We start from the raw sequence: 144,179 nt of genomic DNA, 5'->3' as shown, positions 1-144,179 counted from the left end.
GTGGACGATTTAAATGGCAGCGCCCACACACCAGGATAAGATTTGAAAAAGGCAACTTCCACACCCGGATAAGATTTAGTAAGGCAACTTCCACACCTATGGAAGTTTAAGTCGGCTACTTCCACGCACCTCTCTACAACAAAGACAACATGTACACCTGCTACTGTGTATAGAACGGTAAGCTGCTTACCGAGCGACTAGCACTTAGCTCTTAAAGGTCATATGGTACCTCTAACTGTAGGGAAGAAGTTACCCCTACCAACAAATACTCACTGTTACACACTTTTTCCTGCGCAGAAAAATACACGTTAACCCAGATATTGATAACAATTGAAAAATGTAAACCTCAACGGCTTTATTTAAACACGTGGCAGCACAACCGGAAGTACGTATACGCTATTATGCGACCAGTCACAAACACAATAATGCGACTACCACACAACTGTATGACAACTTTTTAGCTGCGTACGCAAAAGTGCGTCTTTACTGTGCGCAAAACTGCGACTCAGCCGCGTGCTCAATACTGCGGCACTCCTTTAAACGTTAGGTTCTATCAACAAAGGAAAACAAACTTTTTCCTCTCTTGTCCCTGGATTCTAGTCAGCTTCCTTGGCTCACACGAAAATGGATAGCGATCTTTCAGCACAAAGCGGTTGCAGGTAAACCCTGCATGTGGCCACTCCACCCTTTGCTGAGATATCGATAACCGTATGTGCCGTGTGAGTAGGTAAGTGACTTCACGATGAGCCCCCAACTAAGGATTCTACCTTTGAACCTCTATATACCCTTGCCTATACCTTCTAATATCCTACCTATAAACCTCTAAGGATGACGCTAATTTGCGTACGCAGTCATACAGTAAATAAAGACTCCAGACCTAGCATCTGTGGTTCCAAAGCACAAAGTATTATTCAAGTAAAAGTACAGCAGTTACACACTATGATCCTCATATAATCTTAGTGCAAAGAGATTATACAGACCCATGTACAATTATACATACGCAGCGCTCTCTGGTCCAGATGTTAGGCATCAGCAAGAAACCCCTTGTCAATCAGCATTCAGCACAAAGACTAGGAACCCAGGGTCAGAACACACATATTTATACCCCCCAGAAATAAACAACACAATAGAGAAGTTTGTTGCTAATACCATTGGTCCTAAAGGAGAGGGCATATGTTACAAGGCATTTAACAGATTGATTCAAATAGACACAACCCAGCCTCTAACAACTGGGGTCTCTGGTTTCCTGCCTCATGCAGATCCTAACAGTTGTTCATATAATGTACATTTTGTTGCTTGAAGTCTCTGCGGTCCATAAGTTGAGAATGCATGATGCGATCTCCACACCGATGGTACCGGAATACTGTTGAAAGAGTACGCATCAGTACAATGCCAATCACGGCTTACTTATCATGTATAAAACCTTAGTTACCAAATAATCTTTATTTCACAGCATTTATGCTAAATGAACAAACTTAAATGTTATACTTTAAAGCTTATTAAACCTTTTTATGTGAATATGTAATGTGTAAGTATGCGGGGTGTGATGTAAAGACACTAGTTAACTTGGGGCAGATGCGTGCGCATGAAGCTAATAAACAGCGTTTTCATACAGGATCTTATGCATTCGCTAATATGTGACTAGTTAACAGCGCAATTGTGCGTATTAATGTGTGTATGAGAAATGGTGCACTTAAATCTCACTTAAACTAAGTGAACACCTAGCAGTGTGGAATGCTGAGCCTTATAGTTCCATGACTTGCTCATGCCCCAGCAGCCCCCACCCTTTTCAGGCTCCAAAATACTGGTCTTTGTTCTCCCAGGGCCTGTGTGGATGCAAATTAGCACAGCTACAAGACCCAAACCTCAGATAACACTCTTGGCTTTGAAGGTATTTTATTGTAGGAAGCCTGCTAATGTAAGGTGTTACAAACGACCCTCTTGCTGTATTCGAGCAGGGCCACCTGGAGTGAGAGCAGACGTTATGTCCATGAAGCTTGACTACACAGGCTAGTTGTCACGTGGCCATTTGCTCTGTTTAGCTAATGCAATCCAATTTTGACATACTGTACAGTCATTTCTGAAATATATCCTTTAGGGGAATTATAATAATATACACACTTTATCCAGAGCACCCAAACTACGTAAAGTCATGAAATGGGCTTTTGATGAATCGCCGTAACTTATGGCGACGGTCACAGATGCAATCGCATGATGCTAATAGTAATATCGCCACATGTACTAAAGTGTGAGTTTATCTAAAATGGCGCTTAGGTGGCCATTCGCAACATGGCGTCTTGCGGTCTCATTTTAAACTGACCTTGTCTCAGCCAATTATCCAGCTTCGACACTACGGACCCCTCTTCCTCCACCCACGGCTTCTGTGCAGGCGCAGCTTTCTAGCTGTGCAATGCAGCAAAGCCGCGATGCGCTTCTGGAGCTAATGCAGCCCACCGGGGAGTGATCGTAAGACCACTCTCTGACAAGGCCCTTTGGTGGGCGTGCCGGGGGCGTGCGTCCCTGACGGGGGCGTTCCCGTCAGAAGCCGGCCCACTGACATCACTAGTGATGTCAGTGGGAGTGATTTTGGCTCTGATAGAGCCAAAATCACTCCGGAGCTTGCGGTTGAAAACCTCAACCGCAGGCTCCGGCTCGCAGTTTCGATGGTCGCGATGGTCACGACCATCGCGGCCATCAAACTGCACGCTCGTATAGGCTGTGGGTGGTGACCCACAGCTATACGAGCGTCCAGGAGGATGCTCCATTTTTATGCAGGGTGGCCCTCATTCAGAGCGTGCGCTCTGCTCAGAGCGTACGGCTCTGAATGAGGGCCAGAATGCAGTAGTTATCTCTAATACTTAAGTATAATTCTGCCCTTAAACATGAGGGTAGAATAGCTTAGTAAATATCCCTCTTTAAATCACCCTTATGCATTTAATATAAGCATCAGACCATAATGATAAAAGGGACTGGGAACCATTTTAGTTGGGATGTAAATAAATATAACGTTTACATCACGTTGAGCAATTATGAGGTGCAGTGGCATCAGTAGGTTAGGTGTCACCCAGAGCGGTAAATGGACCGTGAGTACTCACCTGAAAAATCGGACATGGCCTCATGAGGCCGGGGGCGTGGCCTTGTGGCTCGCCCACGTTTTAATCACTCTGTGGGTGTGTCCAGCACTTCCACAGATACCGGGCTGCCTCCAGAGGCTCTCCCCGCAGTGCTAGCTCCTCCTCAGTGACCGGATGCCGGGCGCTGCACTGTGACATTTTTATAGTGAGCACCCTCTCCAGGCTTCCGTCATTTTGGTGTCACCCCCTCAGATGGTGTCAACCTGGTGTGGTCCACACCCCGCGCACTCCCCTAGTGATGCTGATCAGGACAACTTTGGCATAGAATGTACTCACTTTCTGTATTGTGTAAAATGAGGGATCATACATAAAACAAGCAGCTCTCAATACTCTGCATAGTCTCCTGTTGGAGGACACCTTAAACAATGAGGGTACATATAAGGCATACATACATTTACTAGCTTTTATCTTCTGCTAGTACAATGCATGTAATCAGGGTGACAGTGGAACCCATCGTTTCCAATATCACCAACCCACTTGCATTCATACTTGCGGTCTGTAGCAGCAGCGGCTCCAGGGGTGGGGCTGCAGCACAGTTTAAAATTCTAATAAGGAAGCCACACCAACTGCCAGTGAGTCCCAGCTGGTTATGTTTGGCAACGTTTGGGGTGGCAGTTGGTGTGGCTCCCCTATTTGAATATTGGACTGTGCTGCAGCCACACCTTTGAGCCACCACTGGTCTGGAGTGCTGTGTCTGCATTGGAGAACCGCTGCGTTTAGGCTGAAGCAGCCCTGGAAGTAATTGCGACCCAAATTGCAGCTGGAAATGCGTTCACTAAAAAAGCCATAAGGCAGAGCCTCCCCTGTCATACTCCCTGTCAGACTGCACAGTTTTGACTATAAAAATGAACAGAATAATACAAAGATGATATTTATGACTTATTATATATAATTCTGATCGTTTTTATAGGCAGAACTCACCAAAATTGCAGCACTCCCTGGAAATACAGGGAGAGAAGAGCTCAGCCTCACCTCTGATAGCTCAGACACTGCCCGGAGCTGGGGGCTGGGCCACGAAGCAGCCAATAAAACACAGTAAAAGGGCTAATGGAGGCATGCCTCACTGTGAGGAGACATGCCTTGAGCTCTGATGGATACCTCTGACGATCAAGTGACCAGTCCAGGAAGTACTCGGGCATCGGAGCTCAGCAGCAGCAGCACTGAGGAGGGAAGGAAATTGGCATTGCAGAACAGAGGAAACACAAAAAGGAGAAAAAGTTGAGGAGGGTCCACTGCTAGGGGGAGACCTGTGTGTGTGTGGGGGAAATCTTCTGTGCTAGTGGGAGATATGTGTGAGGGAGATCTGTGCTACGGGGAATCTGTGTGGGGGGGGATCTGTGTGTGTGGGGTGGGATCTGTGCAAGTGGGGCAGGTTCATATATGTGTGTAAGTATATACTAGCCAATGCCTCCCCATCCAATGACCTCACTGCACGTCCCTTAATTACACCCATGATTATAGCCTTTTTTTTGCTTGTGAAATGCGTATTCCCTATTACACTTCAGTAGAACTCAATATAGCATACACAGTACAACTCTCCGTCTTCTATACAAAGAAATAAGGTGCAGAAACACACAAGCAAAAACATAACATATGACAAAGCAACAAAGAAATCATTTAGCAGCAATAGAGGTGCATCATCCAATCACACGCAGTCCGCTATTGCTGGTGATCGTCCTTGTGATCCTGCTGCATTTGTTACTGTCCTCAAGCACCTGCCATTACCACGGCTTGTACAGGATAATATGTCTGTATCCCAGTCTGCATCTTAAACTGAGCAGTGTTACTAAGCAGTGTTAGGAGACAGAGTGAAAAGTGATAAGGTGCCAGCCAATCAGCTCCTAAGGGATGTAGTGGTCTATTTACTAAGCAGTTAGGAGACAGAGTGAAAAGTGATAAGAAAGTGATAAGGTGCCAGCCCGATATACCGAATGAAGGTAAGCCGGGCACCGGGCGCGGACAGCCCGGGGGGGGGGGGTTAGGTTTAGGGTTAGGCACCCCCAGGGGGATGTTATGGTTGGGCACCCCCCGGGGGACTTAGGTTTAGGCAGCGGGGAAGGGGGGTTTAGGTTTAGGCACTTAGAGGGGGGATTAGGGTTAGGCACTTGGGGGAGGTTAGGGTTAGGCACTCCGAAGGGAGGGTTAGGGGGGGGGAATTAGGTTAGCTATACTTACCTTAGTGACGATCGGGATCTTCACCCTTGCCGGGCTGCAGCTATCGGGATTTGAACTGCTGGCCATGCGGCCGTCGCTAATACCTACTACACCTGCTCCTAACTGCCATCTCACAGGCTGTGTTTGAAAAATGACAGTTGGGAGCTGATTGGCTGGAACCTTATCACTTTTCACTCTGTCTCCTAACACTGCTTAGTAACTAGACCCCTTCAACACCATACTCAGCCTACATTAGTCCTTACCTATAATCCCCTGTTCAGGCTCTCCAGTCGATCAATGTAGTGTGCTCCACTGACCTTTTCGCCTGTAAGTACAAGTGCTTGTTAGACACTGCATGTCAAACGCATTTGCTTTTGGCGTGGGTGTCACCATAGTAATTCAGCTGATGACTGAAGCGGGAAATCTGCGGATGCTGGAAAATTTGTTGAAGCCCCTCAATTTCCCACTGTCCGCTCCCTTGTGATGTTGGACAAGTCACTGTGTCTCCTGTTATCCCAGACAGCAAAAATGAAATTGTAGGCTCCACTGGGCAGGGTAATCGGGCCTGACGGATTCTGTCTATGGCACTGTGTAAATTTAAACACCCTTTATAAAAATCAATAAGTCTCTTCCCTGCTTGAGGCTATATCACTAAAATCCTGTATCAAGTAACAAGAGGTAAAGCTACCAGCCTGAACATTTCCCATTGCGCCCAACCTATAATGGGGACAGGCTTTATACACAGACCAGATAGGGCATGGATGTGTGACAGTAACAAATAATAGCAGTATACCCATTTATCCACCATCCGTTTTTACTAAACCCCCCTCCCTTATATAACATTAATACCAAGAGACAAACAAATATTTTGTTATAAAAACTATTCTATGGTAAATTCAACTTTCAAACAAGTGATTCCCATTAAATATTTTAGTTCCGAAAACGGCATAGGTGATTATTTAGGGCTCTATTTATGAAGGCATTTCTGGTAGTGGTAATTACCATATGACTTTGTAGCACCTGTTTTTAGTAACTGAAATAGAAATACTGCCTTCTGGTGTCTTCCAATGTGCTGCAGCCAACTTCTGAAACCCCCTTGGTAGGGCTTTTCGCCATTCCCAGGAATTCAGCCCGCAGTGCAGTTGTTACATTGTAGTTACTGCAGTAATACTGTAATAAATACTGCAATAACTACATTGTAACTAGTGCACTTTGGGCCAAGGGCCTGATTCAGACCCGAAAGCGAGTGCATAGTGCTCGGCCCTGGAGCGAGTGAGAACTTCACTCGCTTGGGGCTCGCAGCAAATGTTGATCGACAGCTCGCCCCATTTTGTAGGCGGGTCGGGGGGGTGGCTGCACAAACGGAGGCGTTCCCGAAGGAACGCCTGCCATTTGCGGGTAGCCCTACTGATATCACACGTGATGTCAGTAGTGAACTTCCTGCTCTACTAGAGCAGGAAGTTCACTGGGGCTTGCAGTTGACGAGACCCTACCACAAGGGTCTCGTCGCAAGCCCGATGGTTGCAAAATAATTGCGACCATCGTTAGGCCGCCCGCACAAGCTGTGGGTGGTCACCCACAGCTATGTGAGTGGCCTGGAGGCGGATTTTTTATTAAAAAATCCGCCCTGATTCAGAGCGAGCGCTCGCAAATAGCGGGAATCAGGACCCAAATTCTGAATCAGGACCCAAATTCAAAGATGTACACAAACTCAGGATTGAAGCGTATGAGCTGCAGTGTAGATATGGCAATGTGGTTCTTTTATGTGGTTGGTTTAGTTTAGGTGTTACAATGTCAGGGAAAAGGAAAAATTGAATAGCACTAGGTATACACTGTATATTGGAATAGTAACGCATAGTCACAATTTTATCATCCACAATAACACTATAATGCCAAACCCAATCTGCAGGTATAAGAATACAATTTGTGGAGGTTCTCCCCCGAGAGAAAACAATTGGATTAATCTGAGAAAGAAGAAGGAAACACTATTTTTGGGGGGCACACTTATATGCGAGTGTGCCCCCACAAATAAGAGTTTGCCTCTTCTTTCTCAGATTAATCTTAGTGTAGTTGTTGTCATGTAGATTTTTCACTGTACTTATTGCTATGCAGTTATTTTAGTGTAGTTATTGAAGTGTGTTTGTATCAGTACAGAGGTTGTTGCTGTGTAGTTATTGCAGTGTGTTTGTACGAGTGTAGAGGTTGTTTCTGTGTAGTTATTGCAGTGTGTTTGTAACAGTGTAGAGGTTGTTGCTATGTAGTTATTGCAGTGTGTTTGTACCAGTGTAGAGGTTGTTGCTGTGTAGTTATTGCAATGTGTTTGTACCAGTGTTGAGGTTGTTGCAGTGCAGTTATTACAGTGTGTTTGTACCAGTGTAGAGGTTGTTGCTCTGCATTTATTGCAGTGTGTTTGTATCAGTGTAGAGGTTGTTGCTGTGTAGTTATTGCAGGGTGTTTGTACCAGTGCAGAGGTTGTTCAAGTGCAGTTATTACAGTGTGTTTGTACCAGTGTAGAGGTTGTTGCTCTGCATTTATTGCAGTGTGTTTGTACCAGTGCAGAGGTTGTTGCAGTGTAGTTATTGCAGTGTGTTTGTACGAGTGTAGAGGTTGTTGCTGTGCAGTTATTGCAGTGTGTTTGTACCAGTGTAGAGGTTGTTGCTCTGCAGTTATTGCAGTATGTTTGTACCAGTGCAGAGGTTGTTGCAGTGTAGATATTGCAGTGTGTTTGTACGAGTGTAGAGGTTGTTTCTGTGTAGTTATTGCAGTGTGTTTGTAACAGTATAGAGGTTGTTGCTATGTAGTTATTGCAGTGTGTTTGTACCAGTGTAGAGGTTGTTGCTGTGTAGTTATTGCAGTATGTTTGTACCAGTGTAGAGGTTGTTGCTGTGTAGTTATTGTAGTGTGTTTGTATGAGTGTAGAGGTTGTTTCTATGTAGTTATTGCAGTGTGTTTGTACCAGTGTAGAGGTTGTTGCTGTGTAGTTATTGCAGTGTGTTTGTGCCAGTGTAGAGGTTGTTGCAGTGTAGTTATTGCAGTGTGTTTGTGCCAGTGTCAAGATTGTTGAAGTGTGTTTGTGCCAGTGTAGAGGTTGTTGCAGTGTAATTATTGCAGTCTGTTTGTGCCAGTGTAGAGGTTGTTGCTGTGTAGTTATTGCAGTGTGTTTGTACCAGTGTAGAGGGTGTTGCAGTGTAGTTATTGCAGTGTGTTTGTACCAGTGTAGAGGTTGTTGCAGTGTAGTTATTGCAGCGTGTTTGTACCAGTATAGAGGTTGGTGCTGTGTAGTTATTGCAGTGTGTTTGTACCAGTATAGAGGTTGTTGCTCTGCATTTATTGCAGTGTGTTTGTACCAGTGCAGAGGTTGTTGCAGTGTAGTTATTGCAGTGTGTTTGTACGAGTGTAGAGGTTGTTGCTGTGCAGTTATTGCAGTGTGTTTGTACCAGTGTAGAGGTTGTTGCTCTGCATTTATTGCAGTGTGTTTGTACCAGTGCAGAGGTTGTTGCAGTGTAGTTATTGCAGTGTGTTTGTACGAGTGTAGAGGTTGTTTCTGTGTAGTTATTGCAGTGTGTTTGTAACAGTATAGAGGTTGTTGCTATGTAGTTATTGCAGTGTGTTTGTACCAGTGTAGCGGTTGTTGCTGTGTAGTTATTGCAGTATGTTTGTACGAGTGTAGAGGTTGTTTCTGTGTAGTTATTGCAGTGTGTTTGTAACAGTGTAGAGGTTGTTGCTTTGTAGTTATTGCAGTGTGTTTGTACCAGTGTAGAGGTTGTTGCTGTGTAGTTATTGCAGTGTGTTTGTACCAGTGTAGAGGTTGTTGCTGTTTAGTTATTGCAGTGTTTTTGTGCCAGTGTAGAGGTTGTTGCAGTGTAGTTATTGCAGTGTGTTTGTGCCAGTGTCAAGATTGTTGCAGTGTAGTTATTGCAGTGTGTTTGTGCCAGTGTAGAGGTTGTTGCAGTGTAATTATTGCAGTCTGTTTGTGCCAGTGTAGAGGTTGTTGCAGTGTAGTTATTGAGTGTGTTTGTGAGTGTAGAGGGTGTTGCAGTGTAGTTATTGCAGTGTGTTTGTACCAGTATAGAGGTTGGTGCTGTGTAGTTATTGCAGTGTGTTTGTACCAGTATAGAGGGTGTTGCAGTGTAGTTATTGCAGTGTGTTTGTACCAGTATAGAGGTTGTTGCTGTGTAGTTATTGCATTGTGTTTGTACCAGTGTAGAGGGTGTTGCAGTGTAGTTATTGCAGTGTGTTTGTACCAGTGTAGAGGTTGTTGCAGTGTAGTTATTGCAGTGTGTTTGTACCAGTACAGAGGTTGTTGCAGTGTAGTTATTGCAGTCTGTTTGTGCCAGTGTAGAGGTTGTTGCAGTGTAGTTATTGCAGTGTGTTTGTACCAGTACAGATGTTGTTGCAGTGTAGTTATTGCAGTGTGTTTGTACCAGTGTAGAGGTTGTTGCAGTGTAGTTATTGCAGTGTGTTTGTACCAGTACAGAGGTTGTTGCAGTGTAGTTATTGCAGTGTGTTTGTACCAGTGTAGAGGTTGTTGCAGTGTAGTTATTGCAGTGTATTTGTACCAGTAAAGAGGTTGTTGCAGTGTAGTTATTGCAGTGTGTTTGTGCCAGTGTAGAGGTTGTTGCTGTGTAGTTATTGCAGTGTGTTTGTACCAGTGTAGAGGGTGTTGCAGTGTAGTTATTGCAGTGTGTTTGTACCAGTGTAGAGGTTGTTGCAGTGTAGTTATTGAAGTTTGTTTGTACCAGTGTAGAGGTTGTTGCTGTGTAGTTATTGCAGTGTGTTTGTACCAGTGTAGAGGTTGCAGTATATTATTACAGTATGGTTTTTGTTGTGAATTTATCGCAGTGTGTTTGTATGAGTGTAGAGGTTGTTGCTGTGCAGTTATTGCAGTGTGTTTGTACCAGTGTAGAGGTTGTTGCTCTGCAGTTATTGCAGTGTGTTTGTACCAGTGCAGAGGTTCTTGCTGTGTAGTTATTGCAGTGTGTTTGTACGAGTGTAGAGGTTGTTTCTGTGTAGTTATTGCAGTGTGTTTGTAACAGTATAGAGGTTGTTGCTATGTAGTTATTGCAGTGTGTTTGTACCAGTGTAGAGGTTGTTGCTGTGTAGTTATTGCAGTATGTTTGTACGAGTGTAGAGGTTGTTTCTGTGTAGTTATTGCAGTGTGTTTGTAACAGTGTAGAGGTTGTTGCTTTGTAGTTATTGCAGTGTGTTTGTACCAGTGTAGAGGTTGTTGCTGTGTAGTTATTGCAGTGTGTTTGTACCAGTGTAGAGGTTGTTGCTGTTTAGTTATTGCAGTGTTTTTGTGCCAGTGTAGGGGTTGTTGCAGTGTAGTTATTGCAGTGTGTTTGTGCCAGTGTCAAGATTGTTGCAGTGTAGTTATTGCAGTGTGTTTGTGCCAGTGTAGAGGTTGTTGCAGTGTAATTATTGCAGTCTGTTTGTGCCAGTGTAGAGGTTGTTGCAGTGTAGTTATTGAGTGTGTTTGTGAGTGTAGAGGGTGTTGCAGTGTAGTTATTGCAGTGTGTTTGTACCAGTGTAGAGGTTGTTGCAGTGTAGTTATTGCAGTGTGTTTGTACCAGTATAGAGGTTGGTGCTGTGTAGTTATTGCAGTGTGTTTGTACCAGTGTAGAGGGTGTTGCAGTGTAGTTATTGCAGTGTGTTTGTACCAGTATAGAGGTTGTTGCTGTGTAGTTATTGCAGTGTATTTGTACCAGTGTAGAGGGTGTTGCAGTGTAGTTATTGCAGTGTGTTTGTACCAGTGTAGAGGTTGTTGCAGTGTAGTTATTGCAGTGTGTTTGTACCAGTACAGAGGTTGTTGCAGTGTAGTTATTGCAGTCTGTTTTGCCAGTGTAGAGGTTGTTGCAGTGTAGTTATTGCAGTGTGTTTGTACCAGTACAGAGGTTGTTGCAGTGTAGTTATTGCAGTGTGTTTGTACCAGTGTAGAGGTTGTTGCAGTGTAGTTATTGCAGTGTGTTTGTTCCAGTACAGAGGTTGTTGCAGTGTAGTTATTGCATTGTGTTTGTACCAGTGTAGAGGTTGTTGCAGTGTAGTTATTGCAGTGTATTTGTACCAGTAAAGAGGTTGTTGCAGTGTAGTTATTGCAGTGTGTTTGTGCCAGTGTAGAGGTTGTTGCTGTGTAGTTATTGCAGTGTGTTTGTACCAGTGTAGAGGGTGTTGCAGTGTAGTTATTGCAGTGTGTTTGTACCAGTGTAGAGGTTGTTGCAGTGTAGTTATTGCAGTGTGTTTGTACCAGTGTAGGGGTTGTTGCTGTGTAGTTATTGCAGTTTGTTTGTACCAGTGTAGAGGTTGTTGTAGTATATTATTACAGTATGGTTTTTGTTGTGTAGTTATCGCAGTGTGTTTGTACCAGTGTAGAGGTTGCAGTATATTATTACAGTATGGTTTTTGTTGTGTAGTTATCGCAGTGTGGGCCTGATTCACTACCGATCACAACTGCGAATGCAATAGTGATTACGCATGCAGTTCAATTGCGAAGGTATGCTGATCCATTGCGATCGCTATGCCGCCACAGCACTACATAAGGATGATTAACACAACAGACGACAGAAATTCTACCAGACTCCCGGCGCTGATACACTTTAATTGAAATTTTAACATAAAAAACCAGCAGAAAGTTCAGTGCAAACTTCAGCAAGGTAAAACCAAGAAAACAAAAAATATACCCTGCGCTTGGTTAAAGCTTATAAAGGTATCATTGTCTATAATTAATATATAAACTACACAGATAAATAATGTGCACGCTTTAAATATATAAATGATTTTTGGCACAGAGACAAATCGCGTAGACATGATTATCAGCTATTTTATCCTGATTAGCAGCCGGTTACCTGTATGCCTGGAGACCTCCCAGAGTGCGTGTGCCGCTGAACCCAGATCGGAGTTCTCTTCCTATGGAGCCCATTCTGCCATCCATCTGTAGTGGCACTGTCACTTTCTATGCACTCTTGAGAGGAACAGCGACTGCTACATCAGCAGCTATTATCAGCATTGTGCCAGGGGACGAACTCACAGATGGGAGTACCAGTACTAGGGAAACCCGTCCTGAGGTCCCGTAATTGACAAGGTGTGGCTGAACAGGACAGTCGGTATCTGCGCTGGGACACCAGCACAGATACTAGAACCCATTCCAAATACAGGTATCCATTAATAAAAGACTGCTACATTTTATCTTAATACAGATTTATATCTGGACATACGGTATATGCAGGGAGCTATACAGTAATTAGATAGACAATGTCTAGGTAGGCACCAGAAGGTAAATTTACTAAAGTGAGAGTTTTTAGAAGTGAGTTTTAAAAGTGATGTTGCCTATAGCAACCAATCAGATTCTAGCTATTATCTTCTAGAAGGTGCTAGTTAAATGTTAAGTAGAATCTGATTGGTTGCTATGGGCAACATCACTTTTAAAACTCACTTCTAAAAACTCTCACTTTAGTAAATTTACCCCAGATGTCAGACAATGTTAAGCCATTTTAACACGTGCAGATTCTCAGACACTTATATAAGGTGCTGAAAAAGCACATCCGGGAACCTTTTATATCCAGTTTCAAATAGCAACATTGTATTTTTCAATTTGTATCTTCTTAAGGGGCCTATCTCCATTACACAACTTTTTGAATGATGAGGTTTTGGTCGCATTGTTCACAAGGTCGTGTAATGGATAGCCGGTAAGGCCCAGCGATGCGCGTGCACGCAGGGTCCTTGCCGACCCTGACTATATGCCGACCAAGCTGGTCAACCCGACGATGATTGTCAGGTTCCATATGTTAGCAGATAGGGTACGCTATGAGTACTCAGGCTGCGTACAGTGTCGCAGTGGATAATTTATGTACGCCCCTGCATTCAAATGCACTGGCATGCCTGCGTTTCCCCGACCACCGCCCGTCACACCCCACAAATGGCACTTCCTGTTAATTACTCTGTGATGGGTCTCGTAGCCACTGTGAGCGCAGTCCCGAACATAGTGGCCGGTTCTCGCACATGCACTGCGATGTATACGCATGCACAGTACGCAACAATCGGCCGATTGCGTGCGTATTAGCAACTGTGATCCAAGCTGCATAAGGCCCTGTGTTTGTACCAGTGTAGAGGTTGCAGTATAATTATTGCAGTGTGGGTGTTGCTGTGTGATTGTTGCTATGTAGTTAGCGCAGTGTGTTTGTACCAGTGTAGAGGTTGCAGTATAATTATTGCAGTGTGGGTGTTGCTGTGTGATTGTTGCTGTGTAGTAATCGCAGTGTGTTTGTACCAGTGTAGAGGTCGCAGTATAATTATTGCAGTGTGATTGTTGCTATGTAGTTATCGCAGTGTGTTTGTACCAGTGTAGAGGTTGCAGTATAATTATTGCAGTGTGGGTGTTGCTGTGTGATTGTTGCTATGTAGTTAGCGCAGTGTGTTTGAACCAGTGTAGAGGTTGCAGTATAATTATTGCAGTGTGGGTGTTGCTGTGTGATTGTTGCTGTGTAGTAATCGCAGTGTGTTTGTACTTTGTACCAGTGTAGAGGTCGCAGTATAATTATTGCAGTGTGATTGTTGCTATGTAGTTATCGCAGTGTGTTTGTACCAGTGTAGAGGTTGCAGTATAATTATTGCAGTGTGGGTGTTGCTGTGTGATTGTTGCTGTGTAGTAATCGCAGTGTGTTTGTACTACGGGTGTGCACCGGCCACTTTTCGTGTTTTGTGTTTTGGTTTTGGATCTGGATCTTTCTTCGTGTTTTGGATCTGGATTGGTTTTGCCAAAACCACCCTTCCGTGTTTTGGGTTCTGGGTTTTGTGTTTTGGATCTGTATTTTTTTGAAAAAAAGCATAAAAACAGCTAAAATCACAGAATTTGTAGGTTTTTCTGCTCCTATGCTATTATTAACCTCAATAACCTTAATTTCCACTCATTTCCAGTCTATTCTGAACACCTCACACCTCACAATAGTGTTTTTATGTCCAAAAGGTTGCACCGAGGTAGCTGGATGACTATGCTAAGCGACACGAGTGGGCGGCACAAACACGTGACCCATCTAGGTGTGAAACTGCAGTGGCAGACAGGATGGCAGTTTGAAAAACTAGGCCCCAAACTGTACATAATGCAAAGAAAAAAAAGAGGTGCAAGATGGAATTGTCCTTGGGCCCTCCCACCCACCCTTATGTTGTATAAACAGGACATGCACACTTTAACAAACCAATCATTTCAGCGCCAGGGTCTGCCACACAACTGTGGCTGAAATGATTGGTTCGTTTGGGCCCCCACAAAACAAGCTGGCAATTAATCTGTTCCTGCACAAACTGGCTCTACGGAGGCAAGATGTCATCCTCATCCTCCTCATCCACCGATTCCTCACCCTCTTCAGTGTGTACATCCTCATCCTCACAGAGTATTAATTCGTCCCCGCTGGAACCACAGGTCCCTCTGTACTTTCTGGAGGCTGGTCTCCCTGGAAGAGTTGATAATTCATTTTATGAACATCATCTTCTCCACATTTTGTGGAAGCAACCTCCTACGCCTTTCGCTGACAAGGTTCCCGGCTGCACTAAACACCATTTCGGAGTACACACTGGAGGGGGGGCAACTCAGGTAAAATAGAGCCAGTTTGTACAGGGACCTCCAAATTGCTTCTTTTTCCTGCCAGTACAGGTACGGACTGTCTGACATGCCTACTTGGATGCTGTCACCGATGTAATCCTTTACCAGACAGACGCACGCTTGTCACTGCTGCTTTGAGGATGCAAGTGCGGCTACAGCCCACACAATTCACAAAGACAGAAAAAAAAAAAAGAATATTTTTATTGTTTGTGGAGCGCACTTTGAGGGTTACACCACCCTTTAACAGACAGACGCACGCTTGTCGCTGCTGCTTTGAGGATGCAAGTGCGGCTACAGCCCACACAATTCACAAAGACAGAAAAAAGAAGAAGAATATTTTTATTGTTTGTGTAGCACACTTTGAGGGTGTCACCACCCTTTAACAGACAGACGCACGCTTGTCGCTGCTGCTTTGAGGATGCAAGTGCGGCTACAGCCCACACAATTCACAAAGACAGAAAAAAAAAGAACAATATTTTAATTGTTTGTGTAGCACACTTTGAGGGTGTCACCACCCTTTAACAGACAGACGCACGCTTGTCGCTGCTGCTTTGAGGATGCATTTGGAACCGGGGACACACTACCTACATCAATTGTCTAAATCCCACTGCACTAATGGCGGATACCGGACGCACGTCTAACACCAACATAGCAGTCAAGGCCTCAGTTATACGTTTTGCTTCAGGATGACTGCTGTCGTACTTCATCCTCAAAGCTAGGGACTGTTGGAGGGTCAATTGTTTAGTAAAAGTAGTGATGTTCCTACTTCCTCTCTGGGATGATGAACAACTCCCAGCAGCAGCAACAGCACTAGGAGGAAGTGGTTCTTGATCTTTCCCTATTTTATTTTTATCGGAGAAAGTTCGGTCCTCCATTTATGTTATATTGATATATACGTGCGGCTAAAGCGCACACAAACACAGAAAATATTTTTTTATTTTTGCTGGAGAGTAGTGCACTTTGTGGGTTACACCACCCTTTAAGAAATGAGCCAGCCGGCTCTTTACTTATGGGACACAGGCGCACGCTTGGCGCTGCTCCTTTGTTGATGCACGTGCAGCCACAGTGCACACAAGTCACAAACACAGAAAATATTATTTTTTTTTTTGGTTTGGAGTGTACTTTGGGGGTTACAGCACCCTTTAACGGTCAAGCCAGTCGGCCCTTTACTTATGACACAGGCGCACGCTTGGCACTACTTTGTTGATGCACGTGCGGCTACTGCGCACACAATTCACAAACACAGAAAATATATATTTTTTTGGTTTGGACTGGAGTGTACTTTGGGGGTTACAGCACCCTTTAACGGTCAAGCCAGCCGGCCCTTTACTTATGACACAGGCGCACGCTTGGCACTACTTTGTTGATGCACGTGCGGCTACTGCGCACACAATTCACAAACACAGAAAATATATATTTTTTTGGTTTGGACTGGAGTGTACTTTGGGGGTTACAGCACCCTTTAACGGTCAAGCCAGCCGGCCCTTTACTTATGACACAGGCGCACGCTTGGCACTACTTTGTTGATGCACGTGCGGCTACTGCGCACACAATTCACAAACACAGAAAATAATTTTTTTTTTGGTTTGGACTGGAGTGTACTTTGGGGGTTACAGCACCCTTTAACGGTCAAGCCAGCTGGTCCTTTACTTATGACACAGGCGCACGCTTGGCACTACTTTGTTGATGCACGTGCGGCTACTGCGCACACAATTCACAAACATAGAAAATAATTTTTTTTTTGGTTTGGACAGGAGTGTACTTTGGGGGTTACAGCACCCTTTAACGGTCAAGCCAGCCGGCCCTTTACTTATGACACAGGCGCATGCTTGGCACTACTTTGTTGATGCACGTGCGGCTACTGCGCACACAATTCACAAACACAGAAAATATATATTTTTTTGGTTTGGACTGGAGTGTACTTTGGGGGTTACAGCACCCTTTAATGGTCAAGCCAGCCGGCCCTTTACTTATGACACAGGCGCACGCTTGGCACTACTTTGTTAATGCACGTGCGTCTACTGCGCACACAATTCACAAACACAGAAAATATATATTTTTTTGGTTTGGACTGGAGTGTACTTTGTGGGTTACAGCACCCTTTAACGGTCAAGCCAGCCGGCCCTTTACTTATGACACAGGCGCACGCTTGGCACTACTTTGTTGATGCACGTGCGGCTACTGCGCACACAATTCACAAACACAGAAAATATTTTTTTTTTTGGTTTGGACTGGAGTGTACTTTGGGGGTTACAGCACCCTTTAACGGTCAAGACAGCCGGCCCTTTACTTATGACACAGGCGCACGCTTGGCACTACTTTGTTGATGCACGTGCGGCTACTGCGCACACAATTCACAAACACAGAAAATAATTTTTTTTTTGGTTTGGACTGGAGTGTACTTTGGGGGTTACAGCACCCTTTAACGGTCAAGACAGCCGGCCCTTTACTTATGACACAGGCGCACGCTTGGCACTACTTTGTTGATGCACGTGCGGCTACTGCGCACACAATTCACAAACACAGAAAATAATTTTTTTTTTGGTTTGGACTGGAGTGTACTTTGGGGGTTACAGCACCCTTTAACGGTCAAGCCAGCCGGCCCTTTACTTATGACACAGGCGCACGCTTGGCACTACTTTGTTGATGCACGTGCGGCTACTGCGCACACAATTCACAAACACAGAAAATATATATTTTTTTGGTTTGGACTGGAGTGTACTTTGGGGGTTACAGCACCCTTTAACGGTCAAGCCAGCCGGCCCTTTACTTATGACACAGGCGCACGCTTGGCACTACTTTGTTGATGCACGTGCGGCTACTGCGCACACAATTCACAAACACAGAAAATATTTTTTTTTTTGGTTTGGACTGGAGTGTACTTTGGGGGTTACAGCACCCTTTAACGGTCAAGCCAGCCGGCGCCCTTTACTTATGACACAGGCGCACGCTTGACACTACTTTGTTGATGCACGTGCGGGTACTGCGCACACAATTCACAAACACAGAAAATTATATTTTTTTTGGTTTGGACTGGAGTGTACTTTGGGGGTTACATCACCCTTTAACGGTCAAGCCAGCCGGCCCTTTACTTATGACACTGGCACACGCTTGGCACTACTTTGTTGATGCACGTGCGGCTACTGCGCACACAATTCACAAACACAGAAAATATATATTTTTTTGGTTTGGACTGGAGTGTACTTTGGGGGTTACAGCACCCTTTAACGGTAAAGCCAGCCGGCCCTTTACTTATGACACAGGCGCACGCTTGGCACTACTTTGTTGATGCACGTGCGGCTACTGCGCACACAATTCACAAACACAGAAAATATATTATTTTTTTAGCACTTGGGGGGAGCACCCCTGATGGACAGAGCACCCCCTGGACAACACTACAGTACCCCTTTAGGACTGGGACACTGCACAGGACTTTGGAGTGGACACAGCCCCTATGGAGAACTGACTGCACAACACAGTCCAGCCAGCCCCTATGGACTTTGAAGTAGTGGACACAGCCCCTATTAACAACAGCAGCACAGCACAACACAGCCAGCCCCTATGGACTTTGAAGTAGTGGACAACAGCAGCACTACACTACACTACACTACACAGCCCAGCCAGCCCTAACTCCCACCCTCCCTCTTCACTGTCCACAGCCGAGTGAGAAAATGGCGCCGACGCGGGTACCTTATGTAGGGTCCAAAACCCGCGAGACTCGGAAGGCGGGATGATGACGTTTTGCCTCGATTTCAGATCCGAGTCTGGCGGGAAAAGTCGAGCCTGACTCGGTTCGGACTCGGATCGGGGGGGCTCGGGGGGGTTCGGATTTCAGAAATCCGAACCCGCTCACCCCTAGTTTGTACCAGTGTAGAGGTCGCAGTATAATTATTGCAGTGTGATTGTTGCTATGTAGTTATCGCAGTGTGTTTGTACTAGTGTAGAGGTCGCAGTATAATTATTGCAGTGTGGGTGTTGCTGTGTGATTGTTGCTGTGTAGTAATCGCAGTGTGTTTGTACCAGTGTAGAGGTCGCAGTATTATTATTGCAGTGTGGGTGTTGCTGTGTGATTGTTGCTATGTAGTTATCGCAGTGTGTTTGTACCAGTGTAGTGGTCGCAGTATAATTATTGCAGTGTGGGTGTTGATGTGTGATTGTTGCTGTGTAGTAATCGCAGTGTGTTTGTACCAGTGTAGAGGTCGCAGTATAATTATTGCAGTGTGGGTGTTGCTGTGTAGTAATCGCAGTGTGTTTGTACCAGTGTAGAGGTCGCAGTATAATTATTGCAGTGTGGGTGTTGCTGTGTGATTGTTACTGTGTAGTAATCGCAGTGTGTTTGTACCAGTGTAGAGGTTGCAGTATAATTATTGCAGTGTGGGTGTTGCTGTGTAGTAATCGCAGTGTGTTTTTACCAGTGTAGAGGTTGCAGTATAATTATTGCAGTGTGGGTGTTGCTGTGTAGTAATCGCAGTGTGTTTATACCAGTTTAGAGGTCGCAGTATAATTATTGCAGTGTGGGTGTTGCTATGTAGTTATCGCAGTGTGTTTGTACCAGTGTAGAGGTCGCAGTATAATTATTGCAGTGTGGGTTTTGCTGTGTATTAATCGCAGTGTGTTTGTACCACTGTAGAGGTCGTAGTATAATTATTGCAGTGTGGGTGTTGCTGTGTGATTGTTGCTATGTAGTTAGCGCAGTGTGTTTGTACCAGTGTAGAGGTTGCAGTATAATTATTGCAGTGTGGGTGTTGCTGTGTGATTGTTGCTGTGTAGTAATCGCAGTGTGTTTGTACCAGTGTAGAGGTCGCAGTATAATTATTGCAGTGTGGGTGTTGCTGTGTGATTGTTACTGTGTAGTAATCGCAGTGTGTTTGTACCAGTGTAGAGGTTGCAGTATAATTATTGCAGTGTGGGTGTTGCTGTGTAGTAATCGCAGTGTGTTTGTACCAGTGTAGAGGTTGCAGTATAATTATTGCAGTGTGGGTGTTGCTGTGTAGTAATCGCAGTGTGTTTATACCAGTTTAGAGGTCGCAGTATAATTATTGCAGTGTGGGTGTTGCTATGTAGTTATCGCAGTGTGTTTGTACCAGTGTAGAGGTCGCAGTATAATTATTGCAGTGTGGGTGTTGCTGTGTATTAATCGCAGTGTGTTTGTACCACTGTAGAGGTCGTAGTATAATTATTGCAGTGTGGGTGTTGCTGTGTGATTGTTGCTATGTAGTTAGCGCAGTGTGTTTGTACCAGTGTAGAGGTTGCAGTATAATTATTGCAGTGTGGGTGTTGCTGTGTGATTGTTGCTGTGTAGTAATCGCAGTGTGTTTGTACCAGTGTAGAGGTCGCAGTATAATTATTGCAGTGTGGGTGTTGCTGTGTGATTGTTACTGTGTAGTAATCGCCGTGTTTTTGTAGCAGTGTAGAGGTCGCAGTATAATTATTGCAGTGTGGGTGTTGCTGTGTAGTAATCGCAGTGTGTTTGTACCAGTGTAGAGGTTGCAGTATAATTATTGCAGTGTGGGTGTTGCTGTGTAGTAATCGCAGTGTGTTTGTACCAGTGTAGAGGTTGCAGTATAATTATTGCAGTGTGGGTGTTGCTGTGTAGTAATCGCAGTGTGTTTGTACCAGTGTAGAGGTCGTAGTATAATTATTGCAGTGTGGGTGTTGCTGTGTAGTTATCGCAGTGTGTTTGTACCAGTGTAGAGGTTGCAGTATAATTATTGCAGTGTGGAGGTGTTGCTGTGCAGTATATAGACATATCAGTGTAGAATAGAGAATATAGTATATAGAAATGTAGATATTACACTATGGGCCGTATTCAATTAGATGCGAAAAGTTGAGTTTAGCGAAAAAGCATTCGCAGATGCAAACTTTTCACGCATACGTGCTATCCAATTACCGGAGTTTTTTGCATGTGCGAGAACACCATAGGCAGAAACCGGCAAAAAGTTTTCACCATCTCAGAGGCAGGTGATAAAATGTGCAAAATCCCTATTTTTGCCTAATAATGTGGGGACTTGGGGGTTGATTTAGACCCGCTCGCAAGTGGGTCGATATTTGCCCCCTGCGCAGGGGCGTTTCTAGAGAGGAGGGGGCCCGTGTGCAGTCTCCGACACAGGCTCCCTCCTCTCTGCCCGGCAGCACACTGAGCTGTGCACGGCCAGCGCCGGAGTTATAGACTCTGGGCACTAGAGTGTGCCCAAAGTCTATAATGTATGCATAGGTCACCGGGAAAATGGCAGCGGCGGCCATTTTCCCTGTACTGCACATGCGCAAACGACGAGAAAATGGCCGCTGCGGCCATTTTCCAGTCGTTTTACAGCGCCGGACCCCCGCGCCGACGTGGGACTTTGGAGAGGTAAGCAATATTATGGGTGTAGGGTGTGCGGTGCGGGGCCCCCCTGCACCCATTATAGATACGCCCCTGCCCCTGTGCCGCCTCTGGCGTACGCATGCGCGAGCCCCAGCGAGCGACTGAAGTTTAGTCACTCCGGGCTCGCTACAAGATGGGGCGGCTGTCGATGGTGAGTGACAGCTCACCCCGTTTTGTAGGCGGGGAGAGGGGGTGGTTAGGCAAGCGCAAGCATTCCCTTGTGAACGCCTGGCGTTTGTGGGCGGCCCTACTGACATCACTCGTGATGTCAGTAGTGAACTTCCTGCTCTATTAGAGCAGGGAGTCCACTCAGGCTTGTGAGAGCTGAGACCCTACCACAGGGTCTCCCCGCAAGCCCGATAGTCGCGCTAATCGTGATCATCTCCAGCCTGCTCGCACAAGCTGTGGCTAGCAGGAGAAAAATAAATAAATAAAAATCCCCGCCCTGATTCAGAGTGAGCGCTCGTAAACAGCGAGCGGCTCTGAATCAGGCCCTTGGTTTAGAACCCTTTGGACACCCCCCTATTGACTACCATCTTTAACAGCAGCATCCATTTCATGCGGGGGTCGCAGCTGGGGGCATTTTAGTGTAGTGCAGACAGGACCGGACAAAATGGGGCTTATTTTCGGGGTAGGGCTTATTTTGGACCGTTTTCCAAAAGTAAGGGTAGGGCTTATTTTCGGGGTAGGTCTTATTATTGGGGAAACACGGTAATTAGTCAAAAAAAAATGTAAATTAGCTTAATGCCTACAGATAATTAAATTTTTTGGGTGAAAATTTTAAAAGTGTGGGAAAATGGGTATAAAGTAATGGGTCAGGTCAGGGGCATCTTAAGAGAGGAGGGGGTCCGTGTGCACTCCCGTGCGGGGCCCCCTCCCCTCTCCCCAGTGGCTGGCCAGCCACCGGGGCATTAGTAGACTCCGGGCACTAGAGTGTGCCCGGAGTCTACTGCGCATGTGCAGAACATGGGAAAAATGGCAGCGGTGGCCATTTTCCGGTGTTCTGAGTAGCGCTGACACCCGACGCGGGACCACGGACAAGTAAGTTTAAAATAATATGGGTGCAGGGTGTGCGGTGCGGGGCCCCCCTGGACCCCGTGTGCCCCGCACACACTGCTCCCATTATAGATACGCCACTGGGATAGGTATTTGGGGCTCTGTATGGATGGGACAGGTGTCTATAGGATTGCTGGTGGCTGCAGTAGGTGTACTTTTAAAGTTTTATAAAACTGCACTTTATAGACACAAAAATATACTAGCACCAAATTTAATGTACCCCCAATTTAACTACAACTATTATTTTCATCAAAAGAAATTGCTTTATATAATTTTTACACACTTATGCAAATATGCATATAACAGCCGTTTGACTCATTTTAAGAACCCATAATACTTCTATTAGGGCTATTAATACACTTCTATATTGATTTCCAGTGTCAGTTAGGCTTTTTATTGGGTACAGACTGAGGACCTCATTCAGAGTCGGTCGTTGCAGCCGCTCGGTCGTAAGGTAAAAGGGGCCAGATATGCAAATGAAGCGCTCGCAAGTTGCGTCGTTAAGATGGGATCGCTAGCTGGACGAGCGAGGGGAGGATGCGGCCGTAAGACTAAAAACACGCCCCCTTCTCGTTCGCAATACACGTCATCTCCGGGCATATAAGGATTAAGGCTGACCATACCCTCTCTTAAGCACTACGATCTAGTCAGTGTAAAACCTCCCATGTCACGTGTGCTATGACACTACTTAGTTAGCTACCTAGTTAATTATGCACTCCCATAAAACGCCGTTTGCATAGTCAGGCACGCCTGCGTTCGGATCTCCACTCCCCCGTTCACAAGCACCTTACCCTGTTACCACCCACAAACGCCTCATCCTGTCACTCAAACTAACGACCTGGCCAAGTTGAAGGAGAGAGCAATTTCTGATCGTAATAGCTAGTTTGCGCATGCGCATTGCGAATTTTACGCATGCGCAGTTTAGCGAACATCGATGGCGTACGACCGAGCGGCCGCAACGACCGACTCTGAATGAGGTCCTGATTTCCCAAAAAATGTCACTGGTTTCGCCATGCACATTTATCGCACATATGCCCTTTCGCATGTTTTGCAATTGGATAGGGCGAAAAGCTGGAGCGCGCATTGAGAAAATATGAGAAAAGATTGCATCAAAACTGGCAAATTATGCGATAATTTCGCCATGTGAACGCTTTTCGACAAACGTGACTTTTCGCACCTGATTGAATACGGCCCTATACAGGTATACAGCAGTGTAGGTATCACAGTAAAGGTATATAGCAGTGTTTATACAGTACATTGGTATATTGCACTGAAGGCAGGGGCGGATTGGCAGTTACTTTCTGCGGGGAAAATCCCGGTGGGCCGATTGGTTGTGGGGCCGCTTTTCCATTGAGGCCCCGTCCCCTTATTAGCGTCACCCGTGGCCGCTGGGTCCTGACACAGACTTGCTGTTTTTTCACAGGCACCCGGGCCAGCTGCCTGTCAGCTCTGCCCCTGCCTTGCCGTGCCTGAGCCTCTCTCATGAGAGAAGAGGCCAGTGGTGGCCCCACCCAGCATGCCGTCGGCGTCACACACCGCAGAGAAGTGAAGAAGAAGAAGTGGAGCAGCCTGTGAGTGATAGCGGCGTAGGTAAGTTGCGGCGGTGCAGGGCAATGGGGCTAGGTCCGCCTGGTAAGACTCGGATGTCTGGGGTGGGGGCCCTGCTAAGGGAAGATCATCTGTCTAAGGGGGAAAGGAGATGATCTGTCAGATGGGGTGAGGGGAAATTATCTGTCGGAGGGGGGAGGGGAGATCTGCTGAACTGGGGGGAGATGGTCTTTCTGTGGGGGAGGGGGGTATGCTATACTGAGATGATCTGTCTGTGGGGTGGACTCATTTTGTTCTAAGGGGAGGTTATATTTTTGTGGGGGAGGGGGGGCTGCTATATTGAGATGATCTGTCTGTAGGGTGGGGTAATTTTGTTCTAAGGGGATATGATATTTCTGTGGGGGGGTCTGCTATACTAGGTGGAGATGATCTATCTGTGGGGAGGAGGCTCTGCTACACTAAAGGTGGGGAAGATGATCTGTCTGTGGGGAGTGGGGCTCTGCTATACTAGGGGTGGGGGAGATGATGCCCTGTCTGTGGGGATGGGGGCCTGCTATATTTAGGGTCGGGGGAGATGATCTGTGTGGGGAGGGGGGACTGCTATACTTGGTGCAAGGGAGATGATGATCTGTCTGTGGGGAGGGGGGCTCTGCTATACTAGGGGTGGAGGAGATGATGATCTGCCTGTGGGGAGGGGGGCTCTCCTATATTAGGGGGTGGGAGCAGATGATGATCTGTCTGTGGGGAGGGGGGCTCTACTATATTAGGGGGTGGGGGGAGATGATGATCTTTCTGTGGGGATGGGTGTCTGCTATATTTAGGGGTGGGGGAGATGATCTGTGTGGGAGGGGGGTCTGCTATACCTGGTGCAGGGGAGATGATGATCTGTCTGTGGGGAGGGGGGTCTGCTATACTAGGAGTGGGGGAGATGATCTGTGGGGACAGGAGCTCTGCTATTCTTGGGGCAGGGGAGATGATGATTTGTCTGGGGGAGGGGGTCTGCTTTACTTGGGGCAGGGGAGATGATGATCTGTCTGTGGTGAGGGGGGCTCTGCTATATTAGGGGTGAGGGGAGATGATCTATCTGTGGGGAGGGGGGTCAGCTATATTTAGGGGCGGGGGAGATGATCTGTCTGGAGGGGGGTCTGCTATACTTGGGGCGGGGGAGATGATGATCGGTCTGTGGGGAGGGGAACTCTACTATACTAGGGATGGGGGAGATGATCTGTGGGGACGGGAGCTCTGCTATACTTGGGGCATGGGAGATGATTATTTGTCTTGGGGAGGGGGGGTCTGCTTTACTTGGGGCAGGGGAGATGATGATCTGTCTGTGGGGAGGGGGTCTGCTATATTAGGGATGGGGGGAGATGATCTATCTGTGGGGAGGGGGGTCTGCTATATTTAGGGGTGGGGGGAGATGATCTGTGTGGGGAGGGGGGTCTGCTTTACTTGAGGCAGGGGAGATGATGATTTGTCTGGGGGAGGGGGTCTGCTTTACTTGGGGCAGGGGAGATGATGATTTGTCTGTGGGGAGGGGGGTCTGCTATATTAGGGGGTGGGTGGAGATGATGATCTGTCTGTGGGGATGGGGGTCTGCTATATTTAGGGGTGGGGGAGATGATCTGTCTGGAGTAGGGGGCTCTGCTATACTAGGGGTGAGGGAGATGATGATCTGTCTGTGGGGAGGGGGGCTCTGCTATACTAGGGGTGGGGGAGATGATGATCTGTCTGTGGGGAGCTCTGCTATATTAGGGACGGGGGAGATGATGATCTGTCTGTGGGGAGGGGAGCGCTGCTATATTAGGGGTGGGGGAGATGATCTGTCTGTGGGGAGGGGAGCGCTGCTATATTAGGGGTGGGGGAGATGATGATCTGTCTGTGGGGACAGGGGTTTGCTATACAACGTGAGGGGGAGATGATGATCGGTCTGTGGAGGAGGGGGAGTGTGCTATACTAGGGGTGGGGGAGATGGCGTCTGCTATACTAGGGGCGGGGGAGATGATGATCTGTGGGGAGGGGGGTATTCTGTGCTAAGGGGAGATGACCTGAGTGTGAGAAAGAAGGGCTATTCTGTGCTAGGGCAGGAAGACGCCACTGAGGAGACGCAGGATGATGGCGCTGGGGAGGCGCAGGAGGATGGCACCTGAGAGATGCAGGAGGATGGCACTGTGGGGAGACACAGGCGGATGGTGCCAGACAGAATTGGGGGTAGCACTGGAGAGGCGCAGGGGGATAGTGCTGAAGAAACACATGAGAGGGGATAGACTGGAGACACACCAAGGGGATGATGCTGTATACACACACAGAGGACGGTAGGAAGTTGGAACGCTGGTACTATTAGAAGAAAACACTGGGGCACAGTAAGCTTCAGTAAGATACAATTCTAATGAAACCATATTCTGATGCAAATGGTACCAAAGGAGCAAATATATTTTATTAATATTAAATTGTTCAATATAGGAAACTCCCATTTTGTCCTGCCCCAAAACTTCTGTTACTATGTATTGTCTGGTTGAACCTCTGTTGCATGATGATGACATTGGCTTTATTGCTACGCAAACTGGCGGCTTCCAGACCATGTGATCTCAGCATGAATAGTGAATACCGACGCCAGAAACTGCCTGTCCAAGAAGGATCAATTTCTTCATAGGTTCCCCGATGCAAAGAAATCATATAGGTAAGAAAACACTCATTCACATGCTCGCTGTGCTTATTCACTGGAGAGAGGGATTGGGGGCATGGCTATCATCTCCTGGAGCTGTGGGCATGCCCCCAGCATGAAATAAGGACACACCCTTTGTAATTAGGCCACACCCACTTTTCCGGGGGCGCTCGCCAGGACCACTTTAAATTCCCAATCCGCCCCTGACTGTAGGTATTACAGTATATAAGTATACATAGTGTTCACTCTAGCTCCGGCAGCAAGCAGGGCACCGGAGCTAGAGAGGGCACCTTTGTGAGTGTGCCAAAGGCACGCGAGCGTCCGAAAAGGGGGCGTGACCATTGAAAAGGGGGCAGGTCTATAAGACGCGTCCCCTTTTCATCACTCTTGGGGGCGTGCCCGGCACTTACAGACATGCCGGGCAGCCCCCAAGCGCTGCAGACAGGGAGAATAGATGCCAGGCGCATGCTCCACCTGCGGGACACTGCGACCCGCGGGTGAAGACGGCACCCGCAGGCTGTGAGGGCAGGGTGCTTTTTGCCCTCCTTCTGGAGGGCAGGGTGGTTTTTGCCCTCCAGAAGTAGGGCAGGGCACCGCGCCCAGCTAAAACAGCCTAGCGGGAACGCTATATACAGCAGTGAGAGTATTATAGTATATAGCAGTGTGAGTATAACAGTATAGGTATATACTATATAGTAGTGTAGGTATTACAATATATAGGTATACAGTAGAGCAGAGCCGTAACTAGACTTTTTGGTGCCCTGTGCCAGAACGAGCATTGGCACCTCCCTATTTACGAAATAGGGAAATAAAATACCCGAAAAAGGGCCATGGCCTCATGGGGAAGGGCCAGGGAGTAGTCAGGGTGTCACAACCCGCAACAGAGACCTCAGACACAGACCCCGGCACTTACCTTTGCAGGTTCTGTCCTGCTGCGCCTTCCGGCTCCCACGGCTCCATCCTCTCTGATGGGTCCCGTTATTCTCTCTCTTCCAAGCGGACACCTGATGGCCACCCCGGCTACAATACTTACATGCCGGAAAACACTGTCCTCCGGTCCATGGGCTCGGCCATCTTGGATTTGCCCATGTGACTCCACTACCACCAATGAGGATGCTTCTCCTTCTCCTCAGCCAATCAGCGTCCTGTAGTTCCTATAAAGGGATCTCTGCAGCTCTCACAGGTTGCCAGTACAAGTCCCTTAGGTTAACTAAGTGAGCTTCCTCACTGTGCTTCCCAAAGTAATTGCTACCTTCAAGTAATTACTTTTTCCTTACGGCTTCCTAAGCCGCTCCAAGTAGCGTCTGCGCTACCACCATTCATCATATGGCTACCCAGCCGCTCCAAGTAGCGTCCGTGCTACCACCATTCATCATACGGCTACCCAGCCGCACCAAGTAGCTCCCATACTACCACCGTTCTTCATACGGTTTCCTAGCCGCTCCCGTGCTGCCATCAGCTTTCTACCATCTAATTGCACTCATTCATAAGTTCCTAATACTCTTCCATGTGTAGGAACTTCATCAGACCAAGGGCCTGATTCAGAGCTGAACGCTCTGACCAGAGCGCTCGCTCTGAATCAGGGCCCTCCTACCTTTTTTTGGAGCGTCCTCATGGACGCTCGCATTGCTGTGGGTTACCACCCACAGCTATAGCGAGCGTCCATGATGATGGTCGCGATGGTCAAGACCATCGCGCTTGCGACGGAGACCCTGCGGTAGGGTCTCGCTGCCGCAAGCCCTGGAGTGATTTTGGCTCTATCAGAGCCAAAATCACTCCCACTGACATCACTAGTGATGTCAGTGGGGCCGGCTTCAGACGGTAGGCGTTCCCATGGGAACGCCTCCGTCTGGCAGGCATGCCCCCGGCACGCCCACCAAAGGGGGCATGCTGTCAATCAACATCGACAGCACGCCCCCTTTGGTGCGAGACACGGAGCGACAGCTTGGCTGTCGCAGTCCGGGTCTCGCGCAGGCGCACGACGGAGCTCCCTCCGTCGTGCGCATGCGCAGTGGGGCAACATCGACCCGTTTGCGAGCGTCCTTTGCTTGCGAAGGGGTCGGAATGACCCCCCAAGTCTCCTCCAGAAAACATCTAAGTTGAATAACACAGGTCCAAGGCCCAGCCCGGGAACACAGCTTCAAAATCCCACTTCTATGATACAGGGGAGGCTAGGGGATAAAATAAAAGGAAGCTACAAGAAAGAATGATAATAAACAGAAAACTGACAGGCCCGAACAGCGCCCCCTTCCCTGCAGTGCCCTGTGCCATGGCACCGGCCGCACTACCCTAGTTACGGCCCTGGTATACAGCAGTGTAGGTGTTACAGTACAGGTTTAGTCTCCCATTTCCAAAATGCTTGGGACCAGGGTTATTTTGGATATCGGAATATTCCGTATTTTGGAATATTTATATACCATAATGAAATATCTTTGGAATGGGACCCAAATCTAAACACAGAATGCAAAGTTACATGCATTATATATATTTTTCACCATTGGGTGGTACATAGAGGCCCTTACAAACTTTTGCTATGGGTCCTTCAAATACCTAGTTACTCTCACTGTAACAAGATAATCAATGTTATACACTTTACCTGTGAGTGGTTTTAGTATTATGGGCGGGATGTACAGTACTAAGGCTAACATGCGGTCAAAACTCCCAACACTGCCATTTTCTGAGTTTTGGCCGCATTTCCATATGTACCAAGCCTCTGAATGCAATACTACCATGCTTGCCGACTATCTGGCTGCCCCTTCCGGGAGGGAGCAGCCAGATCGGCTTGACTGGGGGGCGTGGCCAGCAAACGGGGCGGGGCCGGCCAGACTAGAAGAGTTTGTGGGTGGAGCGGGGGCGGAGCCACACGATCGAGTCATTTTGGCCCCGCCCCCGCTACACGCTGCCGATATTACAGGCAGCGTGAAGCAGGGGGCGGGGGCAAAATGACGCGATTGGACGTGAATCGCGTCACAGGCCCCCCGCTGCCGAGGATTTTCCTGTCATTGCGGTGGAGGGCAGGAGGGGTCGGCAGCTGCCGGGAGACTTGCCTGCCTTCCCGGGAGGTCGGGAGCGGCACCCGATTTTCGGGAGGCTCCTGACCAAATCGGGAGGGTAGGCAAGTCTGGCTTGGACCCAGTAGGCAATGTCATCTATAGACTATGGGCTTCTTTCCGCAATCTTCTGTAGGAGTGATCTAATCGGATCCTTCCCAGTGTCCCCCGCAGCGGCCACACATTCGCAGATAGGACTCCTAGGTCATAAAACCCGGAAGTCCTGTCATCGCAAAGGACAGCTATTTCAGAGGTGTCCATTGCAATTTTTATCACAATTTTATGTGCACACCGCCATCAATGCCGCTATGCACACTATGTTTGTCGGGATGTATCATATCCATAATGCGTTGCGTAGTACATCCCACCCTAGATAGATACATAGGGGTAAATTTACTAAGAATCGAGTATGATCGAGATTGTTCTCTTTTAAACTCGATTTGCATCGTCGAAAGTCGGGTGATTTTCCCGTTTTCAAACTCGCAAATTTACTAAAAAGTGAGTTTAGCTGAAAGTGAGTTGGCCGATGGTGAAGCAGATCGAGATTTCTCCCGAGTAGCAAGTTTAGATGAGATTACTCACCCGGGATTGTAGTGTCTTCTCTCTGCAAAACTCTCCCGAGCAAGCAGCCTGCACATGTCAGTGAGATATGTGAAGGCTGCTTGTATGATCTACCTGTTAAACAAGGGTTAAATCTTTAAAAAAATGACATAGGGTTTCATCCTCAAAAGCATAACCAGGTGGGACCGGTGCTGGTCTTAACTATAGGGGGACCCCTACGCATTTTTTCCCCCGTATATTTAAAACCAGCACTGGCCCTGCAACCAGGTGCTGGTTCCTAAATTACGGGGGAACCCTACTCGTTTTGTTCTCCATAATTTTAGGAACCAGCACTGGCTGAGCAGTCCTGAACTGGTTATGCTTTTGGAGGGGGAACCTTACGTCATTTTTTTTTTTTATAGAAAAAAATTAAATTAGGTACACATGCAGAAACATACATTAATCACACTAATCTGTGTATGTTTCTGCAAAAATCTCAGTTCGAGAGGTAGAGTGTTTGAACCTTCAATTTCTCTGCGAGTTTGCTCCAATCTCACCCGAGATTGTAATCTCAAGTCTTGGTAAATTCCCGAGTTGCATCTTTTTCATGAAAAGTGCTTCCGAGTTTGCCCGATGGTGAGCTGTTTCGAGTTTATGATCTCACCAGAATTTTACAAGTGAGAAGAGAGAAATCTCTCCCAACTTACCCGAGTTTGTTTTAGTAAATTTGCGAGATGAAAAACCTGCCTAAACTCACCCGAGATTGTCATCTCGACAAAACTCGAATCTTTGTAAATTTACCCCATAGACGGCATATTATTATTATCCTTCACTTATATGGTGCAAAGTGCAGAAACATGAGACATGGGGCTCAATTGAATAGTGTTGGGAAGAAGCTCACGGAGATATTCAATGCCGTGCGCTGTTAAGTCTGAGAATGTCTGTTTTTTGAGCCTTAAACATGGTGTTTAGTTGCGAGAACCCGCATTCTCCGACTTTAGTGCCTGGCGCGATGCTGTTTCCGCCACGCTAAGGGCAGAAAACGGCATCGCGTCAGCAGGTTTATCGGTTTTCTGCTCTAGGAGGAATGCAAGAAGAAATCCTTCATTCGGGCTTAACAGCGCGCTGAATTGAATAGCTCTGGGTGACCTTCCTGGCGCTGTTCGATTCACGTTGAATTGAATTGAGCCCATGGCCAGTGTTAGTAACATTGCTGCAACAGCAGTCATTGCACCCAAATAAGCAACAGGGCGGCTGAGCCCAAAGGCTTGGTGCTGGTACACATGAGGGAAAAGGGCCCCGCTCCTGAGAGCTAACAATCAGTGGGGATAATGATGGAAGGGGACGGGCGAGGGGAAGAAGCACACACACAGGCGGCCAGTGAGGAGGAGGATGACACAACGGAGTGTGCTCAGCAGCCAGTGAGTGTCTGTGTGACGTCACAATGGGAGTCCCTTTGTCCTCCTGTGTGACGTCAGGATGGGCGGGTGGTGCCGCCCGCTCACCCGGCTGCCGCTGAGACTGTCAGATGATCGCCCGGCCGGCAGCAGAGTCAGCTCCGGTTCAGCAGCGATGGCCTCCGGTCTGTGCGCCGTCCTGACACCGCCCTGCTGCACCTGCCTCACACCGTCGGAGCCCCGGCATCCACCCACCCAGCCGGGCTGCCGCTGCTACTGAGACCGTGGAGTATGAGCTAGCGCACCCAGCCCTGGGGTCTGCCTGTCAGCCGCCAGCCATGGGGGCTCCCCGGGAGAAGAGCGGCGCCCGGGCACCTGCTGCCTACCTCCTGGCCGTAAGTACCCTTTATCCGCTGTCTACCCCCTCCCTGTTGGCGCTGGGCATGGTGTTTTCCTCTCTGCTGCTGGCACTGGGCATGGTGCATTCCTCTGCTGCTGGCACAACCGGGTATGGTGCAGTCCTCTCTGCCGCTTACCCTGGACATTATGTACCACTCTGTCGCTGGCACTGGGTATGATGTACCACTCTCTGCTGCTGGCACTGGGCATGGTGTACCACCCTCTGCTGCTGGCACTGGGCATGGTGTACCCCTCACTGCTACTGGCACAGGGCATGGTGTACCCCTCACTGCTACTGGCACTGGGCATAGTGTACCCCCTCTTCTGGCACAGGGCATGGCGTACCTCTCCCTGCAGCTGGCACTGGATATTGTCCACCCCCAGGGTATGCTTGCATCCATCAATGACTCTGCCTAGTCCCAGCACAGGCCAATTCATGGCTTCTTTATTATTATGGTAGTGTGAGACTGCTGGGAAGCTGAAGGACCACTTAACCTTTTCCCCAGGGAGTGGGCACCAGGTCTGGGATCCTAGGCAGACGACAGAGTGGGAGTTGCAGTTGTATAATCCTATCTGTGATGTTTACATAGGGAGAACATTCTGACATTTATGAATATATCATTGGGTACAGATGCTGCCAAGATGTTGATGTTCTGCAGCTGTTGGTACTTGTGCCACAGCCGCCTTTTACGGTGGGCATGCGACTATTGGGGGCCAGATACATTGCTCCAAGAGATCATTACCAGGGGGTTTATAGTTTGCCTGATTCATACTGTATAAATTACAGCTAGTCTGGCACTTGGGGTTGGTCTAGCTGGCACTGTGTGCAAGGTGTTCACAAAACAGATTACATAGGATGGTCATGCATGTAGTGTATTTCTACTGATATTATTCATACATCCACGGTGCATGGACAATACGTGTCTTTGTCAGAAAGTGAAATCTATAATTTTGCTTTTCTCATTGTTTTATATATTTTTATAATATGGAATCATTATTCATCTGGCAACTAGGAGAATGCCGCCAATCCATTTACAGGGTGCTGGTTAGATTCCTGAGAAGTGAGGCCTTGAGCCAATTAGGAACTAGTGGCTAACCCGAGGTATGAGGCACTTCATGCCTCAGTTGTGTACATGCAATGTGTATGAGTTTTGAAGGGACATGGTATAAAGGGAAGTGGCGTTTGTCTTCCTACAGTTGAAAATTAATTTATTCTTTATTTGAGAAATACCGTAGAAGTATTTGTACGTCACATAAATCCTCACAAATAAATATTTCATTACTATTGCAGTACACTGCGGCAGGGAGTACGGGGGTAACTGATACTTGGCTTAGGTGACCTCTCTGTGTTTTAAATACATTGACGTTGGCTTTAAATTAAATGGATTCTAATTAGATTATTTGGACAAAGACGAATGGGTGTCTTCTTTATGCTTCTTCTTTTTCCCACATCTATCCTTCTAATATAACTGTGATCACATGGGTTAAAATAATTTAGGGAAGCTTATCCATACCGTCTGTTGATATTTAACTAGTTCTACCCAGGTTAGTGTGAATCGACAATAAATTGGAAAAGCAGAAACAGACTATACACCGTGTGCTGGAGTCTCATGTGGTAAAACATACATTGATAAGAGGGTATGCAGGGAGAAGGTGTAACAATGGGTGTGTACCTTTGCTGACTTCACTGAAACCAGCTATATTTATCACGTGAATGAGGGTGGAGGCACCAGCTTTGGGTGATACTTTACACTGGGTAAGATAGTGTATGCACAGGTGCATAATCTCCTGGGATGCATAAAGAAAGAGGGATAAATGCACAAGATGCAACCTGACAATGACACACTGTTGTGACACATCTGGACTTTGAGGCCCAGTTTTGATCCTACAGGGGGGGGGGTGTCAGAGTTTAAGCTCCGTGATTAATAAAGGCAAGGGAAGAGAGTTCCTGTTATAAAGGCACAATAGAGGATAGCTGCCCAGAAACACCCACTTTTGGATGACATTCCACCCTTTTCTTCGTCTGCGAAGGACTTACCCCACCAAAATCCTGACTATATGAACACAAAAATATCCAAGTAGAGGTACCATTACAGAGCTGCACCCTTATTAATGCTCCTAATGGAATAGATATGTATTATTGAGAAGATATGGGCTATTCATTTCAGTGGGGTACCTTATCTACAGGTAGAACCAACTCCATCGGACATGAATGGGAAAAATACAGCACAATACTGGCATTCAGAGCCGTAACTAGACTTTTTGGTGCCCTGTGCCAGAAAGAGCATTGGCGCCCCCCTCATTTTTCAAAGGGACATAATGCACCCAAAAAGGGCCATGGCTTCATGGGGAAGGGCCAGGGAAGAGATAGGAGAGGCCAGGAGATGCTGGGGATGAAATAAGAGGAAGCTACAAGTGAGAATGATAATAGACAGAAATTTGACAGTACCAAACAGCGCCCCCTGACCTGTGGTGCCCTGTGCGATGGCACCGGCCGCACTACCCTAGCTACGGCCCTGCTGGCATTCACCCCTCTAGTCGGTATGAACACAAGGCAGTATCATAGTAGTTAGCGGAAGTGATATGTTTTGATTGCACTGAAATTGAGCAGGCAGCATTAAAGAAAAATGCAGGTGCCAGAATGAAGGCGATTGGGTTTGGCGGAATAGGAGTTTTTTATTTTTACATGGGTTTTCACACTTTTGCTCTTGCATTTAAAATCTGCTTCTGACATTCAATCGATTAAATTCAGCGGAAATTGAATAGCGCTGGCTGGGAGCTCCCGGAGCTATTCAGTTCAGCGCGCTGTTTAGTTAGAATGAACATAATTAGTTGGATTTGATCACCCTGCACGCAATCAGTAAGGAGGGCATATTTTAATTTTGAAGGGCAACATTTTAAACGTAATGTATCACTATAGTTACTGTAACGATACATCGCATATAAAATTTTGCCCGTCAAAATTAAAATATGCCTTTCTCACTGATTACGTGCAGGGTGCTAGAACGAACACTACTAATGATGATTGACTGACTGAGGGTGCAAGGAGAAATCCGACTAAAGTGCCAGCCGCGAGGTTGTTTTCCGGCTTAGCGCGGCGCTAACAGACTCACGGCCGGCACTTTTAGTTGGAAATACCCAGGTTAAGTTGTGAGATCTGCCATTATCCAACTTAACTGCTTTCCGGTGGAGTAAACATCGCTGTGAATTGATAGCTCTGGGAGCTCCCTCTTTTACCTGCAGCCAGGTATCACTATCAGCCGGTTTAGAAGCAATTGAGGGCCTGATTCAGAAATGGACACTAATGCGATTGCAGCTGCGATTTTGTACGCATTGCAGCTGCAAAAATATGCTAATGGTTGCATAGCTTATCCGCGCATAAGGACGCCCACTGCTGCCTTGTCATATGCGTACGACTTTGCTTAAGTGCGTAAATATCAGTAACATTGATGCACATCGAGCAGCCATCTTGCCCTTGTGCTAAGTCTGACCAGCCGCAGCCTTGGGAGCTCTCCTGCCACGCAGAGCTGTATAGAAGATTGCATGGACTAATTTATGCACGCCCATGAAACGGCGTTCAAACAGTCAGACGCGCCTGCGTTTTTCAGACCACTTCCCATCACCACCCCTAAACGCTGACAGTCTGTCACTCACTGTGCGATAGATTCCTCTGTGCGTCCGTAGAAGCAATGCGATCGCTGCGTACGCACAGTGTGGCTTATACGCATGTGTGATGGCAAACAATCGCTCGATCTGTGTCTGTAATCGCCATTGCGCCCAGCTCTGATTCCGGCCCTAAGTAGACCTGCCAAAATCTGTTTATAATTCACGCATGGAATTTGTAGGGGCAATTCAATCGCTTTTTTTTTTTAGCTGTGCTGATTAATTGGTGCCCAATGTAGCAATTCAATTGTTTTGGACGTCCATTAATTATCACACCTGTCGTGCCCAGTTGGACCTGGTTTAGCCGCGTAAAACGGCTAAACCCGTGTAGAGTCCTGGTTAGGGCGCCCAAACCACAGACTTATCGCACATTTCAGATCGCCACCTCAGGAGGCTGCGAGCAGAAATACCGGCGACTATCGTGCCTGAACGGCGCAACAATTGAATCACCCCCTATATGTTTAAATTCTGTAAACTGTTAATAACAGTTGTATAAAAAGTGAGTTATAATGTATTTCTTGTAGTTTTATATGGCAGGGAAGTCCAAGGTGACCTCTACTATCCATATAATATACTATAAGTGTCTCATCATATATAATTCCTGTCACATTTCAACATGGCCAGAGAGAATCTAAACAACACTGTTATTCTATAAATTCTGGAAGCTGCTGTAGGAAAGATCAGTTTATTATCAGGCTGTCATTTCTGCTTTTATTAATCTTTTATCTACTTTATCCCATATAAATGTTACCATATTTCTATCATCCCCCCCTTTCTTGTAGATGACGTAGTATAGCTTTCCCACAGGGGGACATTTATGTTTGACAGGTAACTGAGAAGAAAATATGGTTGCCATGGAAATGTTAGTGCTGCCATTAGTGACCAATCAGACGTTTACATTTATTTTCTTTATAGTACTAGAAGAATGATTGCTACAAGCCGATTGGTTACTATGGGCAGTGCTACTAGATAAATATATGAATACATCTTCTCCATGATATCCAGTTAAATCTTGTACGGCTGACCTTCCTGTTCCCGCTTTTATCTTGTGAAGTGGGTATGGCAGGCCGCATTGATGCGATTTACACCATGAGGCCCCACCCCAGGCTCTGCAAGGTCTTGATTCAGTATCACTACGCTCCCTGACCCACCCCCTTCTTGTCCCTTGGTAAAAGTCCAAAATGTAGGCAAGTATTCATTATTGGCATACACATCGGCTCTACTCACATTTTATATTTTTCCAGTCACCGTTTTGTGGGCTGTACCAGTATTTGCGACAATGCATTTTACTTGGTTAATTGTGCATGAAACAAAATGCCTCATGTCTGGATGGGATCCAATCAGGATGCTGGCGGACGGGATGCTGGACGTCAGTATACCGACGCTGGAATCCCGACGCCCGTCACGGTCAGAATGCCGACGCCGCCATCTTGAAGGGAAGGTTCAGGGACTTGCCAGGGTGGGTTATAGTTAGGCAGCTACCAAGGAGGGTTAGGCAGCGGGGAGGTTAGGGTTAGGTTTTGGGTGCGGGAAGGGAGGGTTGGGTTTAGGCACCACCGGGGGGGAGGTTAGGGTGAGACACCACCGGGGGAGGGTTAGGCTCCTTACCTGCCCCTGTTGGGATCTTTCACATCGGGATGCCACTGTCTGTCTTCTACCAGTAAATCATATGGATTCCGTCTGGATGAAGTCACTTGTTCCTAGTGTAAATATTGGTTCAGCTCACAAAATGTTTTGCAAACTTTTCACTACTTTCACTCATAAAAACTGCAAATGATGTAGAAAGTTGTTTCATGTTTATATAAATCTTGGTGACTGGATAGGAATGTATTGTTCTGAGTTGTAATTGTTTTGAATATAGGTACAGTATTGTTTATACATGATAAATTTGTCCCATCTCCATAATAGTGCCTTGATTCTCACTTGAGAACTTGAAAGTGTATATATTTAGTGGCTTATTATAATCCTATAACAGACATACAGTATATAATCCTTATAGTCTGTCAGTGTCTCTAATCCCCATTGGTCATGGTTTAGTCCGTCTCCGTCCGGGAAGTGCAGACACTGCTACTATGGGCTGTGATTGGCCCTGGCCCTCGGCTGCCGCAGCCTGCCCGTCACCCACCTTTCCGTGCAGAATATCAACATTTCATATGGTGACATCATAACTGTCGACCCAATGACTGCTCCCTGCTCAGCGAGTTAATGCATGTAAATGCTCCTATGCAGACATGCACGAATTTGGCACTTTACAGCCAGAGAGGCGGAACAGGGGTTGCAAATTTAAGGGAGGGCGTTCATGCAGTCACAGACCATGTAGGAGTGTATACGCCTGTCAGCAAGCGCATATTTTGAAACTACCATAGAGCTGCACTAGAATGCACTCCTAATAACTTGTCGCAAACTAGGCGGATATATTGCTGACACGGATGTGAATGAGCCGTCTACAGCTCCACCTGTGTGCGGACAGACACTACTTTTCCGTGCACTTTTCTTATGAATGATTTACATTCTTCTTCCTTCCAACTTTACATCAGCACATTATGTATGTATGTATGTATGTATGTATTTATGCATGCGCGGGTAGGGTACGGGATGCCAGCGCCCGGGTCCCGGTGGTCAGAATCCGGACACCGGCATACCGATAGGGTTTGGATACCGACACCTGTCGGTCAGTATCCTAACTCCCCCCTCTCCCTTTCCCTCTCCCTAACCCTCCCACCCTGGTGCCTGAACCTAAGTTCCCCCTCCCCGCACCCTAAACCTAACCCCCCTCTCCCTTAGTGCCTAAACGCTAACCCTACCCCTAACCCCAATACTTACCTTCGTGATTCCGGCAGTCGGGATGAAGCTGCCGGGACTCTGTCCTGTTTCGGGATTCCGTCGCCGGCATTCTGAGCGCAGCAGTCCCTGCGGTCGGGATTATGACCGCATCCCATATGCGTGTATACGACAACTTATGTTGGTGACTTATTTGACAACAATTTCCAGCATAAATTGTTCTGTAGTTCCAGCGGGTGGATGTTTACAAGCCACATGTTACGTAAGCCTTCCCAATATTGCACAAAACAATCTTTTTTTACAGTGCCGGTCACAGCAGTCTCTCCAGGTAAATATTAAAATGCTAACAATGTATTTAATGGTTCCCGGGGATGATGACAATACAGCGCTCTCTCAGCAATTCAGGACTGTCATTATGGTTATAGACTAATAATTATGTATTTTGTATCCTTTTGTGCTATGGTTGTATACAAATACAAACATTCTCGCTGCTGGGTGAGTCCGCTCTAATAACAGACAGTAAATGTTTGGATACATATGTAAGAACTAAAACTTGGCTGCTTGGTGGGAGGACTGTAACACGTTGTGTTTGGGAGGTGGAACCTACAGACCATGCATTGAAGGTTTTCATTGAAAAAAAAAAAGTTTTTTGGGCGCCGATAATTAATGGGCACTTGACGGAGCAATAAAATTGTTTTTTGGCGCCTATTATTGCGCTTGTCGCGCCCAGAAGCATCGGGTTTAATTACTTTACACGCTATGTATACAGGCCCTGATTCAGAGCCGGATGCTCCGACAGAGCGCTCGCTCTGAATCAGGGCCGTCCTTCCTACTTTTTGGAGCGGCCTCCTGGTTGCTCGCATAGCTGTGGGTTACCACCCACAGCAATAGCGAGCGGCCTTGCGACGAGACCCATGGGAGCGCCTCCGTCTGGGCAGCCACGCCCACCAAAGGGGGCGTGCTGTCAATCACCATCGACAGCACGCCCCCTTTGGCGCGAGACCCATAACGACAGTTTGGCCGTCGTTATTTGGGTCTCGCGCATGCGCACGACTGAGCCGCCTCCGTCGTGCACATGCGCACTTGGGCACCATCGACCCGCTTGCGAGCGCTCGGCGCTCGCGAGCGGGTCTGAATTAGACCCGCAGTCCTGGTTAGGACGCCCAAAAACACTGACTTGCGGCAATCGCGCCTGATCGGAGCAACTATTGAATTACTGTCAGACATGAGGCCTGTTCAGTGTAGAAATGAGTAAGAAAGAAAAATAATCGCCTCTGTTTTGTGCATTACGTCACATCATTACCGCGTGCTCTGTACATTTCTCTGCAGAGATGTATTATGGAGCTTCATCTCTAGGAAAAGGAGCCTTTAACCTCTGTGCTGTGTGCGGCAATTTAAGCAGTTGGATAAGTGGGTGGATTTTCCTGTCAGGACGAGTCTGGGTACGGCTTGGCCCTGTCTCTCCGTGCCTGTAGGATCCAGATGCCGTTCCTGCCATTTATATTTTCCCTCTGGCAGCAGTTGTGATCTTTGCCTCCTGTGATGGAAGGAACACATTAATCCTAGCCAGGGTTTGTACTCGTTTTCTTCTGAATTATATCCTGCTTCCCATGCACTGATCCGCGGCATGTGTTCTTGTTTAGTGACAACTGAATCTGTTTGTGGAGAGAGTTATTCTTATCCCTTTCAGGCACAAAAACATCAAATAATTCAATATATTATAATGCTTCGCTCAGTCTTTACAAATGCCAAAGCGAGACACTGTAAAAGCAGGCACGTCTACTATTTGTAAACCCCACTAGTTTATAGCCTCACATACGCAGTGTTTTCATATCTGCATTTATTTTGTCTAACTTTCATGTCCCTGTTTTTATGTTTACTAAGTTTTTCTGAATATGGGGCACTGCGGTACCTCACAAATCAATAATAAAAATATTTGACATGAACCTACAAATATAAGGATGGGGGGAATTCAATTGTTTGCAACACCCAGAGCTCCCTACTAACAGTGACCGGGAGATATTCAATTTTCTCTTGAGTTGTGAGCAGAAAACCGTGATAAGTAGGGATTTTGGTTGCATAACTATCACTTTAGAAGAAAGAAGCCGCTAATCTCCTGCATTTTGGGTGCGACATCTGCGATAAGTGATGGGCGTCCAAAGCAATTGAATAGCTTCTGTCACTTTAGAAGGGAGCTGCGGCCACAATCATTTAATTTTCCCCTATGTTTTACTATGGGATGTAGTCAGCAGTTGTTGACGGGCTAAGTACCGGGACCAGTATGCCGACCGCCGGCATCCCGAAGGTAAGTATCAAGGTGTTAGGGTTAGGCACCGGGGAGGAAGGGTTAGGATTAGGGTGTGGGGACGAGGAGGTTAGGTTTAGGCACTAGGGGGGGAGGTTAGGGTTAGGCACCAGGGAGGGTGAGGGTTAGGATTAGGATGCGGGGACGAGGAGGTTAGGTTTAGGCACTAGGGGGGAGGTTAGGGTTAGGCATCAGGGAGGGTGAGGGTTAGGAAAACACACCGTTGTTCTTTATGGGTGTCGGGATTCTGGCTGTTGGAATGCCGCTGTCGGTATTCTGACCAGCAGCCTCCCGTCAGCCGGCATTTCATACCCAACCCGTTACTATACATGAATTTACTAAACATGGTCCACCAAGTTCATTCCTGGTTTGTACAAAATGTTCTAATTTATTTGCAAGGGCGTGCAGAAGTGCCCACCAGGGTAGAGAAAATGTCTGTTATGTAATATTGGGGAAAAAAACACATGAAACTCCCATCTACAAGTTCAAAACCCCTTTTCCCCATCTATACAGCACCAGATTTCTTTTAGTCAGAATCAGATGACTCCACAGGATCTGAACATTTTTTCTTTTTTAAAGCGTCCCTCACATTCAATACATTTTATGCAGCGTATCAACAGCAACTCAGAGACGTGCAGTAGACGGTTCTGTGATATCACTTGTAGTGTTGCGCCTGTGGCATTTTTCACTTCATCATCTGTTGAGAACTTCTTCCCGCGCAGTTGTTTTTTCAGGGTCGGGAATTGCCAGAAATCACAGGGCGCTAAGTCCGAGCTATATGGAGGGTGTGCCAGTGCTGTCCCATTAATTTCAGTCAGTGCTGGCAATGAAACAGCAGTAACATGTGGTCGGGCATTGTCTTGGAGCAATAACCACTGTTTCTTCAGCAAATGTGTTTTTGTTCTTCCTCATGGCACCACGCAAATGGGGTTTTCAGACGTTTGCATAGTAGTCACCATTAATTGTCTGTCCACAGGGAACTCAGCGATGTAGGATTATACCGTGCCCATCAAAGAACAGCAGAAGCATGACTTTACACGCCAAAGCAATCACACAGAATTTTATGGGCGGGGCGAATTTGCTTGTTTCCATACACTGAGCTGTTGTTTGGATTCCAGATCATAATGTAGATTCCACGATTCGTCACACGTCACAATCGATGTCAGGAAATCGGGTATCCTCTCTGACATTCAAATAGTGTTCTTGCATAATTCAACTTGTTGTTGCATCTGCTCTTCTGTGAGGTTTCTGGGTACCCACCTAGCACACATGAGATGCATTTTCAGTTCCTTTGTCACAATATGCTGAACCTTTTCGAATGAGACGCCAGGTGAAGCCGAAAGTTTGCGTAAACGTAACCTTCTGTCATTTTACAACATCTCTGCAGCTTTGGCAATGTTGACATCGGTAACCGCGGTGGATGGTTTCCCAGAACGTGCTTCGGCAGTCACTCATGTATTAGCCTCTCTGAAGTGTTTCCACCACCAAAATACCACAGCACGGCTAATTGTTTCTCCACCGTATGCTCGCCGTAACATTTCATGAGTTTCATTTCCGCTTTTGCAAAGTTTAACACAAAATTCAATCACACGTCTCTGACAAATCTCAGACACGTCTTCCTCATCCGCCACGATGAAACGTACGAAGATCTTCCACTCGCTGTGACCAAACAAAGACGACTATGGCAGTGCAACCGCAGGTTCAGACACATCGATGTATGAGCTTCACAATACCCAGTATAGCATTGTCATGTCTCCCTATGGGACAGAAAAACAGAGCTAGTCTCATTACTTTTCAATCAGCCCTTGTACAAGTTCCGCATAATTCATCCCTTTTTTTTAAAATTTTTACAGGAAATCATCTGAAAAATGACGTCAATATTGGCCAAATTATGCAATTTAAATGCCTCCAAGTGCTTCATTGTTCACGTAGTGCCAACATTTTTACCTTTTAAAATAAAGATTTTTCAGCTACTGATGGGCTGCAAACTGATATCTGCATTAACTCCCATGGAGAGCCGCGTTAACGAAGATTTCTAACGGAGTAAGAAAAAGTCGCAGCCGTGGGTATTCGACCAGCGCTAACGTAACCTGCGGCTATCTGAATTCGGGCCAAAGTGTCAATTGTCCCCAGAATCTCTGGGTGCTACAAATAATGATCTTTGGGTTAGTGGGGTGTATCAGGGGTATTATATGAGCAGGGGTGGTTTGTGGGCAGATTGCCCTGCCTCTTGGTACAGCCATCATTGAGGAAAGAGGCTGAAACTTAGGGATATATTTACTAAAGTGAGAGTTTTTAGAAGTGGAGATGTTGCCCATATCAACCAAACAGATTCTACGTAACATTTAACTAGCACCTTCTAGAAGATAATAGCTAGGATCTGATTGGATGCTATGGGCAACATCTCCACTTCTAAAAACTCTCACTTCAGCAAATTTACCCTGCAGTGTAATGCTGGGCATACACTATACAATTATCTGTCAGATATCTGTCCAATCTGGCTGGTTGGAATGAAAACCTGGTAATGTATGGGGGCAAATGACAATTGAACACTGGAAAACAGACAAAAATGGACGTTCAGCCAAATTGGTTAAATAAAACAAATGTAACCAATTTGAACAATCGTTTTTGGCTATTTTCCAGTGTTTAAACCATATAATCTATGCTGATGATACTCAGATCTACCGTTCCTCCCCTGACCTCTCCAACTGTCTCTCTGCTATTTCTTCCTGGATGTCCCAGCGATTTCTCAAACTTAATATGTCTAAGACTGAGCTGATCATTTTTCCACCCTCCAACATAACCTCACTTCCCACTATTTCTTTAACAATTGATGGCACAACTATCTCTTCTAGCCCCAAGGTGCGCTGTCTTGGAGTTATCCTGGACTCCTCCCTCTCCTACAAACCACATATCCAGAGCCTCTCCCAGTCCTGTCGCTTCCATCTCAAAAATGTTTCCAAGATTAGACCCTTTCTCACCCAGGATGCCACCAAAACCCTTATACACTCAATGGTCATATCCACATTGGACTACTGTAACCTTCTCCTATCTGGCCTCCCCATCTCCCATCTCTCTCCTCTCCAGTCTGTCCTCAATGCTGCTGCTCGACTCATCTTCCTCTCCAAACGCTCTACATCTGCCTCCCCTCTCCTACAAGCCCTCCACTGGCTCCCCTTCCCTTTTAGAACCCAATTCAAGGTCCTCATACTTGCTTACAAAGCCCTCACCCATTCCTCTCCCATTTACATCTCTGACCTCATCTCCCTCCACTCTCCTGGCCGCCCCCTTCGCTCAACCAACGCACGCCGCCTCTCATGCCAACTGATTACTTCCTCCCACTCCCGCCTCCAAGATTTTGCCCGTGCTGCTCCCGACCTTTGGAACTCTCTCCCTCTCCCTATCAGACTCTCCTCCTCTTTACAATCCTTCAAACGGCCTCTCAAGACCCACTACTTCATCAAAGCCTTCCAGCTCCCATCCTAACTTGCTGCAACATGCTCCTTCCTCCTTTTACCCCATCTGTGTCACACCTGTTTGTCTGCCCCTCCCCTTTAGAATGTAAGCTCTTACGAGCAGGGCCTCTACCCTCTTGTGCTTCTCTTTACTTTACTTTCACCTACTTCTTACCCCCCACCAGGGCACCTAACACTTGGTTGCTTACGCTCTGTTGCATATCTAGGTGTTATGGTCACTTATATATCAATGTATATTATCCATGTCCTTGTCCTATTTTTTACTGTAAATCCGTTGTCAAATTTTTTGTTTATGTACTTTGTAAGGAGCTGCGGAACACTTGTGGCGCCATATAAATAAACGATAATAATAATAATCGATTGTCATTTGCTCCCATACATTACCAGGTTTTCATTCCAACCAGCCAGATTGGACAGATATCTGACAGAAATTGTATAGTGGATGGCCAGCTTAAATCTAATGCTGAGCATTCACTATATAATTTTCTGTCGGATATCTGTCCAATCTGGCTGGTTGGAATGAAAACCTGGTAATGTATGGGAGCAAATGACAATCATCCATTTGCTCACAAACACTGGAAAATAGCCAAAAATGGTCGTTCAGACAGAGTGGTTAAAACTAGGGATGTGCGCCGGACCATTTTTGCCGGATTTGGATTTGGTTCTAATTCGTCGTCCGGCTTTGGATTTGGATTTGGATTTGCCAAACTGCGGTGACTGGCTTTGGATTTGGATTTGGATTTGGATTTGGATTTTTTTACAAAAATTGACAAAAAAAGCTAAAATCACATAAATTGGTCTTTTTTTTCTTCCTAGAGTATTATTAACCTCAATAACATTAATTTCCAGTCAATTTAGACCATATCACAGCTTATAATATTGTTTTCAACATTATTGGCCAAAGGTTGCAGTGAGCTGACTGGTTACTAAGCGACAAAGCAGCGGCACAACGACACAGACACCACAGTATAAAGCACATCTATGACACATTGCCACACAGCAGTGGCAGAAATGAAAAGTAGTGCACCCACCCAGTGGGGTACGGCCAGCAGAGTCACAGTACTTGTTTACAAAGTGGGCTACGGCCCTAGGAGTCACAGTGCACAATCTTATTAGCATTACACCGCACATAGGGCCTGATTCACATTACACCATAAAGTAGTGTCTCTTATTTATGTTACGACACACAGTAGTGCCCCTTTTACACAGTGCCCACAGTAGTGACCCTTTTACACAATGCCCACAGTAGCGGTGTCCCTTACACAATGTCCCCCAGCAGTGGTGCCCCCTATGCAGTCCCCTTAGTAGTACGGTCCACTATGCAGTGCCCCCAGTTGAATGCTCCCCAGTAGTATGCCCCCCATTAGCAGGCCCCCCCAGTAGTATGTCCCCCATTAGCAGGCCCCCCCAGTAGTATGCCCCCCATTAGCATGCCACCCAGTAGTATGCCCCCCCAGTAGTATGGCTCCCCCAGTAGTAGGCTGCCCCAGTAGCAGGCCCCCCCAGTAGTAGGCTGCTCCAGTAGTAGCCCCCCCTGTAGTATGGGCCCCCCCTGTAGTATGGCCCCCCCTGTAGTAGGCCCCCCCAGTAGTATGGCCCCCCCCAGTAGCAGGCCCCTCAGTAGTATGGCCCCCCCAGTAGCAGACCCCCCCCAGTAGTATAGCCCCCCCCAGTAGCAGGCCCCTCTGTAGTATGGCCCCCCCAGTAGTATAGCCCTGCCCAGTAGCAGACCCCCCCAGTAGTATAGCCCCCCCCCCAGTAGCAGGCCCCTCTGTAGTATGGCCCCCCAATAGTGCAGATCCCCCCCAGTAGTATGGCCCCCCCAGTAGCAGACCCCCCCCAGTAGTATAGCCCCCCCAGTAGCAGGCCCCTCTGTAGTATGGCCCCCCCAGTAGTATTGCCTCCCCCAGTAGCAGACCCCCCCCCAGTAGTGCAGACCCCCCCCCAGTAGTATAGCCCCCCCAGTAGCAGGCCCCTCTGTAGTATGGCCCCCCCAGTAGTATAGCCCCCCCCCAGTAGTGCAGACCCCCCCCCCAGTAGCGCCCCCGGACCTTTGACAAGTAAAAAAATAAAAAAAATAAAACTTACCTGTATCCCCGCTCCCGCGCCGTCCGCTCTGTCACACGCTGAGGAGGGAGCCGGAAGACGGAGCTCATGTGTGAGCTCCAGCCGGCTCCCTCCGTGCAGCAGCCAATGAGAGTCTGTGTGACTCTCATTGGCTGCTGTAACAAACACACAGCTGCCGCTGGCGGCTGTGTGTCTGTGTCTGTGTAGGGCAGAGCGCTATCACTGCGCTCTGCCCTACACGCGAGGAGACCTGATGTCGGATTCTCTAGTGAGAATCCGACATCAGGCGGCCGCCGTTCGGCCCCGAACGGGGATCCGAGTCAGGCGGTGAACACCCGAACAGGGTTCGGGTGGACTCGGATCCCCAATGTTCGGAGCGGTTCGGATTCCACAGAATCCGAACCGCTCATCTCTAGTTAAAACACACAAATGTAACCACTTTGAACAATTTTTTTTGTCCTTTTTTCAGTGTTTAAAACCATATAATCGACTGTCATTTGCTCCCATACATTACCAGCTTTTCATTCCAACCAGCCAGATTGGACAGATAACTGACAGATAATTGTATAGTGTATGGCCCAGCTTTAGATTTAGTCCCCAGATTAATGTCAAAGACAATAACAAAAGATCTGAGTCAGGGAATCATTGATATCTGGCACACGTGTCGTATGATGTCAGGAGTTAATGTGTATAACATTGTATGTAACCTTGTTAGATAAGCTGCCAGGAAGCCTGGCGTGTGTAAGGAAATATACTTCCAAGTGATGAAAACCTGTTTCTAATTATGAAGATAATTTTACTTCGCTAGTAGCACATTCATTACATAATATACACTATCCACCGATTGCGGACATTTTTCTTTTAATAGTTAAATGTAAAAGCCCCATTTCACCAGCCAGCTTAATTTTATACTGTATACAAGTATACATCCCTCCCATCCTGGGGCGTCCCGATAAGAAGCCCATAGGCTTCTTTTTTTTTTTTTTCAAAATCCGTTTATTTAAGGAAAATATTTTCATGTATGCAGTAAATAAAACATAGTAGATGGCTTCCAAAAATTACAGAAATTAGAGACTATGGCCCTCATTCAGAGGCGGCCGCTTCATTTTTGAAGTGCGGCCTCTTGGTCGTTAGTTAAGCAGTGGGTTACCACCCACAGCTTAACGACCGACCAGGTTAGTGGTCGCGATGGTGAACACCATCGCAACCATCGGGGCTTGCGATGAGACCCTAAGGTTGGGTCTCGGCAGCCGCAAGCCCCAGGGAGCTTCCTGATGATGTCAGTGCGGCCGCCCACAAAACGGTAGGCGTTCCTTTTTGGAAACCACCCCCCTGGCCTGCCTACAAAACGGGGCGAGCTGTCGCTCAACTTCGACAGCCGCCCCTTTTGTAGAGAGCTCCGGAGCGAGAGAGTTTCTCTCTCGCTCCGGGGCTTGCGCACGCACAGTGCGGCCGCTGCGCATGCGCAGGGCAACTATCGACCCAGTTGCGAGCACATCGGTGCTTGCGACCGGGGCTGAATGAGACCCTATATTTGTAATACATCATAACATTACATCAACAATAGTCAGTGAAAGAAAGATATATGGGATAAGGAACGGAAGATGAGGAAAGGGGAAAGAGAGGAATTGAAAAGAGGAGTGAAAAGGTTAGCGGACAAGGAATAAGAGTAGGAGATAAGAGGAGTGCCAGCCAATGTAGTTCAACAACACACCAAAAATTTCTTCAGTGGACAATTTTTAGATAGTAGTCAGGGGGGGTTCAGCATTAAAGTGGGAAGTCAATGGATTCCATATTGGAGTCCATATTTTAATAAAGTGATCCGGGGTATCATGTAAGGGAATGGGTATGATATACCGCCGGCCGCATGGCACCCCCCCTAGTGCCTAACCCTAATCCCCCCTCTAAGTGCCTACCCCTAACCACCCCCTTCCCCGCTGCCTAAACCTAAGTCCCCCGGGGGGGGTGCCTAACCCTAACCCTCCCTCCCCCTAGCCTAACCCTCCCGGGGGGGTGCCTAACCCGAAGTCCCTCCCGGGTGCCCTAAACCTAACCCTCCCCCCCCTGCGGCTGTCATTTGCTCCCATACATTACCAGCTTTTCATTCCAACCAGCCAGATTGGACAGATAACTGACAGATAATTGTATAGTGTATGGCCCAGCTTTAGATTTAGTCCCCAGATTAATGTCAAAGACAATAACAAAAGATCTGAGTCAGGGAATCATTGATATCTGGCACACGTGTCGTATGATGTCAGGAGTTAATGTGTATAACATTGTATGTAACCTTGTTAGATAAGCTGCCAGGAAGCCTGGCGTGTGTAAGGAAATATACTTCCAAGTGATGAAAACCTGTTTCTAATTATGAAGATAATTTTACTTCGCTAGTAGCGACATTCATTACATAATATACACTATCCACCGATTGCGGACATTTTTCTTTTAATAGTTAAATGTAAAAGCCCCATTTCACCAGCCAGCTTAATTTTATACTGTATACAAGTATACATCCCTCCCATCCTGGGGCGTCCCGATAAGAAGCCCATAGGCTTCTTTTTTTTTTTTTTCAAAATCCGTTTATTTAAGGAAAATATTTTCATGTATGCAGTAAATAAAACATAGTAGATGGCTTCCAAAAATTACAGAAATTAGAGACTATGGCCCTCATTCAGAGGCGGCCGCTTCATTTTTGAAGTGCGGCCTCTTGGTCGTTAGTTAAGCAGTGGGTTACTCGCGGCACCCGGCATCACTACGATCGTGATGCTGGGCACCGGTCTCCCGGCGTCGGGGAAATGCGGGCGTCTACATCCAGATGCCCGGCATTTCACCCTTGCCGGGATAAGAGTCGGGAAGCCGACTGCCGGTTTATAGGCAGTCGGCTTCCCGAATGCTTCCCCATGTAAAATAGAGGATATTCGCTCCATTTTATAAGTAGTCCAAATTGCATTGATGGTAGCGAGCACTGGAGGAGGTGTCGTTGATTTCCAGTGAGCTGCTATTTGGCACTTGGCCCTGGCCCATAGGCTTCTATTGGGTAACACCATCGGGACAAAGCATCGGAATGCATCGCATTCCAGGTGCTTAGCACATTCGGGGAATCAGTAAAACCCACGAAAACAGCATTTTCGGGGCTTTTAGCGCATTTTTACCTTTAGTACATCCCACCCCATTTGTGTATCAGGTTGGAGACTGGGAGGTGACCTAAAGTGATTGCAAAAAGGGCAGTTTGATGGGCGTGTTATGGGAGTGCCACAGTCGTGTCTGGCAGCGCTGCTGTGTTCCCAATAGCAAATCCACAGCGTCAGAGGCCATGTTTAGTTGGATTAGAGGAGATTAGTGTTTACAATCTCCATCGCAAATGCACAGCCTGAAAGTGGGCGTCTCACTGCTCATACACGCCATCGCACCATCCAGCACAAAGGGAAGGCTGAGATTAGCATATTCCCGCAACCGTTATTGCAGGAGTGGCTGCGAATGCCGCTGCGTAACCGACCATCTCTGAATCGGGACCATAATTTCTTATTCCTTCTCTTCGCCCCCACCCCCCATTTAACCCAGATACTTAATTCTCGGTATCTACATTTTCTGAACCACGTTCCAGAAGCCGCCATCACTGAGGCTGCAGCTGCACTGGTCGTGTTGCAATGATCACTGAAGGACAAGCTGAGTACATTACAATAGACGGCCTAATTACAGGACACTGACCTCACATTACTTTACATGACACATCCCCTCTGGGCGAGTGTGCCTAGCTCGTGTCCCCTTTATGTGGTCCATTTCATTACACACGGACATGGCTTCATTCTTGGATAGGAAATAAAAAGGCATGTAGAGGTGAGATTACACTGAGATAGAAGTGCTGCTCTCCTATTATCTGTATGTTGGTGTAATGTGCATGCATGATGGATGGGCAGATCACTGCAGAGCTGCGTACTGCGGTCGGCTCTCCACGTAGCAGTGCCTCTCGCTGTACATGAGGACAGACTCTGCATTCTGATTTCCTGGCGTCTCGTCATTAAAGTATAGAGAATGTGTAGTATTCCGGGAGTCGACAGAAATCGTGCGATGTTGCCCTCTATTTTTCCAGTTCAAACCCTGACTGAATCTTGTCATTGCTGTTGCGGCGGGCACATGCAAATCTCTTTAGTACGCTCCGCAGCGTAACGTATTGGTTGGCTCTTAGCTGACGTGAGCGCTCCTACGGCCTAGTTGCCCCTGCAGGGCCGGAGGTCACCACCCATCCACTACTCCAGCTTATATTCATGCTTTTCCTGGTGAGTATATTGCAGACCTTATATTACATGAATGCGGGCTGGCTGATCTGGATTTTTCAATACAAAGAAAAACCGGTGGCGCAGTTTTGAACTCATGTAAATATATATATATTTTTTTTCTTAATGGTAACTTTATCTGGTTATGTCTGTTGGCTTGTATAGATAAAGTCATCCTTTGTGGCTGGGGTGCCCATGTGGCTCCCAAATTTATTTATTTATTATATATTATTATTATTTATATACAACCCTCCTCATTGGTGGGTATTTTTTTCATGCTTTTTGGTGTGTGTAGTACTGGCTTTTTTTTTTTGGATAAAGGTTACATTTAAACATCATCCCTATGTTTTCCCCACTCTGCCCCTGGCATTACCTTCCCTATTGTATTTTGTTTTTTAGCAGTGATTGTGTACAACTTGCGTATTTATGGGTCTGCTGTGGATGGTAACAAGCGACTTGTAGAATTATAAGCGAACATCCGCTGGTCCTGATCAGGGTTCAGGGGAGACAGAAAATTACTTCTCACAATGAATCAGACCAGTGAGTATTATCTCCTCTTACTGTTGGATAAAGGGGGCGGGGCACAGTGACATCATCACAAGGAGTATGCACCATGATGTCACAAGAGCATCTGACACTGAGGGGATCAGTAGAAACTGTCTTGTGTTAAAATCAAAATATAATTATATATAGAATTTTTTTTGTGTGTTGGTGTTGCATAGAAAATGTCATAGCGTTGCGTTGTGAACAGCCCTAAATGTGACAAATTCAGCTCTGCCAAGGAGTGACGTGGCTATATATCAGGGCTTGACAAATTTTTCTAAAATCTAGGAGCCAGGGCGAAAGGGTAGGAGCCCGACCACTAACCCCTCCCCCCCCCCCCCCCAAAAAAATAAAAATAAATTACAGGATGAAAAGGTAGTGGTTACCTCCTTGCTTTTGCTCGGAGCCCCCGGCCGGGTCACTGTTGCAGCTCCCTCCTCTCTGCACAGCGTTCACCTTCCCTGCCTCCTTCATGTACAGAGCTCAGCTTGCTGAAGGAGTGCTGACTGCTAGATGGGCCCGGCTCCACCGACAATACACCAGCCCGATGGATGCAGTGCAAACAGGTGCCGCGGAGAAGACTATTAGCAGGGGTGACGCCGCGCGGAGATTGGCTTGCTAGCCGCTGCGCGGCGATTGGCTGGGGGGAGGTGCCACGTGGTGATTGGCTTGCTAGACGCTGCGCGGTGCTTGGCTGGGGGGAGGTGCCGCGCGGTGATTGGTCGGGGAGACGCCGCAGCACCAGCGGGTCCTACAGGACCCGATCAGTTTTTTTAAAACTGCGATCACTGGCACACTGCGCATGAAATGCCCACCGCAATAATCTCCGCTGGGGCTGATAGATCTTCTTCTTCCCTCCCGGTAAAATCTGGTTGCCATGGCGACCTGGCCCCCGCAATTCGTCGAGCTCTGCTATAACGTGGTTCTTCTCACCGGCAGTTGCAATTGCATCTAGGGTTCCCCATACCTCTAAGATTGCACGCTCATTTGGGCAGAGTCTTCACCTTCTGTTTCACGTTGGCATATATGTTATTTATTTGTTCCCTGATGCCCCCTGTGTACAAATCTGCCTAATATGCCAAGTGCTTTATAAATACAGGACAGTAATATCCTTCTGTATATGCTATTAATCCTTAGTGCCTGTTGGACAGCTGTAAGTGTCGCAGCCGATGAGCCTCAGTCCATCATATTGCTAGGCTAAGCCGCGTACAAGATTTTTTTGCAGCCTTTTAATATCTCGCCGTTTCCGTTGTCCTTGGTTGACCTAGATAGATGGACAGCTGTATATTCCCCTTGTCGCACCCAGCCCGCCTGCACGATCTCTCCGCACCCCGGTCTTTTCTCCTGGGTGAGGAAGAAATCCTCAGGGCACGATCTGCCCAGGAGAGAAACAGTACATTGTAACTCTGGAGGCTATTCACCAAATAAAATACATTTACGCAATTTACTTTGCACATTTCCTCTTCTACCCGGAGCCTTTCCTGCTTGTTTTATTATTGATGAACAGACTAGATCAAAATGCAGGCTTGACGGTTCCCTGGATAATGACGGCTGTACATTCATGGCTCGCTGCTTGCGTTTAACCCTTGCTCGTGCTGGGGCAGCAGGAAAGCGAGTCCTGCCAGGCACATGGTCATCCTGTGGCACAGTGACATGATGGCACACCTTCGCGGTATGACTGTCCTGGCAATAAAAATGTTGTTGGCTGATAATTTCTTTAGTCATGGGAAAATAAACAGGATCATTGCAGAACATTGTGAAAGAACTCAACAGGTGTTTGGCTAATTTATATATCTGTGTTTATTATAGGGATGTGCAGGCTCGGATAGGTTCGAGTTTGCACGTTGAGTTTGGATTTTTCCCTCCAAAAAAACGGAACTCAGAAAGAGGCAAAACGTCATCTTGCATGGACGAACATCATCATTCCTAAAGTCCAGGAATGATGATGTTCGTCCATGCAAGATGACGTTTTGCCTCTTTCTGAGTTCCTTTTTTTTGGAGGGAAAAATCCAAACTCAACGTGCAAACTCGAACCTATCCGAGCCTGCACATCCCTAGTTTATTATAATATTTTTTTATTTTTAACAAAACAAAATACTTCTTTAAATCTGGCCAACAATAATTCAAGTACCCCTATGATCTGCTCCCCATATAGCATTTATTGTGATGCTGGGTACACATTTGTCGATTTAGTATCGATCGATATATGGCTTGTGCATCAGCGAGTGTTTACACCCGATGTATCTGTGAAAGACGTCATTTACAGACCTGTCGGGTCGGCTCTGCAGCACAGCCGATATAACTGTACTTCTGCATGTGTATACAGGTGGCCCGCCGACCGCCCACACACTGGCTGCAGGGACCGCCGACACTGACCTCTCAACTGGGCGGGGAGATTTAAATGCTTGACCGGTTATGATGTCAGCCCAGACATATCAAGCGGCCAATTGGTAAGCTATACGCATTCCAGTCGGACACTCGGACGTCTCGGTTGAAGACTGGACCCTGAAGTACACCTGCAGCCATTGTTTATATTGTCGTCGCCTGTAACCCCTTTCCATTGATCCTGCAAAGGACCCCACTGTATGCTAACATGCGTGCCAACAGTGGCGTGGCTACCGTGAGTGCAAAGGGTGCAGCTGCTTTGGTGCCCGAGCTGGCTCCGTGACCCGCCGCACCCAGTCACGCGCACAAGGTAGGCCAGTCCAGTCAGGGACATCGATGGGGGCCGGAGTGTCAGCAATGTTGATTTGGTGCCGGCCCGCCAGCTGAGTACTGCACTGACAGGTAAATTAGTCATGGAGAGACAGTGCCACCGGTCGTGAGGCAATCAGCGCCCTCGGACCGGCAGACCATCAGCAGTTGCGGCTCCTGATTGGCTTACAGTCCGTGAGCTCCGATTGGCTCGCGGCTGGCGCCAGATTCAAATTGCCCCGGAGATGTCTCTTCATGTCTACGCTGCCTGCTGGTGCACCGCTGCTGTAATTAGCTGGTGGCTTGGCCCCAAATCCACACCACCTGGCTGCTGATGGCACACAGGGGGAGGCGAGAGGCTGCTGGAGGGACACGCGGAAGTGAGTTGCTGGGGGGTCTTAGTGTGTAAGGGGTACTACTATTGTGTGGAATAATGTGTTATATGGGGAACTACTACCATGTGGCATCTGTAAAGGGCATTACTGTGTGGTATATTGTATAAGGGGAACTACTACTGCGTGGCATAATGTGTGTAAGGGGTACTACTGTGTGGCATAACCTGTATGGGCTTTGTGTGGGGGCAAATGTATGTGATTTTTTTTAATTGGGGGGGGGGGGGCTTTTATGATCTTGGTATGTGGCCCACAAAGTTCTAGTTTTACATCCTCGCATGCAAACACAGAGGCTCTGGATTTAATATGAATTTGCATGAGTCATCAAGATTGCTCAGGCTGAGGTTGAAAGGATACTTTTGTAGTTTTCTCACAGGTTTTTGGCAGACGGCCAATTTCCACTGGAGCCAGCCCTGGAACCTGTGTAGTTTAAGAGTGTTCCCATTTTTAGGGATTGTGTGTCAGTGTGTGGCCCTGATGATGTTCAAACCTAGGCAAATACCACATCCTGGTCAAACTACGCCACCATGCCGAATTTGGTGGAGCTAGGTCCAAAACTAGGACAAATAGACAGACAGACACACTTTCTCGCTATTTATATCATAGATGTTACAATTACACATTTTCTAGGATCAAGCAGTTTTTTGTTGTTTTTTTTTTAAAAGTGCAATATGGTTCCTGTCCCCCCAGAAAGTTTAAATACTGACCCAGTGGATAGTTTGTAAATCTCTGTCAACTCTGCTCTGAGTGAATTTTAACTAATTCTTCACAGCCATCAGTACAAACAAAAAGATTGTCTTCTGGGAGGTGTACAGCAGATGTATGCTGGCAGCCTTGGAAAAGGGAACTGTACATTGTCCTGTAAAGTCTTATGGTGCATACACACGATCAGATTTTTCCTTCAGATATGAACGATAACGATTTAAAAATCGTTCAGTCGTTCATATCTGAAGGAAAATCGTTCATATCTGACATGCCTGAACGACGGACGATCAACGATGCGCGTTCCCGTTTGTCAGATAACGATATCTGACATCTGATGGGTTTGCAGTCAGACTTGGACGATTCCATTCATTTTAATGCAGTCAAAAATCGTTCAATCGTTCAAATCGTTCAAAACTTTGGTAAAATCGTTCAAATCTTTCAAATCGTTTAATCGTTCAGTCGTTCATCTGACAAATCTGACAAGTCTGACAAATCTGACCATGTGTACGCTCCATTAGTCATGTCTGAAAATCAGAGACCTTTGACCCTACATAAGTGTCGCCAAATATAAAGTCTAGTCTGTGTGAAGTTTGGAGTGCCTATGTTTTAGTTCCAGATTGCCCCTTGTACTGATTTTAGTCAATTAATTACAGCTCCCGCAATCATTCATTTAAATTCCATTAATGAAGTGAGAAAATAAGAGACTTTGGGGGCGATTCAGTTCAGTGCAATGTTGAATAGCGCCGGGAATGAGTTACCAGAGCTATTCAATTGTCCCCCCTCGCACCCTGCATTTAAGTCTAGAGTTGCAGGTTATGGCTCCTAATGCCAGGTGTTTAGTCGCGATAACCTGCTTTCTCCGACTTTAAGTGCCGCCCAGCATGCCGTTAGGGCACGCGTTAAGTTCGAAATCAGCATTGTGCCAGTAGATTTTACCCCTTTTACACCAAAAGTTAAAACCCGGGTTATTGCCGGGTTAAACCGGGTTGCTGCTAGGTGTAAAAGGGGCCATGGTTGATTACGGGGTCGAGTGACCCAGCAATCCAACACTGGTAGTTTGCAGGGTTTAACACTAGAACAACCCGTGTAACCCTGCAGTGTAAACGGGTAACCTGATTCGTCCGGACCGGGTCCTGTTTATAGGATGGAAAGTTCCGGATTTTCTGGGACTTGGAGATGATATCTCCAAACGCTGGCATACCAGTTCCACTGAACCCATATGCAGTGTGAATGGCGCCGACCCGTGGTCTGGGGGATCTGTCCCAGGATTGACCCGGTTTGGAACCTTGTGTAAAAGAGATATTAGTCGGATCACTGCTTGCACCTCAGTAGGGTGCAAAAAATAAATCCTCTAGTCGTGGTTAACAGCACGACCAATTGTATAGCTCTGGGAGCTCAATCTCTGCACTATTCAACATTGCACTAAAATTAATTCCCCCCTTTGTGTCATACCCCTTTTCCACTGCTGAAATAACCTGGGTTATTGCCGGGTCTACCTGGGTTGCAGCTAAGTGGAAAAGGGTCCCTGAAAAATAACCCTGATCAAGTGACCCTGGATTTCTACCCAGGTAGCTACGAGGGTCGGACACAGGATGGACCTGGGTAATGGTGCAGTGTAAACAGCGCAACCTGGGTTATACCTAAAATGAGCTGATTGGTGGTTGTGGAGCAGTCACCTCCCACTTTGTATAACCTCACAAATTTAGCAGGGCAAACCCGGGTTCAGTGTGAATGGGGCTGAGCTGGGAATAACCCAGATCGAAGGTACAGTGTAAATGGGGTCTGACCTGGGTTGGAACCATATCCAAAAACCCAGGTCGGACCTAGGTTTTTGGTGGAAGAGGGGTATTACCTTGACTTGACACTGCTGCTTTGTTAAATTACTATTTCCTCCCTCTCCATTATAAACCCAAAAAATGTAGACCATGTTGTGTATTTATTGATGTTTATTGTGACACGCACCATGATCCTGTATGAATCAATCTTAGAAATTTATACATAGAATGTGTTACCTAGGAGACTGCAACGCTATTTCAAAATAAATAACTTTTAAGATTTGTCTGTGAATTGAAGGCAGCTGTCAGCAATTTATCTGGAAGAAATAAAATGCTGGTCACTTTTAACTAGATACATTTCAGCTACTTTATGTATATGGCTTATTTTAGTTACATTTATTAATGTCCAGTTGTGAGTTTATCTTGCTCTCATCATTGTACATGAAAGCATGGCATAACGAATGTGTTAAGCCGCCCGTACACATGGTACGATATGCACCTTACGACGCAATGGGGGTTCCGACAGCCGACATATCGGGTGGTCCCTACACACGGTGCGATCGGGTGGCTGACCACCCGATATGCTGACACCCCCCTACCCCCCGCATAGCGCTGCATGGAATCGCACATCGCATCCCCAGATCAACTGAACCTGCAGTAAGGTCTGGAGGTGCGATGTACAACCCCACGGGTGCGCGTACTGACCGATATCATGCCCATACACGGTACGATATAGCAGCAAAATAGTACCAATATGTCGGATCAGCTGCTATTTCGCACCGTGTATGGGCACCTTAAGGGGAATATTTACTAAAGTGCGTTTTTCTAGAAGTGGAGATGTTGCCCATGGCAACCAATCAGATTCTATTTAACATTTATGTAGCAGCTTCTAGAAGATAATGGCTAGTATCTGATTGGTTGCTATGGACATCTCCACTTCTAAAAACCAGCACTTTAGTAAATATACCTCCTAAGTCTCTGGCTCCTGGACTGAACCTTTGTTACCTTTCTAGGTAAGGGTACAAAAGTTCTGCAGGCCTTTACAGACCTATTTGTGTGCTAGTCCTGTACCTCGTTTAATACAAAAAAATGTGTGGCTTCCGTGGGGACTGAAGGCCACAAACTTCGACTTTAAAAAGTTGCCCAGCCATAGCGTGTGGGTCAGATGTTACAAACTGTGTGCATGTGAAGCAGAGGGGCTGCTGTTTGACCATGCAAGCCGTTCTGCCTCTGTTATAGTCCCACTGGTGTTGTTATACGTAGGAACGTTCCAGTATTATCTAGTTTCTGCCACACTTCGTGGTCACCACTGTACATATGACCTAATTAGTCATTGGACATAACGCAGAGTTGATTACGTGTCTGTGGAACGTATTTGGCGGATTTTAGCATTCTGCATGCTCCGGAACCGAATGTACGCAAAGTTCTACACAATATAATTGCATTTATACTTGTGACTGAAGTAATAAAACTTGGTAATTTTGAGACGTTGTCACTTTGGCAGTGTTTCCAAGCATATTGTTTGCACCAAGACCCTGATTTAGACCCGCTCGCTGCCACAGGCAGTCTGTGGGCATTGTTTTTTTTTTCTTTGTCCGCTCGCAAAGCTGTTGGAGGCCGTCGCGATAATCGCGACTATCGGCCTTGCGACGAGACCCTGTAGTAGGGTCTCGGCTACCGCAAGGCCGAGTGGACTTCCTGCTCTAATAGAGCAGGAAGTCCACTACTGACATCAGCAGTGATGTCAGAAGGGCCTCCCACAAACGCCAGGCGTTCCTAAGGGAATGCCTGCATTTATGCAGCCACCCCCCCTCCCCGCCTACAAAACGGGGCGAGCTGTCACTCGCCATCAACAGCCGCCCCGTCTTGTAGCGAGCCCAGTAGCGACTGAGCTGCAGTCGGTGGACGGGGCTCGCGCATGCGCACGCCAGACGCGGCACATGTGCAGTGGAGTAACATTGAGCCACTTGCGACCGCTGTGCGCTCGCCAGAGGCTCAGACTCAGGACCCAAGTACTGTATAGGCTGGTTCGTGTGCCCTAATGATTGCTATCAGATCAAACATACGGATGAGGGACAGGAGTACCACAAAGAGGCGTAGAACCCTGCATGCAGGTGAATATACGCATTTACTTCCGTGCATGCAATGTGGGAGCATCTGTGGCTGATTCGCGTTCAACTGTGCATCACAGCCACTGCGTGTGGTAACTCTGCTGCCAAATGACTAAGAACTGGGGACATCACTGGGGCCATTTTATAAGCCGCCTGCTCACGGATGTTAGTTCATCCCACAAAATGGCTACCTGCACTGTAACTGAAGGGGAGAGGTCCAACTAAAATCTATTTCTTTAAAAGCTCTTTAGTGTATGCAGTGACAGAGAGCAATAACAACATAGTTTTGCACCTGCGATAAAGTTCTGCCTGACGGTCTTTTCGCCTACGTCGCGTCTTTTGGCCGTGGAAACTTATTGTGCGTGCCCCCGCTATTCGTCGTATTCAATACCAATAGATGCGAAAACGGCGACAAGTGAAGTCAGAACAGACGGAAAGTGGTGTCAGAATCGGGGAAATCAGCCTGAACCCCCCCAAAAGATGCAGAAATATTGGGGATCAATGTAGTAGTGCCCGATTAGTCCTAATAAAACTGTTTGGGGTACAATTGCCTCTAATTAGCGTCTGTGCACAAGTGGTGAAGAATGGCATTATGCAGTATTTTGTGGAGAAAATAAATAGTCCTGGCAAATTAATGGGTGCAAGCATCTTTTAATGTCCCTAAAGTGAAGTTTTAAAAAAGCACCTGCAATCCCCAAAACACTTGACCACTTCTTAGAGCACCCCCAGAATCTTATTTCACTTGTTTTTTAATTTGTCCCCCCACTTTGTGCTTTTTTCGCCCCCAAAATGAAAGCATTTTTTGGGGGGGTGATCTTTAATTTTTTTTTTTTCAGGAATTTTTTGACGCAGTTATCCTTTGGGGGGGGGGGGCTGTTCCAAAGGCTCTGAGAGCTTTCCCCACCTTTGCACTCCAAAATAAAAATGTTGCACTTTTTTTCTCACGCTGTTCGGAGGCGAATCTTTTTTGCCTACTACATTGCATTGATTTTCCGCGTACGCGAAAAGTGGGTAGAACTGAATACGGTGATAAGTTTCTGACAGGCGAAAAGACGCAATCGGCGATACCTTTTTGCGGATTTTTGCTTCTAATTGAATGCGGCCCATAGAATAATATTTTGGACAAGTAAAGAAAATATTGTGATACACCCATGAGTTGAACAGGTTTGGTGATGGCCGAGCACCCAAGGGCGAGGAAGGTGGGTGGGTTAAAACAGACCGAGTAGGGAGATTCATATTTGTGAGATGGTTTCAATGTCTTGGGAAAGACTGTAGCTGGAGGGACTTGGAGCTTGGTTCGCACACACCCGGTCGATGTTTGCATTTTGCCCATGCGTACGCATTGCAGTGCGTGAACCAGCCGCTGTGATAGGGAAGCGATCACAGTGAGCGCGCAGTGCCATTGTATAGTGATTGACATGAAGTGACCGTTTGGAGGGGTCGGCGGAACGCAAGTGTGCTTGCGCGTTTGAACGCCAAAACAGGGGAGTACATAATTAAAGTCTGTGCAATTGCATACTCAGTCAGAGGTATAGATGGCGACAGGAAGATTAGCAGTTTGTGTGGAAGGTCATGGTCAACCACAACTGTGCTTATGTGTCCGATGTATGTAATGGGAAGTGGGCGGCTTTATACAGTGGTTGGGGGTCTTGGTATAGTGCTGCAGTTGCCGTGCGATTGTATTTATTAACATATTTTCGCATTGAGCGGGGTGCGTGAGCAGCCTTGCGATGCGTGCTGAGTCAGGCCTTTGGTTCTTCTGTTCCTGGGCAGCGGATGAGCTTATCCAGCGGTCTATCAGGAGGTCGCGTCCCACCAATACTGTTAACAGTCAGTTGAAACTCGCAGGGTTTAGCAACTGTTGACCACTCCTCACGGAAACCCCCAGGTATCATCCATCAATGGCTCCATGTGGTTCAGTGCTTTGTAGAACCAGTGCCGGTTCTGTATTATACAGTCAGGTGGACAATCACACCTTTCCTTTTGCGCAGCGGCGCTTGGCTTTCGAGCCGCCATAAGATGGTTGTCAGAGTATTAGTCATTTGGTCAGTGATGGAAATCGTGCTGGGGACCTTTTTTCCTTGTACTAGGCTTGTAAACTTGTGTGTTTGCACAACAGATCATTTAGCAGTTGGTGACGTTTCCAAGATCATAGTCACTGTAAGAGAGGTGAGTGTGTGATGATCCCTGATTTTATAGTTTTACTGTGACAGTTGTGTGCTGTTTGTTTGCGGCGTAACCATGGCAATAACGGCCACAGATTCTTCCTGGTGTCATCAGTCTGTGTAGTCTGCTCTCACTTCTCTTTTATTTAAACCCTACCCTAACCCCCCCCCCCAAGTTACTGGTTATTTTCAGTTGTTTCACATAAGTAAATCTCTCATTGTGAAACTTAGATCATGACGCTCAGGATGTGGTCCATAAGTATGCTTAAATGTATATAATTTCTGTTCATTATTGCCCTGGCACAGGTCGCACTACCCTAGTTGCGGCCCTGATGATATGTTACATCAGTGTTGGCTAACCTTGACACTCCAGCTGTTGTGGAACTATATATCCCAGCATGCCCTGCCACAGTTTTAGCATGCCCTAATAGCAAAACTGTAGCAGTGCATGCTGGGTTATGTAGTTCCATAACAGCTGGAGTGTCAAGGTTAGCCAACACTGTGTTACATGGTACACTTATCCCCAGGGGCGTATCTATAATGGGTGCAAGGTGTGTGGTGCATACGGGTCCAGAGGGGCCCGCACTGCACACCCTGCACCCATACTTTTGTCTATATATATATATATATATATATATATATATATATATATATATATATAATTTCACTCCAGTTGCTGTGGAACTACACATCCCAATATGCTGTGCCACAGTTTTGCTGCTGGGGCATGCTTAAACTATGGCAGTTAGTGCATGCTGGGATGTGTAGTTCCACAGCAGCTGCAGTGCCACTGGTTGCCTACCCCAATGTAACCTTCATGAGTCTACTATTTGAAGATTAATGTCAAACTATAAATTAAATAAAATGTAAAGCACTTTGAGTCCTTTAGGAGAAAAGCTCTATATAAATAAAATTATTATTATTATTATTATTATTAAATACCAGTAAACTATTATTTATTTAGTACTATCATCTCCTATCCTGCAGTGACACTATAAGGGAGATGTACTGAGCCTTGAAAAGTGATAAACTGTCACTTTACAGGCTGTGTTTGAAAAATGGCAGGAGCTGAGTGGTTGGTACTTTATCACTCTCCACTTTATCACTTTTCAAGGCTCAGTGCATCTGGCCCTATGAAGGGAAATTAAATGCAGCGTACCTTTAGTGCTATATTGAATCCCTTCCCCAATGTAATAGGCTACATAGCTGAGAGTATTTATTAATTCGTCGTCCAGTAATATATTCCTTTAGAAAGAAAAGAATTAAAAAATTTAACCCCCCCCCCCCCCCCCCCCCCCCCTTTTTAATTGCAGGGTAACTGTAACTTTTCAGGCCATGATGAACGCGGCCACCCCGCAGATGAATAAGGACTTTTACTTCCTCGTGTGTTAGTTTCCCGGAGGGTTGTGCTATTATTAAAGGTGTTACGTTGCAGGAAGCTCCCTGTAATCTGTGGCAGTTCCCGGATTCATTAGGTGAAAGTGTAAAAAGGGATTTCTCCACAATAATGAGTCATCCTGTAGGAATGCATTTAATTACTCATCTACAAAGTTCCTAAGAGTAATCCGGCTCTGTCATCGTGGGTCCCTGCCAGTAATAATTGGTTAGATCAGAAAAAGTAGCTGACTAGCATTTACACAAGTATTTCAGGTTGTAAACTGTCAGCTTCTGAAGATCTAAGCGAGTTAGCACTGAATGTATTTTAATTTGTAATTATTAAAAGATAAATACAAACAGACAGAGGGCCTGATGCAGAGCCGGTCGATCTGAGCGCTCGCTCTGAATCAGGGCTGGTCTTTTTTTTTTTTAAGAACTGCCTCCTGGCCGCTAGCATAGCTCTGGGTGATCCACCCACAGCTATAGTGAGCGGCCAGGATGATGGTTGCAATGGTGAAGACCATCGCAACCATCGGGCTTGCGATGAGACCCTTGTGGTAGGGCCTCGTGGCTGCAAGCCCCAGAGAGTTTTCGGCTCAAACAGAGCCGGAAGCTCTCCCACTGACATCACTTGTGATGTCAGTGGGGCCGCCCCCAGACGGTAGGCGTTCTCATGGGAACGCCTCCGTCTGGGCAGCCACCCCCCTGGCCCGCCCACCAAAGGGGGCGTGCTGTCACTCAACATCGACAGCACGCCCCCTTTGGTGCGAGACCCGTCGTGCGCATGCGCCCTGGGCCACCATCGCCCCGGTTGTGACCGGGTCTGAATCAGGCCCTGTGTGCGTTGTTAATAGCTGGAGATGTTACATTTACAATATTTTTGTTCCCGTCAGTATAGATGTGTCCACCTACATCTAGCCTCCTTGCGCGTTAAACAGCCCTTCTAGTCACGCCATGGCTCCTTAGCGATGAGTGTCTTTTCGTGCGACTTTTCCCTTCAAATGCGTCTTCGCACAGCGATGCAAAAAGAACAGACAAGCAGCTTCTGCTGAGTAAAATGATATGCGGCGTGCCTATGTTCTGTGTGCGTCTGCGGGTGTATCTGCATGAGCAATGCTACGTTACACTGTTACAGCCTCTGACACTGTAAAGTAGCATTTTGCATACAGATACACCCACAGTCGCTCACAGATTGTAGGCATGCCGCATATCATTGTTTTTTTGCATTGCTGTGCGAATAAAACGCATTTGAAGTCGCATGAAGACGCTCTGCGCTACCGAGTCGCGACGTGGCATGGCACGACTAGAAGTGCTGTTTAACGCGCACGGAGGATCGATGTATGTGGACACGTCTGTATTTCATTACGTGGCTGTACACACACTGAAAAGGAGCGCCAATCTGCTGGATGTTTTTGGCGACAGGTCTCCCACCCTATTATACTCTTCATCCTTGTTGTACCCCTGATCAGCCTAGTAAGGGCAGAGTATGGATGGCTATAAACGGGATACAGTTTAAAGACCGGCGGACTAAATGTTGCCGGTCTATGTCCCGACACGAGAAGCCCGACGGGGGACTTCAGATAGACGTCAAAATACCGACGCCTATCTGAATCCCAACGCCGCAACGTCGAAGGACGACAGCCCGAAAGTCCGGGGCATCCTCAACTTTAGCTGGGGGAGGGTTAGGTTTAGGTTAGGTTTAGGGAGTGTAGCAGGTTAGGTTTTGGGGGGAAGGTTAGGGTTAGGCACACCGAGGGGGGAGGGTTAGGGTTAGGCACTGAGTGTCTGAAAAAAAACGGCCAGCTTCTGCCTGTTTTTTTGCCGGCCGGTCAAAACCGGCAGGTGAGGGAGGGTTAGGGGTCTCGTGTCGGGATTTGAACCGGCAGCCAGTATTACATACTGATTCCCTATAAACATAGGATTACAATGAAGTCTCCTTTATGGAATTAATGAGAAATAAGAATCTTTTAGAACGTTTATTGAATTCATGTTTTTTTGCCTAAAGGTGCATACACACGTAACGATTTTCTGTCACATTTTCCCTTGAAAAAGTGAACGATTTTTTGTAACTAATAACGTTCCTTCCCTTAATGAAAATCGTCATGTTGGACAGTCTGAAATGGACGATGAACGATCACTGCAAACGGGAGTGCGCATTTGTGATTATCGTTCATCGTTATAACTCATAAACTGAACGATTTAACGATAACGACGTCGTTATCGACAAATCGTTCTAAAAAAAATCGTTACGTGTGTATGCACCTTAACTTGCAAAGAATTAAGATTCTCCCTTCCTTAATAACAATGGACCCAAATCGTAAACGGATGCAGCACTTTCTGGCTTCTTTAGACGTAACCATGGGAAACTTTCACCCGCCCCATGCTAGGCTGCAGAAACTTTGTCGGCGTACGACCTCAAATGTATGCGATTAAGTGCATGAGTTTGCAGCCACCTTTTGCGACACGAGATTTAGTCATCATCTCGGCAGACGGGATGTTGACGGTCTAAATTCCTGTGCCGGGATCCCGAAGCTAAGCATCGGGGGTTAGGGTTAGGCACTAGAGGGAAGGTTAGGGTTAGGCACTAAGTGGGGAGTGTTAGGGTGCGGGAAGGGAGAGGTTAGGTTCAGGCACCGGGAGGGAGTGTTACGGTAGGAGTAAGGGTTAGGTGTAGGGAAATTACCTCTCAGTGCCAGGATTGTGACTATCTGTATTCTGACAGCCGGGATCTCGTACCCAACCCCTGTGACATGCCCGCGACAATGTCTTAGCACATGCGTTTAAATAAGCATCTCCCTGTCGGTGCCCAGCACATTTCCAATTAATCTCAGACTCTGTGCAACTCTGTATGTCCCCACAATGGGATGCATGCTCTGTGCGACATTTTATCTACTTAGGCGCAGTTGAAAAGCTTTGACAATTTGCGTGGATATCAGCAATGCATCCGACTCAGAACTAGGCCCAATCCTCTTAGCACATGACTCCCCTGCTGGGCAATTAGCTAGTCTGAGACACATAAGGGGCATCTAATTTATTAGATTTGCTGTGGTAGCAAACAAGTGAATAATTGGCTACTCTGAGGCCACCTATAAAGGTACAGAGGACGTATAGAGCTTGTGCTTGCCCCCTTCCCTCGTACAGTCGGGTGTGTTGTGTGAGTCTCTTGTTTTGTGGCTGGCTTATGATGCTAGGGGTATGAGCACAAAGGGCCTGATTCAGACCCACTCGCGAGCGGCTGTCCGCTCGCAAGTGGGTCGATGGTGTGCACTGAGCATGCGCACGACGGAGGGAGCTCCGTCGTGCGCATGCGCGAGACGTGACGAGCGAAGGACTTTCCTTCGCTCGTTGTGTCTGACCAAAGGGGGCGTGCTGTCGATGTTAATAATACGATATGGTGTCTGCGCTCTGAGGTGCTTATTGTGTCATGTGTTGTTACTAAATTACGGGGTGTTTGTGGGATATATCTGTTGTAAAACGTGAGTGGGTTGTACGTGTTTTTTTTAATGTCTATGTTTGATTTGAGAGCTCCCCAAATTTTGGGACTTTATATGGAATGTCCTGGTGTAATCCACCTCAAGGAAGCTGTTGGGTGGTAGTTCTTAAAAAACAGCAGTCCTGGTGGTGTTTACTGGTGGGTCGATGTTGACTGACAGCACGCCCCCTTTGGTGGGCGTGCCGGGGGCGTGCCTCCCAGACGGGGGCGTTCCCAAGGGAACACCTACCGTCAGAAGCCGGCCCACTGACATCACTAGTGATGTCAGTGGGAGTGATTTTGGCTCTGATAGAGCCAAAATCACTCCAGGCCTTGCGGTTGAGAAACTCAACCGCAGGCTCTGGCTCGCAGTGGCGATGGTCAAGACCATCGCGACCATCAACCTGCACGCTCGTATAGGCTGTGGGTGGTGACCCACAGCTATACGAGCGTCCAGGAGGACGCTCCATTTTTATGGAGGACGGCCCTCATTCAGAGCGAGCGCTCTGCTCAGAGCGTCCGGCTCTGAATGAGGGCCAATATTTCTGCCCCAGGCTTAATAATACAATTATTTGTTTTGTGCTATATGCATAAAATGTTATCTATAATGGTTTTGTACACTATTCAGGAACCAGACTCTACTATTTTAACCGCAAAAAAAAAAATTGCTCTGTAACATTCTGGACCCAATGGGAGTATTTAGAAGAAAAGTAAATAAACAGTTTTTAAAAACGAACATAACAAAAACATAAAAACAAATGTGACGTTCTCCATTGACGATGACTATTGAGACATCAGTTTGCGCCTATGATATTTGGCTTGCACAACCTATAAAATGTAGTTGGCTTTGAGACAAATACCCCCGAGCCCATCAGGTGATGGGAAAGTGCACCGGTTTTGCTTGTTTGCTGATGACTGTAGAAGAAATATTGGCGTAGCAAGGAGAACCTTAAAGATAATATTTTGTTAGTGTATTTTTCTTCTTAAGACTTGCATATATTATTCATTTATAATCTAATTGCTTTTTGTATTCATTTGACATATTCAGTTTGTCAGAGATCCAAAATAAGCTAAGTAATTTTTTTTGTTCTTTCCCATTGTGCTTTTTCTTTTAGATTCTACTTCTTCATCTTGAAACCACAGGAGCCGAGTCGGAGCAGTTATCTGAGAAAAAGACGACGATTCTGCCGCCGGGGAAATATCACTACACCATTGCTGGGTCCAAACATGATTTAGTCTGTGACAAATGCCCAGCTGGCACGTATGTGTCCAAACACTGTACCGAGTTTGCCCTCCGCGAGTGTAGCCCATGCCCCAACGGAACGTTCACGAGACACGAGAACAGGAATGAGAGGTGCCATACCTGCAGTCCGCCCTGTGAACGGCCCATGGTCACGAAAACGCCTTGCTCTGCCTTGTCCGACCGCGAGTGCTCATGCCCCGCCAGTGCGTATCTCATCAATGGCACTTGTGCCAATCACACCGTGTGCCCAGTGGGATGGGGTGTGAGGAAGAAGGGGAGCGAGACTGAAAATGTGAAATGTAGGGTGTGCTCCCGCGGTACTTATTCTGATGTGCCTTCCAGTATTATGAGATGTAAGACCCACACCAACTGCACAGAGCTGGGCCTGGCCGTCCTGGAGCCTGGTACAAATCAACGGGACAATAAATGCGGTGCCCAATCTTCTTCCCCCTCCATAGACGTCTATTCTCCACCCACGGAGTATGGTGAGTTGCGTTTGCTTTTCGTTTTGGTACCAGTTACCTTGCTGTCCTTATTTTTTTTTAATGCTACAATTTTCCTTCTTTTTCATTTTAAACATTTCTTTCACTTTCTGCAAAATGTCCCTATATTTCAGCATTGCCCAACTTCTCAATATCATTCATCTTTTTTTTCTGTATATTGAATTACGTTGGTCTCTCTACACTTTGTAAGTTTAGACTTTTTTTATTTTTTTGTGCAGTGCTGGATAGCGATAGACTGGGGGCTCCCTGGCAGAAGCTTGATATGCCTAGCATGGTATGAAAGGCAAAATAAAAAAAGCCGTCCTGCCTCATTTCCTTTCAAAGATATGCAACAGGTTTGAACAAGATATTGGAGCAGTGTGACTGAAGCACTGCAGAATTCGCTTTTGACTTCGCTGGTCCCGCCTCCTACCTCTGGCCTGTCCTGTCGGGAGGTCCGCGCACTACAATCAATGCAAAATAATGGCACCACCACAATTTTATAGTGATCCGCCGTACTTTCTTTTCCTCTCTCGCCTTCCCGGATCTCCCAGGAGCAAGCTGGGAAATTGAGACGCGTATGGACTTAGCAATAGATTTATCTGTGGCATTGTACAATTATTTTGCTCCACGGGCCACAGTCCCCATCTCTGCACTTACTGGAAAAGTCACATCTTACATTTTCTGTCATGCAGGGACGGACTGGGGCTGTAGTTCAGCCCTGGCAGTTCCTCACTGCGCGCTGGTGCTCGCGAAGGAGGCACGCCGCAAGTCACGGGGGCATGCCCTTGCGGCACTCCCCCTTCTCTTCCTGGCCCATCAATGCCCTGGTGGTCTTTCCCTCCCCCTGAGTGCATAATTTGTATCCAGCGACGTTGGGTGGAGGACGGAGTCACTTCCGCCCTCCTTGTGTCGAGCCGGCCCTGTTCCCATCGGCCCTTCTGTCATTTGCCAGAAGTGCCCGATGGCCAGTCCGGCCCTGCTGTCATGTGACATATAGCTTTATGTATTCCTCCTACGTATGCTGTGTTTGTACTTTAAACATAATCAGACATTACCGCATTGAGGGGATTGGTCATTCTTTACCCAGCTCATACAAGATACTGTAGTGCCTGTTTGTTAACCCAATTGTACGACCCAGATACAATGTTAGTTCTAATTGATCAGTAGCTTAATGAGTTACACAAGCTCCTTATACTTCCCGTGAGCCCGGGACACGCAGAACAACGCACGCGATAAGCGCTGAGTGATTCCGTTAAACCCTCATGAAATAGCCATTAGCTGACAATTAAAGCTCTGAAAACCAGATTACTGGTCTGAGCCTACAAAGTGGAAAGAAATACAGTTCATTGTTTTCTTAGGAGTGACTCAGTGTGAGTTCACCAAGCCCTTTTGTCATTGGCTGGTATCCAATGTCAGCGCATTGTAACCTGCCGATGGTCACTCTGAGCCGGTGTGGAGGGTGTGCAAATAAGTCTCATGAACAGTGTGCACTGTTATTCACAGATTACATTTCGTGGTCTGAGAGGTAATCCCGTGTGCAGTATTTCCCTTTTACTGTGTGTAAATACTGTGGATCAAATTTTCCTTCTAAGAGGGAGATGTATCGAACCTTGGAGAGAGATAAAGTACCAACCAGTCAGCTCCTAACTGTCACTTTACAGGCTGTGGGCTTGATTCAGCAAGGATAGCTATTCTGCTTGTACGCACGCAACGCAGTTGCTAAAATCAGCGGTGATATGTAAATGTTTGCATTCGCATTGCGATCGCAGCCTAACATAAGGACGCCCACTTCCCCTCACTCACATCCGTATACTTGGCCAAGAGAGATAAACAATCGGTAACATCGGACCCATACGCACAGTTAAGGCAGGTCAGACCTCACTCAGGAATTGAGTTCACGTTATGAGGCTTCGGGCAGCGTCTGGTATCGCAGTGGCTAATTTATGCACGCCCATGCAAAATGAACTGGCACGCCTGCCAGCTTTATCCAACCTTCTAAACAGGACAAGTGGAAGTGTTGCCTATAGCAACCAATCAACTTCCAGCTAATATTTTATAACGTACTAGATAATTGATAGCTACAGATGTGGCCTCATACATCTATCCTCCGTGCTCTACAAGTCGCGTTACATGTATCGCACGAAATGCCACGTGACTCGGTAGCGCCGAGTGTTTTTTTCGTGCAACCTTTTTACCTTCAAATGCATTTTATTCGCACAGCAAATAGGACGCACAAGCGGCTTCTGCTGATTAAAATGATATGCGACGTGCCTATATTCTGTGTGCGACTGTGACTGTATCTGCATGCGAATTGCTACGTTAGTGTCACAGCCGCCGGCATTTGTATTGGGACGCTCAGGAATCCAAGCGACTGCGTAGAATTATGCAACATCTGTTGCAGATCTCACATTGATCTTTTATTTCTGAGTGACCCTATGGTTGCGCAGAATGGCCGCGGGGACTGAGACCCCGAAGCCATTTTTGCTACGTATGGAATGGCAGTCGCAGGCTGAGACGCCCTGAAAATGGTTGCAACACGACCAAGTTTGAGACGTCCACTCCCTGTTGGAACGGTTTTTAAAATGTTGCTCATTTATAAACTTCAGAAAGGAAATGAACGGGAATAGGGAGCTGCTTTCAAGAAATGGGGCAAGCAATCAGAAGCCAGTTGATGCAACATGGGTGAAACTCTAAGACAAATCGATCTGATTTTAGTACAAGGCTTACAGTCAGACCCCGCTTTACATTCCCTCATTTTACGCATTCCAGAAATATAATTTTTTTTCCAAAGTCTCTAATGTACAATATATCAATGGGTTAATTTCCCAGATTCCATCCTTTGCTTTCCCACAATTACAGCACAGCATTTTTCAAAATACAATATATTGTACGGTCACAGTAATGTACAATGTATTTCCGCAAGTCGTCCGTTCTATAGTTATATGTAAGTTACAAAATACTAACATCGGCGTGGTACATACGGTGGGATTTGCATGCTTCAATTTGTAACTTTTTTTTTTTTTCCAATTAATTTTAATCAGGTGTAATATATTTGCAGACTTTTTACTTATTGGAACAAACTGTTCAAATAATGGAGTATAATTGCTTATTTCTTTGTGTCTTTGAAGTTGGGGGGCTGATAAATGTATTTCACTCTTTATACACTTTCCGGATTGTACTGTACACCAATTTCCATTAGCCTCTCTAAAACAAAAGCCCTTACCTATTTAATGTAAGACAAAAAGCTGCTCCAGTTGGTCAATGTGTTTTGGCAACCTTGTATCGGTCTTTCTTTTAGTTTGTGTGTTTTTTAGCGATTTGATTATCAGTCTACCCTTTAATTAGTACAGATTGTACTAATAATGTGCCCTACAGCTGAGTATGGGCCTGATTCAGAGCCGTTCGCTATTTGCGGTCGTTCGTTCAAAAACAAGGGGTGGCTATTCAAATGATCCGTACGCACATTGCAGTCTGTTCACACCTCTAAGTCTGAATGAGCGAGCAAAACATACGCTCGTTTATTTGTTAAAAACGCCCCCTGGCCGCTCGCACCATACGTCATGTCCGCTATTTATTAGATTAATCGAGTACATCGACCAGCGTCTGAACTGCTCGCTTTTCTTGTGGTTGGTTTTTGCTACCACAATCTTGCGAGCAGTTCTGGCTATAAAATAACCCAGTGACGTGGTCAATGACGCTGCTGTATTAATTATGCACACCCATAAAACGCCCGTTTTGACCTTTAAGCACGCCTGCGTTCGGATCTCCACTCCCCATTTTCAAGCACCTTCCCCCGTTATCACCCACATATGCCTCATTCTGTCACTCAAAATAGCAGGCATTCGCTATATTGCGAGCACATGAATTTCGGCCGCACTGACTGGTTCGCGCATGCGTATAACGATCCGTACGCATGCGCAGAAGTGCGAACATCGCTCGGAACGAGCGTACTGCCGCTAGCGAGTGGCTCTGAATGAGGGCCTATATTTGTATTTGTGATAGTGTCTTATTTTTCAATTTAAAGCCGCAATTCAAAATAAAAGGTTTTTATTATATTTTCTATTCTTAAAATTGTGATGGCCAAATACAGACACTGTCTCACCTGTGTCTCAGAATGTAATGTAATGGGTAGACGAGGGAGGATTTCACAGTGCAGATAGCTCAGAGGGTCTTTCCGAAGCCTCTCTGCTCATGTGTCATGTGGCTGTGGTTGCCATGGTAGTACCTGACACTGTAGAATTTAAATAATAGCAGCCTGGAAAAAAACAACTATTGATAAATGGTTATTACTAAACTTCTCCTTATAGCCTGCTACAGTGATTTATGTTAAAACATACCTCATTCTTTCATGGTACAGCTGTGTCCCGTATACACTTGCTGCAGTCACGCCAGACAGCCCTTTTCAGCGTGGAAGGTTCAATGTGACGTGGCTTACACCGAGCATCTTTCACCCGATAACGTAACGCTCCACGAAACTGCACTGATCAATTTTATTTGTGACCCTTGTATATCTGTGTGCGACTGAGTCTGACTCTGTATACAAAGCACTGTTGCTGCTTTTTTCCCACGCCAAGTTCTCTTGTGCTTTGTATACAGACTCTGGTGCACACAGATATGCAAGTGTTAAAAATTAATCAGTTCAGACTCATGAAGCGGTTTGTCGCAATCAATTGGGACTAGATGCATTTTAGGGTGAAAAAGATGCTCGTTGCAAGACAAGTCACACGGGACCTGGCTGCTCACTCTGTCCAGGCAACTTGCGGGTAGGTGTTTGTGGACGCATCTGTATTTCTGCTTTAAAGTATGGATGTGCGCCGGACCATTTTTGCCGGATTTGGTTCTAATTCGTCGTCTGGATTTGGATTTGCCAAACTGCGGTGACTGGATTTGGATTTTTTTACAAAAATTAACAAAAAAAAAAGGTAAAACCACATAAATTGGGCTTTTTTTCCCTAGAGTATTATTAACCTCAATAACCTTAATTTCCAGTCATTTACAGTCAATTTAGACCACCTCACAGTTTAAATTATAGTTTTCACCATTATTGGGCAAAGGTTGCAGTGAGCTGACTGGTTACTAAGCGACAAAGCAGCGTCACAGACACCACAGTATAAAGCACATCAATGACACATTGCCACACAGCAGTGGCAGAAATGAAAAGTAGTGCACCCAACCAGTGGGGTACGGCCAGCAGAGTCACAGTACTTGTTTACACAGTGGGCTGCGGCCCAAGGAGTCACAGTGCACAATATTATTCACATTACACCGCATATAGGGCCTGATTCACATTACACCATAAAGTAGTGTCTCTTATTTATGTTACGACACACAGTAGTGCCCCTTTTACACAGTGCCCACAGTATTGACCCTTTTACACAATGCCCACAGTAGTGACCCCTTTTACACAATGCCCACAGTAGTGACCCTTTTACACAATGCCCACAGTAGTAATGCCCCTTATACAATGCCCACAGTAGTAGTGCCACTTACACAATGCCCCTAGTAGTGGTGCCCCCTATGCAGTCCCCTTAGTAGTAGGGCCCCCTATGCAGTGCCCCCAGTAGTAGTATGCCCCCCAGTAGTATGGCCCCCAGTAGTAGTGCCCGCATTAGCATGCCCCCCAGTAGCAGTGCCCCCCGTAGTGTGCCTCCCTTTAGCATGCGCCCAGTAGTATGCCCCCCATTAGCATACCACCCAGTAGTATGCCCCCCCAGTAGCAGTGCCCCCAGTAGTATGCGCTCCAGTAGTATGCCCCCCAGTAGCATGCCCCCTAGTAGTATACCCCCCAGTAGCAGTGCCCCCATTAGCATGCGCCCAGTAGCATGTCTCCCAGTAGCAGTGCCCCCATTATCATGCCCCCCAGTAGCGCCCCCTTAAAAACACACACACACACACACATAAAAAAAAGAAAACTTACCTGAATCCCCGCTCCTGCCGCCGTCCGTCCCGCTCTGCTGCTCTATTACGCGCGGAGGGAGCCGGAAGACTGAGCTCCAACCGGCTCCCTCCGTGCAGCAGCCAATGAGAGTCTGTCTGCCTGACTCTCATTGGCTGCTATTACAAACACACAGCTGCCGCTGGCGGCTGTGTGTTTGATCTGTGTAGGGTAGACCGCTATCACAGCATCTGCCCTACACTAGAGGAGCCCTGACGTTGGATTCTCACGCGAGAATCCGACATCAGGAGGTCGCCGTTCGGCCCCCGAAAGGGGATCAGAGTCAGGCGGGGAACACCCGAACAGGGTTCGTGTGGACTCGGATCCCCTATGTTCTGTGGAATCCGAACGGCTCATCTCTACTTTAAAGCAGGCCATTCAGCTTAAATACAGTAAACTGTACAGTCCGCGGGCACCACCATATTGGAAAAAAGAATTTGAACATATAAATGATTAATAATAATAATAATAATAAAACAAAATGTATAATTTCATTGATGGCGCACAATATTGTGCCATAGCCTGCAGGAGGCGCTGTTTATGGTGAAGTTTTAGTGAATAATCGTGCAAGACTTGACAATAACGTGAAGGTTCTGCAATAATTTTCTTAAGAAAAGTTTTTGTTTTTTTTCCTGCGTCTTATGTTTCATTAGTATCTAGCTGGCTGTGCGTGCGAGTACAACTGCATCCAGAATAAAAAGGGGGATGTTAAGTAATTATGCAGCCCGATTGGTGCAGTCATTAGCGCTACTGTCTCACAGCACCAAGGTCTTGGTTTCGATTCCTACCAAAACCGTAACTGTGGAGTTTGTATGTTCTCCCCATGCTTGCATGGGTTTGGTCCTTCATCCTGGTGCTCCGGTTTCTGCTAAGAATAAAAAAAAAAACATACAGGTGGGTTAATTGGATTCTAACAAAAAAAAATGAAACCTAGTGTATATTGTGTATGTGAAGGGGATATAGATTGCAAGCTGTACCTTGGCAGGGACCGATGTGAATGACTGAAATATTCTCTGTAAGGTGCTGCAGAATATGTGTGCGCTATATAAACACCTGTGTAAGATTGCAGAGTACCGAGGACACTTCCACTATGGTTCTTTAAATTTGCCATTGCAGTTACTGTGGAATTGGAGGCTGATTAGAGGGGCAGGTTTAATGCCAATTAATTTTAGCCCTGCAAGAGTACACTAAGTGGTAAGTCTGGGAGCAGAGCATGTTATACAGGTGGAAGGGGTCCTATTTTGGGGGCCTGGTGCTGTATTTGGTGTAGGAGGCCAATTAAACTAGTTTCTATTGCTGCTTTTAGGACAGGGCCCTTTAAACAAAGGCTTTTTCATGCAGTTTCCCCGCCGTTTGCTTATGATTTCCTAAATCGTCCCTGCAGGAGGTGTACGGTCTACTGATCACTTGTTTGAGCTGGTTGAAGGCGCGGGCTCCTGCCAGAGTAAATATGTGAGGTCATCGTGTAGCTCAGCATAATGCTGTATGTGGGCTCAGTTATGCTAAAATAGTATATCCTGCCTGGCTCGCAGATGGGTTTTTCTGTGCGTAGCCGTCACCTTGAGGTTGGAGTTTCTCTAGATCATGGCAAGTTATGAGCTAGTCCACTTGTCTTCTACTGTAAGGTCTGCTTTGCGACCGTAATGTTGGTTTATACCACCAGCTTTTAAGTAACTGAATCCCCCCCCCTCTCCCCTCCTTTTCGTGTTACAGATCCCGTAGATGTTTACAACGAAACTGAATCAAACGAAACAAAATACTTGAACATGACAGGTGACCTGGGCACAGGACACCAGCAAGAGCCCAACGGAAGGCACCGGCAGCTGAGCGAAGGGGTCCAGCGGCCAGTAGTGGTGATGGGCAGAGACGACGGCCTCAAGAACACCGTTTTTAAGACCACTAAGAGGGGACCTCCCCGCCAGCCCCCCAACCACTTTGACATCAATGAGCACCTTCCCTGGATGATTGTACTTTTCCTGCTGCTCGTACTGGTGATTATCGTGGTTTGTAGCGTCAGGAAGAGCTCCCGCACGCTCAAGAAGGGGCCAAAGCAGGACCCGAGTTCCATCGTGGAAAAAGCCGGATTCAAGAAGTCCACAGCCCTGACCCAAAACCGTGAGAAGTGGATCTACTACTGCAACGGCCACGGTGAGTAAGACCACTGGTGTGATTTTTGTTTTACTGCTGGTTTTAGTTCTGGTCTTTCCTTCTCAGTGACTTCTTATCTTTTACGTAATATCTTTTTATAAAGGCCCTGTGACCCAGCATTACTCAGTCAGTGATTAAATCATTACAATTTTGTGTATTAGAAAATTATTCCCAACGTATATGGGATAGGGGCCCTGATTCAGAGCCGGACGCTCTGACAGAGCGCTCGCTCTGAATCACGGCCGTCCCTGCTCCTTTTTGGAGCCGCCTCCACAGCTATAGCGAGCGGCCAAAATGATGGTCAAGACCATTGCGACCATCGGGCTTGCGACTAGACCCTGCAGTAGGGTCTCGCTGCCGCAAGCCCAGGAGTGCTTTTGGCTCTGTCAGAGCCAAAAGCACTCCCACTGACATCACTAGTGATGTCAGTGGGGCCGGACCCAGACGGTAGGCGTTCCCATGGGAACGCCTCCGCCTGGGCAGCCACACCCACCAAAGGGGGCGTGCTGTCAATCACCATCGACAGCACGCACCCTTTGGTGCGAGACCCTTAACGACGGCTTGGCCGTCGTTATTCAGGTCTCGCGCATGCGCACGACGGAGCCGCCTCCGTCGTGCGCATGCTCACTTGGGCACCGTCTGACTCAGGTTTAGGGTCTCACTATGGGCCGATGTATTAAATTAGTGTTGCGGTTGGGCAGTCCCATCAAACAAAACTGCAGTTTTTGGAGGATTGCTGTTTTTGTTTTCGGTGTTATGTTTTAAGATATCGGAGATTCAGGGGTATATTTACTAAAGCGAGCGTTTTTAGAAGTGGCGATGTTGCCCATAGCAACCAGTCAGATTCTAGCAATTATCTTCTAGAAAGGTGCCAGTTAAATCTTAAGTAGAATTTGATTGGTTGCTATGGGCAACATCTAAAAACTCTCACTTTAGTAAATTTACCCCTTCTTGAAGGTGCTAGTTAAATGTTAAGTAGAATCTGATTGGTTGATGAACCGGGAAAGAGACTCTTAACACGTTCCAAGCTAAAATATTTTCTTGTTACAGAGATAAGCAGTGATACGATTACAGGGGAAATTAGTGATTTATTACTGCATAGGCCCATAAGCATTTAAAAGCGTGAGTTCTGTTGTTATGGCAACGGATTTGTTCTAACTATATACCTGATTCTGTCAGCTGCTGGTCCAACCAGGTTTGGGTAGGGGATCGGGATGCCGGCTGTCTGGATCCGGAGTCTGCATCTTAACTGATGTTGGGATTCCGGCGCTTGGTGTTCTGGCCGGGATTTAGACCGCCGGCCTCCCATGCGACAGTCACATAACTACTGTCCGGTCCAACCATATATTCTCATAATAACTAGGAACCCAATGTAGGGCAATAGAGAAGGAACAACTGGTGTGTAATGTTATTATTATGCTTCATTTACAGGAAACATTACAGTAATTAAAAGGGAGTATATTATGAATTAAAACCTGTACCCAGAATCACTGAGCCTGTATGAATAAAAGGTGAAGGATTCCATATATAGATCTTTATAAATGCAGCAACTTCTCTTCGTTTCAAAAAGAATCTGCTTTATTCCAGAATCAAAGGAGACCCTCTCCTCCCTAGCACACATGAGGGCTGTGTTGGAAGGAGAATGTCCTGCTTCCTTACCACTGCTTTTCAGATCCAGAACCCCTTTGAGCCTCGGCTATTGTCCGGCTGTTCTGTGGCTTTCTCTGGTTCACAGAAAATAACATCTATCCTGTGTCCTGTCCCACCAATGCCATACCAGGGGCCTTCATCCTCTTTCAAACATGACCTGATGATGATGGCAGTATGATGCGTTGGACATTTAGGAGGGGTGGGAGTGAAGAAGATCTCACCGTCAGAGGAAAGTTAGCAGGCAATGGCTTTCTGTAGAGGATAGTATGCCGGCCTGCTGCTTGGCTCAGACACATTTATGCTGGGGGTCTCCAAAATCCTGGGGGATCATCTCTTTATATAAACAGTTTTCACAGTTTAAAAAAAAAAAAAAAAAACTCTATTAAATGTGTCAGTATAAAAATATGGTGAAGATTTCCCAGTGAGTTAGGGGGAAAGTTTTTTTTTTTTTTTTTTTTTTTTTTTTAAATTTTAACTTGTTATTAATGAATGTCCTTAGCTCACTGCTGTCTTCATGTAACGCAGGATCAGGAATATGAACTACTGTAGCATGGTGTGTTCCCAACAGCCAGCTTATTTATAGAAAATATATCTAAAAAATGGGACTCCGGTAAATGTGCGTGACATCACAAGATAACTGGTACACGTATAATATTAGGGGAAATCCCCTCCTTGTGCACCACTAATAAGCTGTGCTTGTTTTCTCTGTCTCTCTGGTGCAGTAGTTGTCCATGTCATTTTAAGGTCTTGCTTTTAATAGCTTTAAGGGGCCAGTCCCCCCCTCCCATAGCTGCCTTACAGATGAACTGGGGTATAGCAGAATTGGAGCTGTGACTCTTTATCTAAACACCCACCGATCAGCGTATACACTTCCATAACCCTGAAATAGTGACCTGGCCCCATAGTGCGTATCTCACGTTCCTCTAATCGGCAACGCTGCGACATTGCAATGTAATGTTCCGGGCTGGTGGCAAAGTGCTCACAGTTATTAATCATTTTTAAGACCTTTGACTTGTATTTATTATTCTGCAAAGTCTGTTAAATTATCTTCAAGGAAGCATTACCATCTCTGAATGGGCAATTTAAATGATATTATGGATATTAGCTGTAGTTGCTATGGCAATGGCAGCAAATGGCCAACACTACTATATAGAAACGTCAGGTTCACTCTAAGAATGGAATAATATATAATTGTGCTCTAACCTTTCTGGCCCTTATCGAGCCAAAAAAAAAAAAAAAAGTTTAGAAATTTTGGGGGAGATGTGTCAAGGTTTGGAGAGAGCGATAAAGTGGAGAAATTGCTCATGGCAACCAATCGGCATCTAACTGTCATCATAGACTGCGCTAGATAAATGACTGTTGTAAAGTTTGATGTGTCTATGAGGGAACTGTATCAAAGCTTGGAGAGAGATAAAATACCACCAAGCAATCAGTCATTGTTCAAAACCAGCCTGTACAATAACAGCTAGAAGCTGATTGGTTGGTTCTTTCTCTCTCCAAGCTTTGGTACATCTCCCCCCATCCCTAAATATTTTCCCATATCAAATATAGCAGCTTGCACTAAAGGCAGCTTCCCCCTTGCTTTCTCTGCACCGCTTATCATTATAAACGCACCACTGATTAGCTCTGGAATGTAATAGATGAATTATGCACCTTTTTTGTCGTTGGTCCATAACCTATTAGGAATAACCCTTATGTATAATGAGACCGTTCGGTGTAGGGATCGATGATCCTTATTGCAAATAGCCATTGCACTTGAGTTCTTGGGGCCACGGACAGCAAGTATGTAGCGTTGTCCTTTTTGTGCTCTAATTACACCATGTTTAATCCCTCCATTTATCAATACAGGTTGAGTCTCCGATATCCAAAATGCTTGGGACCAGGGGTATTTTGGATAACGGAATATTCCGTATTTTAGAATATTTGCATATCATAATGAAATATCTTGGGAATGCATTTATGTGTTTTATACACCTTATACACACAGCCTGCAGGTCATTTTATACAGTATTTTCAATAATTTTGTGGCTCAAGCAAAGTTTGTGTACATACATAAAATACAGGTATGTTTCATATACACCTTATACACACAGCCTGAAGGTCATTTTATACAATATTTGTAATAATTTGTGCCTTAGACAAAGTTTTTGTGTACATTGAACCATCACAAATCAAAGGTTTCATTATCTCAGTCATGCCAAAAAAAATCCGTACTTAGGAATATTCCGTATTTCGAAATATTTGGATATGGGAGACTCAATCTGTACTACATAGGGCTAAGGCTAAACAGAGTATGTCCGATTAAAAAAGAAAGAAAGCTATTTGCGCAGGTCACGCGTTAGACAATTCTATAATCGTTCTGGGCTGTCTGCTGTGCTGGATTCTACGGTAGGCATCCCGGCTGTTGCACTAAGATACTGGAGCCTGGTATAATCTGCTAGTGCACAGGTTCTCAAACTCGGTCCTCAGGACCCCAACAGTGCATGTTTTCCAGGTCTCCTCACAGAATCAAGTGAAATAATTAGCTCCACCTGGGGATCTTTTAAAATGTGTCCTTGAGTTATGAGTACACCTGTGCCCCTGCTAGGAGACCTACAAAATGTGAACAGTGTGGGGTCCTGAGGACCGTGTTTGAGAACCACTGTGCTAGTGGATCTAAGAAAGAAAACATTTTTTTTTTATTTATCAAAGTGGAACTAGTTATGGAACTAGAAAATGAAAATGCTTATTTAAAAACTCAGCACATGGGTTACTGTATAATTCCTTATATCAATTCTCAATGTGCTTATTTTAATGTACATTTGTTAAGTTGTGACCGTCCTCTGCCATATAAGTAAAGCTAATCAGAGTACATTGCTGTAAAGACAGGAGACAGGAAAATACCTTCCCCCGACCCTGCCGATGTTGCACGCTAGCTGTGATCGTTCTGTTGGGGACAGTCCTGACAGGAATGGAGTCTGTTACCAATGACACCAAATTGGGGTGGGTTCACCATTAGAAAACTTAGTGTATATAGGCGTTGAAGGAATTTGGTAGCAAAATGAAGGCTGGGGAAGGTGCAGTAGGTGTGTGTGACCACACACAGGGCAAGATGTTGCACTCGCAGGATACAGAGCAGTGTAAAACCACTGTACCTCTAAAGGGGTCCATTCAATTAAAGGTCGAAGTGTCGTCGCAACAGTGTGAAAACGCCAGCAGCAGTACCTCATCCTGCCCCCGACTCACTCCGGACTCTCAGATACTTGTACGCATCCCCTATGTCTGCGAGCCCAGGTTTGGGATATAAAGGACACTATAGCTCTATCTGCCTACAGTGCACGCATCCTGAATAAGCAGCTGTGTGTGTGTGTGTATATATGTGTGCGTGCTCTCCTGTATTCAGTATATGCTCAGGTGCTACAGACATGGGTGCTTGTATGCTAGCAGACGTAGGTAGCTCCTGTCCACCTACATCGCCGACTCTCAGAAGTTGTTATGGACCCTGAAATTTTCACGATGATTCCGGCGGAACTTGTTCCGGCTTTAGGTGATAAGACTTTGGGGAGACCGGGTTTGTCATTTCGTTTCGTTTTAGTTCACAATGTCCAAAATGGTCTGTTCTTTCTTGGGGAACTGTCCTCTCTCCAGACTTCCCTCTTCCTCAGTTATCCAGCACTCCCTCGTTGTGTCTGGATCGGTTTAGAAATGTCCTTTTTGATGTTTTAAATAATTGGGCGGCTGATCCTTTCATTATTCCTCCAATTTGACCTTATATCCAAACACTGATGCAGTTTTCTCCCCTGTCCCATTCAGGGTTTGCGCGTCATTGGCATTGCTTAAAAGAATTAAAAAGGACACTTTGATGGGAGAATGTTACGCACGCTCTCTATACTATGTATAGCATATGTGTAATTTCCACTTGGCTAGGAGCGCCCTTCATCTGCCCAGCTTCTCTTATTGGCCAGTGCAAACGTTTACGCCCCTACGTTGGTCCGCAAATCCGAGCGCTTCCCTGTGTACAGCTAGACCTTGGGTTTCTAACCGGTGAAGAAGAAAGGTCAGAGCCACCTTGGTAACCCTAGTAGAGTCATTTAGTAGAATACATAAGTCATCCAGTAGAATATACTGTATGTTGTAACTAGAAGACACCACGTCATTAAATATTAACATGACAATACCGGAGAGTAAGAATAGACCATGATGATGTCATCAGTATACAGAGGATAAAGAGCAATTGTATTGTGCATTTTGGTCTGTAGTGGGGTTTGGGCGACTCCTTTATAAACCCCCTACTGCCTGTTTCTTACATAGTCTCGGTCAGGTGTTGTTCCCAACGACCTTCAGCCCAGCTGACCTGCACATACTGCGGCTCTGTACACCTTCCTATGTTATGGTGGTTATGATTAAACATTAAACGGAAAGAGATCTCTAATGACCTTCCTTTCCCCTCATTAGCAGAGAAATATGTTGTTTGTCAGCTTGCTCCCAGGATTTATGGTATCTAATAGCTATAGCATAAAAAAAACATTTTAGCCCAGCGTGCCCTGGGGAGGGGGTTTCATGAGAACAGACTTCTGAATCTCACACTTGTTTGTCTCGCTGGTTATATGCAGCGTTTAGGGGGGGGCAACTTTAAACCAGCTGCACGAGGCCTTTAGATGTGGGAGTAGCGTTTCTATTTACAGCTTACAAACGTACGGGCTGTGAAATTCGCACGGCTTTAATCCTAGGAAATTCCCACAGACGCTGTTTCCCCATTTTTATTTTTTTTAAAGTTCTTTTAGATGTGGCTCTTTTTTTTTTTTTCTTTTTAAACAACGCATGCGGCTCTTTATCTCTCAACGTGACTAGTTTGTGCCCGAGAGCCTTCGCCGTTGTTTTGCGCAAGTAATGGGAAAAACGTAGTAAGGGCAATATTTTTATTTTTTTTGGCTAATTGATATGTTTTTGTTTTTTTTATCCCTGGTGTAATTCAAAATATTCAATCAGCAGGGGCGTTCTGCTCTCTCAATGTCCGAGCACTGAGTAAGCCATTTGTTTATTACTCTGGGGTGTCCAATAAATCGACCGAATTACAACAAACCATGAATGAGCGTCCAGATCCTTGTCCTTCTCCGAAGCGTAAATGCTTGCACAATCCAACATGATAGATAAAGGAGGCTTATGTACTTTTGAGTCCCGTTGTACCTTTCCTAAAGGGATCACTGTGCCCTCGTTTTGCAAAGCGGAATACAATGGCCTCTGTCTATACCCTTCCTAACCACTCCCTTACGGGCACAAATGATCGTCATAATTACTTTAACAAGCCCTTAATAAAATCTTAATGAACAGGACAAGGCTTCAATTTTTGCAATAAACTAACGTTGCTTATAGTATTCCCATATTATTTCACGTGATGCATTGGCCAGAAATGTAGATGATTTTTATGTACAGTAGTATATTCCCTAGGATGCTTGAGTAAACACTGGTAATATAATATACAGATGTGGTGTCATACACTATTGCTGCAGTTGCTCCAAACAGCCCTTCTCAGCGCTCTAGGTCCAGCAAAATGATGCGTAAAACCGCTTCACGAGACTGCACTGTTCAATTTGATATGCAACACTTGTATATCTGTATGTGCCTGAGGCTAAATCTTTATACGAAGCGATATGATGCAGCGGACGCGGGTTTTTGTTCCATGCCAACGTCCCTTGTGCTTCGTATACAGACCCAGTCGCACACAGATATACAAGTGTGTCATATGAAATTAATCCGTGCAGTCTCGTGAAGAGGTTTGTCGCATCCATTTGCAACTAAGACGCATTTTCAGGGGAAAAAAATGCTCAGCGCAAGCAGAGTTGCACGAGACTTGGCGGCTCACTCATGCTGCTGGGCGTATTGAGGCTAGGTGTACAGTATGAGGACACAGCTGTATAACGCTGGGAGTTGTTGTGTCTGTGTGTGGAGTGAACGGTTTTTTACAGTAGGATGAAAGATTTGGAAAACCAATTCCTTGGTCTTCTGAAATACGATGGGACTCTCCTATTCGGCTGAATGTGAGATTTAATGGTGTGATTGTCTTAGAAATCATTCTGCAGGCATGTGTATCAAAGAAATGCATTGGTTTGTTTTTTTTCTTATTTTTATAACATATTGTGCAGCCTGTCTGTTTCTTTTATGTTCGTTTGGTAATGATTGAGTTGTATTTATTGCAAAGCTGTTTTGCCATAATACTCCTTTATTCTTTTTTATTATATTGCACAATAGCCTCTTGTACTTTTGGGGAGAGAAAAAGCAGAACCTGTCTGCTAGTGATATCCGGTCGTATTGATTTTCTTTAGACGCTTGTTGCCACACTCGGGGAAGAAAATTGCTTTCACCGTTTTTGCTCCGGTGCTTTGGATTCAGCAGCTGCATATTAATGGTTCATGAAGGAAACTGCAGCTTATTGAACCTCGTGCTAAATGCCGTCACTGTAAAATACAAGGACACAAATCTATAAAATTAATGGATGAAGGAATTTAAGATCAGATTTAAAAACGCGCATTTCCTTCACAACAAGGTTCCAAGAAGTAGTTGAAGTTATTTTTGGTTCCGCATTGCCCATTTATAGAGCCCTTAGGACTGATTACAGTTGTTCTTACTGCCCTGAATGGGCCGATATCTGACCCTTATTGACTGTCCTTCTAGTGCAGGACTTGGACAGACAGCGGAGCTAGAATTTTAATTATCACGGTTTTGTCAGCAAATAGAGTACTGTACTGATATCGACTGCAACAACTGGCAATAATCTAGTATCGATAAAAACTGTATCCGATGAAAATTGTAACCACAAGAGGCAGCTTTTCAATATAGTCTCTGGCTGATATCTCTTTTATGGGCCTATTTATCATTTAATATTTGCTGCATATTCCCTGAAAACACCCATTTACGGGGGATACTAGCATATATTAAGTATCCCCTAGATGTATTATGGAGGGATTGCAGCAGATATCTCTAATATCTCTATTTCTGACAGCAGATGCAACCCCAATAGGTTTCTATGGGGGATGCTATGCTATCAGTTTTACCAAGCTCTGGAAAAATTACCGGGAGAGGGTTCCTGAGGAAACCGCCGGCAATGGCCCTCGGGCATGCATGGTCTGTAGACCACACGTGCGCAGGAGTCCCAACACAGGCGTGAAGAGACTGCTGGTTCAGTCACTTCGCTCTGCGTACATCACGGGGACGGGCTTCTTTCAGAGCTCCCTGTCCCTGCAAGTGCTATTTAATACATACTGCATACGGCAATGCAATCAAATATCACGCCCAGATTGCATTGCAAATGTTGTTATTGATAAATGGGCCCCTTAAAAGAAAAGCCAGCTTTGGGACAATTCCCAAGTAGCGATTTGATGGTAGTCCCATTCCTGAAATCTGCTAATGGCATATTGTAAAGTAAAGACAGAACTAATACAGCTTTTCATTTACTTCCAGGCTGATGTTTAGTTGGCTTTGTAACCATGCCATGGTTCAGATTGTGGCACCTACCTGCTGCTGGCATGTCTTTACGTCTAAGAGTGGGCAGAACATTCTAGTGCGATGTTCTCCTCTGTCAGTGAAGAGGGATTATAGACCTAAATGAGATGGTTCATTCAAACCTGTAAGTGTTCAGTAAATGAGACCTCTGGCTGTGACGGCTACACACTCAATCTAGTTACCCGTAGTGTTCCCACCACCTCTGATCCGTAGCGCTGTGGGTTCTGTAGGTGGCTGTGTGTCATCTGGGTGTGGTATAAGAGATAGACAGTAATTAGTTAGACAATTTCTAGATAGACACCAGATGTTAGACAGGGAAAAAAGTTAGACACAAACAAAAGTCAGACAGGTTAAAGTTCGACACGTAAAAAGGTCGACAGGTACAAAAGGTCGACAGGGTCAAAAGTTCGACATGAAAATGGTCAACTATATACTTTTTTTCTTCTAGTCCTAATCTTCACCCTAACCCTCCCTCCTGGTGCCTAACCCTAACCATCTGGGTAAGTGCCTAACCCTCCACTAAGTGCCTAAACCTAACCCTAATCCTAAAAAGCAAACAAAAAAATGTGTCGACCATTTTTGTGTTGATCTTTTTCATGTCAAACTTTTGACCCTGCCGACCTGTAGTACCTGTCGCCCTTTTTACATGTCTAACTTTAGTGTATCTGACTTTTGTCTGTGTCGAACTTTTATCCTTGTCTAACTATTAACTGTCTGACATCTGGTGTCTATCTAGACATTGTCTAACTAATTTCTGTCTGTCTATAGTCCGGAACCCGTGTCATCCAGCACTAGAAATTTTCTCCCAGTGGTTTGGAGTGTTGTCAGATACAAGTCATCACTGCTCTGTTACCTACTTTTGGAATAGGTCTCTAAGTGAACAAATCCTTTACATTGAAGCAACTGGCGACATGACGATATTGTTGGTCTGTATGCAGAATGCCACGTACCTTTTGCCGAACGTTACTGATTGTTAATTGAATAGATAAGACCATGATGACTTTAAGCCATTACAATGTTCCTCTGCTTGTGCAGGTATTGACATTCTGAAGCTGGTGGCAGCCCAGGTTGGCAGTCAGTGGCAAGATATCTACCAGTTCCTGTGCAATGCCAACGAGCACGAAGTGGCGGCCTTCTCCAATGACTACACGGCGGATCATGAGCGGGCCTATGCGGCGTTGCAGCACTGGACTATCCGAGGTCCCGAAGCCAGTCTGGCCAAACTCATCAGTGCTTTACGCCAACATCGGCGCAATGACGTGGTGGAGAAGATCCGGGGCCTCATGGAGGATACCGTCCAGGTAACATCAACTTTTTTTTAAGAATTGATAGCACCGTACAGTTGTGGTTCAACAGGCACAGAGTTTATTCGGTGCGTCTTGATGCTCCTGTACTACATTGGTACATGTTATGTCAGTGATTGGGTTCTAACACAAAGAAGGCCTTCAAAGTAGCGTTACGCTTTTAGAAAGATCATAGCAACGTATTAAGTTCTGATGAGTCCAGTGGTCGACAAAATGGCTGCTTGCTAAGTTTTCTCACTTTGCTGTATTAACCGAACATTTAAGTATTCAGAAAATAACTGAGGGATACGAGCAAATTTTAAGATTTATTGAAATGTTTATAATGTAAGTGTGCAATTTTGAGGCCTAGACCTTTTTTTGTTTATTGCTGAAATGCAAAGCAGAGGCACTGCATTAATATTTCATGCATGGTTTTTTTTTTTTTTTAAGGTTTCCATTGATTTTATATTTAGGAGTCTTGCAAATGTTTTGGTTGAGTTTTCAAATCCCCACTGGTCTTTAGCAGGTGCCGTGTATAAGGTAAAAGGTGGGATATTCATATGCAGTTTATTGCAATATACACGGTGACTTTTCCTTTGGCCAATGTAGTTTCCGCTAATCATGGCGTGCAACCCTGCAGTCACATGACCGATTTTGAAGGTTTTACGTGTATTTTGGTAAAGATAAGAGGCTGTTATTGCACTTTTATGTTTTATCTGACACCTGTATGTACTATCCTCTGTAAACAAACCACACCCACGTGACACAGAACTGACTTCATAGAATTTTATGATGGAATTTGTAGATAAAACACAACTAGCTATGAGTTGTGCATGGATTATACTAACAGCAAAGATTAGGGCTGCTGTATAACCTACTGTGTACTGTTAAAATGACCTGTAGAGTTTAACCAGCTACTGTCCACGCTTTAGATCAACACTATTGCCTCACATTATTCCATTGCCTTACACAGCATACCATAACGATCCTCCTACAATGCACTAGCCAGTGATCCCCCCAGTGCATACACAGTATACCCGCCACCCTCCTACAGTGCACTAGCCAGTGATCTCCCCAGTGCATACACAGTATACCAGCCAACGATCCTCCTACAGTGCACTAGCCAGTGATCCCCCCAGTGCATACACACAGTATACCAGCCACCCTCCTACAGTGCACTAGCCAGTGATCCCTCCCCACATACTGTACACAGTACACCAGCCAGTGACTCTCCTACAGTGCACTAGCCAGTGATCCCCCCCCCCCAGTGTATACACACAGTATACCAGCCACCCTCCTTCAGTGCACTAGCCAGTGATCCCTCCCCACATACTGTACACACAGTACACCAGCCAGTGATCTCCCCAGTGCATACACAGTATACCAGCCACCCTCCTACAGAGCACTAGCCAGTGATCCCTCCCCACATACTGTACACACAGTGCACTAGCCAGTGACCCTCCTACAGTGCACTAGCCAGTGATCCCCCAGTGCATACACACAGTATACCAGCCAACGATCCTCCTACAGTGCACTAGCCAGTGATCCCCCCAGTGCATACACAGTATACCAGCCACCCTCCTACAGTGCACTAGCCAGTGATCCCCCCAGTGCATACACAGTATACCAGCCACCCTCCTACAGTGCACTAGCCAGTGATCCCTCCCCACATACTGTACACACAGTGCAGTAGCCAGTGATCCCCCAGTGCATACACACAGTATACCAGCCATTCTCCTACAGTGCACTAGCCAGTGATCTCCCCAGTGCATACACAGTATACCAGCCACCCTCCTACAGTGCACTAGCCAGTGATCTCCCCAGTGCATACACACAGTATACCAGCCATTCTCCTACAGTGCACTAGCCAGTGATCACCCCAGTGCATACACACAGTATACCAGCCACCCTCCTACAGTGCACTAGCCAGTGATCCCGCCCCCCCCAGTACATACACAGTATACCAGCCACCCTCCTACAGTGCACTAACCAGTGATCCCTCCCCACATACTGTACACACAGTACACCAGCCAGTGACACTCCTACAGTGCACTAGCCAGTGATCCCCCCAGTGCATACACACAGTATACCAGCCACCCTCCTACAGTGCACTAGCCAGTGATCGCCCCAGTGCATACACACAGTATACCAGCCACCCTCCTACAGTGCACTAGCCAGTGATTCCCCCCCCAGTGCATACACACAGTATACCAGACACCCTCCTACACTGCACTAGCCAGTGATCTACCCCCCAGTGCAGATACCCAGTATACCAGCCACCCTCCTACAGTGCAATAGCCAGTGATCTACCCCCCCAGTGCATAGACACAGTACACCAGCCAGTGACTCTACTACAGTGCAATAGCCAGTGATCCCCCCCCCCAGTGCATACACACAGTATACCAGCCATCCTCCTACAGTGCACTAGCCAGTGATCTCCCCAGTGCATACACACAGTATACCAGCCATCCTCCTACAGTGCACTAGCCATTGATCTCCTCAGTGCATACACGCAGTATAGCAGCCACCCTCCTGCAGTGCACTACCCAGGCCAGTGATCCCTCCAGTGCATACACACAGTATACCAGCCATCCTCCTACAGTGCACTAGCCAGTGATCTCCCCAGTGCATACACACAGTATACCAGCCAGTGACTCTCCTACAGTGCACTAGCCAGTGATCCCCCCCCCAGTGCTTACACACAGTATACCACACACCCTCCTACAGTGCACTAGCCAGTGATCTCCCCAGTGCATACACACAGTATACCAGCCACCCTCCTACAGTGCACTAGCCAGTGATCTCCCCAGTGCATACACACAGTATACCAGCCAGTGACTCTCCTACAGTGCACTAGCCAGTGATTCCCCCCCCAGTGCATACACACAGTATACCAGACACCCTCCTACAGTGCACTAGCCAGTGATCTCCCCAGTGCATACACACAGTATAGCAGCCAGTGATCTTCTGACTGAGTACTATTCAGTGACCACACACCATCCCCACCACACACACAGTATAGCAGCCAGTGATCCTGCTACAGTGTACTAGTCGGTCCTCCCTTCCTTTATGCTCCCACAGTATAGCAGCCACCTTTTCTGGCACCCAAGTAGCCAGCCTACGTCCAGACAGTGTCCCCCATACACTGCTGCGCTCTTCTCTTACAGGTGAGGGGACGCCATCTATCATGTAATCAGCAGCCGCCTATAGGTAATACCAGCACCTCAGGTGAAATGGTGATGTCAGCTAGTTAAACAACAGCGTTGGTTTTCTACATTCATGTTGCTGGGTTCTTACCGGCTTTCCTTGTGTGCCTGCGTTATTTCCAATATGGTGGCGGTGTTGCTTTACCTCCATGTGTCCAGCTCTGTTTGCCAGGTACCTGTCAACTATGTGTGTAATGGTGCATACACACGGTCAGATCTGTCAGACGAACCATTTGAACGATTTTACCAACGGTTTCATGAACTACGAATGATTTTTGACAGTATTAAAATAAATGAAAATCGGCCAAATCTGACTGCAAACACATCAGATGTCAGATATCGTTATCTGGCAAACGGGAACGTGCATCGTTCATCCTTGCAGGGACACATGTCAGATATGTCAGATTTTCTTTCAGATATGAACGATTTTTAAAATCGTTATTGTACAAATCTAAAGGAAAATCTGACCGTGTGTATGCACCATATGAACAACATAGGACATTTTGTACAGAGCAAGGCTGAAAAGCTGTCAGTCACTCTTTGTCTGCTCTGCTACACTGTATGAGACACATCTCCCTCCTAACATAGCAGCCTGCTGCAGAGGAGTGAGAGACATGATAGACGTATGTGGTTAAGTATAAACCCTCTGGTATTTAATGGACATCATTCACTTAAGTGATGTGCAGTCTTCACATATCTTTAATAGTGGATTTACCAGGCCGAATCCATCCCTAGTTACTGCAGGTTGCCTCACAGTGGTGTAATGTCCAGCTTAGATTCTATATTATGTGCTCATAACACATCCGCCGTCAGGGGGATAAGCGCTACCTCCTTATCTCCATGTAACAGAACAGACCTCTTCTCCTTAAAATGGTTATTTCACACTATCTTATCTTTATACCTACTGAGGTTTTAGTCAGATGGCTGGACTAAATACCGGATGTCCTTCTCCTTCTGTGAAGTCTTTCTCCAGGAATAGAAAGTTATATGTAAAGCAAGAAAGTACCGCTGCTAACCACTGTAGCACCAACCACTTCATCTATTTCAACTTTTTTGTAGTTTTATTCTAAAATACTGCTGAGCTTTAGATTAATCGTTAGGGCTGTATTTATCAATCTAATTCAGGGGTCTTCAAACTTGGCCCTCCAGCTGCTGTGGAACTACACATCCCAGCATGCACTGCCACCTTTTTGATATAACAGCATGCTAAAACTATGTGCAGTGCATGCTGGGATGTGTAGTTCCACAGCATCTGGAGGGCCAAGTTTGAAGACCCCTGATCTAATTCATGGTACCTTTTCATTTTAGAACTTCTTGCAGCGACACGTATTTGGATAGCGATGTGATTCACCAATTCTTCTGTGTCCGGCGGTCGCCGTCTGTATATCTCTACTCGGCAGTCTCCTTGTTTTAGCATCTTGCATCCTCATGAGCATTGTTTAACCCAGCAGGGATGCAGAAAAACCTCTTCATTTCTCTGGTACCCATTCCCGGGAATACGTAACGCCATAGCATGGACGTAGTTACCTAGTGGAAAATAGATTTGCTTTTCAACGCTTGATCAATTGCCTGATTCTGCCTCCCCCGTAGAGTGGTAAGTGTCAGGGAATTCATTAAGACCGAGGAAATATCTTATTTCCCCAGCGTTAACCTTTTGATAAATTGAACAGAGCAATAAAGGAGCCTTTTTCCATCTCTCCGCTGCTTAATAGATAGAGCCATAAGACGTGTAAAATAAAACTCCTAGAAAGCGACAGAAACTCATGTATCAGGTATGGTACAAGTGGCGTTTAATTGCACCTAGGAAAGTGCTTTATCACAAATGTGGAATTTTAAGATGCAAATTGCAATGCATTTAAAGTAATGGGATCAGGTCAGTTTTTCAGACACCTCTTTTCATCTGGAGATGTCCAGTCCTATACCAGGCAGGCTAATTTTTGCTTCACACTTGTGTACCTCATCCTACTCAGCAATGGCGCCGACTACACCCAATTCTGCTCTCTGCACACAGACTCAGGTACTGCAGTCGTTTCCAGAAAAAATTAATTTCTAGTGAATATTTGTTTAGTACACAAAAACACTTCCTCCTCTTTATGTAAATCGGGGGTGGGGAACCTTTTTTTCTGATGCAGGCCATTTTGATGTATAACATTATTCACCGGCCCAGTGCAGGCCTTACCCCCTCTGTGTGATGTCTCATGGGGCGGAGCCACAATCGCCGGTGATTACAGCAATGCCCGAAGCATCCTGAGGATGCTCCGGGGAGCTGTAAGGGCAGCGGTGTGTGACCGTCTGAAGCACCCTAAGGATGCTCCAGGCGGCACTGCTGCATAGATTCTGGCTGAGGGTGACATTCTAGGCACCCTGCTGGCCAGATGAGGCTATCAGTAAAAGGCTCAGAGGGCCAGACTAAATGATTCCGCGGGCCTTATACAGCCCCCGGGCCTGAGGTTCCCCATCCCTGATGTAAAGGATGGGTAAACTATAAGAGGCAAACCTTTTATTTGCACTGGTGCCAGTTGTCCTCCTCTTTCTCACTGCAGCTGACAAAAAAAAAATTAACTTCCACATAAAAAAGATCAGTATAACATTCTATAATAACATGCTAAAAAGGTATATAAAAAGTGTTTCTAGTTATAAGTGTATATCGTAAATCAGTGTGTGTAAGCTTGTATGTTATAAGGAATAACTCTCCCCCTACTTTGGATAATAGAAGTTGGTTCTGAGATCCCGATTACCGGTATGTTTTTTTTTTTTATATCACGGAACTCCCCGGACTTCTAATGACCATATACACTCATTAGTACATTATCCATCATATTGTGAAACTTGTCAAAATAGTTTTTTTCTTTGCGGTATAGTGTGAAATTAGATAATTGGGCATCCCTGTTTTAAGCATGGACTATTTTCAAGCCATTTCTTTTGAAAGATTAAAATGATACTACTTTGGGATTGCACCTTGGTAGCATACCCAGTGATGGGAATGATATCAAACTATTCTCTAAGTGTATTATTATTATTATACAGATGTGTCCTCATAAACTATTGCCAAACAGCCCTTCTCGGGATGCCAGGTCCCAAGCAACTTTACTTGTGCTTTGCGTCTTTTTCACTCAAATCACAATGTGATGGGACAAAATAACGCTTTACGAGACCACTCATTCATTTGATATGCAACACTTGTATAACGATAAGCGACTGAGGACCTGATTCAGCTTTGGGATTAGAGTAAGATAGAGCAGGTAACTGTGCATCTTGGTAACACCATGCTGCACTGCAGGTGGGGGCAGATGTAATACGTGCAGAGAGATTTAGATTTGAGAGGGAGGTGTCCAAACTGACATGTACATTGCAGTGTAATAATAATGCTGTGGGGTATTTGTGAGCTACATATAAAAGCAGCCAGTATTTACCCTAAATGCCAAAAAAAATTATGTATTTGCACCCCTTGTATTGCAACATGGTTTGTCCAGGTTCACAGTTACTTGCTATTTCGTACTCTGGGCCTGATTCAGACCCGCTCGCAAGCGGGTCGACTTTTGCCCAGTGCGCATGCGCACGACGGAGCCAGCCAAGCCGTCGCTCCGGGTCTCGTACCAAAGGGGGCGTGCTGTCGATGTTGAGTGACAGAATGCCCCCTTTGGTGGGCGGGCCGGGGGCATGGCTACCCAGACGGAGGCGTTCCCATGGGAACGCCTACCGTCTGGGGCCGGCCCCACTGACATCACAAGTGATGTCAGTGGGAGTGCTTTCGGCTCTGGTAGGGCCGAAAGCAGTCTAGGGCTTGCGTCAACGAGACCCTACCACAAGTGTCTCGTCGCAAGCCCGATGTTCGTGATGGTCTTGACCATCGTGACCATCTTCCTGGCCGCTCACTATAGCTGTGGGTGGTCACCCACAGCTATGCGAGCGGCCAGGAGGCCGCTCTTAAAAACAGAGGAACGGCCCTGATTCAGAGCGAGCGCTCTGTCAGAGCGTCCGGCTCTGAATCAGGCCCTCTATTCCTAAAGCTGACTTAGGCTCGGAGTCTGAGGGGTCTATTTACTAACCTGTGTTAGGAGATGAAGTGAACGGTGATAAGGTACCAGCCAATCAGCTCCTAACTGCCATGTCACAGGCTGTGTTTGAAAAATGACAGTTAGGAGCTGATTGGCTGGTACCTTATCACTGTTCACTTTATCTCCTAACACAGGTTAGTAAATAGACCTGTGAATCTGTACACAAAGTTCTACAATGCTATGGCCGCGGCTTTTCACACCAAGCTCCCTTGTACAGATTCAGACTTAGACGCACACAGATATACAAGTGTTACATATCAAATTAATCAGTGCAACCTCATCGTGTTGCGACTCGGACACACATTCAAGCCATAAAAGATGCTATGCCGCTTAGTGCGGCTCACTCGCTTCGCATGGCGCATTGAGGCTAGGTGTTCTGTACCAATGTATATAATACATGATGTATACAGTGTACTACAGTGTCCGTGGTGGTTTTCGTATGATTAGGGATATAAGTTTAGCAGTTATTGTGTCTTTAATTTGTTCTTGGCAGATATTTCAGTGAAATAAACTGAGTAACGTCATTAGAGCGATGACCGAGGTGGAGACACAGGCTTAGCAGCTGTGACTGGTGTCATTAATGGAATTTCTTAATACAGTATAATGGCCTTGTTCATTAAAGCTTAATTACTCTGAATAGTAATTGTATGAGAAGCTATTACGCTATCTGTGCAGTGGCGAGGCGTACGGCTTTACTCCTGCCTTGCCGATCCTCTCATCATGGTGAATACCTATGACTTAATGAATTACCGTTTCAAAAATAAAATAGGAGTTCGGTTTAAACATTACAGTATTATATATGTAGCCTCTTTTAGATTTGTCCAAACAAAAAGTAAATGTTGTCCACTGTTGCTAGGAGATGCCAGGGGGATGGTATGGCTGAAATGATTACTTTTCACCAAAATGGACCGTTTTCTTGTTCAGCATTATACAGAACAATGACCTGTGTAATATGTTGGACACTTGTTGCAGGAATCGCTGCCTATCTTTTCGCATGCGTGCATTTTCAAGTAGGTGCTTCCCGCCTAATGCCCGTGGCTCCGGAATGTAATTGAGGCTATGGTGGTAGATTGAGCGGGCGTGTTAATAGGGTAATCAGGCAGATGGGCCCTCCGCGTCTGTCACTCAAAGGATCCACTGTGATAAAAACCTCAGAGTTTTAGCAATCTTGGATCTTGCTTATGACATTTTGCCAGCTGTGGCCAAGTAGGACGATTTAATGAGCGTTGCGCGGGCCGGTGATGGCAGTGTGCGCACAATACATATCACCCAGGTGCCCGTCCTGAGCGACACAAAATGTCATTATTGTAAAGCGAGTCGCTCTGAGCGAGTTACTTTGTTAGCGTTTGTCATTTTTGTTAAATTTTTTTTTTCCCCCTGGTGATAACCGATGACCTGAATTCAGCAGGTCTGACTAATCTGCAGAGCTTGCAGTTTATGTTCTGTAATTTGCGTCAATGCTTTAGTTCTAATGGAAGTCACCGTGTTCCCCCCTGAGCGTCTCCTTCATGCCGTGTTGCACTGATCAGTGATGACAGGGCTGCTGGGTGATTCCTCAGAGGAGACATCTTGGGCTTCTGCAATCTTGAAGCTGCATAAACATTTATCTTACACTGAGAAGCTCCATGCCGCATTGCTGTAGCGCTCCGTCGTGTTCCTCATCCTTCATCTGCTTTCTTATAAAGCTCTCCTCCCTGGGTCTTTTATTTCGGTACCGATGCTGCTGTTCAGAGACCTAACTAGAACTTTGGGGACCCCATAGCAACATTTTTTGAAAGGGCCCCTAAGGTTATAGGGCCCCTTTCAAACTTAAAAAAAAAACATCCACTTCATCCTCCGCTGCTGCGCTAGCTCTGCTCCTGACTTCCAAGCTCCGAAAAGGAAGGAAACCTTCACTCTTTGCAGATATAAGGGGAGATGCAAGCCTTGTAAAGTGACAGAGATAAAAGGGGTCTATTTAATAAGGTTTGAATTGAGATAAAGTACCAACCAACCAGCTCCTGTAATTTTTCAATCAGCGTGTGACATGGCAGTTAGGAGCTGATTGGCTGGTACCTTATCTCTGTTCACTTTATCTACATCCAGTGCTTAGTAAACCGACCCCAAAGTACTAACCAATCAGCTCCTAACTGCCATTTTTCAAACACATCCTGTATAGTGACAGGAGCTGATTGGTTGATATTTTATCACTATCCACTTCATCTTTTTTCAAGGCTTAGTACATCTCCCTAATGGTAATCACTTGTGTTGTCAGTGGTCACACTGCAGGGGGCGCACTACTTTTGACCTCTGATGCTGCAGTGCCAGGAAGAGCACAGGTGATAGATCCATGAGCTGCACCATTTTCAGGGCCCTATAGCGCCTGTTATCCCTGAGAGCCCAGTCATTATGCTTTTGCCACTGCCCGTTCCCTAACTAATTCCCTATACATACCTTTTTGGGGTTTTTGCAAACTACTGCCAGGCGCAATTACCCCTAGGTGCCTCGATTTTAAGATTTATTGCACCTGCCAGCCACCGACTCAGCCGATCATCACCTACAAAGGACATCTCGGTTTTTTTACACACAGAAGAGCGGTTTTGTGTTTGCTGGCTAAGCTGTTTGCTGTTTTGGGGGGAGATTTTATTAAACCTTGGTGAGGGAGAAAGTGGAGGGTGATGCAGTACCAACCAATCGGCTTCTGTCACTGTACAGGCTGTGTTTGAAAAATGACAGGAACTGATTGGTTGGTACTTTATCTCTCGCCACATTATTTCTCTGTATGGTTTAAGAAATCACTAGCTGAGCCCTCTCTGGTCCTGTCAGTCAACATGAGAGCCGCCGTCTGCCATCACCCACGTTACTGACCAGGAAAACCCCTGATGTAAGAAAATACAGAGTTGCTGGGGGGGAGGCCTTCTGTGTGATCCTTCATCTTTTGCTGGCCCTGAAGGTGTTAATCCATTAGTGACAGAAGCACCTCTCTGCTGTCCAGGGGTGGTTTGCTGTAATACATTACTTGTGCGTTCTGAGTATATGCTGAAACCAGCTTCCCTCTCGTTGCTCTGAATAATGAACGTGTTCCCAATACACTGTAATCAAACCTCATGGCTTTATTCTTTAAAACCGGCCTGATCCTTGTCCCTGATCCTTCTGTTGGCGGGCGCACAAGTCGCACACAGAGCCTTTATACAGTAATTAGGAGCGTGTCCTCATCTGTATCAGCTGAAGACATCTGTTTTTGTTTTGTTTTTTCACTTTCTGATTACTTTCATCATTGTCTTCTGGCAACTTTTACTAAGTACATTACTTCTGTGCTTTCCAGCCTTGTCTTGATGTCATTAGGCATAGATGTGTACTGTTATTGTCAGGGATGGGATAAAAGCTGCTCTACAGATGTGATGGTTTATAGTGATGTTGTCCTATCCAGCACCTCAAAAATGAAGCTGATCCGCGGAGATCCCTTCCCCAGGATCCATGCCTGTTTCTGGACACTGGCGCTTAGCACCCCGCCCTCTACTAAATTAAAACATCGGTTCTGGTTGAGCATGCTGCAAGTTGTAGTTCAACGTCGGGAAAGCTCCAGGCTTGATGTGTGTTTATGAAGTAAAAAAACAAACAAAAGCGCTTGTTCCTGTAGTAACATTACTCTCCTTAGGTCATAAGGACCGAAATCTTTCCCAAACATGAGAGGGATTTTTCCACTCCCCCAGGAAACTCAGACGCCAGGGCTGGGTGCGACTTGTGATCTTTAAATAACCAACTGAGCTCTACACATCATCGTAAACACACTGGAACGTTTGTTAATTGAGCAGGTCAACAGGATCTTAAATCAGAACTGTCATAGCCTGTATTCGGGGAAAGTCTTACAACGTAGCGGTCAAATGTGTGTGGCTTAGGCAGCCATTAGGATTTAGTGATGCCACCGAGGCTTGAGCCACACTTGTCCCTCTTGTCTCTATGATGTCACTAGCTCCTAGGGAACTTTATTTTGGTACAGCATGCAAAATGGCTGCCTTCACTGCGAGCAGAGCCACTTTGTAAAATAGACACCTACTCCTATGCATATATGTTAATGAGATGCTTCGCAAGCTAGTGTGTCAGGCCCGCATGAGGTGTAATGGCGCATACACACGGTCATATTTTTCTTCAGATCTGAACGATAATGATTTTAAAAATCGTTCAATCGTTCATATCTGAAGGATGAACGATGCGCGTTCCCGATGGTCAGATAATGATATCTGACATCTGATGTGTTTGCAGTCAGATTTGGACGATTCCATTCATTTTAATGCAGTCAAAAATCGTTCGTAGTTCAAATCGTTGGTCAAATCATTCAGATCGTTCAAATCGTTCAATCGTTCATCTGACAAATCTGACCGTGTGTATGCTCCATAACATGTACAGCATGGGTTCTGTGCTATTCCGGGTCCTGCATGCAGGCTGTTTTTGAGGGATCTCTTGCAACTAGCACGGGGATCGTGTGCACGTGCCGATACTAATGACTGTTGCGTTTGGATTCTCGTGCTAGCCCTACGGAAACTCATTAGCCTAAGGTAGTAATTCTCCCTTCTTGGCTTCCCGCAATAACCGCCACTTTACGTCTAAATCTGCCCCAATAAAAACAAAAATATCCCTGTTTTTATTGGGACTATATTTGAAAAATGACAGGAGCTGATTGGTTGGTACTTTATCTGCATTTTATAGCCGGGTACACACTAAGCGATGTGTATCGGTACAGTATGTCGGCTTGGTGAACTGATGAGTCCTTGCTGATTATTTTTATTTTTAGTAGAATTTTTTTTTTTTTTTTTGGGTGTGGGGTAACATGGTGGAAATATACAGTATATGTTTATCCTTTCCCTGACTGTGGTTGCTATTGGCAGGCCTGGAGGAGGAGGTGTGGATGGCTTTTCCAGGTCCTACTGGGTTAGGAACAGCAACATGACTGGACAGGAATGATGATGCCACTATTTATATTATTATAAGGGTCAGGTGAGAGCTGTTTGTGTTGGTGTGGGGGAAGGCGGGCACCGCCATACAAGTATAACAGATATAGGGGTAAATGTACTAGGCCTTGGAGAGAGTTAAGCTGGGTACACACTGAGACAACGTCTGCACGATATGTTGTTTCCGGCTGAATCGGAACTATATATCGTCCACGTCGCTCAGTGTGTACGGCCAATATGCACGCTCCTGCGGCCGCATGCGAAGTCGTATGGTCGGCCGGGCTGAACGTCCAACCGGATGATATCGCATGCGGCCCCATTGCAGGTAATGAAGGAAGGAGTGAGGTATTGTTCAGTCGTTCATTACCGTGTTCTAATGTGTACCCGATGTACGATATGTCGACCAGTCGAGCCGACATATCGTACCGGTACACATTGCTCAGTGAGCAGATAGATAAAGTACCAACCAATCAGCTCCTAACTGTCATTTTTCAAATACAGCCTGTAACCTGACAGGAGCTGGTTCATTGGTACTTTATCTCTCTCTACTTTGGGCTTCATTAATAAACAAACGAAAATACCAGCGGCAATTCACTGTGATACAAACGAAAATGCCACTAGTATTTGTTAATACTTACCCTTCCGGTGAGGTCCCGTAATGTCCTCCGCGTCGGAGACCCGGCGGTAACACAGTACATACGGAAAATGCGGTAAAACCCCGGAAACAGGGTTTTAACTGCATTTTCCGTTCAGCGCATCCCGCCCCCTAACACTTGCAATAAATCTGTGTCCTTACTCCTAACTTTAGATACAGCCTCATTTTAGAATGTTTACACCAAGCGTGCACATCCACAACAACATGGGGGATACTACTATGCCACATTACTCCCCTAGGCCCGGAGCACAGCATGGGGGATACTACTATGCCACATTACTCCCCTAGGCCCGGAGCACAACATGGGGGATACTATTATGCCACTTTACTCCCCTAGGCCCGGAGCACAGCATGGGGGTTACTACTATGCCACATTACTCCCCTAGGCCCGGAGCACAACATGGGGGATACTATTATGCCACATTACTCCCCTAGGCCCGGAGCACAGGCTGCTTATATCAGGGGCCAGTGACATCTGTGTATTCATTACTGCACTGTATTATTTTACTCATCGAGTCCAGCAGTGATCCTGACTCACAGTGGTTGTTATTCCAGTCCGTGTCCTGTTATAATCATGAGCACGCTCTGCTTAGCTCATGACCCGCAATTACCTTGGATGCCAGGCACACACAGTTACCTATTGTACAGCTAAAGTCATGGGACAAAAATAGCTTCCAATGTTATATATATATATATATATATATGTATATATATATATATATCTAACAGGGAAATTAAAAGACACATTGGGCTCTATTTACTACAATCCGCATATTGAATGCGGATTGTAGTGTGATATTACCGAGTGAATTCGCATTGCGAATTCAGGCAATATCACAGGTATTTACTATAAATCCCTTGCAGGGACAGAGCTTGCGATAAAGCTCTGTCCCTGCGGATCCCATCCACACTCTAGTCGCGGTATTTTCGGAAAAAATACCGCGACTAAGAGCCCGCGCATGCGCCGACCCTCCGTCGCTGCTGCCCCCCCACCCACGCTAAGCCCCGCCCCCCGTGATCGCGGACCCCCGCGACCCCCCCCCCCCCCTTCATTACACTTACCTGCATCCTCCTGGCCTCCGGTGATCTTCTCCGGGCTTCCCGATCAGGTGATCTCCCATACTGCACTGGGGCCCGATCACCTGATGACCGGGCAGCAGTGCACTGTGGGAGACCAGCTGACCGGAGAGTAGCCATCACCGGAGGCCCGATCACCGGTCCCTGGATTCAGGTAAGGAGAAAAAAAAATATTTCAATTTTTTTTTTTCTTTTTTTTACAGCAATCAGCTTGCGGTCTGTTTAGACCACGTAGCTGATTACTGGTACCAGCTCCCGCCTCTGCTCTCCCCGTTAGAGCAGAGTGGGAGCCCGGTAACCGGGGGAGACCCTGGATAATTATCACAGGGCTTCCCCCGGTATTTTTTTACAATTTATTTTTAGTAACTGTGGTCGGATCACATTTCCCATTACAGTTATGGGAAATGCGATCTGCTTTACTAAAAATAAGTGATAATTAGGGGTTGGAGTAGAATTTTACTAATTCTACTCCAATTGCCCTGTAATAACTACAGGTGAAACTAAAATAATGTGAAAAGGGTGTGAAAACACCCTTTTTCACTTTATTTTAGTAAAAATAATGTTAATAAATAGAGCCCAATATGTGTATAGCAAATATCACTGAGTCTTAATAGCTCGAAGAATAAAACAAGCTATTTAATGTGAAAAAGGCAATGCAAAAACATTTTTCCATCAGAAAGGAAAATACAAATATAGGACATAAAGTCAATAACAAATAAACATGTCTGTGTACCGTCGTTGAGTTGTTAATTATTGATTTTATGTCCTATAGTTGTATTTTCCTTTTTGATGAAAAATAAATTTGCATTGCCTTTTTCACATTACACAGCTTGTTTTATTCTTTGAGCTCTTAAGACTCAGTGATATTTGCTATACACATTGGACCCCTTACTCAGACACGTAGGGAGGAGATGGACCAGCAGACATCACGCTTTGGTAAGTAAGTCTATCTTTCCTAACACTGCCACATAGTGTCCATATCGCCCTGATACTGCGTTCCTTATTCCTGAGGTGAGGAGAGCTGTGACGGAGGTGGTTACCTGTAGCAACATTGAGAAAGGAGCGCATTACACCTATACAATACTCTGCCCAAAGTTTTGCCTACTTGATGAATTCGCATATGGGACTCTGATTACTGTGAGCAATTAAGCTCTCACTAGTGACTTTCTGACTCATCTAAAAACATTCAGACTCTTAATTGAATAACAACTCCCAGCGTCAAGTTTTTTTCCCACCTGAACCTTCTCCCTGGTGTAAAACGCACGAGGATATAAAATTTGGTGACTCAATTATAAAAAGTCATCATACCCTTAGTGACGCAACTTACTCAGTCATTCTATATATGCATTTGACTACATCGAGACACACTACACATTGGTTTATTTATACATATAGATACCGCAGAGCGCTTTCCTCCATTTTAATCTGTATGCAAATAGACAAGTGGCTGTTCCCTTAGGGCAGGGCTGCATTCCTGGCAGGTTCATGCCTTCAGCGGGCTCTTGCTGGACCCCAGATAAAACTGCTATTATAATATGCTATCCGAAACTGAACGGTATATGTTGTATGTGACAGATGTGGTTTGTGACGGCTCGGTGCCATTTCCATACCTCCGCAAGTTAATTTGAGTTCCCTTGGCTTCTCTGGCCAGAGGCAGCTGTTGAAATATTCATTGATTTGCAATGGAAATTACAACTTTTAGTTCAGATAGCAACAGTACTGCCCGTGACCATACAAGTTAGCAAGAGAAGGGACATTTCATGTAAAGCTGGTACTCTGCTGGAAATGTCAGCTGAAAAAATATAATGACCTCATTTTGAACCTAGAGAGTTGAGTGATCTCGGATTTGCCCTCCCACGATTGATGTCAAATCCAGACCTCCCCCAATAGGCCAGCACCCCAAGTTGATGAATGGTATTAGGGGTGTGGTAGATCGACAATGTATAGGTCAACACCAAATTATAGACAGATACAAAAGCCCCAAAGAAAGTGATATGTGGATGTGCGTGTAAACAAAATAGCTGCAGGTAGGTAGTATCAATAGAAAGTGTCCTCACCCCATCACCAGATAAGAAACTACAAACAAGACATTGAGACTTCCTTTCCAGTGCTAGTGATACATTACAATGACAGACTTTACATAGAATTCTTCCCAGATGTCCCTCCACAGAATGAGGGGGGTGTTATCTCCAGCAAATCCCCGGGTTAGTCCACAAAAATAAGGGGAATGTCGTACATATAGTAAAGCACAGTTTTAATACATGAACTAAAAAGCATCTATCAACATTAAAAGTAATTAAATCCATAAAAGGTTAGACATCCGCATATAAAAAAAACTTCAGAAGACAGGATATCCCCAAGTAGCTGGAAGAGCAACAATTATCGGGTGGATGAAAAGGAACTGTCAACGGGCAGTCCTTTTATGAGCTCGTAGATGATTTAACACAGTGAAGATCCCGGGTCTCCCACTGGTCTCGGCTCGACTCTCCACTGAGGGTTGCCGCGCCTCCGGCTAACCCGCGGTCTCCCCGTACACCGACGTGTTTCCACCCCGTGCTGGGGTCTTTTTCAAGGTGATAGCAAGCTGATGTCCATACAAGTCCCTCGCCTTGCCTTAAATACCTCCCTCCTCCAATCACATGGATGCGGCACTGCTGATCCCTAGACAAGGACCAAACTACAAGTCCCATGATCATCTGCTGTGCCCTGGCCAATGAACTGTCTCTGGAGTACTGGTAATTCCGGTCACACTGGTGATCCGCCATTGTAGGTTGGTATAACAAGGTGCAGGCTTTCAGATACTGACATGTATTGCATCACTTCCGTTTCGTTGTCTTGGAGATGTAAACAAACTACTTTGTTCGTATTTTCAATGGTTTCAGCACTTAGTTTGGCAGTTGGATAATATTGTGCATAAATAGATTCGTAGTAATGTCCTTCTCATCAGTATTAATTTGCTCGATGTCCATTAGACGTAGATGAAGCCCGCACCATCATATATTACATGCCCTCAATAAATATAAAATGAATAAATTAGTCACCATATATAAAAAAAAACTTTTTTATAAAACAAAATATGTAATACTAAAGTGCATGCAGTGAGAAAAGGGCATTTATCTTGTTTCTATAGAGGGACATTTCACAGAAAACATTTTACCTCTAAATCGAGGTTCAATACTCCAGGTTTTAACTTACCAAAATTAAAAATATTTTTAATCTTTACTTGGGCTAATTGGCTTGCTAAGTCCCTCCTCCGCCAATGGCCTTTTACATTTTGTTGCCCTATAAATAATTTATTGCCTGATATATTACTATTATGACATACTTTAAAATGATTGGAGAAGGCATGGGTCTCCAGACCCCTCTTCATATTCCTTAGATGTTTCCAATACGTATTTTCAGAGGTCTGGAGGTTCTCCCAATGTAAAACAAATTACAACTACACTCTATTGCATATACAACACTTTTCGTGTTGCATGTAATAAAGTTTGTTATTTTGCGGTTTTGCCAATTAATCATAACTTCTGTGGTTTTACTTTGTCCATCTCCTTTTACTTCTCTTCATCCAATGCATGTACCACATCGGAAATAACCTTTGGTCTTATTTCTCGAGGTGGTATCTGCTGGCGGAAGGGCACTCCTGACTAGGCTGTTGCCTATGTTAGGGGCCTTTCTATAAATACATTTAGGTTTAGTGGTTAGATGGGAGCCAGTTATTGGATCCCTCTGTAAAATCTTCCAGTGTTTATGCAGGGATTTTTCTATGTTTTTATGTTGGCTGTTGTATGAAGTGGCAAGCCCATTCGAAAGAAGTGGACTTATCTGTTTCCATAGGTATGTTCCTTAATAGATTTTCTCTCTGAAATGTTTTCGCTTCTTCCAACGCTTTATTGACATTTTCCTCATGGTAGCCGGATGCCACCAATTTGGCGTGCCTCTCTTTGGCTTGGATCTCATATGTGACCACCTGTGTGCAATTATGCTTTAGTCTCCTTAGTTGGCCTCCTGGGATTGAATTTAACCAACTAGAATGGTGGCTGCTATCTGCCAGGATGTAAGCGCGAGAGTCTGTTGGCTTTGTGAAATTTTTTGTTTGTACTGTATTCTCAATAGAAACCGATACATCCAAAAAATTCAATGCTGTGTCACTGCTAATAAAAAAAAAAGTCAATTCTATGTTTAAAAGGTTAGTGTTCAAATATTTATAAAATTCTTCTAAAAGAGTGCTGCCACCTCTCCAAATAAAAAGACGTAGACTATGTATCTAGACCAGGACACCAGGTTCTGTCCGAAGGGGTTGTTCCAAATAAAATCGTTCTCCAACTGCCCCATAAAAATATTTGCGTAACTCGGAGCGAACCTGGTGCCCATCGCGGTCCCGACCTTCTGTAGGTAAAAAACATCTTTAAAAACAAAATAATAGTTTGTTAAAATAAAGTGAACCCCATCAATAATAAAATTTTGTAAAGTTTGATCGATCTTGCTAGCCTTCAAACTCTTGGTTATTGCATTGATACCATCTTGATGGTCAATTATGGTGTATAATGATCGAACATCTGCTGTGACCAGAGTTAAATCTTCCTCCCATGTTATACTTGTAAGTAGATTTAAAAAATCTTTAGTGTCTTTTAAATGGGACCGATTCTGCAGGACTAATGGCTGTAAGTACAGTAGTAATCAATAAACTGACAGATCGGCTGTTACTGAATCGAGTGGTGTGTGGGGTTTTTATGTATTTTTGGTAATGCATAGATCACTGGAATCGCTGGTTCTGGGTTGTAAAGGAATAATTGTTCTTTTTCCTTCAGAATCCCTTCCTTTTTGTACTTTTCTAGCATCATCCTGAATTTATCTAAGATTCCGGTTGTGGGATCTGTTCTGAGTTTATGGTAAGTTCCTCTGTCCTATAGCTGTTTTAAAACTTCCCCTTCATACATTTCTCTATTTGAAATCGCAACCCCACCGACTTTATCGCTGGGTTTTAGCACTATTTCGGTATTCAATTTTAAATCTTTGAGGGTTTGACTTTCTTTATAAGTTAAATTGTGTTTGATGTTCTTTGTTTCCATCTTATTAATGTCATCGTAGACCATATTGTTAAAGGTATCCACAAAATGTCCTTTCATAGGTGTGGGATTAAAACAGACTTGGGTTCGAAGGGCGTCCCCCAGGTGTTGGTTTCAGGGCCCTGACATCCTTCGTCTTTCGCAAGGAAGAACCTCTTAATTGATAACTTCCTTATATATTTGTTGAGATCAACAAATGTTGTAAATTTGTTTAATGATATCGATGGGGCATATTTTAAATCTTTCTCTAAAACTTTAGTTTCCTCTAAATAAAGAATGTGGGTGCTTAACCTAAAACTGTTTACTTTCCCCTCATTAGGGTCACCACAGTCTGCTGTGTTAGAGATATCCTTTGTTTGTTTCCTCTTATTTCTTTTTTTTCCCCTGGGAAGAATTCTATGCAAAGTCTGATATTGTAATGTATTACTAGCGCTGGAAAGGAAGTCTCAATGTCTTGTTTGTAGGTACAAAAGGTCGACAGGTACAAAAGGTCAACACATATGGTCAACACTTTTTTTTTTTTTTTTAAAGCCTAACCCTAACACTCCCCCTAGTACCTAACCCTAACTGTCCCCTCAGTCAGATTAACCCTAACCCTCACCAAAGTACCTAATCCTAACCATAAAAATTTTGAAACAAGAAGAAAAAAATATGTTGGGCGTTTTTTTGTCGGCCATTTTGTGTGCCAGCTGTTTTTGCTTTGTCCATTTGTCTCTTTTGACCTTTTACACCTGTCGTACTATTACATGTCAACCATTTGGTGTCGACATATTCATTGTCGACCTGTCATCCGGATACCGGTCCTAGTAGGGCAGGAGCATGCATGATGACGAAAGCATTCTCCCACCTCAATAAGACTGACGTAGGTGTGGGAAGGCCAGGTCCTAAAGCAGCTGGTCAGTAATAGAGATGTGCCCACATACATCTTATTTTCTTGCGTGTTAAAGAGCCCTTCTCAGTGGCAAACGCAGGATTTCTAGAGGGGGGTTTCCAAATGTTTGATTTTAGAATGAGTGTGGCCAGTTCATGAAGAGGGTAGAATTAGCACTTATCCAGCTTTAATATGCATCATACAAAGTGTATTGGGCTCTATAGTAGGGTATCCCTAAGTACAGTAGCAGTGAATGTTTTCCAGATCTCCTAGTTGATGCACAGGTTATTTATTACTGGCTGATACATCTTAAAAGATCCCAGGAGGTGCTAATTATATAATTTGTGATACTAAGGAAAACATGCAGCACTAGTAAAATTCTATTATACTACTATTTCTATTGTGGTCATGGTGTGGGCTGGGGAGGGGGGTTTCCAGGCAGACGGAAACCCCTCCTGCGTTTGCCTATGCTTCTAGTCACTCCATACTGCAGGTGTATCTGCATGCAAAATGCTACGTTCTTGTCACATCCGCTGACACTGTAACGTAGCATTTGACATGCAGATACAGCCGCAGTCGCACACAATACAGGTATGCCGCATATCATTTTAATCAGCAGAAGATGCATTTGAAGGTAAAAGGTCGCACAAAAACACGCTCTCCGCTACCGAGTTATGTTTAGCGCACATTGTAGCGCAGGGAGGTAAGATGTACAGTATGTGGACACATCTGTATATAACATGTAAAGGGAGATGTAATAGTATTTCCCTGTGGTGCATTAATCCTACTGCCACAATCCTGCTGCCCTCTCTGTGTGCTGTGCAGTCTGTTTTATTATTTGCTAAACATCTATTATGTCTCCCAGGAGCCGGCTTTAATAGATTAGTGTTGCAAATGTTTTGTGTTTCCCTCTGTAATAGAATTACAGGAAGAGCAGCTTTCCTAAGGAGGTTCCTAATGCACTTGTCAGCCGCTGGTACCTGCATTGCAGGGGAATAGGAATAGGCCATTTGATCAGGATTGGGTTTGCCCTGTAGGGGCCTGGTAAGGCACGTCTTACTGGCTCTGACCACGCCCATAGTGGATGCTGTTACTATTAAGGCTAGTACATGGCCGCATGGCGTGGGAGGAAAACGCTTTGCCATCTTGCTGTAACACGTGTTCTGTCTCCGTGGACTACTGCAGTCCCCATAATCGCATTTCCTGGGCTTAATTGCAATATATATATATATATATATATATATATATATATATGTGTATATATATATGTGTTTTAATACTTCTTTTCAATGAATACCAACTTATAAAGGTCCGAACTGCATTTAAAAAAAAATAAAATAAAGTGTATTCTTTAAATAAAAAAGATGTTTTGTGTGATGAGACAGTGTGTATAATCTATGTATAGGGGATGTAGTCGGTATCCCTGCTCCAGAATCCCGACCGCAGGGGGGATAGGCTTAGGCTGCGGGAGGGGGGGTTAGGATACTTGCCTAATCCTGTCGGGATGCCGCTGTCTGTATTCTGACCGATGGGATCCTGGATATCATCTGTGACCTGTGTATGTGATCAGTGTGTATCAGGTGTGACCTGTGTATAGTGATCAGTGTGTATCAGGTGTGATCTGTAGTGTGTGACCTGTGTATAGTAATCACAGTGTGACCTGTGTATAGTAATCACTGTGTGACCTGTGTATAGTGATCAGTGTGTATCAGGTGTGACCTAGATATATAGGCATTCGGTATGAAATCCCGGCTGCCGCATTGGCCGGCGGTTCGATCCCCGGCTGCGGCAGCCCGACAAAAGAGCAGAGCCCGGCAGCGGAAGCCCGACAGCGCTGGAAATCCCGATCGTCCCTAAGCTAAGTAATAACTAACCTAACCAACCCCCCTAACTCTAACCCTCCTTAGGGGTGCCTAACCCTAACTTCCCCCCCAAGTGCCTATCCCTAACCCCCCCTCCCCCTAGCCTAACCCTCCCGGGGGGATGCCTAACCCTGAGTCCCCCCCGAGTGCCCTAAACCTAACCCCCCCCCCCCCGCGCGCGTCTGTCCGCTCGCGGCGCCCAGCATCCCCTCGATCAGGATGCCGGGCGCCTGTTTCCCGGCGTCGGGGAAATGTCTAGATTTTAGACGCCTGTCATTTAACCCTAGCCGGGATTGAGGATTCGGGAAGCCGGCGGCCGGCGGCTTCCTAAATGTATCCCGTATATAGTGGTCAGTGTGCATCAGGTGTGACCTGTGTATAGTGGTCCATGTGTGACCTGTGTATGTGATCAGTGTGTATCAGGTGTGACCTGTGTATAGTGCTTAGTGTGTATCAGGTGTGACCTGACCTGTGTAGAGAGATCAGTGTTTGTCCTGTGTATAGTGATCAGTGTGTATCAGGTGTGATCTGTAGTGTGTGACCTGTGTATAGTGGTCCATGTGTGACCTTTGTATAGTGATCCGTGTGCATTAGATGTGACCTGTGTATAGTGATCAGTGTGTATCAGGTGTGATCTGTAGTGTGTGACCTGTGTATAGTAATCACTGTGTGACCTGTGTATAGTGATCAGTGTGTATCAGCTGTGATCTGTAGTCTGTGACCTGTGTATAGTGGACCATGTGTGACCTTTGTATAGTGATTAGTGTGCATCAGGTGTGACCTGTGTATAGTGGTCCATGTGTGACCTGTGTATAGTGGTCCATGTGTGACCTTTGTATAGTGATTAGTGTGCATCAGGTGTGACCTGTGTATATTGGTCCATGTGTGACCTGTGTATAGTGCTCAGTGTGTATCAGGTGTCACCTGTGTATAGTGATCAGTGTGCATCAGGTGTGACCTGTGTATAGTGATCAGTGTGTATCAGGTGTCACCTGTGTATAGTGATCAGTGTGCATCAGGTGTGACCTGTGTATAGTGATCAGTGTGTATCAGGTGTGACCTGTGTATAGTGGTCCATGTGTGACCTGTGTATAGTGGTCCATGTGTGACCTTTGTATAGTGATCAGTGTGCATCAGGTGTGACCTGTGTATAGTGATCAGTGTGCATCAGGTGTGACCTGTGTATATTGGTCCATGTGTGACCTGTGTATAGTGCTCAGTGTGTATCAGGTGTCACCTGTGTATAGTGCTCAGTGTGTATCAGGTGTCACCTGTGTATAGTGATCAGTGTGTATCAGGTGTCACCTGTGTATAGTGATCAGTGTGCATCAGGTGTGACACCTATACAAGTGTCACATATCAAATTAATCAGCACAGTCTGCTGGTGCGTCCTAGTCACATCACATTGAGATTTAGATGAATTTTCGGCAAAAAGATGCCAGACGCAGGCAGAGGAGCGCAAGACCTGGCGGCTCACTTACGCCAGGCAAATCGTGCTGTGTGGCGTATTGAGGCTAGTTGTATGAGATGAGGACACATCTGTACTTTCCCTGAGCTCTGGCCAGTTATTACTAACAATGTGCATGTTATTGTATCACAGGCAGACCCTTTGTCCTGCTTTGTACACACCTAGACAGGCTGTGCCCTTCACTTTGGACAAAATCTGCTTGTGCTGAATGTAAAGGACTCGATCAGTAAGTTCTAGCAGGGTCAGAAAGCTATCAGACTCCCACTTCATGACTTATGCAGAACAGTGCAGACGTCTCACGTTGTCTGGAACACAGAGCAGATGACGAGGGGTTTGATAACCCCGAGGGGTTTGATCACCGACAACCGTATTCCACATTAACCCTTCACCCCATCACCATGGCCTGGGAGCCGACATGCAAGTGTTACGGTCCTGCTGCACCATCATAATGTACAGTTACTGTTCAACACAACAAACACAGGAGGAAAGGACGTAGATGAAACATTATAAGCTGGACGTGTGAACTTTGATGTGTGTTGTGATCAGTGCTATTGAGCTTGCTCTTGTTTGATAGGAGCCCTGCATCACTAATATGTGCTGTTGGAGGACCCTGCTTCTTCCAGTATCTAACCCTGTGGCTTCCTCCTCACATTGTGACACTGCCCGTGTCATGCCTTGCCATCACAGGCCTAATCACACAAGTGGCAAGGGCCGCACACTTCTGAAACACTCTGCTGTGGTATTCAACTCTGGATGTCCTAGCCCCAAGACTGAGGGGGTGACATACGGACGATCAGATACAGATTGATTTAAAAATAATAAGGTCATTTTTGCACCATGCTGTAGTAGTTACTAGTGTGTGCTGTTTTGTACCATAGAGCCATTTCCATCAGACATTCTTCCTCACCTTCCTGAGCACACAGGGTAGATGGAGTTTGCTCTTTTTATACAGGTACATGATTAATCTACAGCTATATTGTTATTTATTACCCAGACCTGTTATCAGGTAGGGCTTTATTGCTGCTTGTCGTCTACTGTTCACGCCACCGGATCTAGAGTGTCACGGCCAGGGTAATTCAACATGGCGCTAGGCGGGTGTTACCTCTGAGGTCGTTGTGGCGCGGGCTGTCTGGTGGCGGAGCTGGTGTCTGGCGGGGGGCTTTGGCTGTGCGTGTTGTTGTGCGGGCCTGTTGTCACTCTGCGCTGGTAAGGCCTGGCGGCGTTTCCATTTGGCATGGGTACCGCCATCTTGCCTTCTGGCCATGTGATGCGGCTGGCCAATCCTGGTGAGTCACATTTTCCCTCCGGCCAGTAACAGCACGGCATGGGATATTTAGGAAGGGTCAGTGCCTTCCTTCTTTGCCAGTGCAACGTGTATCTCAGCCTAACTGAGAGGGAGTTCTCTGTGCTTATCCTGTTCCTGTGAATTCGCTGTCTGCCAGTCTGCCTGTCAGCTCCTAGCTTCCCCTGGACTACCCCGCTTCCTCCATCACCCTTGCCCATACCTGAGTACCTGCATACCTGGCTATTAATTTCCTGCATCACTACCTGCATACCTGGTTGATTATTTTCAGTCTCACTACCTGCACACCTGGACAGCTCTAATTGTTTCTACTTGGACATTAACCCATTACTCCCACCACAGAACTTTTGCGCACATTTATATATTCCTGGACTTTTATTTACTGCCATATTTTATGTCTTCTCAAGCACTTACTAAAAAACCTAGTTTTTTATTCAAATCCGCTTCTGTGATCGCTCCTGCTACCACCCCGGGTCCACAAACAACCCAGAACATAACATAGAGTACAGCTCATCATTAGGGTTCCTTGAGGCCATAGCCGATTTTATACAGTGTACAGTTCTAGGCACCTGTATTGGAAGAGGCAGAGCATGATAGATGTCATTATAAAATGGAGACAGTAATAGTACCACTTTTTATCTCCAGTTGGGAGCCTGTTCCGTTTTTTTTCCTATGGTCTGTAAGCTCCTACAAGCATGTCGCTGCAGAGTGTTTGAGCACCTTACACAGTCAGAACAGTTTTCATCTAACGTGGGCATGAAGGCAGACCTGCCATCCCGCGCAGTGCCACCTTTAGGCGACATAAACCGTGCAGAATGGTCAGCTTAGGCTCATATAGCGTCAAAAGTCAGCCTTTATTAGAAGGGCTGGGTTTAACCTCACCCCGCCTGCTGAAAATTTTCTTGCCACAGTACTGAGCCTATTTTGTATTTCACTTAGAGAAAAAAAAAAAAACATTAGTCTGTGGTTCTTTTTATGGCTAGTACATTATACTGTACAGGTAGCTTTTCATACTAAAATATGCACTTAAAAATTATACTGCATTTTTCGTATCTGTGTGTGTGTGACCGTTTTCTTGCCGGCTTGAATTCCATGCTTACAGTGTGTAGGAACAAAATATGGCAGCCAAACACAGCATATCTGCTTGAAAACTAGGAAACCCGTGTTGATGTGACACAAAATGCAGTGTGGGAGATCTGGGCATATCCCCTCCCTCCCCCTCCACCCCCCCATATCATGTCTGGAATACTATAGTGTTGGGTGTCATTGTCTGGTGATCACCATGCATTTAATACAGGGCTTGAGAAACTTTTCTAAAGTCTAGGAGCCTGGATGAAAGTGTAGGAGCCAGACCACCGCGCCCCCCCCCCCCCCCCCAAAAAAAAAAAAAAAAATTACAGGAGTAATCTCTGTGTGTTGTGCAACAGCTCTGTGTGTTGTGCAACTCTTATACACCCTATGGTCGCAGTTGAATGGATACAGTAAAATGGAGGCCCTCTCACTGCTCTGCACAGCTCCCCTGCTCCACCCTTCAGTAATAATAAACCACATTCCACATAAAACAATGGTGCCAGAAAGTACAACAACACCCTCCTCCCCTCGAAGTCACACCACTATCCTTCTGAAGCCGCTTCACAATCCCTGGCCAGGCGTAGACCCTACTACCGGAGAGCTCTATGCAGCCGGAGATAGGAGACATTAGATAGTCGGGACGTACAGAAGGATCAGCGTAGACTGGGACAGACCGTAGGGATCAGAGCTGGCCAGGATGGAGAGGAGTCGCCAGCGCAGGCCGGGACAGACACAGGCAGAGCAGTCACCGCAGGCGACACTCAGCACATGCACTCCTGTGCATGATATGAACACCGCAATACTATAGGCACGAATCTCTGCCAGAGCTGATGAGGATCTGCTTCCTCCCTCACTGCAAAATCTGGTAGCCATGGCGACCTGGCCTCAGGGATTTGTCAAGCCCTGCATTAAAAAAGGTGGGGGGGTATATTGTTTGAAAGGGAAAGCTGCCCCCAGGGATGTATATGCCAGCATGTGAGAGAGAGATTTAGGGCTTTCCAAGTGCACACTCACCAAATCCTGTTATTTTCTGCTGTGTAGGGGGTTTTATAGATTACAGGCGATCACCAGACCATAACCACTCGGTGAGACACAGCAATTGAAAGAGAGGGATTGCCTATTTTGAATGTGGGTACTGCTTAGGTAATTGAAGCCAGGAGAAGGGAAATTCTCTCCCCCCCACCTCCCCAGTCTTTGGATTTCTTAAGCTGGCTACACACTAGGCCGATGGATTTGGTAAGTGTATACAAACTTGCCAATCGTTTTGTGTCTGCGCTGTCAGTGCTGACATCACAACTGGGTCAACATTTAAATTTGCCCGCCCAATTGAGCTGTCAATCTCCAGTGGGTCTCTACAGCAGGGGTGGGGAACCATTTTTCTGCCGAGGGCCATATGGATATATATAACATTATTTGTGGGCCCGGTGCAGGCCACACCCCCTCCATGTGATGTCACACGGGGGCAGGGCTACAATTGCCGGTGATTACAGCAATGCTTGGAGCATCCTGAGGATGCTCCGGGGAGCTGTAAGGGCAGCGGTGTGACAATCTGAAGTGTCCTAAGGATGCTCCAGGCGGCACTACTGCATAGGTTCTGGCTGCAGGGTGCAATTCTAGGCACCATGTTAGCCAGATGAGGCTAGCAGAAAAAAGCTCAGAGGGCCAGATCAAATGATTCCGAGGGCCTTATATGGCCCCTGGGCCTGAGGTTCCCCATCCCTGCTCTACAGCATGTGTATGGGCGATTGGCAGGTTGCCTGTACACACCAGTGGAAGAAAAACTATATATCTGCAAGATATGCTTTCATCTGTTGTGCTGCACAGCAGATGGGATATGTCTGTGAATGACATGGTTCAGTCCTGTCCGCTGTACACACCCGGCAATGCACTATAGATATGTCACCCATTCAATGGAACGGGAGATATATCTCAATGTGTACCCTACTTTAGTGTTTTCTACAATGTAAGGGTTGTTTGCTGATCACACTGACCACCAAACAGTCATTTGTAAGGGGACGCACAATTTGAAAGAGTGGACACAGGTACCCCTAATTCAGTCCACCCTCACCCCCCTATGATCTTATTGCAGCCCAACCTCCTCCTGTGCTCCGATTTGGTATATCATTTTTTTACTTAGTTGAATGGCTTTAATGCTGAGGACGGGTCAGACTCATCCTTAGCACTCAAGTGGCTCCATGTGACTTGGTGCAGAGACAGAATCTGTTGTTACCAGTGACCCCGTTCCTGCTCTGTTCACTCTCCTGAATGTCCATTGACCCTTTTCGTTCACAAGTGTAAGTACTTATTACCACCACGTGCCAAACATCTGTGCAGCCCCAAATTCCAAGAGTTCTGGATCTGTACTTTATTATTGTCTAGTTTCTGCAATTGTCCATCGCATGCAACACAACAGAATAATCCTGCATTTTTGGCGATACAAGATGCTCATGTCATGGGTCGGTTCTATACTCCTCTGTTTTATCAGTCTGAATAACTCCTCTCATTATACAGAGAGACATAATGCAGTCTTACAGAGACTCTGCTATTGTGGAAAAATTTAATCTTGTATCATCTGAGTGGTGCCAGTAATTAAGATGGAGCTCTTATACATACCATAGAGAGGGTTGCTGTGCAGAGGAGTCCAGTTCTGTCCTCTCCGTAACCAGCGGGGTGTATGTCTGTGATTGCCGGGTGCATTCATAATGCAATGTAGTGTTCAGCATGCAGGGTTCTAGCCTCACAGAGACTCCTATATTAAATCAGGTACTGACTGAGTCACTGTACAATTGAGTCAGTAATTACATTTTCCCTGGCAGCCTGAGAGCAGATGAATAACATTTTCTGCCATCGCTGCTCACGTCAAGTACAGGAAGGCTGGTTAAGTTTTAAGATATGTGCTGAGGACAGAGAAATGGGGACATTAATCTGGAATGAAGCACTTCAATGTCAGATAAACTCTGCAGTTGATCCTCCGCCCCTTATGCTAGTGAGGGCGCCTGCAATCTACCAGTAGTTACCCCCAAAATCACTGATGTGAGTGAGGGAACTACAGCAAAAGCTTACGATCTAGCCAGCGGGCAAAGGGCACGGTTGTGATCAGAGGATGGAGTGTGGAGATCGGGACAGTAGGGAAGGATGTACCAGTGTGAATAGTATAGGTGGACGTCAAGTATGCTGTAATAATATCCCGACCAATAGGGATGGACAATTAGGGGTCTATTTACTAAGCCTTGGGTGGAGATAAAGTACCAGCCGATCAGCTCCCAACTGCCCTGTCACAGGCTTTGTTTGAAAAATGACAGGAGCTGGTTAGTTGGTACCTTTATATCCGTCATCTTTACCTCCATCCAAGGCTTAGTAAATAGACCCCTCTGTGAACGAGTATCTTTGATAGCAAATCGTTACAGTGCAAATGTCAAAGTCAATATTTATCTTTATTGTTTTTATTTTCGAGTGGGGGGGGGGCGCAAGTCTCTTTAATGATTGGAAATTGGACCAAGATTGTACCCTATATATTGATGTTCACACTGTGGGCGGGATGTGCTAACCTTGCGGAGTACGTCCCGCCATGCCTCGCATTCCTACTGATCGCATATGTACTAATATATGCGATCAGTAGCGCAAAGGACAGCTCTTCCCATAAGAACTGTCCTATGTGATGTGCTCTGTGCCGTGGACTTCCTGGTTTATTCCCACGGGAGTCCATCTGCGCATGCGCAGAGTGAAGCGGTGGCCACGGGGCATGCTGGGAGGGTTCCAATCGGATCCCTCATAGCAGCGCGATGCGGGGAGCCGGCGGCCAGGTGATAGTACATATGGAAAATGCGGGAAAACCCAGGAAACTGGGTTTTTACCGCGTTTTCCGTTTAGTACATCCCTCACCTCTACCCCATGTCCATCCTAAATGTCCCGATTTTAGGCAGGACAGTTCAGTATATTTTGTCGTATTCATAAGGGCAACACGGAGAGTGTCGTCATGGTTGCTGACCGCCTTGTCCCATAGTGGGACAGCTGTATGGTATGTCCTGTACACAGCTGCTTTGTGAATGAGTGCAATGGGTGGGTGTTTGTTTGGAGGGCATTATGGAGGCACCCCAGCCAGCAAGGGATGTAGCTACACCCCCATTGTGGCATGCTGAGGAATGTAATGCTAAAGTGGGTTTTCAGAAAGCATTAGGCCCCTACAGTTTTATTAGCGGTGACCGGAGGATAGTTTTCCTAACTTGCAAACTGTTACATAGATAAATCCTTGGAATTGTCTTTATTGCTGATATTTTATAAGACACAAATGTTCTTCCTTGTTGAAGCAGTTTTCTCTTTACCACCCCTTCTGGTTTTCTAGTAACACACTGCGCCTCCTTCCTGTATCGGCGTTGTACGGAGAGCACGCACAGGTGGTATAAATGGTTGTTTTCCTCTCCCAGCGGTGTATTGCTTTCACCAGTCATTTATGTGGTTGGTATAGTTTTCCCTGGTGCCCTGTCTCCAGCTGTCTGCTATCAATACGAGAATGATCAATACTGGCAGTGTCTGTCCTGCTGCTCTGCCTGCTCCCTGCAATTGTAACACCTTGTACACTCATTTTACATCTTTCACACACCCCTTAAACGTGGGGTTATTTTTCTGTAGCTTGTTTTTGTTTTGCTTTTTTTAATAAAATGTTAAATAATAAAATATTATACAATATATGTCTTTAGGCTTGTTCACACCTATCTGCTCTCAATGTTCTGCTCAGTTGCTAGGTAATGCCTGAAAACACAAAGCATAGACTGGTCTGTAATAACCTCGCTCCCACCATTACAGCCTGAAATTCTAATGCGGCATTTAAAATTTTAGAAGGCAGCGCAGCACAGCAGCTTGTAGGGTAAGTGGTGGTAAGTTGCAGCGAGAGGAGACAGTTCGGCATTTGATGAGCCTGTACACAAGATAATGACTGAATGGACTTGTAGATAAAAGATAAGGAGCACCGGTGGCATGGATAGTGATCAGGGAGGAACAGCAGGAAGAAGGAGGGCCCTGCCTGTGAGAGCTTACATATTATGGGATGGGTTTGAGGGTGAGCTGGGAAGTACAGCAGTAGAGGTAAGTGGAGATTTTGGAGCCAGGCTTTAATGTAAAGGTGTGTTCTGGGTACACTACGTGTTGGCTAAATCACTTGCACATGGACACCCAGGCGTCGTCTGATCTAAAATAATCTGTGCTGCTGTTCACATTGTCATGCTACGGTTGTTCTAGTCCTACCCACTTTACCTTCTGAGCTAATGAATACAATAAGGGCTCTGGCCCTATACAAAGTTACATAAAATACATGCTATACCACCAAACAAGTCTGGTATTCGCTGAAAACCATAAGAGCTTGTGTACAGGGGTTTTCGGTTTACGTGTTCACTGTGCTTATTAAACATGGTTTTATCGCTGACAGTCATAAATTTAGTGTTAGCGGATGGACTTGTGTACACACTACAGCATTTAAAAGTGTCCTTAATCGATCATAACCATTGTGGAGTTCTGTCCTAACAGACATACTGTACAGTCCAAAGTAGACCAATAACATTTTTCTGGAGCCCTTACAGTCCCTGTTTATAGCAGTGCGTCTGAGTTGTCCATCTGTTGGCTCCGATGTGTAGATCTTGATTGTTAAGCCTTTCCTTCTGATCACAAGTTTATTACGACCTCTACCTTATGCGCGGTATTTTAGTGCTTTGTGTTTTCCTGGTTGTTTTGTATGTTGAGTGTATTGGTTGAGCACGCTTCATGTTTTATGTCTTCTGCTGTGTTTGACAGATTGAAGACGAAAAGCTGACTCTTCAAGTGAGTCCTACCCAGCTGATGCCAACTCAGGATCCCGGTCTCAAGGCTCCTGACCCTGCCGTCCTGACGGTAGAGCCATCTCCTCTGGACAAGAACAAAGGGTTCTTTGCCGACGAATCAGAACCTCTGCTGCGCTGTGACTCTACATCCAGCGGCTCCTCTGCGCTCAGTAGAACGGGCTCATTTATAACCAAAGGTAACTAAAAGTGATTCTCTTTAATACATGCAGCAATGTCGTGGGAGGATGAAGTGTGTTTTGGTAACGTAAATCACAGTAGCAGGCTAGAAGAAGAATCTCGGTACTTGCCATTTTTTCTTTCTTTCCTCAGGCTCCTATAATGATTTATATTTCCGCACAGTGTCGTGGACTGCCATTGCAGCCACAGTCACGTGGCAGATGATGTAGTGAGCAGGGAAGCGTTGGAATGCTGCTCTGAGCTTAGTTTACCCTGTAAAATGCTCACTCTCCTCCTCCCCCCTCTCTCTTTGCATGACATGCTGAGAGCTGAGTCTGTTTTTGATGACTGACAGCCATACTCTACACCCCTCCCAGAGAGATTTTGAAAAAGACACAGGGCTTCATTCAGAGGCGGCCGTACGGGCTACGACCGCACGGCCGCCTCGATGTTTGTCCAGTGCGCATGCGCACGAGGGAGCCGGCTCCTTCGTGCGCATGCGTGAGACCCGCTACGACCGACAGCGCCGGTCGTAGCGGGTCTCTTTCCAAAGGGGGCGAGCTGTCGATGTTGATTGACAGCTCGCCCCGTTTGGAAGGCGGGCCGGGGATGGCAGCCCAAACGGAGGCGTTCCCATGGGAACGCCTGCCGTTTGGGAGAGGCCCCACTGACATCACTAGTGATGTCAGTGGAGAGCTTCCGGCTCTGACAAAGCCAGAAGCTCTCCGGGGCTTACGACAAGTGAGACCCTACCCTAGGGTCTCGTCGTAAGCCTCGATGGTCACGATGGTCTATGACCATCGTGACCATCACCCTAGCGGTCGTTAGAGCTGTGGGTGTAAACCTACAGCCTAACGACCGAAACAGAGGCGGGCGGTCAGGATGCAAGCGGCCGCCCAGTTTCTGAGCGACCGCTTGCATCCTCCGACCGCCTCTGAATGAGGGCCTCAATGCTTTGATGTAGGACAACTAAGAAAAGTGGTATTTAAAAAAAAAAAAATGTCTGTGTGATTGCTGCTTTAAATGCATCTTCTGTATGATTGACCATCATCAGATAATATATGGATTACCTGCTGTGCTTTGAAACAAAATTGAGTGATAGATTATTTATCACAAGCGTTCCATTATTTACTATAGGCCATACAGTTTTCATAGTAATGCACAATTCACAGAATGAAGCTTGCAAATCTCAGTCCTACAGTTTTACAGCCCCCCCTCCCCCGATTAATAGGCCTGGCTGCATGTGTCTGTGGCAGCCGATAGGTTATCAGCCTGGAAAGGACAGCATGTCCCGTTCTTCTTGAAGATAATGATCCTTATTAGTATGAGGTTTTTGTTTATCACCAGTCAAATACAGATCTGCCAGTCTGAGTGTTTTCCTTCTTATACAGTGTGGTCCTTACCAATAGATCGGCACACCACACAATCTGCTGAAAACGCACAGCACGCTGCGTTTTTCATGGCGTCTGCTCGCTCCCCCATTCCGGGGTTCCTAATAGTAGTTTAAATTTTAATTTTTTACGCTGTGTTTTTGATCCTAATTGTAACATCTACAGATGTGTCCTCACACACCATTGCTGCAGTCGCGCCAAACAGCCCTTCCTCGGCGCGCCAGGTCCCTTGTGACATGGGATGCGACATACCGCTTCACGAGACTGCACTGATTCATTTGCTATGCGACACTTGTATATCTGTGTGTGACTGAGTCTGAATCTGTATAGGAAGTGCTACGATGCTTCGGCTGCGACTTTTGTCACGCCAAGTTGCGTTATGATTCGTATACAGACTCCGTGTCACATATCAAAGTAATCAGTGCAGTCTTGTGAAGGTGTTAGTCGCATTCGATTCTGACGCCTTATTGGCCAAAAAGATGCTTGGCGTGAGCCGAGGAACACTATACCTGGCAGGTCGCTCGCGGCAGGTGTCTCGCGTCGCTTGGCATATTCATGGCTAGGTGTATGAGGACACATCTGTACTTGAGTTTTTATCTATTAGCCTTTGTGCCTTCTTATATTTAACCAGTATAGCTTTTGCCATTGTTATGAATTAGTTGTTATTATTGCTATGGTTATTATCATCTCTAATTTATTACGGCATAATTTTTGGTATTTAATTTTGAATGGGAGCAGCAATTCATTAAACATCTTCAGAAATGACAGAGAATGTTGTTGAAAGCTGGTTGGGTCCTTAACGAGCAATGACCGGCGGCCGCGGAGGCGGATCTGCATTCAACGGAAGAGATACAGATCTTTTAAAATGAAGTCATTTGCCAGTTTCCCTTACAATGAATGAGGGCGCCATAAAATTGAATCTGATGACCACACACTGGGGGCGATTCAGACCCAGACGCGCTTTCACTGCCATCAGGGGCGGGGTATGCAAATTCCGCGATCGCACGGCAAGGCTTAAGGACGCCCTCTATGTCTTAGAGAGCGACGGCAGAGCGAACGCACGCCAGTCTAAAGCCGCCCACTTTTACTTTCTTCGCACACGGCATCTCCAGGAATTGTAGGATTAATCAGTAACATAGAGAGCCATCGGAGCTGTTCGCGGCCCTTGAGGTCAACCCTACCCCGCTGCAAGCACTGCGATCACTGCAGGCTGAAATACAACCAGGTGACGTGTACAATGAAGCTTCCATGCTAATTATGCACACCCGTAAAACGCCGTTTTGACGCCCAGACTGGCCTGCGTTCGCAGCAGCACTCCCGCCGTTCACAAGCGCCTTCCCGCTGTTACCACCCACAAACGGCACTATCTGTCACTCAAAGTAGCGTCCAGTCTGTTTACTACGAGCGCACAATTCTGAGCGCAGTGAGTGTCTCGCACATGCGCATATTGACGCATGCGCAGACGGACGACTATCGGCCAAAGCATGCGTTTGCGGGTTAGAGTCCGGGTCTGAATCAGGCCCACTTCCCAGAACAGGTAGAGTAGCTGGGATTAATGAGAGGCTGCGAAATGCAGGGCATCCATTTATAAAATATATATTTTTTTTTTATTTAAACAAATTTTATTGACAGGTTGACAAAGAATACAAAAGAACATTATCTAATAACATACAGGCAGATGTACACAAGGTATATAGCAAAAAAAGAAGAAAAGAGGTTGTAAACATAATATAACTCTCACATAGAAAATCTGGCCGTAAGGCCAACCGCATCAATTAGAGAGGTATACCAGAACCCAGGACCTCCAAATTGTACCATTCCGTCAAACCAAAATATTTTCTTAATGCTTATTTTAAAACATCCGAAACTGTATGAATATAGGGGAGCCATGTTTAAAAAAATAAAATAAAAAAAAATTGTCTGTTTTTCTTTATGTAAAGAAGCGATTGTCCAATCCATAAAAAATAAAAAGGAAAATTTGGTATGAAATAAATTTATGGGAATGGGATCGGGTGAAATCCACTGTGATAAAAGAACCTTTTTGGCCGCTGCTGCCAATTTAATAAGTAAAATGCGATTGCCCTGATGGCAGTGGTGATGGTCTGACTAGGGGCAAATTCCCCAAAAGACCCATTTTTTGGTTATTTTGAATCTCATCTTCAAAAGCTTAGTAATGTAGTCCTGAGGGGTCTTCCAAAACCTCAGAACCTGAGAACAATACCAAAAACAGTGCATAATATCTGCATCAGGAGTACTGCACGTGTAACAGTTAAGCTGCATACACACACAACGATTTTTTATTGTTTAACGATCGTTATTGTTTAACGATAATCGTTAGAAAGTGAACGATTATCGTTCATGCGCGTTTGTAGTTCAGTCAGACTTGTCAACTCAACGATTTTCATTAAGGGAATATGCAAAAATCGTTTGTAGTTCAAAAAAATCGTTCATTACGCTTTAAAAAAATCTGACAGAAAATTGTTCATAAAATCCCTCAGAAAGTCGTTGGTAACAAAATCGTTGTGTGTGTATGCAGCTTTAGAGTTTACCGCGTCTCCTATAATATATTTTTATTTGGGGGTGAAATATGTTCTGTGCAATATTTTTTTGGTGCATTTCGGTGTAGGAGGATGAAGACAAAGATGTGTTAAGTTTCTCGTATAGGCCTCTAGAATACTTTTCATAGAAATGTCAGGGAAGTCTATCGTCCATTTTAATAATCCCGTCGAGCCAGTTTCTTTATTAATAATGGGACGTGAGTGTGGAGAAAGGGATGAGGTGGAGAGGGGGGTCTTTGGGTTTAAAGAGTAATATTCTGTCCAGGGAGCAAAGTTGATCTAAATTTAAACCCTGTGATAGCTTTGGGCATAACTCACCGCTTGTAGGAAGGGAAATAGCGGCATTGGAAGGAGGGGAAATTTATCTTGTAGATTTGAGCGAGAAATAGGTGATAAATTATCAATATTTAGAAACTGATAGACCTAGCATAATCCTGCAGCGCGCCACACCTTATACATTGATGAGGTTGCATTTGGTATAAATTTTGGATTACCCCACAATGGCCAGAATAAGGAGTTAGTTTTTGATACCGTCAGACTAGATCTAATTATTCTCCACATCATACACGTAGACTGTATTAGGATATTTTCCTTTACCGAGGCTGGGATAGATAATGAGGTGGTGTGCAACAATGAGGTCAAATTATAATCCGGGATAAAGGCTATAAAATTATTCTTCTTAGGCGGCACAAAGCATCCGCAGCATCGTACATAGGCCCGTAATTCAATTAGACGTGAAAAGTCGGAAAAGTTTCGCCTGTCCGACTTTCCGCCTACATCGCGTGTTTTTGGCGAAATTACTTTTCGAATGTGCCTCAGTATATCGCCCTATTCAATTCCAAAGGACGTGAAAACGGTGCTTGGGGAGAGCTGTGCCATCTAAACCAGGGTCCTAGGGGAGAGCTGTGCCATCTAAACCAGGGTCCTAGGGGAGAGCTGTGCCATCTAAACCAGGGTCCTAGGGGAGAGCTGTGCCATCTAACCAGGGTCCTAGGGGAGAGCTGTACCATCTAAACCAGGGTCCTAGGGGAGAGCTGTACCATCTAAACCAGGGTCCTAGGGGAGAGCTGTGCCATCTAACCAGGGTCCTAGGGGAGAGCTGTACCATCTAAACCAGGGTCCTAGGGGAGAGCTGTACCATCTAACCAGGGTCCTAGGGGAGAGCTGTACCATCTAAACCAGGGTCCTAGGGGAGAGCTGTGCAATCTAAACCAGGGTCCTAGGGGAGAGCTGTGCCATCTAACCAGGGTCCTAGGGGAGAGCTGTACCATCTAAACCAGGGTCCTAGGGGAGAGCTGTGCCATCTAACCAGGGTCCTAGGGGAGAGCTGTACCATCTAAACCAGGGTCCTAGGGGAGAGCTGTACCATCTAAACCAGGGTCCTAGGGGAGAGCTGTGCCATCTAAACCAGGGTCCTAGGGGAGAGCTGTGCCATCTAAACCAGGGTCCTAGGGGAGAGCTGTGCCATCTAAAGATGTGCAGCCTCTGAAAAGCTTGTAAATGGAGAAGCCTGGAACGAGCAGTAAAATCTCTCGCCCTGTTGGTAGTGAGAAGGCAGTGCCCCTTATCTATATCTGATAAGCCAATAACTTTAGAATCTGAGATGAACTACCCTCTCCTATTGGTGAAGAGCAGAGTGGGGGCCACGGAAGGATGGATGCATGGGCACGGATACATTCAATCATGTGACACAAGGGATGTGATGGCTCTCCAGTGGTACATATTATTGCTCGCTAAAAATTGATATACTGTTTATTTTAAAGCAGGTATTGCATCCGTCTACCTTCTAACCAGAAAACTTTATTTTGCCTGCCTGTAGAAGTTTGTTGCACTAGAAAGTTGGTTGTAATTTGGGGGTGTTGATTTTGCGCATATTAAAGATATGCAGAACAGACGCATTGTAGCCATCGTGCAATATTGAATTACTGATGTATTTTTGTTTTTTTCTTTTATGGTCACAGAAAAGAAAGACACGGTGCTGCGCCAGGTTCGCTTAGACCCCTGTGACCTGCAGCCCATCTTTGACGACATGCTTCCCATCCTTAGCCCCGAGGAGCTTCAGGTCATCGATGAAATCCCGCAGGCGGAGGACAGGCTGGACCGCCTCTTTGAGATCGCAGGCGTAAAGAGCCAGGAGGCCAGCCAGAAACTCCTCGACTCAGTCTACAGCCACCTCCCTGACCTGCTGTAACCTTGGGAAATATAAAATAAAATGCAACAAACGTAAGAGCTACCGCTTTGCTTGATTGTCAGAACAAGCGGGTTCACTATTTCTCCAGGCCAGTCAGAACCAGAGAGGCATTGATCGGGGTGCCGAGAGTGCTGCAAACGCATTATACTTGCAGCCGCGTACTTATCGCGTCTCTCTTCAGTTCACAGGAACTCAACTTATAGCTGTTGGTGCACTTTCACAGTAATGTCCATGGGAAGCTCAGGCACGGCTGTGCTCCGCGGGAGAGACATTTTTGCTTTGTGGACCTCATTGAAAAGTTTTTGTTTTTTTTTGTTATGTTTTAGAGGCATTCCAAACATATTCTGCACCTTCCAAAAATGACAATAGTTCATGGTTCTGCTGCCATTCATCACGCAACATAGTACAGCCTGCTGTCAACACGCCCAGATACTTAGGCGGTTTTGTTGGATAGGTCGTCTGCTGCTGAGAGACCTATAATGCTCAGTACCTACCTATACCGCAACATTCAAACAGTTTGGCTTCTTGGAATGGACAGCCTATGTTCCGGACAATAACGGTTTATGGAGGGGAATTTGTCCCGGTGTAGACTGATCATGCACATAAAATGCTACACCTCTCTACTTTCACCATGTCTTCACCTCCCCATACTTTTAAAGGGACCCTCATCTCATGTTTAGACTCCTTTCAGTAATACGCAGGTGTTTATATTGCGTTTTAGCACTGCTTAAAGGTTTCATTTGTTTTGAATGGTTTCAGAGAAGAATGCAGATGCATCATTTTTTGTGAGGTTTTTTTTTTTGGTTTTCAAAACTTTTTTGTTTGTGCATATCTAGTCATGTGGACTTCTATTTCTCAGGATGAGCTTACCTGCCATTTTGTTACATTATAACTATGAAACACTGGTCACCGACTCGGAAGCAACTTTTTCTTGCGCTGAACCAATATACGTGAAAATACAGCCTCTCAATTCACTGGGCTCTGGGGGCATCACTGAGGCATGAGGCAGTTTGGGCCTCACTGGTGTCGCTAGTTCCTAGTAAGTTGCCACTTTGTGTGGGTGACAGGTTGTAATAAAGCAACTTAGCAACTTTAACTAAGGGAGACGACACACAGAGATTTGTTGTCACTAGTGTTCTTTGTATTACTTTATTGCCATAAGCCGATCTTCTTCTTTTTTTTTGACAACCGACCCTTAACACAACTCCACCCCCCTCCCCCCCACCCACCATGTAGAAATTGAGGGTGGAAATCCTTCCCTTTCCCCAAATCATTAACCCAGTGACCGATTGTGTTTGCAATTTGGTCGTTTGGACTGCAGAAGTGTCTATTAGCTCTTTGACGCGTCTTAAGCTTCATGTGAAGGGAGTTACCTGGAGGGCCTACCTATTTATTACATGGTGGTGGGATGAGGGGAAGGCCGGGCATATTAAGAGTTTTTGGGCAAAGTAAGATTCTCACTTGGAAGGAGCAGAAGCCAAACAGTATGTTACCTTACATTTTATTTCCAAGCGCTTATTGCCTCTCATTGAGTAAAGAATGATGATAAAACAAATGGAATTCTAAGCAGCTAGAAACAAATTGAATCTGCCTGGTTGCCATGGGTTACAGCACTACTTTTGCATCGGCTACTTGTGCTCCGATTTTCATTACAATTTAGTCTTTAGTACTAATGACACAGATAGTTGTTTGGAAATCTATTTCATCTAGCATTCTTATGACTGGGAACTGTTAGGTCTGCTGTGGACTTTCTAACACCCCTATGTACAAAGCCTTGGAGAGAGAGAAACTGGACAGAGATAAAATACCAATCAATCAGCTCCTAACTGTCATTTTGCGCAAACAGCCTATAAAGTGACAGTTAGGAGCTAATTGGTAGGTACTTTATCTCCGTACACTTTATCTCTCTCCAAGGCTTGGTACATAGACCCCCGTGAGTCATATGACCTGTTACATAGTCATGGAATTATCTGTTAGGAATAATCTTTGCGAGAGGTCTCTGTTATATTTATTTATTTTTTATTTTACTTTAACTTTTATATTATTTTTATTGTTAAAGGGTAAGTCCACTTAAATGTTGCCTAGTTAAAATCTTTAAGCTGGAGACCACAAATTATTGGAATAATTCCTAATGCCTTAAATAGTTATTGTGCCTGAAATGAAGACTAGGGTATGGCTCTTGCTGCCATTCGACACACAGTTTTTTGAATAACTTTCCTTTCCTCCTTTGGCAACAGAGGTAACCATGGAAACCACTGGTGCATTCCCCTGGTTTGCTCACTAGTTAGGGGAGAGTCAAATAATGTCAACAGGTTTGAGTCTTCAACAGACCATTTCAGGCAAGCCTATTTTAAGTATCATTGGTTATACAAGTTGTAGTACCGATTATTTTAACTAAGCAAAAAACATATCTATAAATGGATTTACCCTTTAATATATCTCTTATATTTTGGTGCTTTGAAATGTTCTCCAAAAATGTCTGACTAGAATGAAATTGCCTTCAGGTGTACTAATTTATTACTAGATGTTTGTTAGTGAACAATGCTTCTGTATGTTCACATCCTAAAAAAAACAAGAGATTTCAGTGTACTTATTTAATCTTACTAGTAAGCAATCGGACATATTAAGCAAGTGCGTTTTTTTTTCTTGTTTTCTAAGAAAAAGATTAAAAAAACAAAACTATTTATATTTCAAAAGTTGTTTGTGTAGTTTTTCTCTTTTTGTAGTGGGGACAGAGCAGAGAAAAATACCAGCAGAGCATTTTCTATGACTCACGTTGTTGTGTATGTTTGTTCTGTTATGGCTCTGTGCTGTCTTTATTTATAGTACATTTTGTACGTTGTCACAGAAGAAATTTAACTGTGCGTTTGACCTACTGTACCTTTCTGTGTACAGTAGGTCGCTTGTTTTCTGTGTGATTTATTTTTCTATTTTTTTTTTTAAAGGAGCACTGTAATTGCACTAATAGGAGAATAATATGTCTGCAGGCCTGTATTAAGTTTGCCCCATTAGGCCACTTTTTCTTCTCCCAAGAATAAGGATTCAAACACATGGGGCTGCAATTCTAAGGCTGGGTACACATGTAAAGATTTTCTGTCCAACCATCCAACTAGTTGATTGGTCGGAATGAAAATCTGGTAACGTATGGGAGTAACTGATGATCAGCAATTTGCTCCCAAATGCCGGAAAATGGATAAAAACTGTTTGAACAAATTGTTTAGATCAAACATTTAACAAACTTGTCTGACCGACCATTTCCATCTGTTTTCTGGCATTTAGGAGCAAATTGCTGATCATCAGTTACTCCCATACATTACCAGATTTTCATTCCAACCAATCAACTAGTTGGATGGTTGGACAGAAAATCTTTACTTGTGTATGCAGCCTTTAGATGCACAGGTTGAAAATAAGACACAAGCTTATAACATAAAACAACAATACAACTTTGCATGCGCTAAGAATGGTTCCAAACAGTCGGCACAAAGTCCTTTTAAGGAATGTTCCGATGGTTCCGGTATGATCATCCATAACAGCAAATAAAAGAAAACTAGCATAATACAGTCTTGTACAAGTACAAAAAAACAGGGAAGTGTTCATGCAGTAAAAAGATGGTAAGGGTCCTCTCCCAGCTTCAGGTAACCCCAAACTTCGTAGGAATCACCCAGTTGTGAGTATATAAGGTGCTGTGTAAAATACTTACTTGTAACGGGAAGACGTAGGTTATATTGATTATATAGGTGTTAAATGCAAATTTTGGAAACTTTTTCGTCAGCATTTTTATTTCATTATTCTTACTTTCTATTACTGAGCATTAATAGCTTTTGGCAGCAGGTTCTGAGGTTTGATGTTACAGGCTAAACGAAGTAACTGAACTTTCTAAATGGCTCTGGCTGTTGTAATTTGCTTTCTGTACTGCGGCCAGGTTTTGCAGCGTGATGAATTCCTTTCCTGCTTCCCTACTCAGCTAATGTTGCTGCTGCTTGTAGACGATACAAGACACAATGTGTCAGTATTGGGGATGTTGGGGACCCACCTGATGAGGTTCACTTGGACGAGGTAAGTGGGGAAACATTTTTGGCGAAACAGAAAAAAAAAAAGTACATAGGGAGAGGGGCCCTAGATTGCACACCCTAAGCACAATGTGAGGTGCTACCTGCTGAGACTTGTAGTGCTGCAAGCATAAAGAGACAAATGCAAGTGCACACTCTAACCATGCTGAACCTAATAATAATACTGCTAAATAGCATCAAAGAGGTTCTTTGCATAATAATGGCCATAATTATGGGCCTGCCCACCGCGTCCAGGTGACCTCTATCAGGCAGGTCCCTAACACTCCCATGGAACAAATACAGGGCACGTGACCCCCCAGGCCAACCCAGCAGAACCGCCCCATGGCATCACACTAATGTGAGATTTAAAGTGAGGGTTAAAGAATGATAAAGGAAGCCTATGTGTTAAGTCCTACCTAAGTAGGAGGTTATAATAAAAAGTGTATGAAGTGCTACATATATAAAAAACAAACTAAAGAAGTGTAAAAGTGTACATTATGATGCCATGAAGCAGTCCAGCCACACCAGCCCAGAGAGCCCCGCACCCCAATACCAGTCCCAAAACTAACACACAGCATATGTATAATAGGTCTTACCCACAGTGTGCCTTATAAGATGTGCAGTCTTGAAGTGCAAGGACTCCTTGCTAATTAAAAACACCCTGGGACAGGTGGGAGGGTGCTAATCAAGGTGGGAGGAGTCTCATCCTTCCAGTGTACATACATACACACAGTACAGAATACATAGGGAGAGGGGCCCTAGATTGCACACCCTAAGCACAATGTGAGGTGCTACCTGCTGAGACTTGTAGTGCTGCAAGCATAAAGAGACAAATGCAAGTGCACACTCTAACCATGCTGAACCTAATAATATAACTGCTAAATAGCATCAAAGAGGTTCTTTGCATAATAATGGCCATAATTATGGGCCTGCCCACCGCGTCCAGGTGACCTCTATCAGGCAGGTCCCTAACACTCCCATGGAAAAAAAAAAAGTAATTGCTGCAGTTTATTATATTCTATTCAGTTTCCGAATTCACTAACACTGCTTTCCCTCTCTCAGATCCACAACCTTATCACCTGCACACTCTCATCCATTACATCAATCTCAATGTCATTGAAATCAACCTAGCCTCCTTTAATCCCGCAGAAATATTAATGCTGTTAATTTTCAACAACTATCCACCTCACTGCGACAACTACGGTCACCAGTTTCTACGTTCACTTCTCCTGAGACTGCTGCATCACACCTGAACCAGAATCTAGAAATAGCCCTCAATGAAGTGGCTCCAGCTATCCATCACACTCCACGTAGACTTAGGCGTCAACTGTGGCATTCTAACTTAACAAGACACCTACAAAAACTCACGTAAAGTAGAACGTCTGGGGCATAAATCTTGTACTTCCTCACATATCTACTATCTACCGTTGTTACCATAATTCTCTGGACGCTGCCAAACAAACATATTTACAATCTCTCTGCTCGAGCCTCTAATCCCAAGCTACTTTTTAATGTTTAAATCACTTCTTTCCCCTCTCTCACCCAACCCACCTGCCACTAGATCTTGTTTCCTATTTCAAGGACAAGATTGATAAGATCCGAAATTAAATGGTGCTCTTCCTCAGCTAATGACCTGCTGAATTCCCTACCTGAACCCTCTGGAACATATTTCTTCATTTGACCCCGCAAATGAAGTTGAAGTATCTACACTCTTCTCATCCTACTACTCTTACCTTTCCTCTTGATCCTATACCCTCACAAATCAGTAAAGCTCTGTGTCTTGTGCTGATCCCAAACTTAACTAAAATCTGTAATCTCTCTCTCTCTACTGGTATCTTTCCATCACTGTTCAAGCACGCAGTGATTACTCCCATTAAATTCTGATCCTAACACTCTCTCAAATTACAGTGCCATCTCCCAGCTCCCATGCCCCTCCAAGCTACTTGAGGGACTTGTCTACACCCGCCTCACACATTTTCTTAACTCACACAACTTATTGGATCCACTTCAGTCCGGCTTTCGTTACCAACACTCCACAGAGACAGCACTCACTAAAGTAGTAAATGATCTGGTCACTGCCAAGGCTAAAGGCCATTACTCCCTTCTAATTCTTCTAGATCTCTCTGCTGCATTTGACACTGTTGACCACTCTCTTCTCATACGACCACTACAATCCATAGGTCTTAAGGACACAGCCCTGTCTTGGTTCTCTTCCTACCTATCTGATCACTCTTTTACTGTTCGTGTTTCTGATTCTGCCTCCACTTTGCTACCTCTATCAGTTGGAGTTCCGCAGGGCTAAGGGGTAAAATTACTAAAGTGAGAGTTTTTAGAAGAGCGTTTTAAAAGTGATGTTGCCCATAGCAACCAATCAGATTCTACTTAACATTTAACTAGCACCTTCTAGAAGATAATAGCTAGAATCTGATTATTTGCTATAGGCAACATCACTTTTAAAACTCTCTTCTAAAAACTCACTTTAGTAAATTTACCCCTAAGTCTTATGTCCTCTGCTTTTCTCAATCTATACTACCTGCCTTTGCAAACTAAATCGGCTCTTTTGGATTCCAGTATCATCTGTATGCGATTCAGATTTGTCACCATCTGTGCTGGTCTGTGTCACTGAATGTCTCTCTGCCATTTCATCTTGGATGTCATCTCGCCATCTCAAACTTAATGTTTCCAAAACAGAATGAATTATATTTCCACCGGCCAATAGTAGTTACCAACCTGATCACTCTATCATTGTTTATAACTCGACAATCAACCCCACCCCACAAGCTCGCTGCCTAGGTGTCATCCTTGACTTTGAACTGTCCTTAGTTTACCCACATTCAATCTGTCTCAAAATCATGTTACATAGATCTAAAAAACATATCCAAAATTCAACCATATCTTGCACAAAACACTGCAAAAGCTCTAATCCATGCGCTCATTATTTCCCGTATTGACTACTGCAATAGTTTATTTACTGGGGTTCCCAAAAACAGGCTCTTACCCCTACAATGCATTTGAATGCAGCTGCGAGGCTGATCTTCCTTGCCAAACTTCCATCGCCTGCTGTTCTGCTCTATCAGTCCCTCCATTGGTTACCGGTTTTCTACCGTATCCAATACAAAATACTTTTACTTGAACGTAAGGCTAGTAACCAAACCACACCAACATACTTCTCTTCAATTATCGAAAAATATCTCACAACCCGACCTCTCTGCTCTGCATAAGATCAGCGTCTCTCATCCACACGCATTACTTGCTCCCATTCACGGTTACAGGACTTTTTTTGGACTGCACCCATTCTGCGGACTGCCCTACCACTCACAATAAGACTTTCCTCTGGTCTCCAAACCTTCAAGCGTTCCCAGTAAACTTCCCTCTTCAGACAAGCTTATTAGTTTCCAGAACTGCTCACATAACCTTTATAGCTTCCCTATCTAATTATATCGCTTACAGGGCCTGATTCAGCACAGATCGCAACGCTGCGTTCGCACGCCCCGGACGATATTTGTCATTTGGGCGTGTGTATGCATTGCAGTGCGCGAACCGGCCACTGCGATCGGGAAGTGACCGCAGTAAGCACGCAGAGTCTTTACACGGTGATTGACAGGAAGTGTCCATTTGTGGGTGGTGACGGGGGGGTGGTCAGAGAAAAGCAGGCGTGCCCGTGCATTTGAACGCCGTTAAATTAAGCACCTATGTCGGCATACACAGCCTGAGCTTTCACTGCGTGCAGGAAGTTTGCCAGTTTGTGAGTGAAGGTCAGGTCAACCACAACTGTGCGTATAAGTCCGATGGTTCTCGATGTTTTCGTTGTCTTGCTAACTAATGCGGATGTAGGTAAAGGTGAGGGGGCGGCTTTATATTGTGCTGGGCATGCGAACGCAGCGTTGCCATCCGTGCTGAATCTGGCCCACAGTCCACACATAACCTCTCACATTTTCTTCACTTTCACATCCCCCTGACCTTTGGCCAACATTACTGTGTGACTGGATCTTACAGCTCCCCAACAACCTCTGCAATCTGGCTGGACCAATATGCAATATGTAGCATTTATCCTTGTATATTATTTCCCTTTAGATTGTAGGCATGTGAGCAGGGCCTGCCTACCTCTGTCTGTCTGTTATTACCCAGTTTTGTTCTATTAATGTTGCCAATTGTAAAGTGCAACGGAATATGTTGCGCTATATAAGAAACTGAATGAATAAATATACATATTTTGATCATCAGTATTCTTAGTACTAAGAGCAGAAGTTCCCAAACGTGGTCCTCAAGGCACCGCAACAGTTCCTGTTTTAGAGATATCCATGGTTGAGCACAGGTGGCTAAATCATATTAACTGAGGTACTAATTAAATCACCTGTGGACAGGCATGGATATCCTTAAAACCTGGACTGTTAAGGTGGCCATCCACTAGACGATTAAGTTGAGCGATTGAACGATAACGATCGTTCAATCGTTTGCAAAAATGTCCAAAACAACCAGCAATGCGCGTGCCCGCTCCCCGTTTAGACATCTATCATCGTGTAAACATACTGAACAATCTGACGATATCGTCTGGTTCAGCATGTTTGCAGATGATTGATGACCCTGCACTGAACATCTGCTCGTTCAGTGCAGGCTCATCACAGACTGACAAACAACTGCACAATTTTAATGTTGTAATCGGGCAGTCGTTTTCAGATCTGCAAGTGGATGGGTACCTTTAGAGTGCCTTGAGGACTGAGGGATTTATTTCCTAAGCCTTTGGATGGAAATAAATTGTGCCAGCCAGCTCCTAACTAATTTTTCAAACACAGCCTGTGACATGACAGTTAGGAGCTGATTGGCTTGTACTTTATCTCCGTTCACTTTATCTCCATTCAAAGCTTAGTAAATAGACCCCTGAGTTTGGGAACCTCTGGCTTAGTGTGCATCTGCATTTTCCTTTTTTCCTCTTTAAGGTACATCAGACAGTTTAGGTCGCCATGCTGCCGAGACATTTTGGCGAACCCTTGGTATTATAAAGGGAATTGTGACCAACATGCCTGGCAAAATATCTATTGATAACATTGTGTGCGCCCAGAGGGGATGTTGCTCTGCCTCCAGCGTCCGAGCTCGGCCCAGGCTCCCACTGGAACCACCAGACAAGCCTAGACCTGGGTAACTAGCAATACTGATGCCCCTGAAGACAGACACAGAGTGGGCTGAGCCAGTATTCATATGAATACAACCAATAAATTTTTTAGGAATCACTGACTACGTAGTTGAGGGACACATTTCCTGGCTAAACCATTATATTCATATGAATACAACCAATACATTTATTAGGAATCACTGACTACGTAGTTGAGGGACACATTTTCCTGGCTAAACCATTATTCATGAAAATACCATGTATGTACCCTAGGACATTGGATGACTGTGAAATGAAAGTGGCATCTTTGTCCCCAGCAGAGGAGTAGCGTGGAACCAAAGCACCCGGAGAAAGTGCATGTCGTAGCACTGCCCTCCCTGTACTGAACTGTGCCAGTGGGGTATGGCCAGCCTGCGGAGGAATACTGCAGTGAAGAGAAAACGGCAAACAGTGACAGTATCACACTGGGTTTTGAGGTCCCATTGGGGGAATAGAATCTGATATTAAGGGGTAGCTCCTTTGGCATTGCTTTATGTATAAGCACCTAGGATCTGACTTTTGCTCCTTTTAATCATTGTTATTAGTCAATAGAGGAGATTGTATTATATATCCTGAGCATTTAACTTAAGTTGACAGAAAGTGAGATTCCACAGGGCACACAGCTTATTTCGGTAATTACTGCCCCGAGCAGCTGTCACTGGAGTGGGGACACCTATGGGAAGCTCCCTTCTCAGCTGTGCTCCTACTTCACATATATACATTGCACCTATATTAATGTACGCACTACTAATCATGTTCTGTCTACCACCATTATTATTAATATTTCAGGTCTAATATTTTTTAAAAGATTTTTAAAATAACACCGTGTTGTCATGCCTGGGAATACGTCCATTACTTTATATAGCAAAGCAGTGACTTTTTTTTTTATCTCATACCTTAAAACTGAAGTTTAGGACTTTACCTCAGATGTCTCACTTTTAAGTCCATTGAAGCACAATGATTGCCTCCCTCCTTCTCTCCTCATTCATTCAAAAAGGGGAAGGGGAGAGGAAAGTGACGATCAGTGAGGGGAGGTGACAGAAGCCAATAAGAAAGGAGAAGACAGGGACAAAGCCGATCACAGGGTAGAGAGGGGAGGGAATTAAAGAGGTGAGAAGTGAATGTAATCAATCTGACAGGAAAGGGGAGGTGGCAGAAGATGATCACAGAGGAGGGAGGGCCGGAGGGGAGACAATCTTGGCAGCTTGAGGGGGCATGAAATGTAGAAACTGATCTCAAATTCATAACAGGCGGCCGTCATACTGTGCAGAGCCCCATGAATTCCGTAACCCTGGATGGTGCTCTCTGTCCATTTTGGTGCCCGGAGCTCGTGCTCCACCAGATCCACCCTCGCTTCTCCCCTGGTCCTGAGTGCCCTGAAGTTTGGAGGTGTGCCCCCACTCTCCATGTGGAGAAGGTTCCCTAGTGCTTCTGACGCTCTAGTTTTCCCCCAGGTGACATAAGACCTCCATATGGAGTCCGTGCCCCTTTTCATTTTAAATAGTTGTTACTCTTAAGCATACTCGCCAACATTTGATTTTCTACTTCAGGGTCCATAGGGTATCCACAGGATACCTTGGGGTATAGGTGTGACGTCAGTCGCCGGGCACCATAGAGTTAAGCTTTTCAGCCTCCCAGGATGCACTAGGGTCCCCCTCCTATAGCCCGCCCCCGAGCCAAGGCACCTCAGTTTAGTTTGGTGCCCGGCCGGAGTCGGGTGCACCTGTCGGAGTGGGGGCTAGAAGAGCCCCTGAAGCTTTCTTCTTTGCAGCTGTGGCTGCACATCTGGATGTACAGCATGGACAGTCAGTCCTGACGTCCATGCTGTCTTCCCTACACCCCCGCCGGTACCAGAACGCTGGTACCGATCCGGGGATGCTGGTGAGCATCTGGGGTCACAGCTAGCGGTGACCCCAGATGTTCCGGACCATGGCCGGATTCAAGGGGGACAAAGGTAAGCAGCGGGGTCCCGCGGTGGGTCCCCGCTGGTCACATGGTCCTAAGTCCCCAGGCAGGGGGCTCCCTGGGGACTGGCTGCAGCGTGGAGCCAGGCGACCAACCTGCACTTCCACTACCCCCTGGGACAGCGGACCGCAGCAAAGCGGTAGCGCTGCGGCGTCCCAGGGGTTAAATGCATGCCAGGGGAGCGCGCCTTCCCTGTCTCACAGCCAGCGCCTCCCCCGCTGCACACAGCCCTCTCTGCATGCTGCCGACTGGCCCTGTGGCAGCGCTCCTCCCCCAGGCCAGCCTCCTCTCTGCTCCTCGGCGGCCATCTTCTTCTGAACGCATGGTGAACGCTGCTGGAAGCCTAGAAGGAAGCATCGTGGTCTGGGTCCCCATGCATACCTCTCCTCCGCTGTGGTCAGGTCTGTGTATGCAGCGCTGTGTCCTACCAGGCCCTATGTCTGCGTAGTTGAGTGATCAGCGCCGTTAGTGCAGGAATTGATTTTCTTTGCATTGTACTGTATGTGACTGTGCTAGCGCTGCTGCCTAACTTTTCTTCTAAAACTGTCAGCTTTATTCTGTCCCTGTTCTTTCTGCTAAGCCCTTGCGGTGCGGTGCTGCAGGGTGGTCTCTCGCCTATTTAGTATATAATTGGTGAGAGGGGTCACATACCTGGTGCCATCATGTCTGAAAGTGATTTTCCTCTCCGGCTACAGTGTACTACGTGTAAAGTACCGTTAGCGGAGGGGGAGGGTAGCGTGGAGGGCCTTTGCCGGCAGTGTTTGTCCCTGGCGTGGCGTCTTACGGTTACAGCACCGGTACAGGAGCCGCCCTGGGCTTGTTTCGCTCAGGCGCTTACAGCCTTAGTGGGCCAGTTAGCTCTGCAGCCCGCGTTTACACCGATGGGTTTGTCCCAGCAGTCAGTGGTGTCGTCACCCATGCAGGGTTTCCCACAACAATTGGTGGTACCCCACAGTCTCCCTATTTCCCCGCTCCCGGTTTCTCAGCAGCCAGCGTGGGTTAACTCCCTGACGAGTTCTGTACAGCACTTGTCGGATGTGTTGCAAGGGGAGTCTGTGATGCGGCCGCATAAATGGCCGGTGGCGTCTCTGTCGGCTCCTTATGAGGATGACGAGGGGACGTCTGATGATGGGGAGATTCTGGATCCTTACGATCAGGAACCTCTCCACACTAAGGACGCTGATGCTAAGTCCAAAGTATATATTCCTGGACTTATTCGGGCGGTCCGCACAGCCTTGGTGATTGAGGACGAAGTTCCCCCAGCGGCTAAATCTAAGTATGCCTTTTTCAAAGATGTGAAGGGTGATGCCACAGTCTTTCCTCTTTCGGGTCAGTTAGTGGACCATTTAGAGGAGGTGTGGAAACAGCCTGGCAAAAGATACCAGCCGCAGAGACGCCTGGCGGTGGCTTATCCGTTCGCGGATAATTATTTTGCAAAGTGGAAATCCCCTCCACAGGTGGATTCTCACGTGACCCGTCTTGTCCGTAGTGCCACATTGCCGATGCCATCCATGTCCTCCCTTAAGGATGCTATGGACCGCAAGGTGGAGATCTGCCTGAAGTCCGCTTATTCCCTTGCGGGGGGGGGGCAGCACGGCCGGCTATGGCCATTTGCTGGGTTGCCAGAGCGATGGAGCGCTGGGAGGATTCATTAAGAGGCTTCTTTTGATTCCGACTGTCCGGCCGAACAGGCGGAGTTGATTGGTAATCTCCGTGATTCGGCCACTTATATCAACGAGGCGGCCCTAGACATTAGTACTCTGGTGTCTAGAATTTCTTCAGCAGCGTTGGCTGCTCGTCGCACCTTGTGGCTGCGATCCTGGAAGGCGGACGCAGGTTCCAAAAAGGGTCTGGAGGCGTTGCCGTTTACTGGAGAAGTTCTCTTCGGTCCGGATCTGGATAAGATTGTGGCCACGCTGGCGGCAGCCAAATCGGCTTGTCTCCCGTCGGCCGCTGCTCCTTCTGGTTCTGGACCATCGTCCTTTCGGTCATCTAGGGCCCAGGGCAGGCCCAAAGCACAGTCGTTTCCTCGACAGGCTGGCCCTAAGAAATCGGCCAAGCCCCGGAAGCAGGCATGGAGTACCAGACGTCCGGCCCCCAAGCCAGATGACAAGCCTGCGGCCTGACGGTCAGGGCCTCCCTTTGGGGGATCCCAGGGTGGGAGGCCGCCTGCTGCAGTTCGCCCAGTGTTGGTCGGCCACTACGACAGACACTTGGGTTCTCGAGGTGGTCTCCCACGGGTACGCCCTCTCCTTCCGGCACAGACCCCCGGCGCGATTCTTCACCATGGGTCTCCCATCAGACCGGAACAAGGCTACGGAGCTGCGGAAGGTATTGCACACTATGCTCCAGGCTGGAGTTATAGTGCCTGTTCCATTCTCCCAGAGGGGCCAGGGTTTCTATTCAAATCTTTTTTTTTTTTGGTACAGAAACCCAATGGGTCGTATCGTCCGATTCTCAACCTCAAAGCACTCAACAAGTCTTTGCGGATTCCGAAGTTTCGGATGGAGACCCTACGGTCCATCATTCTTGCGCTGGAACCTGGGGACTACATGGTGTCATTGGACATACAGGACGCTTACCTGCATGTCCCTATTCTTTTGCGCCATCAACAGTTCCTCAGGTTTGCAATCCGCAGCGACCACTTCCAGTTTCGGGCGTTACCTTTTGGCCTGGCGACAGCACCACGTGTTTTCACCAAGGTGATGGCGGTCATGGCGGCTTCTCTGCGGCTGCAGGGAGTCCGCATGTTGCCGTACTTGGACGATCTGTTATTGGTGGCAGGATCTCCAGAGCTCCTGTTACGCCACTTGGACCTGACCATTGCACTGCTGCAACGGCACGGCTGGCTAATCAACTGGCAGAAGTCCACTCTAATCCCGTCTCGGAGGATTCTGCATCTTGGAGCCTTATTGGACTCGGGACAGCAAAGGATCTTCGTGACGGAGGACAAGATCTCTGCTTTACAGTCAAGGGTGCGCAGTTGTCTGCACAGCTGCCGGGTGTCCCTACACTCGGCGATGAGGTTACTGGGCTCCATGGTGTCTGTGTTCGACATGGTGGAATATGCCCAGTTTCACTCCAGACCTCTGCAGCACCTGATCCTGTCCAAGTGGAATGGGCTGCCTCAGTCTCTGAAGTCCCAGACGATTGTGATCACCCCGGAGGTTTGCCTGTCCCTTGCTTGGTGGTTACAGACGACCCACCTCAACAAGGGACGTCCGTTCTGGGTTCCAAATTGGGTCCTGTTGACAACGGACGCCAGTCTTCGGGGCTGGAGAGCAGTTTCGGGTCCACACTTGTTCCAGGGCAGGAGGACGCCGACAGAAGCGGAGCTTCCAATAAATATCTTGGAACTCCGTGCGGTCTTCAATGCTCTCCAGCAGGTTTCTCCAGGGTCACCCGGTGCAGGTCCAGTCAGACAACGCTACCACCGTGGCCTACATAAACAGGCAAGGAGGAACTCGCAGTCGGGAGGCTCTCGTAGAGGTCTCTCGGATCCTGGTTTGGGCGGAGCGCAATCTTCCAGCCATATCAGCGGTCTTCATCCCGGGAGTGCTAAATTGGGAGGCGGACTTTCTAAGTCGCCAGGACGTTCAACCGGGGGAATGGTCCCTGCACCCGGACGTTTTTCAACTGCTGGTGGACAGGTGGGGTCTTCCAGAGGTCGACCTCATGGCGTCCCGGCACAACAACAAGTTGCCGGTGTACGGGTCTCGCACAAGAGATGAAGGGGCGTCTCTGGTGGATGCTCTGTCCGTCCGGTGGACGTTCCGGTTCGCATACCTGTTCCCTCCGGTCTCCCTTCTTCCACGGGTAATCCGGAAATTCAAACATGAAGGAGGGACGCTCCTGTTGATAGCTCCCGCGTGGCCCAGACGGCACTGGTTCTCAGACCTTCAGGGTCTGTCCGTGGACAGTCCTCTGCGGTTGCCGCTACGACCGGACCTTCTGTCTCAGGGTCCTTGTCTTCACCCGGACCTGACTCTGCTGTCTTTGACGGCGTGGCTGTTGAGACGGCCATGCTGAGGTCCAGGGGGTTTTCCAGCTCTGTGGTGCGTACCATGTTGCGAGCTCGGAAACCGTCTTCCGCGAGGATATACCATCGCGTGTGGCATACGTTCTTCCAGTGGTGTCGACCGAGAGGTTATGCAGCGCGGGAGTTTCGTCTGTCTCGGATTCTCGCCTTCCTGCAAGCGGGACTAGATCATGGGCTTCGCCTTGCTTCTTTGAAGGTACAGGTTTCGGCCCTATCTGTCTGGTTTCACCGTAGGATTGCTGCAATCCCGGATGTGCGCACCTTTATGTAAGGTGTTCTCCGCATTCAGCCGCCCTTTGTTCCACCTGCGGCGCCTTGGGATTTGGCTGTGGTCCTGAGGGCTCTCCAAGGACCGCCGTTTGAACCACTGGGCTCAGTGGATCTTAAATGGCTAACAGCTAAGACTGTTTTCCTTCTGGCTATTGCTTCGGCCAGACGTGTTTCTGATTTAGGGGCTCTTTCTTGTAGACCCCCTTTCTTGGTTTTTCATGGGAACAGGGCAGTGCTCCGCACTCGGCCCTAGTTTCTTCCCAAAGTTGTTTCCCAGTTTCATGTTAACGAGGAAATAGTTGTTCCGGCCTTTAACAAACCGGGTCTTTCCGTGGGTGAGGCCTCTTTGGATGTTGTGCGGGCCTTAACGACTTATGTTGACCGCACTTCTTCGTTTAGGAAGTCGGACGCTTTGTTTGTCCTCTATGGCTTCCGTAAAAAGGGTTGGCCTGCTTCAAAGCAAACTTTGGCAGCCTGGATCCGTATGGCTATTTCTGAAGCTTATCTTCATGAAGGCCTACCGGTTCCTCCTTCTCTGAAGGCTCATTCCACTAGGTCTGTGGGTCCTTCGTGGGCAGCTCGACGTGGTGCCTCTGCAGTCCAGATCTGCAAGGCTACTACGTGGTCTTCTGTCTATACCTTTGTGAGGTATTACAGGTTTGACACCTTCGCCTCTCAGGATGCTTCCTTCGGGCGGCGGATTCTCCTTTCTGCACAGGAGCGTCCCCACCCTTAAAGGATACTGCTTTGGGACATCCCCAAGGTATCCTGTGGATACCCTATGGACCCTTAAGTAGAAAATTTGAGATATGGTAAGAACTTACCCTTGTTATCTCTATTTCTACGAAGTCCATAGGGTTCCACAGGACTCCCGCCCTGTCGCACCTGTGCTGCAGATGGGCTTTGCTCTGGTCACCGGTTTTCCGTCTCCCTCTGGTGAGAATGTGATTCTTGTATGTGTCCAGATCTTTGTTCTCTCTCTTCCTTCTCCTACTCCGGCCTATGGCTTGATAACTAACTGAGGTGCCTTGGCTCGGGGGTGGGGTATAGGAGGGGGACCCTAGTGCATCCTGGGAGGCTGAAAAGCTTAACTCTATGGTGCCCGGCGACTGACGTCACACCTATACCCCAAGGTATCCTGTGGAACCCTATGGACTTCGTAGAAATAGATAACAAGGGTAAGTTCTTACCATATCTCATATTTTTTTCCTCCTGTGGAGGAGAAGCAGTTAGGAGGTGTTGGGTGCGGGGCGGATGGCTCGCGTCATTAAGTCCAGCCCGATCGCAACAATTTGCTACAAACGTGCATATTTAAATAAGGGGGTGTGGTCAAATGATGCAATTCTCAGAATTGCATCATTAGGCCACACCCCCTACTCGCGGACCCGCCGGTCCGCAAGAAAATTCTCCTTATTCTGCCCACTTCACTATGAAGTTTGCAGAATACGGGAGAAGTGCCTACCCTTCCGAGGGTGCGGGGGGTTATCCGAAAAATCGGGAGCCACCCGTGACTTCCGGGAGACCAGGCATGTATGCTCTTAAGCTAAAACAGTAGTAATTTCCATAAACTGTCTTTATACTGTAGAAAAAAGCTGATATGATGCTTGCTAATCCAGACCCCAAATATTGCAATTTCCTTCATAAATATGCTGATTTATAAAAAAAAAATGTTTCATTCCGTCATGTGTTTTCATGGTGTTTAGCCAAATAACCGATTCTATGCTCCAGGGGTCGAAGCACCCTGTGCAGGCTCTTCAGACTGCACTCACACATCTGCGCGTGACCTAATTACCATAGGTCACGCCCCCTATGTGATGTCGTTTGGAGGCGTGCCCGTCTGGATGCCTTGAGAAAGCCTACTGCCGTTTCAACAGTCAGGCTATATTTAACCGATTGGTGATGTCATATAACTAAATTCAATGTTAATATGTTGCTAAATGGATATAAACCCCAGCCATTGATGGCTAAGTTAAAATGATATATGCGCTACACATAGTGCTGAGACTAATTGCTATTGCCTAAGATTATTGAAGGCTATGTTAAATATATGAGGCCTATGCTCCACCTACTGATGTATGTGCTATACGCAGAGCTGGGAATGATGGCAATTGCCTAAAGGTTCAGCTGCATTATTGTATACATGAATACCCAGAGCTGCAAAGGTTAACATTTTTACCTATAAAACCTTTTTCATGGTATGTGATTCACACACATATGATATAATGGGAACCACTAATATATATCACATGTAGTGGAGACCCATTAATACTAGGTGTGTTGACTGACATAATTTACCTGCTGTGTGGGATTAAACCTTATAGGTAAGAGACTCAGAACTACAACATATATTTGTACATACTGCATAGCTAAGAAATATTTACTATGAGTATTGCATGGCAATACATAAGGAAAAGCCATCTAAGCATAGGAAGAGAAGACACTATCAGTTTGGAATACTGACTATACACAATATTAGTCACTATTGTTTGATACAATTTGCTACATCCTTCTAGAAGCTGACGCAGGCATTTAGCCTTAAGGAATAATTATTTGCAACATAAATAACAGAATAAACTATAATAAGTAATGAACCACTGTGTTACTAAACACTGATCATATTAAAAGGATGACAAATTGCCAACGGTTTCATTTTGCATATTTTATTATACACACTAATTTAATCTCTTTTGCACAATTCTATCTTTATATTTCACCATCTTAACCAATTTAATACAGTGAGATTTTAATGCATACCTATTAAAAATATTAAATTTTAAATTAACGTTGATCCCAGTGCACCCATTAAAACAACTTACTTTTCCTCTTGTTATAAGTGATTTCTATAATGTTTAAGTAGTGGGTAGCACCTCAGCAAGCTTTATATTTAATCTGTAGATGCAGATTAACTGAGTAAAATCTAATTGGAGAGAGGACAAACAAAACTGTAAACTATAAATGACATAATAGATGGCTGGTGCTGGACTGGTGCTCTATTTGTAACTACTATTATCGGGACTATAGTGCCTGGTGCCCACCTATACAGCACCGTTAATGCTATTATGGGGACTGTAGTGCCCACCTATACAGCGCCGTTAATGCTATTATGGGGACTGTATTGCCTGGTGCCCACCTGTACAGCACCGTTAATGCTATTATGGAGACTAGTGCCCGGTGCCCACCTTTACAGCACCATTGATGCTATTATGAGGACTGTAGTGCCCACCTTTGCAGCACCATTAATGCTATTATGGGGACTGTAGTGCCCGGTGCCACCTTTACAGCACCGGTAATGCTATTATGGGGACTGCAATGCCACCTATACAGCACCGTTAATGCTATAATGGGGGCTGTAGTGCCCAATGCCCACTTTTACAGCACCGTTAATGCTATTATGGGGACTGTAGTGCCCGGTGCCCACCTTTACAGCACCACTAATGCTATAGTTGGGGCTGCAGTGCCACCTATACAGCACCGTTACTGCTATTATGGGGACTATAGTGCCCACCTATACAGCACCGTCAATGCTTTTATGGGGACTATACTGCCCATGATCACCTATACACCTGTTAATGCTAATATGGGGACCGTAGTGCCCACCTATACAGCACAGTTAATGCTATTATGGGGACTATAGTGCCCAGTGCCCACCTATACAGCACCGTTAATGCTATTATGGGGACTATAGTGCACGGTGCCCACCTTTGCAGCACCATTAATTGTATTATGTGGTCTGTAGTGCCCACCTGTACAGCACCATTAATGCTATTATGGAGACTGTAGTGCCTGGTGCCCACCTGTACAGCACCGGTAATGCTATTATGGGGGCTGCAGTGCCACATATACAGCCCCGTTAATGCTATAATGGGGGCTGTAGTGCCCAATGCCCACTTTTACAGCACCATTAATACTATTATGGGGACTGTAGTGCCCGATGCCCACCTTTACAGCACCACTAATGCTATTGTGGGGGCTGCAGTGCCACCTTTACAGCACCACTAATGCTATTATGGGGACTATAGTGCCCATGATCACCTATACACCTGTTAATGCTAATATGGGGACTGTAGTGCCCACCTATACAGCACCGTTAATGCTATTATGGGGACTATAGTGCCCACCTATACAGCACCGTTAATGCTATTATGGGGACTATAGTGCCCAGTGCCCACCTATACAGCACCGTTAATGCTATTATGGGGACTGTAGTGCCCGGTGCCAACTGTACAGCACCGTTAATGGTATTATGGGGACTATAGTGCCCAGTGACCACCTATACACCTGTTAATGCTATTATGGGGACTGTAGTGCCCACCGTTACAGCACCGTTAATGCTATTATGGGGACTACAGTGCCCAGTGCCCACCTATACAGCACCGTTAATGCTATTATGGGGACTATAGTGCACGGTGCCCACCTTTGCAGCACCATTAATGCTATTATGGGGACTGTAATGCCCACCTTTACAGCACTGTTAATGCTATTATGGGGACTGTAGTGCCCGGTGCCAATTGTAGAGCACCATTAATGTTATTATGGGAACTATAGCGCCCGGTGCCCACCTTTACAGCACCATTGATGCTATTATGAGGACTGTAGTGCCCACCTTTGCAGCACCATTAATGCTATTATGGGGACTGTAGTGCCCGGTGCCACCTTTACAGCACCGGTAATGCTATTATGGGGACTGCAATGCCACCTATACAGCACCGTTAATGCTATAATGGGGGCAGTAGTGCCCAATGCCCACTTTTACAGCACCGTTAATGCTATTATGGGGACTGTAGTGCCCGGTGCCCACCTTTACAGCACCACTAATGCTATTATGGGGACTATACTGCCCATGACCACCTATACACCTGTTAATGCTAATATGGGGACTGTAGTGCCCAGTGCCCACCTATACAGCACCGTTAATGCTATTATGGGGACTATAGTGCACGGTGCCCACCTTTGCAGCACCATTAATTGTATTATGTGGTCTGTAGTGCCCACCTGTACAGCACCATTAATGCTATTATGGAGACTGTAGTGCCTGGTGCCCACCTGTACAGCACCGTTAATGCTATAATGGGGGCTGTAGTGCCCAATGCCCACTTTTACAG

General features: G+C 46.0%; 1 protein-coding gene across 1 annotated transcript; it reads left to right on the top strand.

Moving 5' to 3' along the window:
- Positions 1–31,572: 31,572 nt before the first annotated feature.
- On the top strand, positions 31,573–126,301 carry TNFRSF21 (TNF receptor superfamily member 21). Its single transcript, XM_088467273.1, has 6 exons — positions 31,573–31,889; positions 66,806–67,418; positions 75,067–75,501; positions 85,666–85,931; positions 117,263–117,485; positions 123,376–126,301. The coding sequence occupies exons 1-6, from the start codon at positions 31,833–31,835 to the stop codon at positions 123,603–123,605; spliced, it is 1,824 nt and encodes a 607-aa protein (XP_088323399.1). The 5' UTR covers positions 31,573–31,832; the 3' UTR covers positions 123,606–126,301.
- Positions 126,302–144,179: the final 17,878 nt, after the last annotated feature.

The sequence above is a fragment of the Taudactylus pleione genome, unplaced genomic scaffold (assembly GCF_031769625.1).
Source record: "Taudactylus pleione unplaced genomic scaffold, aTauple2 ptg000070l, whole genome shotgun sequence".
Taxonomy (NCBI): domain Eukaryota; kingdom Metazoa; phylum Chordata; class Amphibia; order Anura; family Myobatrachidae; genus Taudactylus; species Taudactylus pleione.
Note: the sequence above shows the minus strand (reverse complement) of the source record. Positions and strands in the feature narration are given on the sequence as shown.

Bases quoted from the DNA above. Each gene is read 5' to 3' on its own strand.
- TNFRSF21 (XM_088467273.1), top strand. From the start codon at position 31,833: ATGGGGGCTCCCCGGGAGAAGAGCGGCGCCCGGGCACCTGCTGCCTAC. The intron at 75,502-85,665 runs GTGAGTAAGACC...CTGCTTGTGCAG, and splicing joins CTACTACTGCAACGGCCACG to GTATTGACATTCTGAAGCTG. The intron at 117,486-123,375 runs GTAACTAAAAGT...TTATGGTCACAG, and splicing joins GGGCTCATTTATAACCAAAG to AAAAGAAAGACACGGTGCTG.